At 39.5% G+C, this 144,179-nt stretch overlaps 5 protein-coding genes and 2 non-coding genes across 10 annotated transcripts; 3 read left to right on the forward strand and 4 right to left on the reverse strand.

Moving 5' to 3' along the window:
* Positions 1-20,035: 20,035 nt before the first annotated feature.
* trnak-cuu (transfer RNA lysine (anticodon CUU)) lies at positions 20,036-20,108 on the reverse strand. The gene has a single exon. It is a non-coding gene; the product is annotated as a tRNA-Lys (tRNA).
* A 2,366-nt stretch (positions 20,109-22,474) lies between these two features.
* Positions 22,475-22,547, reverse strand: trnak-cuu (transfer RNA lysine (anticodon CUU)). The gene has a single exon. It is a non-coding gene; the product is annotated as a tRNA-Lys (tRNA).
* A 1,042-nt stretch (positions 22,548-23,589) lies between these two features.
* copz2 (COPI coat complex subunit zeta 2) lies at positions 23,590-46,170 on the reverse strand. Of its 4 annotated transcripts, XR_007937482.1 has the most exons (11): positions 46,029-46,170; positions 40,210-40,278; positions 38,529-38,613; positions 37,005-37,096; positions 35,314-35,369; positions 32,165-32,242; positions 32,007-32,058; positions 31,682-31,790; positions 29,525-29,563; positions 28,028-28,060; positions 24,701-24,745 (listed from the first exon to the last, which is right to left on the reverse strand). XR_007937482.1 is itself a non-coding variant. In XM_022200046.2 (10 exons), the coding sequence occupies exons 1-10, from the start codon at positions 46,044-46,046 to the stop codon at positions 24,698-24,700; spliced, it is 570 nt and encodes a 189-aa protein (XP_022055738.1). In that variant the 5' UTR covers positions 46,047-46,170; the 3' UTR covers positions 23,590-24,697. The 4 variants fall into 4 exon arrangements, 2 of the variants coding, with proteins under 2 accessions (XP_022055738.1, XP_022055739.1); XR_007937483.1 differs by lacking the exon at positions 28,028-28,060 and having other exon boundaries at positions 23,590-24,745; XM_022200046.2 differs by lacking the exon at positions 31,682-31,790 and having other exon boundaries at positions 23,590-24,745.
* A 5,833-nt stretch (positions 46,171-52,003) lies between these two features.
* Positions 52,004-60,395, forward strand: praf2 (PRA1 domain family, member 2). The gene is made up of 4 exons (XM_051938359.1): positions 52,004-52,223; positions 54,364-54,581; positions 55,844-56,040; positions 56,121-60,395. Exons 1-3 carry the CDS (start codon positions 52,045-52,047, stop codon positions 55,981-55,983), a joined length of 537 nt encoding a protein of 178 aa, XP_051794319.1. The 5' UTR covers positions 52,004-52,044; the 3' UTR covers positions 55,984-56,040; positions 56,121-60,395.
* A 6,010-nt stretch (positions 60,396-66,405) lies between these two features.
* On the forward strand, positions 66,406-83,372 carry LOC110955159 (endoplasmic reticulum membrane sensor NFE2L1-like). The gene is made up of 8 exons (XM_022200044.2): positions 66,406-66,854; positions 69,469-69,932; positions 70,228-70,419; positions 78,891-78,959; positions 79,067-79,186; positions 79,298-79,469; positions 79,690-80,352; positions 80,505-83,372. Exons 2-8 carry the CDS (start codon positions 69,651-69,653, stop codon positions 81,500-81,502), a joined length of 2,496 nt encoding a protein of 831 aa, XP_022055736.1. The 5' UTR covers positions 66,406-66,854; positions 69,469-69,650; the 3' UTR covers positions 81,503-83,372.
* Positions 83,373-84,285: 913 nt separating this feature from the next.
* On the reverse strand, positions 84,286-95,181 carry LOC110955160 (chromobox protein homolog 1-like). Its single transcript, XM_022200045.2, has 6 exons — positions 94,956-95,181; positions 94,113-94,229; positions 88,727-88,982; positions 87,916-88,087; positions 87,669-87,763; positions 84,286-86,862 (listed from the first exon to the last, which is right to left on the reverse strand). The coding sequence occupies exons 2-6, from the start codon at positions 94,156-94,158 to the stop codon at positions 86,712-86,714; spliced, it is 720 nt and encodes a 239-aa protein (XP_022055737.1). The 5' UTR covers positions 94,159-94,229; positions 94,956-95,181; the 3' UTR covers positions 84,286-86,711.
* A 74-nt stretch (positions 95,182-95,255) lies between these two features.
* On the forward strand, positions 95,256-109,622 carry LOC110955158 (NACHT, LRR and PYD domains-containing protein 12-like). Its single transcript, XM_051938192.1, is given in 13 exon segments — positions 95,256-98,570; positions 98,895-99,023; positions 101,042-101,326; positions 101,471-101,578; positions 101,765-103,352; positions 103,354-103,614; positions 104,698-104,871; positions 105,135-105,281; positions 105,492-105,650; positions 106,946-107,098; positions 107,175-107,348; positions 107,709-107,755; positions 108,241-109,622. Coding segments are annotated over 11 exon segments (3,618 nt in total). The 5' UTR covers positions 95,256-98,570; positions 98,895-99,023; positions 101,042-101,046; the 3' UTR covers positions 108,768-109,622.
* Positions 109,623-144,179: the final 34,557 nt, after the last annotated feature.

Below are 144,179 nucleotides of genomic sequence, written 5' to 3' on the forward strand. Positions count from 1 at the left end.
CTCTTTTATACTTCTTGTGGTAATGAACCTTGGATCTAGACTTTGAACTCAGCTTGGTTGTGTTTAGAGGTTGGTATCAGTGGTTCAGAGACTTGTCCAAAGCTGTCAACTTTCTTTTAACAAGCCCTGCTTACTTACACTAACTACAACCTCAGTCACATGAACATTTAAAGGAGTGATAGTAAACTTTTATTCATCTCGTTTCTGCCTCCCTCTGAACCTGTTCCTTGTTTTTTCCTCTTTTTCTTGATCATATGATATAAGTGGATGTATTTCAGAGTTAATATAAGAGAAAGAAAAAACAAAATGAAAGATTGAATGTCTATCAAAATGACATTTTTCATGTCCTGTTAACTATCTGACAGATATATCTTCCACCCCGTCGTCGGGGCAGAGAACCACCGGTTTATTCTGTAGTTGGCACGATAAACACAAACGATGTTCCACAAACAGTGCAGCCATTTATGTATGCACACACACCCACATGCAAAATGATTGTATACATGCACAGTACACACAGACAGAAGGTCGCCGGTTTAATTAGCCGTTAATTCCCAGAATGCAGCCCTGTTTGGAAGCATCCTCCCAGGAAAACTGGCTGCGTCTGCTCCCAGTTCACTCTGCTTCCGTCTGATTTAATGAAGCCGAGGCTGATGGAGACATCATCCTGCCAATTATACGATATTTATCCAGCTAAATCCTACAAGAGAGGCCTGCAAAAATGGGTCAAACGTATGTAAAGTACTGTTCAATAGTTTGGGGTCACTTAGAAATGTCCTCATTTAAGAAAGAAAAGAAGGTTTTTCTAATGAAGATAGCATTGAATGAATGATAAATCCAGTGTAGACGTTGTTAATGTGGTAAATGACTATTGTAGCTGTAAACAGCTGATTTTTAATGGAATATCTCCATAGGGGTACAGAGGAACATTTCCAGCAACCATCACTCCTGTGTTCTAATGCTACATTGTGTTAGCTAATGGTGCTGAAAGGCTCATTGATGATTAGAAAACCCTTGTGCAGTTATGTTAGCACATGGATAAAAGTGGGAGTTTTCATGGAGAACATGGAATTATCTGGATGATCCCAAACTTTTGAACAACAGTGCATTTAACTATACTGACTTTTCTAAAGATATTCTCTACGGTCAACATCTGTGGATGCTAGCAAAGTGTGCAGACCCCCATTTATTAAGTCCACATTACATTCAAGCCCGGCTAACGCTGAGTTTGAACGGTTAGTGCTGCTGTATCCAGTAATTCTCACCATAAACTCTCAGTGTATGGGTTATCAAAGTTGTTTCATCACTGCAGTAATAATCTAATGGAAGGATCTTACATATTTGCTCAGTTAAATTCAGGTGGAGATCGTTTTTGTTGGCCAGACAGTGTACATGAGATAGGATGGGACTCAATAACCTGCTTCAACAACGGTCGTAGCTTTGATGCCGAAGTCCCAAAATAATGATCCAATATGGAGCTCAAATCCAGTCTCCTGGGTGAAAGTCCTGTGTCCGACACCACCACACCTCAAAAATGGTTTCCAGCAACATCATACTGTTACATTTCCAGGAGAAAATACATTTAATTTAAAATATAATTGAGAATGCAGTTAAATGCTCTAAAAGTGTAATTCTGGGTTGAGTGTAGACTCACAAACAGCAAGAACTGAGTGTGAGAAAACCTCTTTAAACCGCAAAGTAAGTGAAAATGAAGCCTTCATTTCATGCAGCAGCTGTTTTAACACCTTCATGATGTGTGTCTGCAGAAAATCAGTTTCCACTCATGAACAAACGTCTCCTGTTGTAAACGAGATTTACAAATCCGCTTTCCATCAACACAATAACTGGACTGCTGCGCTTTCTTGCTCATATGGAAACACTTGCATTTATTTGTGGAAAAATTTGCAGGAAAATTGGTGTAATTTATCCACAGACACATTTTTTCCAGTGAGTTTACATCAGCCAACAACATGTTATGACATCAATTTGAGCACATTGCTCAGAGCAAACGCATTAACTTTTACAATGACTGAAAGATCTGGAATCCCGAGTAAGTGTCCGAAAGAAAGCAGGACAGATATCTGCAGACATCAGAGCACATGTACAGAGCTGATAGACTTTCTACGACACGCCACATGCACACACACACACACACACACATTGACTTTTAATAATGGTGTCAACAGAAGCCGCGGTGACAGTGATGGATGGGGGTGGGACCTACAGGGGCCAATGAAGTGACCTCTAGACCAATGAGAAGCTAGCTGGATGACCTTTGGACCAATCACAGCACTTCCAGGTCAAATGTGACCGGAGGCTGAGGGCTGAGACAATCCGTCCATCTGGGAATGAATGGATGGAGGAGAAAACAGACAGATAGAGAAACGTAGAGCAGAAAAGCTCCGCCTCTTTCTCTTTTATTGTAGTAAAAAGAAGGATGTATGTATTTATTCATAAAACATACACCCTGTGTGAAATGTCAGCCTTGAAATGCAGATAAACAATGATGTACATGAACTATTACCAGTGTCAGTACCAGACTTAGTTAATTGTGTTAAAATTCTAAAATACAACTCTTTTACATGAACCTAAGGAACCATAATGTTGTTGTCAGATGTCCAAAATGCTTTCTTTAAATGTAAAACAAGTTGTTTATTTTAAAAAAGGCATTCTGAGAACCACCAGTGGACCTATGGAGCATCTAAAAGTCTATTTAGGACCATCTCTGTGTGCTTTTCTATGCCAGTACCCCTGTTTCTATCCACCTTCTATTATCATTACAACCAACTGCATCATGTCTGCATCAAAAACACCTCCTCTGCGCATCTAAAACAGAGCATCTTTATTGAATTTTCAACCAAAAATCTATTTTACATGAAGAACCAACCTGTCATGCATCACACACTTTCTGAATCTCTGGGTTTTCCCTTCAGAAGGCAGAAAGTCTGTAATTAATCAGCGGACACTCGCTTCTAACACATTATACATGTTTAAACTGTCTTCTTTACCAAAGGAGATCTTTATTATCACTGCAGATGTACAGATGTATTTGTCACATGTGCAGCACAGTGTTTTTTTTACACTTTTACCTCCTGGATGTCTGAAAAAATCTGATCTATCACCTACTGGTCGCTTGAAAACTAAAAACCTGCACTCAGTGTTTTATTCCTTCTAATGGTGGGGTCACTTTAGGAAATGTCATCGAATTTTAAGTTGAAAAAGGTCATTTAGAGGATTTTCTCTGTTATTAAACACAGTGGCCGGGTCATTTTTACCCTAAAACAACACGAGAGTTAAATAAAAAGCTGAAGAATTCTTTAACATTTGATGGTATAATAATGTTTGGTTCTGGGATGTTTGCATTATAAGTTATTAAATATTAATTTTCAACAGCTGCAGATATACTCATGATGCCCGCACAAATAGAAATGGTCAGACTGACCTAACAGATGCAATTATGCCGTGGAATGACTGACTTAATGTCATCATCTCAATAATCGCTCTTTAAATGGGCCGATTCTGGTTAATTTCACTGTCTGAGGCTTTGATGTCGCCAAAAGACTTATTTTAGCAAAATGTCCTGCTCAAGAAAAACACAAACTGTAGGAATGTTGTAGATTAATATCCTCTTGAGCTGCCATTCAGAAAATAACTACCATACTATTTAAATTCTTATGTTTGAAGCAAATAGTCCCATTAGATTCCAGGACGTCAACAACTGCTTCGCTGCTGTTTGTGTTTCGGTTGTAGAACCAGAGGTCATAAACAGATTCAGCTGTTTACAGAAACATCCTGTTTGGGTAGATGGACTCATCGGATGTAGGCCGCTGGTTTGAACTTGTGTATTTCATGTGGCTTTCTCCTCCTCTACGCACTACCATTTTCAAAACTGCCTTCAGCGACCACAACAACCCCTGACCAGCAACCTACACACCGACAATGACAACTTTTGCTGAGGATTTGGTTCATGCAGTGAGATAACCTTCCATTTGTTTCGGCAAATAAAGCATTTTAATGACAGTCCTCACCTCCCTGCTTGCAAATGTTCCACCAAAACACAAACTCCTTCTCCACATGGTTGATGTAATTTTGCCCATGATGGTTGTAACTGGTTTACAGAAACACAAACAAGCAAGAGCATTTTTCCCCTTGAATGATGATGAGGTGCAAAGCAGACCATTCTGTGGCACAGAACAAAAATTACAGCATTTAGCACCAGTAGTTTCAAGATAAATTCTCTAAGACTGTGAGATGCACAAATTTTTTTTGGTCTATTTTATTCCACAATGCCTGGCTAAAAAACACAAGTCTCCACCTGGATTTATCTAAGCCAATAGATAAGATCCTTCCATTGGATAATTTCTGCAGTGATGAAACAACTTCTTTAACCCTAGTTGATGCAGTGAGGAGCTTCTCATTTGTTGGAAGACATATCCTGTGGTCATTGAAAGGATGTTAATCTGTCTCAGAAGAGTCAAATTACTGGCCTGCATCAAGCAAAGAATACAACCATTAAAACCTGAAGGATAGTGGAGAACCATCATCTTCAAGAACAAACTCTGAGATGATGGTAGGAAACCAACAGTAGAACTCACGACTTTTCCACATGAAGGGAACTCAAAGGATTGGTTCTAAACAGCTGGAGCTCCAAGAAAACCACTGATCATTGAGGATGATCAGAAAAAAAATAGATTTCAGTTTGCTAGTCAGCATAAAGATTGTTGGACTGGAAGAAGGTCATGTGGTCTGAGGAGTCCAGATTTACCCTGTTCCAGAGTGATGGGGGCATCAGGGTAAGAAGAGAGGCAGATGAAGAGATAAACTCATCATGGCTAGTGTCTACCAGCCTGTGGGGGTTAGGGTTATGATCTGGGGTTGGTCAGGTTCACCAACGTCATGTTCCCAAAGAATGAGGTCAGCTGATACCTGAAGATACTGAAGGACCAGGTCTTTCCATCAGTGGAGGTTTTCTTCATGTTCCAAGATGATGAATCCAGGATTCATGGGTTCACACTGAGAATGAGTGGATCAGGGAGCATGAGATGGATTGTCCTCCACAGAGTCCAGACCTCAGACCCACTGAGGATCTCTGGGATGCTCTGGAGAAGACTTTGTGCAGCGGTCCGACTCTCCCATCATCAGGAGAAGATCTTGGTAGAAAATTAATGCATCTCTGGACAGAAACAAAAGCTGTGACATTGCAGAAGATTGTAGAAACAATGCCACAGAGAATGAGTGCCGTACTCAAAGCTGAACACGGTCCAATGAAATATTAGAGTGTGACCTTTTTTCTGAGTGGACAGTGTATTTGTCCATGTCCAAGTCATGTGACTCACAAGACCAACAAAGTCCAAATATGGAGGATGAAGAGGTGGTGGAGACTGGAGTTTACAGCCCATTGTTTTTACACTTTATTGCATTCTTAGTTGCTGTTATTTTCAGTCATTGTTTGCTTGGTTTGTGCAACAAAACATCTTGGATAAGTTTGGTCACTAAAACTACAGATTTCGTTAAAGATCATGGGGTTAAAATGTACACATGTAATGCTGACCTTTCTTAGGTCGTTAGCGGGTCTTAACCACATGAATCGCTCCTAAAGAACACAAACAGGCGGTTTTACCTTTACTGTGGGTGGGAGCAAGCAGAAAAAAATAAATTGTGGGTTCTCTAGATTTACCGCAGCTAGAGGAATGGAGTTTAAAAAGTCTGACATTTGGACCAATTTCCTCGTTATCAGTGATGAAGATAGTGGAAAAATTTACACACAAATGTGTCACCTCTGGGTTGAGTCTTTTCTGTCAGGTCAATGCAAGATCTCTTTCAAAGAAAAACAGTTCTGTCTACATAATTTAACAAGATACTACAAGATGTGTGAAAACTGCCCTGGAATAACAAATATTTATTAATGTAACTGTGATTTTGCTGTGTCAATATAGACAAATACATATCTCATCATTAAAACTAAACAATAGAAGAAAAAGATTATGAAACATACACATTGTGGGAAAGAGAACAGTCCTGTGTCGGTTCTACTGTGGACAATCGTAGATGTTACACACTTTGGTGTGAGACTGGGCTGTAATTAAACAGCAAGATGTTACATTACAGCCCGCATAGCTTGTAAAATCTGCATTGTTGACACATGAATGACTTGATTCTGATGTGGAGGACAAATAGTTTTTTTACTCTATTGTCTCTGGAAGAAGGACAAGATGAGAAATCAGACATCGTTTATTTTTTAAATGTGCTTCCAGCTGCATGTTCTTCAGTTCATAGCAGGTTTACGAAAACAAATCTACCTTGTACTTACAGCCGAAATGACAAAAAAAGTTTGCCTTCCATCAAACTAGCAACAATTAAATAATTAAACAATAAAATAGATAATTTCAAGCTGAATTCTGACAGAACTGGAAGGTGGTGGTGACGTTGTGGCGTCGTGTTGAATGTCTTGGTGTTCCTCAGTAACTGCTTCGGTTTCCGTATACGGAGAATTTAACAGCATGGAGCTCAACAATCATAAACCAACTGTGTGTGTGTGGGTGGGAAAGTGAGCTTCAGCACTACAGCCATGTGTTAAACATTACAACTAATCAGAGGGGGTAACACACACACACACACACACACACACACACACACACCATGCAGATTGAGCAGGCAGATCACCGCACGTGGATTGCAGCGCGGTCAGAGTGATGGATAGATACCGGGACTACTTTGCTGCTTCCCATTCCACACCAGCCATATGGAAATCACACACAAACACACACCCTACACACACAACACACACACACACACACACTCAGGTCTGTTTATTTACAGCTAGTGTCAGGCGTGTGAGATTGATTATAAATGAACACTAGCTCATGATTAGCTCGAACATGACGGTGTGTGTGCGATATATCTGCCTCTCAAAGAGTTGTAGGTTAATGATTGGCTCTACGTTTATGCAGCGAATAATGGCCCGTTGTGCGTGTGTGTGTGCGTGTGTGTGTTTAATATGACATAAGATGAGATGCAGACCTCAGCCTTTAACAAGCGGTTGCAATTAGCGGCATTAAGCTCATAAATTACACAAACACACACACACCTACAAGTACACACATGGCAGAAGTCACATCTAAGCTGATATTTGTCAATCACACTGTCAGGAGCTACTATCATCATCATCATCAGGATCATCTGGACCTGCTTGGGTTACTGTTTGTGTTTCTCTGCAGTCAGTTTATAAGATTCTCAGAGACGTTAATAATTTGCTCTTTGTTTGGAAAAGCTTCCCGTAAATAAAGCTATTAGTTTATCCCCTTTGAGCCTCATCATCCTCTTTTTCAACAGCCTTTATTTGATCAGGATCACATGTCCAGAGCTGAATACAGACGGATGAAGCCACAGTGAGATCATTGAATGGTTCTGGGAATTTAGAGATGGATACCATGTTTTGGTTTAAGCAAAACTTCCAAAACCCCAAAACACTGTGAGGTATCATTTTTAAAAGTAAAGTATTTGGAAAACAATACCTCTCCTTGTTTTTTTGTATTACTTCACCAAGAAATGCAGCAAAGTTATGTGATGATCTGCATACGTTTGTCTGTCCATCTGTTATTCCGTCAACATTACTAAACAACTGACGGATTTGGATGAAACTTTCATTAAAGGTTAGAAATTACTCAAGGACCAAGTGATCAGATTTTAGCAGTGATGCGGCTTATAGTCTGGATCCACGGATTTGTTAAAGATTTCTGTATCATTGCCAGATAGTGGCACGGCGTCACTGTAACCATGACAAGTGAACACTACATCAGCTGATTGTGATCCTACTACAAATCCACCTCTGGGGACTTATCAGGACTTATCCATCAGAAATGATCCAAGGAACAACTGGTTAAATTGTGGGGGTGTTTCTGAGTCCCGTCAGTTCCCGCCACTCGCTACATATTTAGGTCACGTGATCCGGTATCCGTACATAACGTACACATGCAGAACACACACCTGTACTCAGTGCAAGATCATTTTATTTGTGGATACATCTGTAGTAAATGGACACATTCTATAGTGCTGTGATTTCTGATAATCAATAAACAAATGCTGCATTTCTAAAAAGCGCCATATAAGGGAATGAGCAGACTTGGAGGAGGACTGAGCTCTGAAGGCTTTTCTTGTTCATCTTGTTGTGAATCCCACATCCTCATGCTGTAGAACCAGGCCCGGGGTGGCTAATCGGGAGGAACGGGACAATTCCCGGTGGGCCGGTCTGATGTTTTGGCCATGAGGTCCAGTGTTCAGTCCTGGTTCTGGGTTGATCATTCTGCTGCTGCCGCTGTTCCTGGGCCGCCGCCACTGACAGCTCTTTATTTCCTTTTTTTAGCAGACGCACCGTATTTATTTTAAGATCGGCCACCTGATCTCTCATTTTGACCATGAAAATTAACGAAAAAAATTTATAAACAGTCTATGCACCGTACTCTGGCTCCACACTCGTTTCTGACTCTTACAGATTTTATTTTCTTGTTATTGTAAATATAAAATGAAAATCAAAGCATTTTTAAAATTTCGTATGTCCCTTTTTAACCACACCCGATGGGTACGTCGGCGGGGTCATTGCATTCGGTGCGGTATCTGGCTGGGTAAGTATGTATGTATGTATGTATGTATGTATGTATGTATGTATGTATATATGTGGCTATGTCCGGTCCGATATCTCTGCAACCGCTGAAGTCAGGATAATCAAACTTGGCACTGAAGATCAGTCTAAGGTCCCCTGCTCAGTTGTGGAGTTACAGGTCAGCAGATCAAGTAGGGAGGGAGATACGTACGATGATCAAAATTGATACATATTGCATCAGTTGTATTGGGAGGACAGGGTTTTCGCCAGCAGAGGGCGTGGTTCTGCCCTCTGCTGAGGGCTCATCTAGTTAATCATGAAAAGTAAAAACGCCTTGTATTTCAATTTTAATTTTTGCATTTTAAAACGAAAATCAAAAAAACACTCGTTTATTATCAAAATATACACTGACCATAATGGCATAATTAGAAGGTTATGTTATACTGTAAATAAGTAACTTGCAGACATCAGTGCAATAATTATTGCAAAATAATTCATGTCTTACTCTGACTTGTACCACCCACCTAAACATTGGTGCAGACCGTCATGACAGTGGCCTCCCTGCAGCAGGACAAAACCTCGTGTCACACCACAAAAACTGCTCAGGAACGACTCCAGAAACACAACAAAGGTGTTGACTTGGCGTCCAAACTCCCCAGATCCCAATATGAACCAAGCATCCGTGAGATGTGCTGGAACAAGCCCAATGCTCTGAGCCAATCCAGGGGCTTGGAAAAGAGCAACAAGTTCCAAAGCATTGAGACAGACTCATGCTAAGTCTCATGCATGGGGGACATTTTACATCCACGTGTAACCCATAATTAGTGCATCCATTTTGCTGCAAGGGCAGTAGTGTGCATGTAGTGACAACATATGCAATTTAGTCTAGAAAAGTAGCACAAGAGCAACAAATACATTCATAGCTGTCTGTGTGGACGTCTACCAAGGAGAATAAGGCTTAAGGATGGACTGTAGCCTACAGACAACCAACGGCTCTGTGTAACATAAAACGCAGCCCTCTCATCCCTTTAAATGGGGCTAGTTTGTTGTCACAGTTTCGTTCCTATGGATCGATGTAAGAATATTTTCACTTTAAGTCGGATCTCCGATGAAAATGTAAACAAAGCAGTTCCATGCATCACGATATCGATCAGTTCTTCACAAAAGTCATGAATACCAATGACTTTAATGCATGTATGAATCATTTGACAAGAAGAAAACAGAATCTGTTGACCTGTTTTTACAACTTGAGTGTTTTATTCTATCTAATTTCACTTCCATGGAGACGGCTTTCCTTTTCTTACAAGCATCAGAAGAGTCTGACTTTCACTGGAAGCCATAATGAAGGACAGAAAGTTAGAGAATGCAGCACAATCCAAGGTGGAGTACAACCGGAGAATGGAAACAAAGGAAGCAAAGACATTTTCATCCGCTCGTCAACTAGTTCCACGTAGCCAATTCTGATGTAACAATGAAATGCCGTAGGTCGAGGATGTTGTAAATCGAGGACTTCCTGTATTATTCTTGGTACATTTCTTTGTAATGTGGTAGTGATCACTGTCTGTCCTGAATTGTACAGTCCTGTCCGATGTTTTGGTATTTGATTGCTATTAAATTGCATTAATCTGTAACCAAAACTAGACTCCTTGTGTCATATTTCTCAGTAGGATCTTAAACATTTGTCAGTGCAGTACCCTGTGCTTGGTCTGAATACGTGATAAGAAGCTTGAAACCACAAACTGTCATGTTTATATTCCTGTAGTGTGTACGGAACAAACACATTAACTAGAAAATATCTTATTTGAAGTTCATAGCAATTAAACTGTAGATGCTGAAGGAACGGAAGTGGACGTATCGGTTATTAAATAAGTAAAAAAATGCTAAAGCTCAGGTATAACTGACACTGTGGTGATCTCAGTTGAGGTTGATGTTGTGAAAGAATTCATTAAACGAAGTACGATATCAATGAAAGTGTCAGAAAGCAGTGGAAATAAACTGCATGTGAAGGTGGTTGAATATGATTTGCAGTTGTGTAACAGTGAATACCTGAAACATATAATGAAGTGTCAAACAAAGTAAAAGCACTGAAAAGAGCTGAAACGTCAATTAAAGATGCTTGAGGTTGAAAACATGAATTATTCCTGGAAGAACGAGAGACAAAAACTGCTGAAACATCAGATGAAGTGGAAACACTGAGGACAGTTGAAGTGAGAGTTAAAACCATTTGAAATGTCACGCTGTGTTTTATCATTCCCTGATTTAAAAAAAAACACAAGTTAACGACGATAACTGTGATGTGAGATTGGCTTTAGTGGCACTTAAAATGATGTAAAAATCAGATCTGAAAGTGGTTAAACTGAAGAATAAAAATCATTTCAAGTGTCACTTTACCTCAGCCTACAGTCCATAGTTTGTTTATTAGATTGTTTAGATGTGAAATTTCATCTAACTGCTTTATGGCGCATTTTAATCTCATGTTTAAAGAACGTTTTTAGGGATATTTCCAAAATTGTTCCTATGAGCTTCAGCGTTCATTAATGTCAGAACATTCACAGGATGTTTGGAGGACGCCGTCAGATTTCATGATAGCAAAAGATTCTCAACATTTTAAAAAAATGTTTTTGTGATGTTATCGAAGCCCCAGAAGACAAAATGTGTTTTCAGAAACGCAAAGTCAAGCCAAGTCTTAACATCATTCCAAATACGGCTGATTAATCGTTTCATAAAGTTGAACCTTTATGTTTCACTTTGAACATAAAGGCGGTTTTTCACATAAATTTTGTCTGTTTGAGGGAGTTTTTACAACTTTGGATGTGGTGTTTTTGTTACACACACACACACACACACACACACACACACACACACACACACACACACACACACACACACACACACACACACACACACACACACCAGGCGGCTCAGCTCCCACACACACTCCACCCAGCTGCCATCACCTGTCAATCAAAGTCTGCCATGACCAATCAGAGCGGCCTGTCACTCCCCCTTTCTTTGTCCCGGACAGCCTTTGGTCATTTGGGACAAGCAGAACGGACGAGCATTCAGACCTGTGTGTGTGTGAGAACAACAATGTGTGTGTGAATGCCACTCTGACAATCAGACATCTGTGTGTGTGTGTTGTTTGACAGAGTTGTGGTCAAACATCTGATCAAAGCAGACCGAGGCGCCACAACTGTCTCGACAACACGTAGCAGCGTCATGGTAACAACTCCGCCATGATAAATTCTTAACAGTTTTCCATAAACCACTCCCCCCTCCTCCCTTCACACATGCACGGAAACACACACACACATGCACGGGAACACACACACACATGAACGGAAACACACACACACATGAACGGAAACACACACACACACACATGCACGGAAACACACACACACACATGCACGGAAACACACACACACACATGCACGGAAACACACACACACACACATGCACGGAAACACACACACACACATGCACGGAAACACACACACACATGCACGGAAACAAACACACATGCACGGAAACACACACACACACATGCACGGAAACAAACACACACACATGCACGGAAACACACACACACACATGCACGGAAACACACACACACACACATGCACGGAAACACACACACACACATGCACGGAAACACACACACACATGCACGGAAACAAACACACATGCACGGAAACACACACACACATGCACGGAAACACACACACACATGCACAGAAACACACACACACATGCACGGAAACACACACACATGCACGGAAACACACACACTTACCATGGATTATGTATCATGTTGGCTTTTACACGCTATTTTACGTCTTTACTTGCATTCAGAGAGTTGCAGGTCGTTGTATTATTGGACAGATGTTATATTTTCTTACTTTAATCTAACTATAAGCTCAGCATCTCAGCGCTGCACCTCTTTTTAGTTTGATTTTTAAAGGACTTTTAATCCATAGTGACGCCATCCAGATTTTTTCATCTGACTGACTCTGAATGAAATCTGCCAGGCCCTGTGTCGCTTTATCTGCAGAAAAAGAAGCAGAAATGTAATAAAAATAGTATAAAACAAGTTGCATTCCATACCATACCAGAAAATGAATTGTGTTACCATTTGGAAATGATGAATCAGCTGTTTAGGTTGGACTTCATCAAAGATACTGAGAGGCCTGGGTTATTTACCTTTACCTTGTGCCTTAAAACAAAATCAGAAGAATAAATTTTAACCAAAAATAATCAGTTTACTGGTGAAGAATTGTTCTTTTCACTTCTACTGATGAAACTGTCTGTATACTCTGTTGCATTATCCTTCTTCCCTTTGAGTCTGAATTACTTTTATTCTCAAAAATCCACATTTCAGATGGCCAGACGTGCCACTATTTGTCTCCCAATTAAAGAAACCTTCGAGCTGTCGTATTTTTGTGCTTCTTTTAGATCTTACCCAACCAAAAGTGGGACACATGCTGGATAAAGTGATGATGATTGAAGATACAACCCTCTTCTACTTTATCTAAACATGCATTTACAGCAAAATGAATAGAAATCATAACAGTTAAACTTCAAAATAAGATAAAAGGCTCAGATGTGACATTAATTTTGGGATGCTCCGTCTTTTTTCTGGGCTGGTGTGCTCCTGTGTGATTACTGACAGCTGTCTTTGGCCTTTTGCATCACCTAGTGGTCACAGGAAGGAATTGCACAAGCTACAAAAAAGACTAAACTTGATTGCTTCCCTGCAGCATTGATAAATTATTTGGAAATGTGTAAAATTGTCACTTAAATGCAGCATTGGAGGCTGAAAAACCGCAAAACCAGAAAAATGTGACTTTAATCATCACAGAAAAGCAAAGAAAAGAAATGCTGAAGAACAGATGAAGAAACTGATCACAGACAAAGTAGCCTCAAAATCCACCAAAAAACTTTCTAAAATTACCTAAAAAAATTTCCACAATGACTCAAAATGTGTTCAAATTCATTATTTTTAAATTATTGAGTCAGTTTCTGGAAAAATAGAACTTCAAGACCTTCTATGTAACGTCAGATATGGACTATTTAAGACCGTAGAGCTTTTTATTGATCTAGTTTGTTTAGTTTCCTCTCTATTTCTGTTGTCGTGGAAACACTGCCTGCAGTTCAGCTGAAAACTAATAATTCATGTTTTTTTTAATACAGGAAATGTTGTTTGCAAATGGCTAATTTTTGAAAAGAAGATGGAGAAATAATCTGTAAATATTAGCTCCCAGAGACTGTTTTTAAGTGTAAAACTCTCCAAAAGGCTTCAAATCTGACACCTGGACTCACTAGAAAGTGTTCATGACAGTAGTTTTCTTTTGGTCATTGCTTATGTCACCAGTCATGATCTTTGGATTCACAAAAAACAAAACAAAAAAGTCAAATGGAGCTCATGGGGTTTGGTTTTGTGGGACTTTTGGTACTAAAAGCCTTAAAAAACTCTCAAAGATTATTTGGTATAATTAATCCAGAGGGCTGTGCTGCTTTCTGGCTTTATCACCCCCACCCTGCTCTATTTATCACTGACCTGTCTCTATATGTTTACCTTCACGCCGGGATAAATGGTTTTTCTGCTGCTAATTGTGGCTGCGTGTTTTTCTGTTGGCTGGTTTTGTGTTTCTCCAATCAGAGCTCTGAGATCCTGCAGGGAACCCGTTTGTTTTTTCAAATGCAGGAACGTCATTTATAACGAGTGTGTGTGAGTGTGTGCGAGGACCATTTTTGCTGTCTCATGGGCCTAAAATGCGCCACCAAGTTCAATAGACCCTAAAGAATTATGAGTTTGATGCCAGGGTGTGTGTTTGGAGACCATTTTCTATCATTTTCTGACAGACAAAAAGTTTTTTTTAATCGTAAACCTTTGAAATCTGACTGTTTTCTCTACCTTACACTTACGTTTTATGGTTAAAACTACATGTACGCCTACAAAACAGACAGAAATACAGGTTTGAAATAAAGTTTAAACTGCTAGACTCTAGGATTTAATCCTAAACTTTCTACTTCAAGTTCAAATTCATAAGAAAACACATCGACAGAATAAGTTAGTAGAGTTGCGTAGAGCAGGGTGTGGAGCTGAGGGTGGACATGTGTGTGCTTCATGGGAACGTGGGGTGGTTCTTCAATATTGAGCGATTCATCTTCTAGATGATCTTCAGCCAGATGGTGGCACAAGAGGCCCCTCGGTCTGCCGAAGCCAAGACCTGGCTTATATTTATTTAGCTTGCATTTATTTGAAATGGAGGCATGCAGCGCGGCGATATAAAGGCCATGTGTTGTGTTTCTCCTTTTCACTGCTGAATGAGGAATGAAGGGAGTTCGCCAATGAGGCCCAACTTTTTTACTTGCTTGGGCACAAAGTCAGGGTTGGATAGCTACAGTCTGAACAGATCAGGGTTTTAACTGTTTGTGGAACTCAGTGGGGCTCTTAGGATGAACAAACCACACAGAAATATCCAGTTATCACGTTTGTAAAGGTGATCTAAAGATCTGTAGAAGTCTGTGAAGGTCCCTGGACATTAGTTTCTGCATTCTGGACAGGTTTCAATGTGTTGACTAAGGTTTCTAAAGGTTTTTTTCTGTTGGTCAAACCTCGCTTGAGTTCAGAGTTTTGCTGGATTTTTACGAATCACCCAGAACCATTTTCTTTACACACACTACTGTTCGAAAGTTTGGGGTCATCCAGACAATTCCATGTTCTCCATGAAAACTCCCACTTTTATCCATGTGCTAACATAACTGCACAAGGGTTTTCTCATCATCAATGAGCCTTTCAGCACCATTAGCTAACACAATGTAGCATTAGAACACAGGAGTGATGGTTGCTGGAAATGTTCCTCTGTACCCCTATGGAGATATTCCATTAAAAATCAGACGTTTACAGCTACAATAGTCATTTACCACATTAACTATGTCTACACTGGATTTATCATTCATTTAATGTGATCTTCAGTAAAAAACTGCTTTTCTTTCAAAAATGAGGATATTTCTAGGTGAGCTCAAACCTTTGAATGGTAGTGTATGTCTGAAGGTTATTAGAATTTTAAAGTTTTCTGAGATCCCTGAAGATTTAAAGAAACAAGCTTCCAGGGCTGTGTGTCACCTTTTACTGGAACCATTTTAACTTTTTCCCTTGTCTTCCCTTCCAAGTTACAGACATGACGGTGGTATCCATCTTCTCATTTAGCTCTCAACAAGAAGCATATTTGTCCAAATGCAGAACTGGTCCTTTAGGGAGGTTTCCAGTGAGTACATCTAGGGGTCTCTGGGGTTTTTAGATCTTTCTCTGGTCTCTCTTTAGATCTCTGGAGGTTTCTGGAGGCCACGGCTGCCTGCTGTTGTTGGCGGCGACTCCTCTGCTGTCACTTGACTCCTTCTGCTGTCGGGGTTCTTGGCATTTTGAAGGTGCTAATTAATTTTTACAGCCAGGCCTCCAGCTGGAGCCCGCTGTAAAAATAATATAATTACATTTCCACATCACATTAACGGTGAGGCTTTGCAGGCAGAGTGTTTGGCGGTGCAGAGACAGGCCTAATGGAAAGCCAGAATGTGGTGTAGTCTCTGTAATGTCAGGAGTAAAACTACAAAACATTACAGCATCACAGCAACAGAGACAGAACAATCAGTCACAGGAGCTCCTGCAACTTTTAATCAGCACCGACACAACGCTTGCTCTGAAAAATCATTTCATCCAACGTTACTTTGACTCATAGCTCCTCCAGCCAGAGCGTTTAGTCAGACAGGAAGAGGCTGAATGGAAAGTTAAGAAGTTACATCTGTTTAGGGACTATCCGCTCTTACAAAAGGGGTAACTAAGCTATCAGCAGATCAAAATCACAACTAGAAAGAAGTTGGATTGGTTAATTGGTTGTATTATAGTGAATTTAAGGATTTCAGCTGACATTTTAGTGAAATTTTGTTTCATTTGCAGCTATCCCCTCCAGCATTTCATTAGCACAGATCAACCCTTCATTTTTAGGGACATTATGGTCTGTTTAGGGTATTTTTTAAAGCCTGTGCGATGTATTTAATTTGCAGTTTTATCTTTTGCTGGTTTTGCTTGCCTTACTTTACTTAACCAACAAACTGAGCAACTAGCATGACATTTGCAGTTATATAGGGATAGACAGCAATATGTGTGACAAACAGACAGCCTGCATTTGATATAATGGTCTAACTGGTGAGTCCCTGCAGCAGCACTCCAAAAATCCATGAATCCAAGTCAGTTCCTCCATTTCTGAGGGAAGCTAATTCCCAATAAAGGTGACTCCATCTACCAGTAAGACAATAGTAACTTTACTTGCACATTACCCATTACTGGATGAAAACTCTAATCCTCGGTCAGCAAATTTCATGTACGGGACTCAAATATTCTGTATCAAACCTGGTCTATCACAAACTACAACTATAGAATCAAAAACACACCATTACGTACATTTATAGCCTGTTTTTTAGGAATATGGGGTTGAGAGCCACAGGCAGGGTCGAGAAGTGAGCAAATACTGAGACACAGGTGAAAACACTGTTGGCTTTTGTGTTTTTAAGGGATTTTTGAGCCAGACGTGGTGATCTCTGGAGTGCATGTGAAGAGAACGTTCCTGAATGGATTCACAAATACTCACATATGATGGAGGTGTCAAAAGAAAGCAGACCACCAGGATCAGAAATGTTGAAGCTGTGCAAGCTTTTAAAAAAAGTTTAATAGTTTGCAGGCTTGAACTTGTTGAAATGTGTTTTCACAGATTTTTTGGGGCGATATTTTCCTCCATTTTTCACCTAAAACCAAACAAACAGCAGCCAGCCAGTAAACAGTACAGTAATTCAATCACTTTATTTACTCTACGGCAAACACACACACACACACACACACACACACACACACATACACATACACACACACACACACACACACACACACACACACACACACACATACACACACACACACACACACACACATACACACACACACACACACACACACACACACACACACACACACACACACACACACACCACTCTCTCTCTCTCTCTCTCTCTCTCTCTCTCTCTCTCTCTCTCTATGTTAACAGAAGGTCTCTCTATCATTTCTGTCCCTCCCTCTCTCTCTCTCTCTCACCCATCTTTACACTCTAAGTCTGCCTCACTCTCCCTTTCTCTCACCCGGCCCACATTAAGTGACATCACAGCTTAATTAACCAATCACCAGCGGGCCAATCCATCACTGTCAGCCTCCCGACCAATCGGCTGCTTCATGTAAATTCCCTCCTGGCCAATAGCAGCGAGCGTTGTTCTGTCATGGTGGTATATAAACCAGCAGAGCAGTGATACCAGCACAGACACACACTGGGACACTGTGGGGTGAGTTTTATGATTGAATGATTGAATGATGGAGCAGAGATCAGGGCTCAGCATCCGACAGAAAGTCCAGGAAGTCCCGCCCTTGTTGTTTGATTGACAGATGGAAGACGAAGATACAAACACAGTGAAAGCAAATGTAAACAAACATATATTTTGCCAAACTTTACCAGATGTCCACACACACACCTCAAACATGACTTTTCCAGCTGACCTATAAAAAGCTGAGCTCCTCCTCTGTATAAATTTACACCTGATCTGATGAAAGCCAGACCATCTGAGAGACGATGATGAGGAGGAGGAGGTTTTTCTGTGGAGTCAGCATCAAATCAACATCCAGTCATTACACCACAGTGGCCCCACCCTCCATCATTTTGAGAGAATATTTTCCACCTTTCTGTATTTCTGCAGCTGCTCTCAGAGTTGACTGTTCGAAAAGTTGCTCTGAAAAGTAAAACCGTACGACACCAGATGATCCTCACTAAAGCGACTGCAAAATAAATAAATTCAAAGCATGAAGTGTTTCCTGTTTTGCTATTTTATGACACTGAATCAAAAGTACCACAGAGTAATATGTGGCTTACATATTACTCTTCCATTAACTCTCTTATTACCTTCAAATTTACCAACATCTTTTATCCTCGGGGTCAGTTTGACTCCAGGGATTTAAACCTCCAGAAAATTATTCTAATTAAATTTGTTCTCCAGGTTTATGTTAATTTATTCAGTTGTCCTCATCAAATTAGGACAAGAAATTGAGTATGACGCAAAAAAGAAAAGATGTCAGTCATTTATTTAGAGATGTTAGAAAAAAGGAGGGTTTAGTATACACTGAGTGTTAATTTTCTCATTATTATAATGCTTCCTTACCCTCCTTACAAATACTAGCAGCATCTGAAAGAGCAGGGCAAAGTAATGGAGTTTAAGCTTTACTTTGTTGTTTTACTAAAAGCTTGTTGAGAGTTCCATCCATTGTGGCAGGAGAAGGAAACTACGGATAGGATGAGTGACATTCAGCTGTGGTTATCAGATGATACATTAGAGTGCCATTTTGGACAGATGTTTCAGTGTAATTATTCAGTTCAGCTATTCTTGGGACTGATTTCTGCCAGTATGATACTGAATTGCATATGTAGATGTGCTGAAAGAATGTTTGTAAGCTTCTACACTGTCATAGAGAAGAGCTATCTTTTTGTCACTCCCGGCTCTGATAGGAATCAGTGGATACGACTTTGACAGTTTGACATGATATTATTTACCAGGCAAAAAGAAAGAGCACTGACTGTGGCTCAGGGGATGTGAAACCTGGGAATAAGATAATTAAATAAAAGAGGAAAATGAAATACATGAATTTACTTTGATTATTTGCTGCAATGACACCTGTTGTCCACCAGAGGGGGATGTTCACATTCATTCTCCGCTGAAGCCAACTGTTGAGCTCCCTAATAGAGATTACTTAATTATTCCAAACTAATTAATGTAATACTTAAATAAGTAAATGTGGCTAAATAATTGGGAAAAACTGGACTATTCTCACCTGCTTTAGGACAGGGTCACACGTGAAAAGAAGTGGCTTAGGGCAGCTCCTTCCTCATGAACGTGTACAGAAATATTAAATAATTCAAATGTAGAAACAAAAAACGTGATAACTATATAAAAAATATAAATAAAGGTGTAATGCAATCATTGCAATAATAAAATATTGTTAATTTACATACTACTTTTAAAATCTATTTATTTACTGTGTTATAAATAATATAAATACACTTGGACTTAAGGTATAAAGACACGAGCATCTACACACACTTGTACCTGTAGTATTAATACACATGTAAAGAACATGTATCTGTAGTTTAAACACACTAGTGGTTGTAATATAAATTTACCTTTATAAGACTTGTATATTTAACTGAGTTTTCTGTATCTGTCATCATGCAGCTTTTTAAAAACGTATTTCTTTTGTTGTGACAGCAGCAACTGCAGTGCTTTGAATAGTATAATTAATTTCCCACTAATGCTCACTATACAAACATATCAATCAAAAACTTGCGCCCAACGTGGGGCTCGAACCCACGACCCTGAGATTAAGAGTCTCATGCTCTACCGACTGAGCTAGCCGGGCGGCGTGCCTGAAAGAGACGTGATATGACAATATATGACCACTGGGGGCGGTGTGACCTCATCTGTGTTGTAAACAGACAGAACAAGCATCAGTCCCATCAGCAAGTGACATCAGATATGTTGTCCTTCAACAAAATGTGTTTTTCTTTTCTTTCTTTAACCAATTTCTTTCTATATGTGTGAATTTTCCTCCACAATGAACACCTTCTCTGCTGGCCTACACTCCATCAGAATCACTGATTTACATTTTAATATTTCCATTAATCTTTGACATTATTCCCATTAGTCTATTCTCTTCATTTCCTATGATTTCTCTGGGATGTGGGCTTCCAGCAGTGTATGTTTATATCAGAGCTTTTATCCAATCATGTTTCAGCCATCATATGTTTGCCAGGGTCATAAAAATCTGCCCTGAGGAATTTAGAATCAAAGTGCAAATGCCTGTAACTAAAAATAGGTTACAATGAAACTGTTGCTTTAACCATTCCGATTTCGAGTTGGTGACCTCGGGGCCACCGTGCAGACGTACGAAACGTCAGCATTTTCACGTCCTCTGATTGGATGGTCAGAGAGCTTAGCCAAAGCTAGCGATTCCAATCTGTGTTTGCAGCGCTTTTGCCTTTTGCAGCGCGTTTGCACCTGTCGGCCACCGTAGTAACAACCCGCACAAGCTAAACCTTAATCATAAAAGTATTAATAGCTGTTTTTTTAACCCATAGTGGCTGACGGAGGAGAATATATATATATATATAATGTATAAAAAGTCATGTTTAATTTGGACTTTCCAGAAAAGTTGGATATTGTGAGGAAAGGCCGGCCAACAGTGAAGCTAGCAAGCTCGAACTAGCATCCCCGAAGCTTGCAAACTTGAAGCTAAAGCCAGCAACCCCAGTAACAATGAACGGTACCTTTGGCTCACTTTGTGCCAGAACTACTGGACAGAACCGACTTTCAGATTTAGCCTCCGCGGGGACAGAAAAGGATTTATCGTTGGAACTGAAACTTACGGATTTCTAGCACGACAGAGTAAATGAACTCTTCCTGAGCAAAGAAAAGAGGATGTATTTTGTGTTCAAATAAAGACAAGTTTTAGTGAGTACAATGAATTGTATTTACATTCATATGCATATATATATTTTGATATTTTATTGGGTTAATATTGATGCTCCTGCTAGATATGACGTGTATGTGGCATGTGTCAGGCGACTTGTTGAATACTTTTATCAATGACATTCATTCTCGCTACATCAGATACCTGTACGCGATGCAGCGTCCTGTTATACTGCTATACTGCCTTTCTGTATAATGTTGATGGTTTCTATAGCCGTGGCATAATGATGGTGTTAACAGGTGGTTTGATTCAGGAGACCTGAAGCCCAGGTGTAAAATGCATAATCCTGTAACAGACTGCAACATATGCATATGTCATGGTTCCAATCCAGAAAATTTGATGTCTAAAATGAGGTTAACAAAAATTAAACAATCGTCCATGTGTACTAATTCATACATTCTTCCTCAAATCCTTCTTTCAGTATATAGTCAGTGATTCAGAACAACTACAGTACAGGATTTTAGTTTCAGTCCAAGTACAGCAGAACCATTTCTTTATAAAAGGAGTACCTCACATTAAACTGCCTGTTGTCCCAGCTGGTTAACTAATGGCTGATTAGCTTACAAAGTTAACCTATACCAAAAAAATACTTGCGTTCTGGGTGTAGACCTTCATCCCACCTGCAGAGATCTGCAGATTTTGGCTTCACTTTTGTACAGTAATAGCGGTAAATCTGTATCCAAGGTGCTGATTGGTGCTCCACTGCTCTTCCTGAAAGACCCAGATGTTTGTGACAGAATCCAATCTAAAGAATTTTAGGAATCAGCTTTAGAGAGGTGAATTTTCATTGAAGAATAAATACAATTTTAAAGAATAGCATTTAAATCCAAACTACTATCAATACAAATTCAAATTATATATATCAAATTGATGTTTCAATTATTCAGGTTGAGCAATACAAATTTAAATTATGTGATTCAAATTCAGCTTTTGGTTAGACTGGTTTTTCTAACATATACTGACACAAAATGGGTTCAAGAACCTGTTACATGTGGAGTAAACCTTTGACAGTGAGGGCAGGAGTTCAATAAGGAGACTAAGGGGGTGTGAAGAATCCAATATTATGTGTCATGCTTTCATTATTTAAAGGGAGACTGTGTTGCTGGATGTTTGTAAAACAGTGCTGAAGACAATATAAATTGCAGTTTAATCTATTTGTACCAGTCACAATACAACAGCGAAAGTTAAACACATATTGTTCAGTCAAGTGCAGAGAGGTAGTAAGATCTGAAGTCCTACTCACTAAAAATGCAGTTCGCCCAACGTGGGGCTCGAACCCACGACCCTGAGATTAAGAGTCTCATGCTCTACCGACTGAGCTAGCCGGGCGATGTGCCTCACTGTCACGTGATCTCATATTGTTAGACAACATGTGGCCACTGGGGGCGGTATGACCCCCAAACTGTGTTGTAGGCAGACAAAACAGGCTGCAGGAAAAGTTATAAGACATCACATATGTCTTCTGTAAAAAAAATGTGGTTGTTTCTTCAATTAGTTTTTTCCTTCATCCTTGAGTTTTCCTCCACATTAATAAATTATGTCATGTATTATCATTTTATTCTAATTTTAAAGCATATCTGGATAAAATATGAAAATAAACAGCCAATAAAAATAAATAAAAGACTATAAAAGTAGGAGGAAAGAGATGAAGAAGGTTAAAGATCCTTCTAGGTATTTAAATATCTGTTGGATTCTATCAATAAAATGCCCGAAAAATTTAACTGCTGTAAAAATACTGCCAACTTGTAAAAGTAGATGAGATTATTTGATATTTATGATAATTACACCATTAATGTATGTGTTTTTTAAACTAAGATTCAAAATTAGTCGCATTTGAAACAAAAAAGCTATTATTTTTTTATTATCATAATTTTGTATTATTCCATATTCATAATAATAACAGCAATAAATTAAAATAAATATTTAACATGCAAAATAAAATGAGAAATAAATTAGCTTTGTCTTCTCTTTAGTTTCACATTTAATTTAACATGTTCACATTTAACTGTACTCTCATCTGTTGTGTTTTATGATCTGCAGGAGGCCAGTGACGTGGTCAGCCAATCACATTAGCAGGAAATAAATCCAGAACGAACCATTGGCTGAGGCAGTGTAAGCACATGTCTACTGACATCGCCTGGATTCGACCAATAAAATCACTGGCCACACCCACAGATGCGGAACCTGTTGTTTAGCTCATTAATATTTATAAGGATTGCAGATTCTGAATTCTGATTGGCTCAGAGGGCAAACCTATTCTGCTTCTGATATTCTGACTGTGTTTTTGGACATTTTGACCAAAGATTTCACAGATTTTTTCCAGTGAAAGGGTGTGTATTTAAAAATAAAAAACTAATGACTACAAGCAGCATTTAAAACCAGAACAAATATACAGTTTTATTATCAACCTCACAAAAGCAGACGGACAAAATATCAATTTGCTTTAGCAACATCCAAATGTAAACAAAATAATTAGTTTGTCTTTGGCTTTTTTTCTCTTTATAAACTACGAAAATATGTTATATCTATTAAACATTTCTAATTCTCATCGTAACAGTAAAATAGACATTATTCTTTGTAACCCTGGCGACAAAATCTCCACCTTTAACATCCTGTTTACTCTACAGCTCATTTATATGTACAGATATTCATTTAACTAAAAGAGAGACTTCAGTTTTGTGCATTCCACACAGTGCATCAGTAACATATTGCATCCTACACACACTGCTAGCGTTTGCTTAGTGTCATAAAGCATCATTACATTCCTTTACGGTCCTTAAATAAGTCTGATAAAACACACTACTGTTATTTAAGGAGCTACACAAACTTTTATTTTTAATTAAACTGTAATGCACTAATGATGCCACTTTGAATTTAGCACCAAGCTCGTTACACTACACGGTTTAAAGGCTACGATTCAAATCATATTCATGTTAAATTCAGTTTTATTTTTTAGCTTGAATTGAAAAATATTTGTCAGTTTGATCTGAATGTGGCAGAAATAACAAACTAGTGTTGTAATGATATGATATTAAATTATTTGGATGTGTAACATGTTTTGAGGGACAAAAAACAACAACTTAACGTGTATATATATATATATGACACTAATCTGCAGAACAGCCCAGTCTTGCTCCATTAAAATACTACTACATGACTCATCCTTATTCAGCTTTCTAGCACTTTAATTGATAAATCTGCTGGGCTTCCTGGCTGTCATTTGGCCAGCTAAATAACATTTCTACATGTGTGAGGGCTAGCAGCACTCCCAGACTAAATAAATTAAATACACACAAAGTAACAGAATGGCGTCACACAGAAAAACTGGGGGGAAAAAACGGGGTAGAAATCATTTTACTGGCCAGTTAATTGCTGTATGAAGCAGCCTGTTGGCCAACACACATGTAAATAATTTCCCTTTAGTTTAGCCCCAGAAGAGAAATCACTCTGGGGCTTGAAATTATGTTTAGAGTTTTCAATCATTTCAGTATGGACCACTTGATCTGCTCCTTGGCCGACTGCAGGACCTGGAAAAAGAACGCCAAAATAATAAACATATGTAAATAATGGAGCATGAAAGAATACAGTAAAAACATTAAACTGAAATACACTGCATTAAATATGAAATATAATACAGTAAAACAGGAGTGTTAAACATAAAAATAACTTCTAGACCATGATTATAAAGTAAAATACTGCTCAGAGTTCTTTTGTCATTTTGTGCCTCGTTTTTGTAACATTTTGTCTTGTTTTTTGTCTGACTTTCGTCATTTGTGTCATGTTTTTGTCATTTTGTCTCTCATTTTGTGACTTTCTTGTGTTGTTTCTCCGTTTTTTTGTCGCTTTGTGTTTTGCTTTTGTAATATTTTGTCTTGAGTAAGCACCCAGGTGCGAGTGAAAGCACCAGTAGGTGTCTATTTAATTCACTTCCATTTTATTTATTTAGCATCACTTACAGTTCACACCGTCTCAAGACGCTTTATAGAACCCATATGTTCCTTTTTTTCATTTTTTGTCTCATTTGTGTCCAATGTTTTGTTGCTTTGTAACTTTTTTGTCAATTTTTGTCTCTTTTTTCTTGCTTGTTGTTTGTCTCATTTTTGTCATTTTGTGTGTCATTTTTGCAATATTTTGTCTTGTTTTTGTTTTTTTTGTCATTTTGATCATAAAGATAAATCTTATATCATCAGTTCCAGGTGACTAAATGTTGTGTTCCTCTGTAGACGCTCTTTGATCTGGAAGTTGTAATGTGGAAATGATAAACTGAGGATGAATGTTGCTGAAATTGAACTTATTTTTCTTGAGAAAAGTCAGGTTGTTCATAATGTTTTGCAAAGAATGAATTCCTTGCACGTGAACATTTTCAAAATGTACTTTTTTGCACTGAAATGAAGGGAAACATTCGGAGTTGTGGTTATTTATAGGTTGTTATGCTCTGCTACGTTGTGATTTTAGTGGAGATGAAATTGGGCTGAATGTGTACCAATTTTTTTTTAAATTATACAGTAAAGAATTAGCTGTAAGGGGTTATATTGTTTGCAGGTGCTGAACTAGAAATATAGAAGAACTGAACTGGCCACTGTGTATTCTGATGTTAAAATGTTTCACATTAGTGTGCAATAATAAATATTGTAAAATTATCAGCATAGATTTTACACCCTAATATCCCATCTGCTGTTTGTGTCAACCTAATGACATTGTCTACAGTTAATTAAACAATTTCTATGTGTGTTTACGAGCTTCTCTATTTCTGCAATAATTATAGTGATGGTAAAAAACAAAAAAAACATTTGAAGTTCTTGCACTCATTTCTGTTGGCACTGGTGTTGCAGTACCACTCCTCAGACACTAGAGGTCAGACTGAGCTCATGATCAGTGGAGGTTCATGCCGCCATGTTAGAACTCAGCAGGTAAACTACCATTTAACACCTGGGTCAGTATACCTGGGGGACTTCTGAAGTCCACGAGATATATCTGCATACATTTTTATTAAAAGTAAAAGAAATAATGTTTTTATGTTCATTATGATCATGTCTTTACAAATTCCATCATTATTTATTATGGAAACAATCATTTATTAATAAAAAATGGCTGGATAGCACTAAAATGACAGCAAATTAAATCCCTTTCCACAGAGTTCCTCATTACAAAAACACCTCTCCAGGAAGTGTGTTAAGTCCAGATCACATGACCTGGTCATTTTGTTGTTGTTTTTTTTGGGGGGGGGGTCATTTTCAGTTGGTTTCGTGGGAATTTTAGATCTTTTTGTGGTCATTTTGTGGCATTTTGTGGCCGTTTTCAGTATGTTTGTGATAATTTCAAATGTTTTTGTGGTCACTTTGCATTTTTTGTGTGTCTCTCATCATTTTCTGTCTTTATATGATAATTATCCATCTCACAGACTCAGTTTTTCTTTTTCTGTTTTGATTTGGTGTCATTTTGTGCAATTTGTGCTGTATTTTTGCTATATTTTTTACTGTGTTTTTACTATATTTTGACTGTATTTTTACAAGACTATTTTTCTATATTTTTTACTGTACTTATTCTATATTTTTACTGTATTTTACAAGATTTTTTCTGCATAATCTATGACGTCAGCAGTGAGCGTTGTTCCTCAGTCTGACAGCAGGTGGCGCATGGGGCCAACTTATTAAAACTAGGCAACAGTGTGGCATTCTGGGAAATGTAGTTTGACCCATTCAGAACAGTTCTGCTGCTTTCATCTGAGTGAAAATCTTAAATCTCAGAGGAATAAAGAGGAATAAGATAAAAAAAATATATACAAATAAATAAATCTGCTAAAAAATAAGGAAATAAATGTGTAAATATAAAGAGGAATAAATAAAAAATATATAAATAAATGTGTGAATATAAAGAAGAATAAATTTGAAAAATTCAAAATAAATCTGTTAAAAAATAAGGAAATAAATGTGTAAATATAAAGAGGTAATAAATAAAAAAAACAAACAAAAAAATCGAAATATAACGGTAAATTCTGTCTTTGCTTTTCCCGTTGTTTTTCTTTCCTTTTGTTTTTCCATTTTGTCATTGCTTTTTCCTTTTTGCCTTTGCTTTTACATTACATATTTATTTATTTATTCCTCTTCATTTTCATCCATTTGTTTCCTTATTTTTTAACAGATTTGTTTTTAATTTATTCTTTTATTTATCCCTCTTTACATTTACACATTTATTGCCTTTTTTGTAAAAAACAGATTTATCTTTTATTGTGGCACTCCTGTGATTTTATCTGTAATAACAGACAAGACCTCTTCTATTATGAATGTCTGTAAAACCTGTCTGGTGCCTGAAAAAGTTAGTTGGGTCATTACAATTAAATTTAAAGTAAAATTAAATGTGAAGTGTACGGGCCGAGGACGGTAAAAACTAATGTTCAGATCTGCTGGGAATGGAAACTAAATTGCTTTTTTAGATGATGATGTGTGGTAATTGAGAACTTTTTGTTTGAGGGCCCAGTTCTCTGTGTCCCAGGTTCAGACCATCTAATGCCTGATTAGATGAAATTAAAAACATCACAGCATCTTCTCAGCATGTTCTAACTGGAATACAGCGCGAGTTTCTGCTCTGTTCATGGAGCACAGATGTTCTGACATAAACAGACTTGGAAAGCAACAGTTTGGACCACAGGATTTACCAAACCAAGGCCGTCCCATCCAGAAGTGAACACTGCGTACCCAACGGTTTGCTCTGAATGGAAGCATCGTTACACCCCTGCTGTTTGAGCGGTTTATGGTGTGTTCTGTACGGTAAAAGCTTTGTGGGCTGTTGGGACGTTTGTGGACACTTACGTTAGTGGTCAGAGCCAGTTTCTCTGTTAGGTGCTGTGAGGGTTAAAGCAACAGATAAACAGAAGCTTAGAGCATGAGCAGACAAACACACCGTCTTCTACAAGCCGCAGCTAAAACATGTTCATTCCTGCACATGAGCAGCTCAGGAAAGAAGACAGAACATAATCATAACCCTCTCCTCCTTACACACTCACATTTGAGCCTATGAGTGCGTTACAGAGCTTTGGAGGAACCTTAGCGGGCTAGCGGCTATGTTAGCATGCATTTAGAGCTTTAGATCATGCAGCTTAGTGAATATGCAGACAGATGTCAAAAAGCTGTCAGTCACTGTGCAGGGAGCAGTCAGCTCTGAACTTTCTTTAACTCATGAGTGGGAGTCTAACGTGGTGTTAAAGGTATCAGACAGAAGCAGCGTTACAGGAAACAGAGGTGAATATGCAGCTTTTTGTGTATTTGGGCTGCAGATTTACGTATGAATCTGAGTGGATTTTCAAGCGTATGCAGGTCTTTGACTGTGACTTTTATTGACACTGTGACTTAATTCTATAATAGTTGCCTCTGAACATCCAGAGTGGGTTAATATTAAACTCATATTTCAGCCCTAAACATGGTCTGATGCAACCACTTCCATCGTAGATATCAGGAATAGATGAAAATTATCCTGATGCTCAGGAAACAGATGTTTGTTTTATCATCATATTGACTGAATGGGTCAATCTATAATTGAGGGACTTGTCGAGTTATTTTGGACAATTTTCTGGTCATTTTCAACAAGTTTTATATCAGATTGAATCTTTTCTCATCATTTAGGATCATTTTTGTGTCTTTGGGTTAATTTTCAAGTCATGTAGGACAAATTTCATGTCATTCTGGACTAATTTTCTGTAATTATGGATCATTTTTAAGTCATTTTGGAAAATTTTCGAGTCAATTTGGACAATTTTCGATTCGTTTTGGACACGTTTTGAGTCATTTTGGAAAATTTTCTTATTTTCAACAAGTTTTATGTCAGCTTGGATCTTTTCTCGTCATTTTGGATCATTTTTGGACACATTTCATGTCATTCTGGACTAATTTTCCGTATTTATGGCCCTCAGTTATGGATTGACCCAAATGTTATTCACTTCACCGGTGGATTGTCTTAATGTTTTGGCTCATCAATGTAAAAACAGAAAGTGGAAGCATCTACTAATCTACACTAATGGGGGTATAATGGAAAACCAGTGTTGTTTATCTGGTTTAACTTTACTTTAGAGCACAACTACTTAACCTGGTAGAGTGTTTATCTAATCAGGGATCAAAGTGTTTGTCAGTCAGATGTGTTTCATTATAAAACTGGTCAAATATTGGCTATAAATAGTGGTCAGAGGGAACCAACACAACATGACACATTTTCAGCAAAGAAAACAAGTTAAAAGTATTACCATTTAATATTTGTGTGTCTGTATATTTGTGCAGCTCTGCTAATGTTATTTAAGGTGTGTGTTGGTGTGTTACCTGGGCTACGCTCTGCTCAGTTAATGGGTTCTCATCCGCCTGTAAAACAAAATGACATTAATGTGTGTACAAAAGAAAAACACAAGTCAAATAGTTATGCACACCAAGTAAAAACAGAGCACTGCAAGCCCCATTAGCTCTGTAGAAAACAACAATACATGCTGTAATCCAGAGACACACACAGAACGAACTCCAAGCAAGTCATAGACCTGTATGGAAACAGCACAACTATGGCTAGAAATGTCTTCTGTGTAGTATGACACAGATATTATGACATAAAATCTATTTTTAAATAAATGGAATAAGCACGGGGCACCAAAAGCTGCAGATATTTTACTACTTTTTTACTTTTTATATCATCTGATTACTGAAGATGGTTTGTTTTTGGCCCATTTCTAATGAGACATGCAGAATATAGTGAATAAATATCTCAATGTTAAGCTTAGATTTGATCAGTTTTCCCAGTGGAATAGAATGTCGCATGATTAGTTCAAGAACTAAGATGAAAATGTGTTGATTCTTTCCGTTTTTACAGTTTTTTTGCTCTGATGAATAGCAGTTTTTAAAAAGATAACATGTTTTTCAAAGCTGTTTGCTGTCAGACTGAACAGCATCAGCATCTCTGGCTGCTGTTAACATAAACCGGACTTATATCACATCCTTATCTCCACCAGAATAACATCTGCACAGTCATTTTTGCACTGATGCATCTTTGCACTTTTACATTTATTCCACAATCCTCTTTCTGTTGTTGTTGTTGTTGTTGTTTACAGTGTATTGGTGCTGTATTTGTATTTATTCATCTTATCTTATACCTGCCGGCTGGTTTGGTGTTCAGAGGGTAAAAAGCTCACACTAGTGTTAGAAGTTTTAGCTTTGCTAGCGGTGCGGCTCTACAGTCAGTCTGTTGCTTTAAATACTGGATGGAATGACATTCTGCACTCACAGACATCCTCCCCAAAGGATAAATCCAACATTTGCTGACTTTTCGTGATCAGTTAACTTTTCCTCACGCTCCACCAGAGGAAACAAAACAGTAAAATACAGGAGGTCCTCGACTTACGGCGTCCTCCACTTACAGCGTTTTGTCGTTACGTTGGAACTAATCCAGTGGAACTAGTTGTTGAGTGGAGCGGATGAACACTGCATGTACAGTCGTCAGGCGGCGCTATAAGACGGATTTGTTTACGTTCACCGCCACTTTGGACTAATCAAGCATAAGTCAGACTTACAGTTTATATTTTTGCCGGTATTTTCCTACTGAGATGTGTTTTATTGTGAGCTAATGACTGTTTTTGTACAAATACAGTGTTTCCTCTACCTTCATTTAGAAGAGGCGGACCGTCACTCCTAAATCCTAGCCGCTGCTCCTTCAAATTTCTTTTTTTTTTTTGTGAGTACTAAGGTAAACTACAGACAGCTATCTTGCTCAGTATCTACTCTTTGGTACGTTAAATACTCGCAAGAGCGCGGCCTTCAAAGTGACGTCACGTCCAGCATCCAGGCAGCAGGTCAGAGAGTCAGAGGAGTGTCGTCTGGGAAAATAGGGCAGCGACTTACCGGAGAAAAGTTATTAGCTTAAGATAATTCATAATAGATTTTAGAAGGTAGACAGACATTCTCTAAATACTGATGTCCAGCTAACGTTACGTAGCATATCGTTAGCTTCTGTTAAATGGTCCTGGTGCCAAATCAGTGTCGCTAACGTGAGTAAACTATTGATAGCATTAAGCTAATATCTGCACGCCATGATGAACGGCTGACTGCGTTTACATACGAGCTTTTTTTTTTATTTTTACATTCAGACGTTAAAAATCTGTTTTCAACTGGCCATTCAATAGGTTGTAAAAGTAAAATCTGCAGTCAGGTGTCATTTGTTTACACCACCGTCGCCTAGAGGAAACACTGAAATACGTATCGTTATGCACCTAATGGCTTTGTTTACATTTTTATCAGAGTTCCGACTTATGGCGAAAATTGACCGTAGGAACAGAACTGTGATGCAAGTGGAGGACCTCCTGTACAGAGAAATACTCCATATTAGTCTGCATGCTGTCTCACCATGCAGTTACCTCGTCTGTCTCCATCACTCCACCGTCTCACTCTCATTCACTCCTTCTCTCTCTCCACTTCACTACCCTCCTCCTCCTCTCTCACCCTCCGTCTGTCTGTCTGTCTACAGCAGCTGGCTTCTGTCTGTCTGTGCCTCTAGGTTACCGGTGATGTAATCGAGCAGGACGAAGCCATAGGCTGGCTCTGACATTAGCTGACACCAATCAGAGGAGAGACAGGGAGAAGGAGAGAGAGAAAGGTGAAGCAGGAAGCCAAGAAATAAGAAGCTACGGGGTCTAACAGCGAGTCCAACAGGCCAAACAGCTGCTCCGATTTCTAGTTTTAATCTAATGTTTGTTTCATAACAGCTTTTCCAGTGTTTGAAATCATGAGATAAACTGAGATAAGGGCTGGTTGGGAATCATCTTACCCTGTAGTTGACTTTCTGTAGGACCTGCAGAGGGTCGCTCTCCAGAATCACCCTGTTAACAGGTTAGAGGAACAGGACAGGTTTGTTTTGTGACATTTTACACACCACGGTGCTCATATGTAAGCTAGCTGAATATACAAGAAGTCTTTATCTCTTACCCTCCATCAATGATTTCATCCACCACCAGGAACACTCCCTCCATGTTGTCCAGTAAACATCTCCGCTCCACGTTTTTCCTGCAAGATAAATCGGCAAAACATTCATGATACATAATGTGCAGTGGGTTTATGTTGGGAAATGTGTGTATTTGCTTTCTCTACATATAAAGACAGGGAGATTGTGTCTACATCGACTTTTAGTCCTACAACCTCGCCGCTCACACGGCTCTAGAAACCCCGATACAGATTCTTCTTTTTGCATGGAGTGAAAATCATGAAAAACGTTTCACATTTCAGGAATTATTATTTTACAAAATATCATGAACAACCTGAAATTTCTGAAGAAAAATAAGTTCAGTTTCATCAACATTCAGCCTCAGTTTATCATTTCCACATCACAACTTCCAGATCACAGAGTGTCTACAAAAGAACACAACATTTAGTCGCCTGGAACTGAACCATGGAGGATTTACTTTATGATCAAAATGACAAGTCAGACAAAAACACAACAAAACAAGACAAAGTATTACAAAAATGAGACACAAAATGACAAATGAACAATCTAATGTTTTATTTTATGATCCAAACAACTAGTCATGGTCTAGAAATTATTTTAAATTCATAGTTTTACTAATTTACAATCTGCAGTTAATGTCTTCTCTGTAATTTTTACACTTTGAGGGCCGGACTGGACCCTCTGGAGGACCACTTTTGGACCACGGGCCTCATGTTGGACACCCCTGCTTTAACCCCTTTCATCACTGAAGAGGCTGCATGTTATTGCTACGACTAAAATAAATACAGTGTTATCGCCTTTGATTTGTGTTACACGGCATTAAGTTAGATTTTTTTGGAGTAGTTGGAGGTAAAAATGCCAGTTTTTGCTGAGCTTGATTGAAATTAAGATTTAGCTAATTAGACAGATTAAACCGGCGTGTCGCGGTCCTGCATGGTAGCGGTTCGTCTCTTATAATCGAGCAGCTCCTCTGACTTCTCACCGGTTCCGTTTAGAACAGCCCATAATCTCTCCTACTGTATAATAATATAATCTCCCCGTGTCTCCGTCACTCACACTCTGCATTACTACTGCATCTGTTACCGTGGCAACCGCACCGGCCGCTGTTTGGCTAATAATGTTGCAGTCAACAGCGAGAGATCCTGGTGTGCAACGTACACAACCACACACACTCACACACACACACACACACACACACACACACACACACACACACACACACATGTTTGTACTTCTATCTTAGTGAGGACATCCATAGGCGTAATGCATTTCCTAGAGCCTTACCCTAACCTTAACCATCACAACTGATTGCCTAAACTTAATCCTTACCCTTACCCTAACCAAACCTCAATTCATACCTGTTCTCTAAAAACAAGTCTTCACCCTCAAACATGGCTGTTTCAAAGTGAGGACCAGCCAAAATGTCCTCACTTTGAAAAAATGTCCTCACTTTGATAGTTAAATGCAGAAAATGGTTCTCACCATGTAGCAAGTACAAGAACACACACACACACACACACACACACACACACACACACACACACACACACACACGTTTGTACTTCTATCTTAGTGAGGACATCCATAGGCGTAATGCATTTCCTAGAGCCTTACCCTAACCTTAACCATCACAACTGATTGCCTAAACTTAATCCTTACCCTAACCCTAACCAAACCTCAATTCATACCTGTTCTCTAAAAACAAGTCTTCACCCTCAAACATGGCTGTTTCAAAGTGAGGACCGGCCAATATGTCCTCACTTTGATAGTTAAATGCAGAAAATGGTCCTCACAATGTAGCAAGTACAAGAACACACACACACACACACACACACACACACACACACACACACACACACACACACACACACACACACACACACACACACACACACACACACACACACTCTAAAGGCTCAGCTAACTAATCTCTGTGTTTCCCGATGGACTGAATGGACGTTTTTAGGTTCTGCATTCTGTCTCCTGTTTGCCAAACGATACTTCTCAAATTAAATCCCAATTGCGCTTCATGTAAAAGTACACGCTGCTGCTGAATTTTAAATAAATTCAGCACAGACACTCATTATGTCCCTGAGTGGCTGTGGTAGGATGATGGCAGCGTTAGCGTGAGGATTTCCATTAGCATCGATGCCTCTGAGAAAGCATGACAAAGGCCCTAACGCGTGTGCACGGAAACAACTCTGGGAAGCAGAATTATAAATTTCTGCTTTCACTCGTATTTTTCGGATGCAGGACATCATTAACATATCAATGAGATCATTCATGCTTTGTGTCATTTCTGCTCCTTTTGGGTTAATTTAAATTCACTGTAAGTCTGTGGAAGCAGCATCACCACGGACAGAAGCAGAGAGACTCTAGGATGTGCAGGAAAATGACATTTTATTGGCAGGAATCATAAAAAAGAATAACTGAAGTAAAATTTCTTTAATTTTCATTTTACAACAGTAAAAAAAAACTGCAATCAAAATGTATAACCTCTAGCTGCAGTTAATAGAAATACTGGAAAAAATATTTCGTATATTTTTAATCCTGTAAAAAAAAAACACTGTTGCAAAAATACAACATCAGTTTTATTTTTTCTATTATTTTCTTTTATTTAAGCACACACATATAGACATATATATGAGAGAGAGACAGATATATATAATGGTAATTTCTATTTTTTGTTTTATTTTATTTTCATTGTTCATTTTTTTCCTAGATGTGGGTCTTACAGGGTTAATTTATTTCTAGACTTGTTTTTGTGTAATAAAATCCTGCAATTCAGTCCAAAAGTCCCAGAATTTTTATCAGGTGACTGTTGGTCACAGCTGAGTCATGAACATCTCCTGAGCTACATCAAGGAGCTAAAAATTATTTCATTTTGACACAAATAGGTTAGTACAAATGATTTATTTAGGGCACATTTTTAAAATAAGATTTGTAGAGTATATGTTACACTTAGATTTGGTTAATTTTCTTCATGAAACAACTGAACAGCTTTCTTCTGTTTTGACATTTTTAGCTCTAACAAAAGGTGTCATTTTGGCTTTCTTTTTTTATAATACAAATAAGAATACATGCTTCTCAAACCGCCGCTGGGTTTGGGGTTCAGACAGGTGAGAGAACTTACCTGAGGATGTGAGTGAGGGACTCAAACATACAGTTGAGAACCGACATCAGCATCAGCTAGCAAGAGAAAAACAACAACAATCAGTAAATGAGATAAAAGCTGTTATAAAACAGCATTCCGCAGGTTTTTTAGAGTTTAAACAAGCAAAAAAGACACTTCTGACATGTACTGGCATAATAAATGACATACGGCTAACATGCTAACCAGCTGACAAACAGAAATATAAGCATTCAACAGGGTTTTTTTTTTACCATTAGACAGCAATACGGCAATGATGTATTAGAAATTTACAGTATTACCTTACATTATTATTACTTTATAAAAGCTGTCATAGCTAACAGGCTAACAAGCTAACTAGCCAGTCGCTAAAGGTCTGTTTGTGCTTTGAATACAGACACTGGTGCAGCTCCAGGTATTTAGCTGGTTATGCTGATACAAAGTAGGCTAACGGTTTAGCCACTTTTTTCTTCTGATATTTCCTATTTTCCATCTTTAGCATTTAAGGGTATGTTTTTATTAATTCAGTTTTTAACTTTTGTTTTGTAGAATTGCAAGTTTAAAATATTCCTTGACACCAACCACCGACTTTCTTTTATGTGAAGTTTATTTTTTAGCTTTAATTAGTTCTAGTGTTTTATTATGTATTATTTCCTGTTTATTTTAGATGTTCTCTCTGGTTTTATTTGACTTTTAGCTGCCTGGCTCGTTGGTGTGATGTCGTCTCTCTTATTCTTTAATTCTCTTTTTCTTTTTTTTTTCTTTTAATTTAACGCGCAATCTTGTTCTTTAAATTTCAAACTGCCTGGTTCCTTTGTTTGAGTTGCATGCTAAGCTAGCTAATTATTAATTTAATTTATCTGCATTTTTACTATTTATTTTAATTGACTGCTTGTTTAATTGTGTTGCATGTTTTAACTGTCAAAGCTCTTTGGGCACGCCATTCTTAAGGGTGCTATAGAAATAAAGTTATTATTATTATTATTAAAAATACCTTTGATTAACCCTCCATTTTTGCTTGAAAATATGACAGATGTCTGAATCTTAATAAGGATGTTGGCTATAGATGCATATAAATGCAAACCCCTTAAAATAGAAAAGCTCTTTATACCCAAAATAAATACCTCATATTTTTCCTTTGATTTTGACCATGACATTTGCATTAATTTTCATTTTAAAATGTTTTTAAACGTGGGATTTTAGTAGAGAACAAGTCAAAAGTCTGGATGCACCTGCTCCATTCATCTGCTGAGTTGACATAACATTTTCTGCATTTTTTTTACTCTTTGCTACTTTGTAGAATAAAACTTTAAACATTAACAATATAAAAGTAACCAGAATATGTTTTATATTTAAGCTTTCTCAAAGTAGCTTGGATGACAGTTTTGCATGCTCTTGGTAATTTCCTAATCAGCTTTTTAAAATATTAAAAATACTGTGTATAGTGCTGAGAATAGACCTCAATAATTAAAAAATGAGCACAGATTGCAGATGTATTATCCATATTTGAGTAAAACTTGGTGAAAACTTCAACGCCGGTAGAAATAACGGAGCTTTTTTCTTTAACTTCTGCAGATGAACATGACATACAACCTTCAGGAGCCTCAAGTCAATTTAATTTTCATTTTATTACTGTATTTCTATATAAAAAACAAGAAATATGGCTTTAGCAGAGAAACCTAAACTCCCCCTACCTCGTTCTCTTGAGCGCTTCCCACCACGTAGAAGAAGAGATCTATGCTGCTCTTATACACGATGGTCATCCCCTCCAGGAAAGCGATCTCATCTATGGGGAGAATGGGAGAGGAAATTTATTTTACTTCACTTTTCCTTACAGATTCAAAAGTTTATTTAATGGTATGACAGTGGAAAGAGAAGAAAGCATGCTCTGAGGAAGGGAGGATTAGTGTCGAGGGGATATAGCATGAAAGGGGACAAGAAAGGGAAGAAAGAAGTGTAGAAAAAGAGGAATGCAGGAGGAGTTTAGAACAAAAGGAGGGATACTGGGAGGGTGATAAGGAGGCCAGGGGCAGAGACTCAGGTATCAGCTGTGTGAAACTTAAAATCCTACAAAATAAAGCAGCAGAAAGCGTTGATCAGATTTCTGTGAATGTCCAAATGACTGTGCTTTTGATTTAAAGAGCCCAGAGTCGCAGTCGCTACAGATTTACGATGGTAAGGCTGTCACTAATACGGTGGATTTGGTGGAAACGGTGGAAACCGGGCTAATGCAAACCTGCTTTAGGCTACAAGCGATGGCTGAATGAGCATCAGCTGACATTGGAGATATGTGTGAGCGTTCCAAACGATACACAAGGGGGAACACACACAACAGACACACTACAGACACACACCAGACACACTACAGACACACAACAGACACCACAGCAGACACACTACAGACACACAACAGACACACTACAGACACACAACAGACACCACAGCAGACACACTACAGACACACAACAGACACACTACAGACACAAACCAGACACACTACAGACACACTACAGACACACACCAGACACACTACAGACACACAACAGACACCACAGCAGACACACTACAGACACACAACAGACACACTACAGACACAAACCAGACACACTACAGACACACTACAGACACACTACAGACACACAACAGACACACTACAGACACACAACAGACACCACAACAGACACCACAACAGACACACTGCAGACACACTGCAGACACACTGCAGACACACTGCAGACACACAGCAGACACACAGCAGACACACAACAGACACCACAACAGACACCACAACAGACACACTACAAACACAATACAGACACCACAGCAGACACACAACAGACACACAGCAGACACCAGTACAGACACATTACAGACACACTACAGACACACTACAGACACACAACAGACACACTACAGACACACAACAGACACACTGCAGACACACAACAGACACCACAACAGACACACTACAGACACACAACAGACACACAGCAGACACACTGCAGACACACTGCAGACACACAACAGACACCACAACAGACACACTACAAACACAATACAGACACACAACAGACACCACAACAGACACACAACAGACACCACAACAGACACACTACAGACACACAACAGACACCACTACAAACACAGAACAGACACCACTACAAACACACAACAGACACACTACAGACACACAACAGACAGCAAGGAGTGGAACTTACTGTCTGCTTTGTGTGTCTTGTTGAAAACGTTCCTCTCAAAGTTCTTCTGCTCCTTCATGGAGGGGTAAAGCTCAGGGTCGTAGTACTGCAACACACACAGACAGAACCTTTATTAATAGTTCATAAAACAAGCTTTTATTTAGTAATCATCTGGGTCAGTGTATAATTATGGGACTTTTTGTATCATAGTTGACATTTTTGCTGTTTTCAGGCCTAAAATAAACATGGCCGCCTTTAACCAAACACCACATGACATTTTAGAGAAAACGTTTCAAGTGTGTTTCATAAAAATGTTTGTAAGATATATCCCATGGACTTCAAAAGTCCCTCAATTATAGATTGACACGGACAATTTTCTTGTCATTTTCAACAAGCTTTATGTCAGCTTGGATCGCTTTGCGTCCTTTTGGATCATTTTTGAGTCTTTGGGATCATTTTCGAGTCATTTAGGAGCCCGCTAAAGACTGAACCCTGCTACTATTAATGTTTGGGATTTTTTTCAACGACAATTACAGTAATTACTGAGTATTCAACATTCAGTAATTACCTATTGATAATCTAGTGTTTGTGGTTGAAGTCTGCTGTTCCGTTGCACGACTGAAACTACCTCCTCACACTTCAGAAGGAATGTAGCATGTAATCCAACGTTCCTGTCTAATTAGATTTTAGCTGCTAGAGACAAAATAAACCTGAATGTACGACCAAACGGTACCAATGTAGGCCAACGTGGAAGAAGAACGCATTAAATATGAAAGTTCTGGACGTTAGTCGTCCATCACGACTCTGTTGGTGTCGCAGTAAGACAATGAATAAATGAGCTGAGTATTTATTTAGGCTGGATGGAACCAATAGACTGATACCGAAGCTAGATATTTCCATCTGTTTTCAGTGTTTGTGCTACATAAAGCTAACTGGCTGCTTCATGACCGTCTACAGACATCAATCCTCTCATCTGACCCTCAACAAGACAACACATTTTCGAAAAGGTTGAACTATTTCTATGAGAGGAAAAACCCCCATTCAAAGGAAACTTAAAATTTGAAACCAGCTGAATTGAAGTCTTGCTATAGAATCCTCCAATCAACTTTTCGATTACAAACTGTGATGGATTCCCAATCTGAGGCGAGTTTAAGGTCACTGCCCAGATAGCAAACTATGGGAGAATCAATGTTGAATCTATGTTGAGACCTAACGTCGAAATTATACAGAAAGCGCAAGGTTGATAAAATGTTGAGTCAACGTTTGCTTACATAGATTACATGTTTGCAAACATAGATTCAACATTAATTAAACACTGACCTGTCAAACATTTTAATTAAACCAAAATACAACGTAGATTCAATGGAATCTTTTAAACACAAACTTCAATGTTGACAAAATGTTGTTGAATCAACGTTGATCCAACCATCAGTCTTCAACCGTAACCACAATTCAACCTTCTTAACCCTAATTCAACATTGATTTAACATCTTTTCCTATCTGGGTAAAGTGTGATTTATGGTTGAAAAGCAAACGTTGACTCAACATTTTATCAACCTTGCGCTTTCTGTATAATTTCGACGTTAGGTCTCAACATAGATTCAACATTGATTCACCCATAGTTTGCTATCTGGGTGCACATTCATGATAGAAGATGATTCTTTCAAGTGGCAGTGAATGGACCAGATCACTTTAACTGTACCTTTGACAGAAGCCTGTTTCCATCGTTGTCGAGGATAAAAACAGCTTTTACGGTGTAGAGGGAAGGTTCCTGCAAAGACAAACGGAAAGACCACCTTAAATATTTTGTCCATGGAGAACATAATGCCAGTTAGTCACCTCTGCTGCTCCCACACCTGGCCAGTGAGTGATATCAACCTTTATTATCTGCATCAAGCCTGTTTTTCCAGCTACACCCACATTTATATCCACTGTGGTCCAAACACACACATAAAAGCAGCCCAGGCCAGTTCTGGTTCTGGCCACAGAGTGTTCTGCTTTGGCTCGCTGTCTTCCTGCTTCTTCATCTGGGTTTGTTTCACAGTTTTCCAGATGTGGAAATGATCACATATTTATATCTGAGACAGTTTCCATTCCCATACGCCCACTTCACTCACTCATCCACGTGTCCGGCAGCCGGGTGGAAGTTTTTAGATCCGGGACAAAGTTCTGTTATGCACTGACTAGCATAGATTCACAGTCAGAGTGTATCACAGAACTTAGACCAGAAGCTCAGAACATCCAGCGAGGGGAGGATGCAGATGACGTAGGGCAGGGGTGTCCAACATGAGGCCCGCGGGCCAAAAGTGGTCCTCCAGAGGGTCCAATCCGGCCGTCAAAGTGTAGAAATTACAGAGAATATATTAACCGCAGATTTTAAATTAGTAAAACCTTAACTTTAAAATAATTTCTAGACCATGACAAGTTGTTTTGATCGTAAAGTAAAATACTAGATTGTTCTTTTATCATTTTGTGTCTCATTTTTGTAATATTTTGTCTTATTTTTGTAGATTTTTGTCTGACTTTCGTCTCATGTTTCCGTGTTTTGTTTCTCGTTTTTGTCGTTTTGTTTCCTTTCCGTCTTGCTTGTGTTTTTTGTCTAATTTCCGTCATTTTGTGTTTTGCTTTATTTGTGTTTTGTGTGCTGTTTTTGTCGTTTGTCCGTTTTTTGCTGCTTTATAGCTTTTTTGTCTCTTTTTTTGCTTTGTTTCATGTCGTTTGTCAAATTTTTTGTCGTTTTGTGTCTCATTTTTGTAATATAGTTAATAGTGATTGTTTCCATAATAAATAATTATGGAATTTGTAAAGACATGATGATAATGAGCAAAACATTATTTTTCTTTGAATTAAAACGTATGCGAGACATATTCCATGGACTTCAGAAGTCACTCAGTTATATCCTGACCCGGATAGTAATTGAGTAATTTTCAACAAGTTTTATGTCAGCTTGGATCGTTTCTCGTCATTTTGCATCATTTTTGTGTCTTTGGAATAATTTTTGAGTCATTTAGGACAGATTTCATGTTATTCTGGACTAATTTTCTGTAATTCTGGATCTTGTTTGGGTTAATTTGGACAATTTTCAAGTCGTTCTGGACAAGTTTTGAGTCATTTTGGACAATTTATGGGCTTCAAACGTCCCTCAATCATTTATTGACCCAGCTGAGGTAAACATCTACAGCTGAGGAACAACTTTGCATATTTATCTGCTGATGAACAGTTTATGTTACACAACTTTAAGCACTAGGAACTAAAAGCCCCATGAGACGAAACCATTAATTTGGCACCATTAAAACACATATAGTGAGGTGTACATCAGTTGCTAGGACACGGATGCTCCACACTCTATAATATTTTACTTCCTGTTAAATAATCTGTGCATTAGTGAGGTAATTATCTCTGCAGGTACCAGTTCTATTGACTAGTTAGTGCTGTTAACTACAGACTGAAGCAGGTTTGAACATCTGAGCTTCCAGTTGAACCGACTGCTGATCCTCGTCCTGCCCTGTCCTCGGGGGAATCAGTCCTCAGACAGGAAGACGCAGAACGATGACCACACCTGAGATTACCTAAGATTACCTGCTTCAGAGAAACGGAACTGGAAATGTCAGATATTTGGGTTTGTTTTCTCTGAAAAAGTGAAAATAGTATAATAAAATGAATCAACAAGTCTCAGTAAGAACCTAAATGTCAGAAAGGAGAAGGCTTATTGCTCTCACTGAGGATTAACGGCTGAACGTCTGAGATGTAAAAACTCTCTGTTGGGTTTAAACATAATGACAGATTTTCTCCAGCGTGCTCGTTTATGGATTCAGATGAAAGCAGAGCACCAATTTAGACGTCTGGAGGCCCGACTTAAAATAAAGACATAAAAGACGGCAGTCTCTTCCAGTTTGGACTTGGCAGTTGTCTAAACTGGATTTATTTTTTAATTTTTACCACAGAATGTTCAAAATGAATCAATAAAGAGTCGCTGACGGCGGCTCGGATCCGTTTAAAGTCGAACAAAGACTCTTATAAAAGCACATTAAAATGTACAAACTTACACTTTAGCTTCACATGTTTTACTGAACAGAACCAGATCACTATCGTCTGTTTAACGGAGCCTATATACTGGATGAAAGCTCCACTTTCCACTGTGAACTTGTGCATAAGCGGGATTTCCGTTCCCTTTTTAACCAGTGAGAGACTAAATCTGGCACAGGAACAGTGGACATAATCAGCGGCACAAAACAGGAAGAAGGAAAAGTCACAAGGGGAACTTTTAACATTAATTAGCTTTCTGGAAATAATTAATAATTCTTGTCTGTTTTAGTGGCACTAGGGGTGTCCAACATGAGGCCCGTGGGCCAAAATCGTTCCTCCAGAGGGTCCAGTCAAAGTGTAAAAATTCCAGAGAAGACATTAACTGCAGATTGTAAATTAGTAAAACTAAGAATCTAAAATCATTTCTAGACCATGACAAGTTGTTTGGATCAGAAAGTAAAATACTAGATTGTTCTTTTGTCATTTTGTGTCTCATTTTTGTCATATTTTGTCTTATTTTTGCAGTTTTTTTGTCTGACTTTTGTTGTTTGTCTCATGTTTTTGTCATTTTGTGTCTCGTTTTTGTTGATTGTTTCTTTTTTGTCTCGCTTGTGTCATTTGTCGATTTTTTTGTGTTGTTTTGTTTCTCATTTTTGTCATTTTTATCTTGTTTTTGTCGCTTTGCAACTTTTTTGTTTCGTTTCATGTCGTTCGTCTTGTTTTTTGTCATTTTGTGTCTCGCTGTTGTAACATTTTGTCTTGTTTTTGTTGTTTTTTGTGGCTTTGTTTCATGTTTTGTTTTAGATCTTGTCTCTGTTATTTACAGGTTATTATTATGTTATGATTTGAATGGTCCCACAGGTTTTCACCATTTTCTTCCTTCAGGATGGATGGGAGGGAAAAACAACAGCAAATGAAAACACTTCTTCTGTGATTTGTGGATTTGCCTCTGGCACACAAAGCCAGCATTACAACATGAAAAACTAAAGAATCCTGATCAAATCTAATCAAGTTCATTGATCATTTCATAAAGCATCTAAGCACCAGCAGCAGTTTTCATCTTATCTCCTTTAATGTTCACGTTTTTCTCTGATATGTGCGGCTTATTTTCACTTCTATTCTTCATTTATATTTTGTAATTTTCCTTTTATTTGCTGGAGGGGATGGGGGTTGTTTGATTGCTTTTTTTTATTGTAGCCCAATATTGCTTTGCTTCAAAAGGTGGCCGATAACTTTATTATCCTCTGAATATGATTACAGACTGTAGCCTCGGGCTGAAGCCACCAGTCGGACAGAAAGAGACGAGAGCAGGACGAGGAGGAAGAAAGAAACCAGAAAGAAGACTGGAAGTGAGAGAGCAGCGGTAGAAGATCATTTACATTAAAGGTTTGCTTAAATCAGCTGTGGCCAGAGGAGGAAGGATGAAGCAGCGCTGAGTGTTATCTGGAAAAAGCTCTTGAATTGTGATTGTTTCTGGGACCCAAGTGGTGATTTCAGGCTGACGCTTAGTGAGGAGTCAAGGTGAAACTATGGAGATGGAGCACAGACTCAGAAGATACCAGGCTCATCCAGACAAACCCAACTTTTCATCGGTTTGACGGACAAAAGGACCACGCTTTGCCTTTAAAAAGTGAAGCAGTCATCATGCAGATGCAGCTTTAACCGAGGGATGGAAACTACGTCTGGATCTTTAGTTTTTCAGCAGAAGCAGCAACGTGGTAGAAAAGACGAGGAAGTCGTGCATCCAGAAACGTTACATAAGTATGAAGCTCTTACTGGAAAAATGCAGTCGGAGTGTCAGAAGTAAAAGTGGAGTTAAGATGAGCTGCTTTCACTTCTGTAAACTACAGCGTGCATCACATATGAGAGAGAATAAAAACTTTTACCCTCTGAGACCCAAATATAGATGAAAATGAGCAAAAAAATAAAGAGAATAAAACTAAAAAAAATGTTTATATATATATATATATATATATATATATATATATATAATAAAATAAATAAAGTCAATTCTCTCTCTCTATTTAAATGACAATACAAAATTATATATATATACACAATATAAACTGAAATATAGACAAAAATAAAATTAAATAAAAATAAATTTTCTCTGTTATTTATTGTTGTAAAATTTATATATACATATATATGTATATATAAATATACACACATATATATACATATATATGTATACAATAAAACTAAAAAAATAAAATAAGTTATATATGTGTGTGTGTGTGTGTGTGTGTGTGTGTACAGATACCCAAATATAAAAAATAATAATAATAGCAAAAATAAATAGAATAAAACAAAAACATTTGTGAAATATTGCAGTAAAAATGTAAAACTGATTGGTTCCATAATTTATTTTTTTTAAATATTGGGTCATTTTGGTAGAATTTAGTTTTGTTAGTTTTTCTTGTAAACAACAAACAAAAAATCATTTGTATGTTTGTCTAATGCAGCCACACCTTTAAAAACACAACAAAGACTTTTACACAAATATTTCATGATGATATTTGAGATTGTGTAAAATTTTAAGGGCATCAGAAAACCTTTTTCCACCGCTGTAGATATTTATATAAATATATATAATAGAAAATGGTAATATATAAATAACACTGATTGTATTTTTGCAGCAGTGGGTTTTACAGGGTTAAAGTAGTAGAAGTAACTACAGTAACTGAGTAAGATTACTTTTTAAAGTTACTTCCAGCTTCAGCACACCGTGTTCATTCTGATGTTCTGCGTTATTAATCTGCCTCAAAGCACCGAGGAGGAAAAGGAAAAGGAGATATTTAAATTTACACGGAGAGAGATGTGACAAAACACACTGAGATGAGAGAGTGAAAGAGTGAGAGGCTGGAGGAGTAGAGAGAGAGAGACAGAGAGAGAGAGAGAGAGAGAGAGAGAGAGAGAGAGAGGATCGTGGACGTGGCACCTACTCCTCTCTACACGTCAGTGCACATACGCTCGGTGGAAGCGGACATTTAAACGCGCAGAGCCGCTCTCTGCTCCCGGTTCTCCGCTCGGTTCTCCGCTCGGTTCTCCTCCCCTCAGGTTCTCCTCCTGCAGCTCCTGTTGCTCCTCAGCAGCTCCAGACTAACGGAGCTAACTCACCACCAGGAGAAGTTGTCCTTTCACTCCGTCTCACTATTTTTACACGCGTGGCAGGTAGAAGAGCAACAGTGCTCAGATCAGGCCTGCGCGTCCACACACACACACACACACACACACACACACACACACACACACGCACACACACATGACGCGCACGTCTCATTCCCGTTAATTGAAGCTGATTTCTGCTCTATGTGCTGCCTCCCCCTCCTCACCCTCCTCCCCCTCCAAACCAAACTGCTCTAATGCAACAAATGTCCGCTCAGCTGATCCGCAAACAGCCCGACACACACATGCACGCACCGGGACGGTACCGGGACTGCGCCGGGCACCGACACCCCGGTGCTGTCCCGGTAGGACGGCGGAGGGACTCACCAGAGACGTGGAGTCCATCGCTGCTGCTCGGTGTGTTGACGTGGACAGCTCTGAGCTGTCACACCGAGATCACCGAGGATTTTTTTTTCTTTACGGAGCCGCCCGGGCGCGCTCCCGATGCTGCAGCCAGCCAATCGAATTGAAGGACGGGAGCGGCGCGCCTCCAGCCGAGCGCGTTCCCGACACTCCTCCACCTCCTCCTCAGTTTATAACATGTTAGCAGCACTTTAGCACCCTTAGAAATATAGTTACAGAATGTAAAATGTAATAATAGTAATGTTTAAATACCATTATAGTACTTTTGAATCAGAATGTGTGGTTATAAAGTGTTCATGTAATATTTTCACAGAACAAAATGAGCCTTTGTGGGTTTTTACATTAATATACACAACAAACTACCTTTGTGATTGTTGAAATTAGTTAAATATGGAGATTATTCATATTTTTTACCATATTTTGATTCTAGTTTTACAATATTTTACTTTACTATAGTTTTACTGTATTTTATTACCCTACTGTCCAGAAGTTTGGAGTTACGTGTGTCCTTTTTCAAAAGAAAATAAGGACATTTATTTTTTCTATATATTTTTACTGTAATTCTACTATATTGTTACTGTATTTCTACTATATTTTTACTGTATTTTTTACTATATTTTGCTGTATTTTTATTGTATTTTTACTACATTTGTACATTATTTTAACTGTATTTTTACTATATTTTTCTACATTTTTCTGTATTTTTACTATGTTGTTTTACTATATTTTACTATATTTTTACTTTATTTTTTACTGTTTTTAATGTATTGTACTATATTTTTACTGTATTTTTACTGTACTTTTTCTATTTTTTCCCATTTTTTACTGTAATTTTTTCTGTATGTGCAGTTATGCTAGCACATGGATAAAAGTGGGAGTTTTCATGGAAAACATGGAATTGTCTGGGTAACCCTAAACCTTTGAACAGTTGTGTAGATATTTGTGTAGCTGTTGTGGCTGCTTATGAGTCTTGACTTCATATCTTTTGAGTATTTTAAATGTCTTTGATAGTAGAGTTCCAGTGAAGTTATGACTGATATTCCTGACAAATCCATTCTGAATTGGTCAGTGAACTGTCAGCGTTCCAACCATGCTCTCTGATTGTTGTTCTTTAACTCAGATTTAATCCACACCTGATAAGATTCACTGGTCAGGATTTTGTCACCAGTTAAACAGCTCACAAACCTTTTTCTAAGCCCGCTTTCTCTTTAAATCAGAATAGTTCATTGTTCATTTGGATGTTTAATGTGTGCTGACAGTCGATCACAGTAACTATCAGTAATGGTGTTATTACTGAATATCTGCTGGAAAATAAACAGAGATTTCTCATTTTCCCACAGTTGAAGTCATGTGATCACTCCTGAAACTGTCTAAGCAGCAAATCTCATCAGGAAATACGCTGACAGGCAAAAAGCTGTTTTAAAATGACAAGACAGGAATTCTAACCTCTGTTGCCAGGACTGTTTCTGTTATTTATAAATCAGTTTCTGTTATGAAATAAGCATGTTTCCAACCACTGTGTGACTGAAATGAATGTGGCATTGATGGGGTAATTTAGGTGTGATTTTTTTTTAGAACAGGACCATCACTGTTTACTCTCTCGGCTGTTATTCACCCTCTGCTTTACAGTTTTCATGACAAGAACAAGGAACAAGGAGACGAACTAAATGTGAAAACGTTTGCCTCTCAAAGAACCCAAAAAGTGTTCAGTTTATGTACTTTCTGTGTAAATTTTAAATCCATTTTTTTAATGGATTCAACAGCCTAATGATATGGAGTCACAGGAGTGCTAGATCAAAATATAAATAAATAAATGTGTAAATATAAAGAGAAATAAATAAATAAATGTGTAGATATAAAGATAAATAAATAAATGTGTAAATATAAAGAGAAATAAATAAATAAAAAGGAAAATTTTGTCTTTGCTTTTACCTTTTTTGTTTTTTCCTTGTATTTATTTATTTATTTCTCTTTATATTTCCTTATTTATTTATTTATATTTTGATCTGGCACTCCTGAGACTCCATAAATTTAAACCCTTCTTCTTCTTTTTTTATTTCAAATCAGTACTGGGGTGCAATAACATAGTTAATACTTTTTGCAACAAATAATAATAATAATAATATATAGTTATAAGTACAAATTTACATTCCTGTGATTTGAAAAGGGGATGGAAGAAGCTTACGCTTATAAGGCTCCAGCCCCTCACTCAACATCACTCACAACAACAAACAATACAACATTATTACAATCACAATCAACAAACACAAGACAAAGACAAGACAATGACAGGCCCACACATACTCCGACCGCACACCCCTCTCTCCCAAAAGAGCACATGACAGACACACAACCAAAAGAAGCAGGCAGCAAAACTTGCTGGCTACTCCCCTTGAACAAGTATTTATATGTACAACATCAAAATAAAGTAATGTGAGCCATACCCAGGCCCATGCACACACAGTGAGCATGAGTCTGTTCATGGCTGCGTTATTAAATCGTTTCCTCTTGGTACTTTTCCATTATGTATCTTTTAAATGTGATTTTAAACCTAACTAAATTTTTACAAGCTTTAATTTCTTCAGATAGGCTGTTCCATAATATGACTCCCTTCACCGAGATACACATAGACTTTAGGGTTGTCTTTACTTTGGGCTGGTATAATTTATCAATTCCTCTCAGATTATATTTATGAAGAGCATCTCTGTTTTGAAATAAATTTTGAATGTTATTGGGCAATGAATTTTTTGATGCTCTATACACAATTTGAGCTGTTTTAAAATTTACTAAGTCTTGTAATTTTAAGTGAAAGGTATTAAGAAACAGTGGATTAGTGTGATCATTATACGTCACTTTATGCGCAATTCTGATGGCTCGTTTCTGCAGAGTAACTAAAGGTAACAAATTAGTTTTGTAACAATTTCCCCACACTTCAATACAATAGCTCAAGTATGCCATAATGAAGGAGTGATACAAGATAAATAAAGCTCTCTGAGTGAGAGCCAACCCTCAAGCCAACTTTTTAACAACCCTCTTAAACTACACCAACATATTAGCCCATATAGTCTAAAAGATTTTAGGAAAATTGGATTAAAAAGCTAAATTCATTCCAACAGTGTTAGATGAAGTTGGTGTGATGAAATGTGTTTCCATAAAAACTACACAGAGCAACAAGTCAAATTTTGAATTAAACTGGGAAATATGATAAAATATTTAGAATTATTCGCTCCCTTTTTAATGCTAAAGTCAGTGTCCCACTCAAACACTCTGAAAACATGAGAGCTTGCAGATGAAGTTCATGTTAATGGAAGTTTTTAATTAATTTCGACAAACTCAAAATGATCCAAAATGACGAGAAAAGATCCAAGCTGACATGAAACTTGTTGAAAATGACAAGAAAATTCTCCAAAATCACTCAAAATTGCCCAAAATGACTCACAGATTTTCCAAAATGCCTTGAAAATAATCCATAATTACAGAAAATTAGTCCAGAATGACTTGAAATTTGTCCTAAATGACTCAAAAATTATCCCAAAGACACAAAAATGATCCAAAATGATGAGAAACGATTTCACGGCGGGCACATTGATGAGAACATACTCACATTAAAAGCATCTCTTAAAGTTGGACAGGACAAACTGTTCAAGTGTAAAGACAGATTTGTATTGTATTATATTCGTATTATTACTGTATTTACATTTCTACTATATTATGTATATGTAGCTGAATTGTTGGGGTTTTTTTTCAGATAAAGAAATAATATTTTTGGTGCCCATAAATGAAGGCAACAGGAGGGTTAACTGAAAATTTTCCCCTGCCTTAAAACACTCACTACAGAGTATTATTCCGCCTCTGAAAATAGTCCCCAGTAAAGGTGCTGCTTTTTCCTGTTTGAGAAACATTTAATGCAAATGACAGGAAGTGACTGAGCTTTTCTGTTTTCAATGAAACTGTAAAACATGTGAGATGTTCACATTATAGGAACCAGGGGAGCTGGTGTTAAAAAACTAATGAAGACCGTGAGAAAAACGCAGCATAAAAGCAGCTGTGTGATTTATTCAGAGACATGTCTGGTGACGCTCACTGACTGTTCAATGCTCAGCTTTAGTTTAGGTTTAAAGATATGGACAGACCTGCAGAGATGTAGCATTTAGTGATGTGAAACATAAACAGAAACTTTGAGAAGAACACAGATGACTGTTTCCCAATAAAATCCTAACAGCAATTCATATCTGCCACAGTCTTCCAAAAAGATCTTATCGAGAAGCTTTCTGACGGGTTTTGGGCTTCAGGGAAAAGGTCAAAGGCAAAAATACTGCAACAGACGCCTTTCTTACGTCACTTTAATATAAAATAACAACAAGAAACCAAACAAAAATACATAAAACAGCCTTTAAAAACTTTATTTTATATTGTTAAAGTTTCGATTTATTCATTTCTGCTCACTTTGTGTTGCAGATTTAATCTTAAATGGATAAAACTCTTCCCCTCATTTATTTTAATCCATCCAGCTTCACTGTACACTTCATTAAAACTCATAAACTGACTCATTTACAAAACTATTCAGACACTCCATTCAGTTCTTTGTCGAAGCCCCTTTGGCTGCAGTTACAGCTTTGAGTCTTTCTGAGTCTGTTCCTTCAGGCGTTGAACACCTGGATCTGGACTTAGATCTCATTCTTCCTGGTGGGAAAGGATCTGAGAACGTCAGCAGATGTTCTAACGGCTTTAGGCCTTCGGCTGGGAGCGCTCCAGGATGCTGGATTTGTCCTGAAGCCGTTCCTGTCTTCATCGTCCTGCTAGCTGATCGTTCATCACAGCATGATGGTGACACCTCAGGGTTTGACTGTAGAGACGCTGTTAGTAAAGAGTTTCATTAGTTTCTAATCAGACCAGATCATCATTAAAATAGTAGCTGGTACCAGGCTCTAATGGAAAACCTCACAAACCCAGTAGAGTCCAGTAGGTGGTAGAGGAAAAGCTCCAAAAGTCTATAAAAAGCTGCTTGGCTAGCAGACTATGCAGCATCTTCTACTCAGAGTGTCTTCTTCAGCCTGATTGATAGAGAGCTGCTGAAGGTTGTTGGACATGTTCTCCATCTGTGAGGAGAACTTCTGCTGTGTTCTTGGTCGTCTGCTAAATCTGACGAAATAACTTCTTGTCTGTTGCTCATTTAAGCCAGACGACCAGCTTCAGTCCTGTTGGTTCCACAATTCTTCCATTTTGTGATTATTGAGGTCACTGTTCTCCTCAAAGCTTTAGATGGTCTCAGAGGTGCAGCTCACCTGGTAGAACAAGCAGACCATGTTTGAAGGTTAAATCCTCGGCAGGTTTGATTCCAGCTTTGGCTCTTTGCTGCTTCCCCTCTCTGCCCCCTGTATTCTGCACTTCCTCAACTCCCCCCATCTAATGGAGGCAAAAGAAACTACAAAAACATCATAAAAGTAAATGGGTTTATACTGTCACTCTCATATTTGCTTTGCTGCAAGACAGCTCAGGTTTTCTGAAGATCTACAGAGAATTCCTCATCCTTAGTGGTGTATTTTCTGTCCTGATGCGGTGTGGATTGTTGAACGTTTTGGCCTTCAGTTGATTTTCCACTGATAAACTTTAATCCTGTTGCAAAAAAGACTCTAAATACTGAAAACATGCATTTGTTTTTTCATTACTGGGTGCAAACTCATGAAACCAGCAAAAATGCCCCTTTTTTCTTATTAAAATCAGATCTAAGGGCAGTAAAATGTGAATGAATACTTCAGAATCCGCCGTTTATTGACTTAAAATTAAATTACCACAAAGCAAACACTGGAAATAAGATAATCAGAGGTAATAGGACAAATATGTCAGTAATGAGATTCCCCTGAATGCGCGTTCTCGACTTCCGGCCACGCGCCTCTGCACATGCTGCGCGAGCGTCGGTCGATCCCGCCCCCCTCGCGTTGCATTCTGGGAAATCCGGATTGTTTCTCGCCGAGAAAAGATGGCAGACGTGCGGCCGCCACCCCTCCGGAGCCTGGACGACTTTGTGCTGAGCTCGGCCCGGTTCGCGGTCCCGGACGTGCGCGATGTGGAGCGCTGGAACAACCGCGTCATCAACAACCTGCTGTACTACCAGAGCAACTACCTGCTGTGGGCGGGGGGCTTCCTGCTGCTGCTGGGGTGAGTCCTGCTCCAGACCCGCTCCTCCGGTCCCCTGACAGCCTTGTGACTGCTGGAAGTTCTGGAGATTTAATCAGTTTTACTGCAGAACCTCTGAGTGATTAGCAGCTTCTTCTTCATCATCATCACACTGAGTCGTGAGCAGGGTCAGTCTGTAACTGAGGGACTTCTCCATGGCATATATATGCATACATTTTTATGATAATTATCCATAATTACTGAAAAAATAGTCCACAATGACATAAAACTTGTCAAAAATGATCCAAAATGACGGCAAACAATCCACTGTGACATAAAACTTGTAGAAAATTACAAGAAAATTGTCCTAAATTCCTTGAAAATGATCCATAATTACAGAAAATTAGTCCAGATTCACATGAAATCTGTCCTAAATGACTTGAAAATTATCCCAAAAACACAAAACTGATCCAAAATTACATAAAAGTTGTTGAAATTGGCAAGAACATGACTTAGAAGTTGTTCAGAATGACTTGAAAACGGTCCATAATTATAGAAAAGTAGTCCAGAGTCACATGATGTTTGTCCTAAATGATTCAAAAATGATCCCTATGACACAAGCGAATTTGGCTGGTTTTTGGTTGATTTTTTTCTGAATGTTCTTAAAGAAACATTTAGATTTTTAGCATTTCTTGTTTTGCACCAAAAAAAAATTTCAGAAATTTCACAAAAATGTTGAAAATGTGGAAGATTTCACTGTGAGTTTTTTTCCCACATTTTCAAACTTTAAAACGGGTCAATATGACCCGTAGTACAACACGAGGGTTAAAAAATTAGAAGTAGACAGAAAGCACATTCACCAACAGCAGAATATTGGTTCTTAAATCAACGCTGCTCATGTTGCACACCTAAAATTTAGTGACCACATTTTGTATAATAAGACTTAATTTTTTACAATATTTCAGCCAGTACAATATTTTATATTCAACAAAGGACAGGAAAACAGCAGCATTCCAAGGGGGAACTGTTGACATGGGCACTGTTGCACCTGGGTCACCTTAGGGGGAGGGACACCGCGGCACCCCAGTTGTGACCTGGAGAGTGCGCTGAGTGTCTTCATTGCTGCATTTTATCTCCTGTACTTTACAGGTTTGTACGGTTAAAAACTGCTAATGTGTGCTTATGACTTGTCAAGCTTTAAATGTTAAATCGCTGTGTGTCAGTGAGATGTTGTTTGTGAGACAAAATATAAAAATAACGCTGTTAAAAATGCGCGATCGCTGTGTTCGCGGGCTAACTGCTAATCGCGGTTTCATGGGTTTTTCTACCTCAGCATTGTCTGACAGGGAGATCGTCTCCTTCTTTTGTACCTTCTTTAGTTGTATTTGTGCTCCTACACCTGTTGTAGTTTTAATCTGGTGTTCAGTAGATGTTTGAGCAAAGACAGATGTTATCAATTGAGGATATGTCCTATTTTTTCAGTGGTTTTGATGATAACCGTAACTGTGTAAAATGTTCTTGGTATTTGCATGCTATTTACATGACCTGAAAGTGCCTTTCTCTCTCTGATTGTGACAGTTAAAGGAAGCTTGTTTTTAAGACAGTGGTTATACTGCATTGATTTAGAGATGACTGTATCCAGCACATTGAAGTCTGGGAATGTGAACAGTCTGCATTAATGGAAGAGGAGAGAGACAGTGTTGCACTTGTGAGGACGGTGATGCCAGGATGTTTGTACAAACTGAATGTTTTCTATTAATTGAAACCAAAGATAATGCACATGTGACCTGGAGGACAACGAGTGCGCTGAGTGTCTTCGTTGCTGCATGTTATCTCTTGTATTTTACAGGTATTCATTTTTGTTGCTGTGGTCCTATTCTTGGGACCCGTACCACTCACGTGGAAGTTCCCTAAAACCAAGAGTTATACTGTCACGGAGAACTGAACCACTTTTACAGTATTTTTAACTGAAAAGCTGAAAGACAGAATGTAGAGACGTGTGAGACTTTGATTGATTTGCTGAAAACAGTTCCATTAATGGACCTTTAATGTCTTCAACCAAAGCAGTATTCAGTGTCCTGTACCAGAGATGAGAACTACTGCCTAACTAACAGAATTATCCACCTGGTTTCTGTATCTGTAGGTTCATTCACGCCTTCCATTCCCTCCTCTCTGCTCTCAGGTATTTCCGGCCCTTCCAGATGTTCGTCGGGGCCACGGTGGTCACCTTGTTGTTCCTGGGCTTTGTCTGGGCTGCGGAGAACCAAGCTCCCATCCGCCGTTTTCGTAGAAACCATCCATTAATCTGTCTGCTGGCCATTCTTCTGGCCAGCTACCTGTTCATATCGGTGCTGGGAGGAGTGGCTGTGTTCCTGTTCGGGATAGCCTTCCCTGTGCTGAGTAAGACAGGAAAATACACACACTTGTCTACTTATAGAATAGAATAGAAAGCCTTTATTGTCATTGTATAACGGGTATAAATGTTGCACGTGTAGCGTGTGTTCCCAGTGATGTTATTGTTTTTGTGTTCATGTTTTCTTGTTGTTCAGAGCACTGATTGCTCTGGGGAAGAAACTGTCCCTGAGTCTATTTGTTCTTGTTTTATGTGCTCTGTAGCGCCGACCAGAGGGCAGAAGGTGGAACAGATTGCGACTGGGGTGGGATGGGTCCTTGATGATGTTTGTAGCTCTGCTGAGATAGTGAGATATGGTCCGGGGGGGGCGGGGGGTGTATTCGGATATTCGGGTCCAGCCCTATGAAACTGATGATGGAGTTGGAGAGATGCGCTGGTGTGCAGTTGTGTGTGTACAGTGAGTACAGTAAAGGGCTCAGTGCACAGCCTTGTGGGGAGCCGGTGGGGGAGTGGTGTGGGCGGTCTGTTAAGAAGTCTTTGTATATACTGCATATTCCAGCAGGTTTCAGTAGTTATAGGTAAAGATGAGACTGTCATCTACTAATGTTTACTTTAGACTTTGAACAATCTACAGTCTGTTATCCATTTTGTTAGAGCCAGTTTTCGTGTATTAAAACAGGTTTGTTGACTTTCTTGTGGTTTCACGCGTCCTTCCATGCAGGTATTAATGTAACAGAAGCAGTACTTGTTTCTTGTTGTGTGTGCAGCTCTTATCCATTACCTTTACGTGTAGAATTGAAGCTCCAAGATCGTTTGTCGTTTTGCAAACAAAGTGAAATTAGAATTGTTTTCGTCTCAAATGTATTAAGATGGAGAAGTTGGTAAATGTGACAAACGTTCTGCATCGAGTTCTGAGCCTTAGAAAGCTTTATAAGTGTTGTAAAACGTCCATTCAGGTTGTGTTCGACAGTTTAAAGCAAACGTGTATTTAGTGTCTTTAAAGTGACCGTGCTCCACTCTGTGATGTAAAATGCTGAAATAACTGCCAGAGAAACAACCATCTGTTTCACATGAGCTCACTCTGATGTGACTGAAGCTTCTGTTCTTTCTCTTCTTCCACTTTACCGAACTTTACACTCATCTACTGCTCATGTGCCCGAACTCTGTTCACATATCTAGATCTTTTAAGTAGTTTCTTTAAATGTTATTTCTATATAGTGTGCCTTTCTCTACTTTTTTTATGTGAAAACACAATGACGGTAAAGCTTCTTGATTCTTCCTTCATCTCCTCCTGTCTGCTTCTCTCCAGTGGTCCTCATCCACGCCTCAGTGAGGCTTCGTAATCTGAAGAACAAACTGGAGAACAAACTGGAGAGCATCGGTCTGAAGAGAACACCCATGGGACTCCTGCTGGAGGCTCTGGGACAGGAGCAGGAGGCCGGATCCTAGAGGAGGAGGAGGAGGAGGAGGAGGAGGAGGAGGAGGAGGAGGAAGGAGGAGGAGATGGTGGACGGATCCTAGAGGAGATGGAGGAGGGAGGAGGAGGGAGGAGGAGGGAGGAGGAGGGAGGAGGAGGGAGGAGGAAGGAGGACGGATCCTAGAGGAGGAGGAGGAGATGGAGGACGGATCCTAGAGGAGGAGGAGGTGTTCAGGTGAAGGATAGGAGGAGAAATGCAGGTGAAGACAGGTGAGAGATGAAAGCAGAATAAGAACTTTACTGCAGGAGGAGGAGAAGGCTGTGGTTTGGTTTGTTAACTGATCTGAACTCGGAAGGAAAAGGACTGAAGTTCACATAAAATACTAAATTCTTTCTGGTGTGTTTTTGCTCTTAAAGCTCTTCGCTGTTCCAGGTGTTCATGGTGAGAAGTGCCATAACTTCATGTCTATTTATTTCTGTATTTGGAGAATAAAGTTGGGATTTTAAAAGAAAAAGATGTGATATTAGAAGAATTAAGTTTTACTAAACAGCTTCTTCTGCTGCAGCATAAAGTCATAAAATCTGCTTTAGTTTGATCCTCAGTTAACATCAATTAATGCTTTTCAGTTCAGTTTCCTAAAATCTGTGAGAATAAAACGACTATTATTGGTAAAAACCTGCACATTAATGTCATCCAGGTCATTCTCTTCAACATTAAAGCTGCCTGCTCTATTTACTGTGATGAAATATTGAAAAGTGTAGTTATTTTACTAATTAATTCTCACAATAGTCTGACTTTGCTAAAATATAATATATATAGATACCAAGAATGTTTTCTTGTGAAGTTGCAATTTTATTTATTTATTTTAATTTCAAATAATAGCCTTTTAAAAATGTTTTTCTCATAAAAAATACAACTTTATTCCCAATTTTACCACATTTTCCTTCCTCTTATTTTTAATATTACATCTTTTGCTAAATAAAACACAGATTTATCTCATATTGACAGCAAATTTTATTCTAGGAAAGTTTCTTTATTTCTCATAAAATTAAATCTTTTTATTTGGAAACTGAAACAATGTACATTATGTATCAAATACATGTAATGTATTTATTCTATAACTTTGTCTTAAAAAACAAACAATGCATTTTCCATAAATATTACCACTGTTTGCTCACAGAATTACAAAATAATGAGATTTTCTTGTAAAAGTGCAGCCTTATTATTTAGTATTGCTTTATTTTGTCTGACAGTCAAAAGCCAAAGCGTCAACACTGCACCAGATGCAGCAGTTGTACGAATATTAAGATTTTTATTTCCGTGACAGAATCATGTGGAACCACAGTGTGACTTTTAAGGAAACAGACGACCGTTCACAAGTGTGGGGTCACTTAGAAATGTCTTATTTTTGAAATAAAGGAGCATTTTTTTGGTCAGTGAAGATAGCATTAAATGAATGATAAATCCAGTGTAGACATAGTTAATGTGGTAAATGACTATTCTATCTGTAAAACAGCTGATTTTTAATGGAATATCTCCATAGGGGTACAGAGGAACATTTCCAGCAACCATCACTCCTGTGTTCTAATGCTACATTGTGTTAGCTAATGGTGCTGAAAGGCTCATTGATGGTTAGAAAACCCTTGTTTAGTTATGTTAGCACATGGATGAAAGTGGGTGATCCCAAACTTTAGAACAGTCGTGTTTGTCTGCGCTCTTTATTTAAGATTCTTTTTAGTCATTTTTGCATTCATTCATACGATGCAGTGTAGAGAAGACAGGACTTGTGGGTGAAGACAGCAGGGAGCGGCTGTAGTGAAGGTCTGGAAGCTGAAATGTGTGTGATGGTGTTGGCATCCGATGTCTGGTCGGCCCAACATGTCTGTACTGTTGATGCAGGAGAATACAGGACAACAGGTGGAACCAAAACACCCACAAATGTAGTGGAAAGGCATACAAAACCTAAGCTTGTGTTCTTCATACCTCCCTCCAATGTGCATGAGGAGTAACTGAAACCATCTCACCGCATTGGAGGACTTCCTTTGATTGTTTAAATGGTTTTAGCTGAGCGCTGCTTGCTACCTTCAACACAACTCCCTTATCATTTAGTGTTTACTGTATTTGGTCACACTGATCTTAACCCTCCTGTTGTCCTCATTTACGAGCAAAAGAATGATTAAAAATCTTCCAAAAAAAATCCTAAAAATACCTAAAGCGATTACATGTACATCAGTAAAACTTCTAATGTTTTCTTTATGAATTTTGCTGGATTTTGGTTGACTTTTTTGTGAATATTCTTAAAGAAACATTTTTAACATTTTTTTTTTTCCATCAAAAAATGTTCAAAGGTTTCCCACAAATGTTGAAAATGTGGACATCAGAAGTTTCACTGTGAAAATTAATATTTTTCCACATTTTCAAACTTTAAAACGGGTCAGTTTGACCTGCAGGATGACATGAGGGTTAAAGAGGTGCAGTTAGAAGGTGTTTTATGAAGAACAAGTTGAGAACAAATTAACTTCATGTAGGAATCCTTGCTGAGACTCGATGGGATCAGATGTGATTCTGGTTTAAACTGATCCTTTTCCTCGTTTCCAAGCCAGAATTAAAGGCTTCACCCTCAGAGCTGAACTTTTCCGCTGCTGGTCGGTGGATCTGCAACCAGGAAAAGCAAATGAATAACTCTGAATCTCCTCTTAATTCCTTTATAACTTAAACTTTTGTTACCACCAACAACCACTAACCAGTACGGCCCGTTGGTTGCCGTGCCAACGCTTGTGGTGTGTGTATTTTTGCAGTTTTCCTCCTTGTAATTTGCTCCGTTTTTAGCCATGCTAGCCATGAACGGTCGGTCTGCTGCTTCGGTCCAGACTGAAACATCTCCACAGACTGCATGGATCGCTGTGAAGCTTGGTTCAGCCTTTTGCACTTAAATGATCTCACTTATGGGATGTCACATTCAGACTCGGCTGCACTGGATTAGTTCCAACAGTGCTGCAGCTAAGGGTGTCTTTTGGTGTTTTTGAAAATAATGCAGCCTTTTCCTTGGAAATAAAGCACAGTGCTTGATTTTGGAAGATTTAGGAGATACATTTAGCAGCTTCATTCATGTGGTGTCATCAGGAAAACAAGAAAAACATTCATTTTTCTGCCTGTATTCTCCTGTGGTTTGTGTTTTGTAGTCAAACCAGACAAAAGCCCAGATTTGAAGCTTTCATATGAAGTGCAACCAGATAGAAACTCCTGTAAAATGGTCTGAATGGACTTTACTGTGTTTTTTGGGCTTTAGTTTGCAGTACGTGGCCGTTGGAGGCACAGGAAGTAGAATATTGTTGTTATTCATGTTTGTAGGAATGGCTTTGTGTTTTTGAATTAAGTTTCTTGTCAAAGTTCTGGTTTCACTACAATCGTTAAACAAATAACATTCCCATCAGCCCCAGCTGTTTCTGCTAGCAAATGTTAGCATACTGAGATGCTAAATTGAGAACAAACAGGCTGAACATTAGCTGCTAGCGCCGCCGTGCCTGAAGCCTCACCGAACTGCTAGCTTGGCTGTACACTATTGTTCAATGCACTCTGTAGACACGTTACCGGATCGAAACCCGGGAACTAAAATAGTAGCTTGTACCAGGTTCTAATGGAAAACCTCACAAACCCAGTAAAGTCCAGTAGGTGGTAAAGCTCCATTCATGTCCTGCTTGTAGACTTGATGTTGACGTGCTGTTCTTCAGATGGATAAAATGCACTTCTGTTTTGTTCTATAAGAGAAAGTAAAACACTACCAGGAAGGAAAGTTCATTTCTGCAGTCACAATAAAGACTTTTGCACTTTTGTATTCATCACATTGAAGGTATTTAACCAGTTGCAAGCTGTATTATTGTATTCCAGCTGCCTGCTATGGGGACCGTGCATTATATATCTGGTACTGTTCATTGGGAGCCAGTTACAAACATCTGGAGGTGCCTGTTTGGGACTCTGAAGTTATTTTCGTTCCTCCTGACCAATGTCTTAATCTAAGTTCATGAACCTGCTTCCAGGTTTGCTCTACACTTATTTTATCTGAAGCATTTATGAAGCAGCTGAGGATGCCAGCTTCTTGTATTTCTGCTTCTTAATCGTGTTGTTTAAAGACTTTGTCCATTTATTCTGTCTTGTCTGAAGCACCGTGTTGCTTTCTGGATGGTGGTTGATGAAGACGTTCTGTCAGATGACTCTCTGACCACCAGAGCCTCCTCCACTATTACTGCTTTCATAACACGAGGAAAAATGCTTAAATCTGAACACTAAACTCTGAAAATCTTGCATTGTAAGCTGCAGGACTACATTTACCTGATTCACAGGTGATGGTTCTGATTGTTTATCTTTGTTTCTCTGATGTCATGTCTTTGACTGTTTTGCCAAATGCTGATCATTTTTTCTAAATAAAAGAGGTCTCAACTCTAATGTGTCTTAAGTTTCTGTTATCTTTTATTCTGGCTGTAATTATGGAGGTAGAGAATAATTAGAGAGGAAGTCGGGGTGGTGGATGGGTCGACAAAACACGGAACTTTATTATTAATTTACCTGTGACAGCAAAGGTCCTTTGTTTGAACCAGAATCATCTTTTAATCTAAATTTGGTCTATCATTCGACCGTCAAGAAAACGTTCTAACACAGAGGTGTCCAACATGAGGCCCGTGGACCAAAAGTGGTCCTCCAGAGGGTCAAATCCGGTCCTCAAAGTGTAGAAACTCCAGAGAAGACATTAACTGCAGATTGTAAATTAGTAAAACTATAAATTTAAAATAATTTCCAGACCATGACAAGTTGTTTGGATCATAAAGCAGGGCTCCAGACTAACTTTATTTCTAGGAGCGCAGTGGCCCCAAACTTAAAATTTTCGGAGCGCAACCAGAAAATTTAGGGGCGCACACCAAAATCGATTTGCAAAGTAAATATTCACATTTCCTCTCATTTTCACTGTATTACTGATAAATACTTGCACAATAAATGCAGAAACTGTGTTTTCAATTCACATTTTATTGTGCAGCAGTTGACACAACAAGAAAAGCCGTCAGAGTGCAGTACTCCACCAAGGCTGCTCAGTTTACGGATCATTTCCGACGGATGAAATCTTTATGCACGTTATGTATTTATACCGAATCACGTGTAAATTACTCTTAGATCAGTTCATCAATTTTGGAAAGCCTTTGTTTCTCTATTGTTAAAATAACTGTTCCCTCCAGGTTTTTATTTTGAAGGCGTATTCTTAATGCTACGAGCTTTTATTTTGGCGGCATGGCTCAGTGGGTACAGTGTCCGTCTTGCAACCAGAGGGTTGCCGGTTCGATCCCCCGGCCCGTCGTGCTCATGTCGAGGTGTCCCTGAGTAAGACACCTAACCCCTAATTGCTCCTGATGGGTCGTGGTTAGCGCCTTGCATGGCAGCTTCCGCCATCAGTGTGTGAATGTGTGTGTGAATGGGTGAATGTGACGTATCATGTAAAGCACTTTGGGTACCTTGCAGGTATAGTAAAGCGCTATATAAATACAGACCATTTACTATTTTATGACCAATTCAGCGCACAGGAAGTGGTTCTCTCAGAAGAGGTTTCTTGACATGACGAAGACGGTGCTGAAAAGTCCGAAAATTCACATAAAGATGAAAGAAAACAGTTCCACGCTGTTGCTGTCTAGCAAAGGATGTGTCTAAACTTAGAAGCAGCTGGAATCAGGACAAGAATGTTCAAAATAAGGCTGAACGTAAATAAAGGCTTTGTGAATCATCAGAAGCTTCACTGTCATTCGCATAGATCTTCATATCTATGGTCATTCGTCCCCCGCTCTCACACACATTGGCCCGCCTTCTTCTTCTTTGGTGTTCGTCTTGTTTCTTCTTCTTTTGAAGTTAATGTCGGTTGGTAAACCAGCTCATTTGTACATTACTGTATACTGGGCTGAAGTGTGGAGCAGAAGTTTGTAAGCAACAAAAAATATTCAATAGTAATTTAAAAAGTCGGCAAATTTACTGGTCGCACATGCGCGAGTAGATGAAAAATTTACTCGCACTCGCTCAAATTTTGGTCGCAAAATGCGACTATTTAGTCGCAGTCTGGAGCCCTGTAAGTAAAACAATTCATCACCGGAAAAATAAAATTTGATAGACTGATGTTCTACAGCTCAGGATTTTTTCCCCGTTAGTTTTCATGGTCAAAATGAGAGATCAGGTGACCGATCTTAAAATAAATCAATACTGAATTTTAAATAAATCGTTAAAGTTGGTGGAGCCAGGGGGCGTGGCTATACTTGATAGACAGTCTTGTCTGGAATGATTGACAGATCCTTTAGGGCGAACAGAAGCCTCTGCGGTAAAATGTGTGCGGGATAAGAGAGTCTTCAGCTCTCAGTCTGGCCCACCCATTGACTGGTCCTGTCCCTAGTTGCTCTCCGGTTCAGCCTGTTTGATGACGCTTTTTACGTCACTGGCTCCAAAAAAATCCAAAATGGCGACCAGGAAGTAGCAAAATCCGGGCTTCATTTTCTCGGCGTTGAAACCAAAGGGTGACGTCACGGTTAGTTCACGCCTATGTTTAAATAACGGGAACTGCAGCCCACGTTCAGTCAAGTTAGCGGAATTACGGATAAACAACGTTTCCAGGTTTCTCTTACAAAATAAAAGCCGTGATTTGTTTTACGGAAAAATTACGTGATTTTGAAAATGTAAATCAAACTGTAATAAGCGTTAGCTAGCTACTGCACTTGCTCTGAATATTTTTGTTCTCCTCTTTGTCAAGCCCAAACGAAAAATTAATCCATATTCTGGCTACATTACCGACAACAACATCCAAGCAGAAGTACTTTCACAAGTACGTGAGAACCAGGTATGGACAGTTACGTACTGAGAAACGACCTCAGTCTTCTTACCGCAAAGGTACAAAGCTGCTCGTCTTCTCCTCCAGCATCAGGAAACGTCTTCATTTCTTCTTCAAATCCAAACCAAATACAATCAAACGATCAAACTAACGTCATTGGTGCGTTCAAGTGCAGTCGGACAATGAAGTTGTGTTCATGAGCGTCGGAAATCGGAGAATCAGTAATGTAAATTTCCAACGAAAATTTTGATCACAGGGGGCCACAGCCCCCCACCCCCACCCCCATACCTCTCTGTCCATGAAGACGAGTCTGCATCACTTCTTTCTGTCATTAGCAGTGGTTTGGATAAAATGAGGAACATGTAATTCACATGAACGCGAAATGCCTCCTGGTGCTTTAATATAAAACATTCAGTGATGAATTTGTCTGTTCCCTGGGTCTGGGATCTTTCTGCATGGAGTTTGCATGTTCTCCCTGTGCATGCGTGGGTTTTCTCCGGGTACTCCGGCTTCCTCCCACAGTCCAGAAACATGCTGAGGTTAATTGGTTACTCTAAATTGTCCGTAGGTGTGAATGTGAGTGTGATTGTGTGTCTGTATATGTAGCCCTGTGACAGACTGGTGACCTGTCCAGGGTGTCCCCTGCCTTCGCCTGAGTCAGCTGGGATAGACTCCAGCACCCCCCATGACTCTAGTGAGGATAAAGCGGTGTATAGAGAATGGTTGGATGGATGGATGGATTCGTCTGTTCCACTCTGAGCTCCCTGCAGGTTCATTATCAGATGCTAACAGCAGGTGGTGGTGCAGCTCTCATGTCATTCACACACTTTAAGTTTATTTATCTTCTCTGCTGGTCTGTCAGAGAGATGTAAAACCAATCAGTGCATTACAATGAGATATTATCCTACTTTAATAAACTAAAACAAGCCATGAATTTCAGATTTAAATCACAATTATGGTGAAACAAGCTGCAAATTTTAGAAACTGCACCAGTTTTTTTTATCTTGCAAAGTCAAACTTATGAGTAAATATCAGTGCTTTTTAAATATTTTGATAGTCAAACCTCTGACTATCTTATTTAGTTATAGTTATGTATATACACATTTAGCTTTATTTATTTTTTCATATTTGTGTTCATATATATGTATACTGCTCTTTTTTCCTATATGTGCGTCTTACAGGGTTTAGGTGTGGACTGTGACTGTGTATAGGAATAAATGCAGTGACTAAACATTTAAAGGCTGCCTGCAAATGTTCTTTTTTCTGACCTGGTAAAAAAAGATAAAATCTTATTTCTATTGTTGTTATGACATAAGGCTGAAATTCAACCAACTGTGTCCAATCAGGTTCCAGAGCTGCAGAACTGGTGGTGAACTGTGAGCCACTGAGCTCCTCCACACCCTGGTCAGGTGTGGCCTTCAAGGACAAAGATCAGATAGTGTGACCAGAACACAGACACTCCTTTAGTCAGAAACTAGGTCAGACCTCCTTAAAAGGCAGCTTTATAGGAGACAGGAGGAAGATGAGAGCTGGCTGTTGGTCATGCTGGATGCTGACATGTCTGTGTCCATGGTAAGACCATAGACTGTAAAAAGAAGATGATAGCAGCACCATAACTTCACCCAGTGGTTTACTAAAGCCAAGTTTGTTAGTTCTTGATTGCCATTTATGAGTTTGACCAAATCTGGAGCAGATGGTGGATCTGAGGAGAAGCAAAGGTTTGATTTGCGAATGGTAATCTATGGTAATCAGAGTTTTGTGTAGCCTGGGCCTTCCAGCACTCACTGGTCCTGCACTTTTAGGCACTTTCACATTTCACTTTTCATAACAGGTCGCTCTGTCAGACAGATAATCTTCTATGTGATGCTCTGGAAGTCCAACAATGGGATCCTGTTCTCAGAAAATGTTACCAAACTCCACGAAGCCCTTCAGACAGCCTCATTAGTTCTATGAGACCAACAAATGCTGAAGATCAGAAAAATAGGAGCTTTGCAATGAATAGATTTTTTATGCGTTGCTGTAAATGCATTTGATGAAGAATAAAAGTTATAAAGTGGATGTAACATCACATATAGTGACTCTTACAAAATCTAAAATGTAAATATAAATGTAATCCAATGAAATAATGTATCAAAATGACTAAGAATCCATTCTATACTCATTTCAACCTTTTGAAAAATGCTAATTTTGTTGGTGTCCATGTTGCCTGATGGTAAAATGTGACACTGATCTGAATCATTTTGATGGAAAAAAATGTGTTTGAGGATCATGAAATACATGATGTCTTAAAAAATCTAATTTCTAAATAGGATCATATAAAATTTCTCTTTATGTTACCAGATGCTGTAGCTTGCTAAGAAAAGCTAGCATATCCATGTTTAACTCCAAATGAATAAAAGCTCTAGCTAGCTGTTTGTAGTTGTACTTTTTTCTGAACACGTGGAGAATAACTTCAGTAAGTATGACAGATAGAAATGTTTTTAAGTGAATGAATCAGTGGGCTCATGTTGTGGCTGTGGTCAAAATAGTAAACAAACAAACAAACAAAGCAAAAAGGGCAAATAAATGCTACTGTGAGGTGGATGCTGTGGTTCTCATTGTCCAGTTATTTGAAGGCACTGAAATGTTGAAAAAGGTTTTTAAAATTTCAATTTCTGAGTTTTTATATTAAAATATACACCGTCTCATTTTAACAAGAGTTAATGAAAGTGAAAAGTCTTCTCAGGACGTATTGTAAACATGCTGTATTCATGTGGACTCATCACTTCTGTGTTTGGTCGTTTGCACATTAGAAGGAAGTGGTTTGTGTTTATGGGATCGTATCAGGAAGTGTCCCATTTTACTAAAGCTCAGTAACAACATCACTGGTTGCTTTCTGTTCCACGTGTTTGTGCTGAACTTGGTAAAAACATTTCTGTTTGCTTTGCATGTTTTACATGGAAGATGCTGCAGAAAGACTGGAAGCTAACCAAGTTCATCACACTGAGAGCTTTTAAACCCAAACTCTGAGTTGTTGAGGTCGACTCTACAACACGTTTTCCGTTACTTCCTTGTAAATTTAATCTTTTTATTTGCTCTTTTCATTGCTCATGTTTTAATTGTGTTTTAACTGTGTTTTCTATTTGCTGCTGCCTATCTTGACCAGGACTGCCTTGAAAAAGAGGTTGTGAATCTCGGTGGGATTTCTCCTGGTTCAATAAAGGTTCATAAATGAATAAAATAAATAAAACTCACTATGCTTGTTCTCCTGCTGTGCCAAAAAAGAAATGATAGAATTTACTTACTGTAAAAAAAATAGAATAAATATCGAAAAAAAATATTGAAAAAATATAGTAAAAACTCAGTAAAAATCTAAAAAAAATAGTAAAAAAAAGAGGTAAAATGTAGTAAAAATACAGTAAAAAGCTATATATATATATAAATACAGCAAAAATGCAAAATACAGTTAAAATACATTAAGTACAGTAAAAATATAATAAAATAAATTTAAAAAACAGTAAAAATATAGTAAAAATGTAGGACAAATATAGTAAAAATGCAATAAAAATAGAGAAAAATACAATGAAATATAGAAAAAAATATAGTAATAATACAGAAAAGACACAGAAAAAAATATAGTAAAATACAGTAAAAATATTGTAAATATACCGTTAAAACCTAGTAAAAGGTAGTCAAAAAACACTAAAAATATACACTACTGTTCAAAACTTTGGGGTCACCCAGAAAATTCCATGTTTTCCATGAAAACTTCCACTTTAAGAATTCTACAATAGTCATTTACCACATTAACTACGTCTACACGGGATTTATCATTAATTTAATGTGACCTTCAGTGGGAAAAAAAAGCTTTTCTCGGTGACAAGTGGAGTGTTTCATGTCTGCTCTGACAGCAGTGTTATTGCCTCATGCCTTTTGTTTTGGGGGAGGAGTCATGACGTCACCAAGGGGTGCAGCTTTAAATAGGTCCCGCCCTCCACAGCAGCAGAACAGAAGTGAACCCGGACTGAAGGACTGGAATAAAGCTCCAGAACCGGACTGAATAACCAGCTCTGGTAAGACAGAACTAACTCCTGTCACATGTGTGATATTTATCTGTGCTTCTTAGATTATTTCTGGCTGTGATTTTACACAATAGCTGCGATGTGAAAGTTCTGAAATCTCAGTAATATTCCGGTAATGTTGTAATAATGCTGCTCACATGGATCGGTTTTGATTTTTACTTTCTCTCTGTGGTGTTTTTCTGAGTCTGTACACAGCGGGATGAAAACTTCCAGGTCATAAAAATATCCCAGCTCATGAAAACATTGTGTAACCTGTTGCTCCAGCTCATCCAGCGCTGCTTCACACCCTATTTACTCACAGACAGTCCAGAATAACGGGCATTTAGGATGTTTACAGGGACCAGACTAGCAAACTGAGTTCACAGGAGCCGGATCTCTTTAAAACAGGGAGCTTAGAGCATAAAATCTCAGAATATTGTGCTTTTATATGTATTTGAGAGCTTCAAAATTCAAAATTTTACACACAAAACATTACATTACAGGATATAAAAACACCACAAAAACACACCACAAAGATGCATCAGTATTAATATTAGTAGTACAAGACTCACATTTGTCTAAAATAAGAGTCTTTTTATGTATTTAAGTGCATGAGCTATGAGTAGGGTGTTATGCTCCACTGCAACGATGAGATCATCACCAGCTGATAATGGATTTAATGGTTATCTTTTGTATTATTTGCTTCTGACGTCATCATGACCTGTTTTTGATCTGTTTGGAGAGATTTGACAACCTGTAACAATCGCTCCACACTATTTTGTGGCATTTAATATACAGAAAAGTAATGATTACTTTAAAAATCTGTTGAATTTGCACCATTTGGCCGTGGTATAGGGTTTACTCGTCTACTAGTAGTTTTATAACAATAGAATATGAAAGAATGTCAGTTTATTGTTGTCAGTTTATTGTCCTGCAGGGTGGTTGGTTGGCATTGTCCCTCTGCTAGATCATTAAAATATACTACACATCCTCATTAATGGTTGGCTTTGGATGGGGTTTGCTAGGCAGTTTATAAATTATCAACACTAACAGGAATAAAGCTGACAAAATCAACGGAAAACAAAGAAAGAAACAGATTAAAGTTAAGTCTATTCATGCTGCTGGCTGGTTGTGGGTTCAACCAGGTTCTCTGGGTTCTTTGTCTGAAGGCGTCCTGTACCTGACCTGATATCACACCACTCTCTCTCACCATGCAGCGATAGCAAGACCTTTATTTCCTCTGCACCACAAATAACACACTCAGGCTTTTATATCCCTGGTTGTTAAGGTGGAGCTGAAAAGTTCTGCCCTTCCAGTCAGCTGTTCCACTGTAAACAGGTTAGCGTAGCATGAACTCTGTGAGCACTCAGGGAGAGCGGCGGGTTTTTCCAGGCAAACGCTGGCAGTTACATCATGTGGCTGCAGTGAGTAAGACATTCAGGGTGGGAGGGCAGGTGGTTACCAAAGACTTTCCAGAAGTAGGTCGAAGTTTCTCTGGGTGGCGATGCAGAGCCTGACTGTCTGTGGGTCTGACTTCTTATCTGCTCACAATAACTGTCAAACTGCAGCTCCGTGCAGGGGAAGATTAGCGCTGATAGCTGTAGTTCTATTATTATTATTATAACTAGCACAGGATAGTAGTGCTTTGAAACAGCAGTAGAGACACGAACAATAAACAGGTCATTATATAATTGTAGGACTTTTTGTAACATAGTTGACATTTTGCTGTTTTCAGTTCTAAAATGACCAAAAAAAGGATAAAATGACACAAAATGACCACAGAAAAATATTTATGCTAAATGCAAAGCTACCATCTGTAGCCAGTTAGCTTAGCTTAACACAAAGACTAAACAGCTAGCCTGGAACAATGTGTCATTTTACTCTACAAATGAGAGGATAATAAACTGTAGTGGTTGGACATCATGTTAAAATATGCTAACTGGCTAGCTATTTCTTCTTATTTACTTAATAATAGATGAAGATAAGTTATAGACATAGATATAGACAAGTTAATAGATAAAAACGATGCAAAAGTAGAAAACAATAATCCATCCAGTGTCGATACACCACTTTATCCTCACCAGGGTCATGGGGGGTGCTGGAGTCTATCCCAGCTGACTCGGTGAAGGCAGGGGACACCCTGGACAGGTCACCAGTCTGTCACAGGGCTACATATACAGACACACAATCACACTCACATTCACACCTACGGACAATTTAGAGTAACCAATTAACCTCAGCATGTTTTTGGACTGTGGGAGGAAGCCGGAGTACCCGGAGAAAACCCACGCATGCACAGGGAGAACATGCAAACTCCATGCAGAAAGATCCCAGGCCAGGATTTGAACCGGGGATCTTGTTGCTGCAAGGAGAAAGTGCTAACCACTTTTGTGTTTTTGATTTTTGAACAATTGTCTCACAAAAAATGCCATTTTAAAGCTTGTGCTATGGGAAAACATGATGTACATTTGAGTTTTTTCTTATATTTTATGTGAAATGTTTGGTTTTTGAGTTGTGTAATGCGTCTCTCAGCAGCAAATGATGTGATAGAACTTCACATAAAAAGACCTTTAATCAACGAAAAATCCTTTGTAAAATGGAGTTATTTTTTGTTTTTTTGCTTTAGGTTTTGAGCAAAGTGGGATTTGTAAGTTTTACAAGCTGCTCTGATTCCCACCTAGCCATCATACAGAGTCTGAACATCTTGATAAGAACCAGACAACTGAAGGGAAGCCACAGTGGTGGTGACCGACACTAACCTCTGCAGACCGTTCTCATCAACTGACATCTCCTGACCCACTGGAGATCATGCTATACCTGAAGAAATACTTCACTGAGGGCCTCATCCAGATGGCCATCCTGCTGAGCCTCTGTGGGGTGAGGGTGGACGTGGGGCTGGATCCCTACCTGCCTCCCTCCTGGCAGGAGATGATCCTGGGCCCGACCTCAGCACTGACCCAGACGCAGTTCCACAACCTTCGTAACCGGCTGGAGGAGGGTCACGGCCTTCACCCCAAAAGTGTGGATCTGGATGGGTTCTTCACAGCACGAAGGCTGCTGGGATGGGTCCACTCTCTGGACAGACTGCAGGTAGGAACACCTGTCTGCTGTCTAGGATGTCTTTACCTCTACAGTTAACAGCTTCTACCTAGAGATCTAGCATACTGACATGAGAGTGTATCAATATTCTCATCTAGCTGTTACCACATTTTACAATAAGTACTCCATACTCTCGAATTTCCCTCGGGATTAATAAAGTATCTATCTATCTAGACATGCTTTAGATCATATGTCTTTACTGTAGATGTTCTTCCACTCCTTTCAAAGGATGGACAGAGTCTTTTCTTGGAGAAAAAAAAATCAAATTTTAAATCTCCCTCTACAGGTTCCTCATCCAGAGCTGCAGACATGGCTGGTCCAACGAGAACCAGACACTCTCCCCGTTGGTTGTTCAGGCCAGTCCTCCCTGCTGGAGAGAGCTCCTGCCGGGGTAGAAAGATCCCGAACTGCACCACCGGTGGAAGCCAGTGCTGAACTCAGCAACCTGGAGGAAGAAGACGAGGAGGAGGATAAAGAGGTACAGTATCTTCCTTCCCACCGTGTGATCTGTTTAGGTGTCGTCTGTTTGGTTCCATGTTCTTGAAGCAACACCCGGTCAAGAATCTTCATCGAAACTAAAAGCTCAGATGTATTTATATCATAGGAACCTTTAATCCTAAATATTGGGGTGTAAAATATTCATGGGGAACAAACCTGAATGGAAACCTACGATGGGTTCTGTGGTTAAATACCATCACAGGTTTGGTAGATAATTTAGGTAAGGTACAACGGTTGTGGTTCCAGTAACATCATCCTCCCGAATGGCAGCTTAGACTGATAGCTCTCTGGGGATTTTTGCTAAATCTCCCTGTAAAAGTATCAGACCTTAATTTTTCTCTTAATAATAGTCAAGGGGTAAATGGGGCGAAGATGGGGAGAAAAGATGCATGGCCAAAAGGCATGACTGAAGAAAGAACAAGTGAAGAAAGTACATTGAACACCTCTGAAATTAGTGAAGAAACTATGGCTAGTGTTGATGAGGCCCACAGTCTCCAAGTTACAACGCTAACTTCGTAAAGATTTCCAAGACTTCAAATCAGAGCTAACCACCATTATCCAGAAGATTACAGAAGCAGAAACTCGAAAAGTCCAAAACATGGAACAACTGCTGACCAAAATAAGTCCTGAGTGAGCACTAGAATGAACTACTCGACCAAGAAATTAGATCTCGTAGGGTGAATTTAAGATTGAATAATGTCCACAAAATGGCAGCAAACAGATCGTCAATGGTGGACTTTGTGGAGAAACTACTTCAGGACAGTTTGGATATTCCCCTGAGTACGAGCCTTGGCATCGAGAGAGTTCGCAGAGCCATTCGGGAATGGAGAGGAAAAGCCATGCTCAATAATAGGATTTGCATGCTTCATAACCAAGAAAGACTTTTGACCTTCGTCCATGTCATAACCTTGTTGGACCTATGGTATCAACCAACTGTTCATAGCATTATTTCTGGCCACCTTTTGCCCAAAGCTAAGACGCTGTTCGGCCAAAAGCGTTCATAGCTGTTCCAAATAGCCATACTCCATTATGGAGGCAGGTGATGACCATAAATAGACCTGAAATGTGGTTAATGAACTTTGGGCCAGGACAGCTTGAGAGAAGAAGCTCAAACTTTGCCTCTTCACCCACTTCTTAACACCCTTATTGCTGCATGATGTAGTAAAGAAAGGCAGATGATTGATTTCTAAAACTGAAAGGGTTTTAGTGGGTCCACTGAACTTTAAACTGAGGATCTTCTGCATGATAATCAGTTTATTAGCTTAGGATGCTAGAATCCAACATTAGCTAATTGGTACTAAAGGTAAAGCTAAGACTGATATGAATGGAATTAGTTAAAGTTTAGCCTGGTGGTGGCTGATCAATCGGAGACTCAGACCGTCATTATCTGGACGAATTCATCAAACAATTTCACTTAAAGCTGCACATGGCATGGTAGTGCTAGAAAAAGTTAGGGGATGGCCAAATTATGTTTAGATTACAGAGGGACAAATTAAATCATAGTCCTCTAGAAGTGAAAGTGTCTTGGTTTCTGCAGCTGAACAGCAGCCTGTTGGTGACACATTACTAATGTTTGTCAGAAAACTATGAATCTATCAAAATGCCACAAAAATAGATATAAAATAAAGATTTGGGAATGTTAACATTCTATAAATCAGTAGAGTCCACTAGAGTGGTGTTTGCCACCAAAACTAAACTTAATGTCATGAGGGAATGACTCAGCAACAGATGAGTCACCAGGAAACCTCCCTCCCCTCCAATGATCTCACCAGGAAGCTGAAGCAATATGATCAGTACAGCTGAAATACTGTAAAAACATCTTACCAACTTTCTTACTCTTCTTACGCTACAAATAAATTCAATCATTCAGTCATCATCCAAATGTGGGGCAGCGGCAGCCTGTCTTTTGAAAACTGCTGTAATCAATGTTTTTGATCAGTAATGAGGCAATGTGTTCTGTAAGAAGTTATTGTGATGACCTACAAAGATTTATCATCCAACGTTGCAACATTCCTCAGTTCTATGCAGTTTGCAGTTCTAGCATCTTTTAACTCCTTGTTTTGGCATCTTTTAGCTCTTTGTTTTAGCGTCTTTTAGCTCCTTGTTTTAGCATCTTTTAGCTCTTTGTTTTGGCATCTTTTAACTTCTTCTCGTAGCATCTTTTAGCTCCTGGTTTTAGCATCTTTTAGCTCCTTGTTGTAACATCTTTTAGCTCCTTGTTTTAGCATCTTTAGCTCCTCGTTTGAGCATCTTTTAGCTCTTTGTTTTAGCATCTTTTAGCCCCTCATTTTAGCATCTTTTAGCTCCTTGTTTTAGCATCTTTTAGCTGCTTGTTTTAGCACTAAGGAGTAGCTTTACTACTCACTCTCACCGGTCTCATAGCAGGTAGCTGTTTCCAGAGATAAAGGTGGCATAAATCCACTCCTGCTCACCTCTAATCATCAGACAGATTAACTTTAACATTAATGTTAAAGGGAATAATTTGCTAATTTTCTAAGTATAACGTGTTTATGGCTTTTCACAATTAAAAAAAAAAAACTGTGACTAATTTAAAGACACTTGATGTGTGCAACCACTTAAACATGACTTATTTCCTGTTTATATCCACTGAAATCCAAAGCATAGTTCTCTAGAATAATACCAAGAATGAGAAGTTTAAGTAATGTTAATGTTCTTCGTGTTGCCTCACTGATAGACAGTGCAGTCAGCCTGTACGAAACCCCTGTTTTAGTGAGATAATTCAGACAGGTAGGGCATCAGCTGATCTGGGTGGCACCACCGGCTGCATGTTGGTGCTTGTCTTGAGCTCCATTTATTAACAGCAACACTTCAGACAGTCTAGCACTGGCCCATAAGACGTCCTAAAACCCATACATTACCTGACTGAGGTGCTGACTGCGGTTCTAATTCTGGAGCCCTGACAGATCTTTCACCTCAGATACAGACACGTAGAAACTGAAAATGATCTGTAGACCCATGGGGGGTATCTAAGATAGTTAAAGGGTCCCGACTCTTTAGACATTAAGGTTTTAGGCTGAATTGTGGTTCTGAGAAGATGCATAAAAATGCATCTGTGTAAGGGAGCGTACAGGCCTGAAATAATCACATTTACTCTGTTCAGTTTGCACTTTATGCAGAGTCACACACTTTAAACAAGATTCATAAAGACTCCATAGTCAGGACTCCAGTGACCGATCCGAACAAACAGACTGTAGAACATATAAATAGAACACATGCTAGCCTACATGTCCAGTCAGGGCATGTTCACACACACATAGGCAGTGTATCATGTCACACAGAGCAGCACCATTACATTTACTGAGGAAACAGATAATGTGTTGAACAGACAGACAGACAGCTTGTTGTATTGGTTTAGTTGGTAATGACGTAGCCGTACTATTACACTCTATTTATCCTGATCAGTATCAAGTATTTTTGTGTTTTTATCTTTAGAAGTTCCAGCTGCTATGGGGCAGTGTGAGTGTAGAAATGTGAACCTTAGAGTCCAGCTAGTGGAGCAGTAAGGCCACATATCACATGAGTATGAATGCTGTCAGCAGCAGGTCTGTGCCTTAAATCCAGACAGCTACTGAATGCTCTGCTCTGTTTCTCCACATCTGCTGTCTGTCTCTCTAATAACGGCACAATATTAATTAGAAGAATAGAAGAGACGGATATTTCACCAAAATCAAACTCTGGTAGTAAAGAGGAGGGAGGCATTCAGTGGTGGAATGAAACTACGTACATTTACAAAACATTTCTGAGCACAAAATATTATGTAAAATATGATTTTTGTAAATAATTAAACCACCCATGAGTACTTAATTGATTAATTAGTCAACTGACAGAAAATTGTGATGGCGTCTCTTACTGTTTTCAGTTTTACAAACAAACGATCAATTAATGGAGGAAATAATCAGCAGACTAATCCATAATATATGCATATTATATAAATAGAAAAATATTTTTGAAAGCTTTTTTTTTGCATTGAGCACAGTCAAATTTTCAAAATCTACCCTTTCAAACAGTATTTGTTTAATATTTAAAAAAATAAAATAAAACACAGGAGATGAATATGTCGTTGTGAACGTCCACACTGATGGAAAATAAAGAGGAAGAACAGGAAATGAGGAAAACTCCTCTAATATTTTACTAATAGTGTTGGTTGTTAGCTGAAGCTCAGCACCATTTTACTGCAGGTTAGAAGCCTGAATATCTGTCTGCATGTAAACACACACACCAAACCTGATCAAGCACATAGAGATCTGAGGGTACCTGGTCAACTCGTGCGTATTCAAACTCGTGCGTATGCAAGGGTTAGGGTTAGGGTTAGGGTTAGGGACAACAATTCAGCAACTGCCAGTGGTTTATAAATCCATGTTTGATCACCATAAATAAATAACAAAACACTGATTTTACATTCACTCAATACACACAAGTTTGCATATGTACGAGTTGACCGGTATCCGATCTGAGTACATGTCGGTCTGCTGCCCTCCAGACTCCTCATCAAACTGACAGGGAGTATTACAGTGTTTTTGAATTCCCCGTAACGTATCCGGTAGCAGACACACACATTTTCTTAGCGTCCTGCCGGCCTTGTGACAGACTGTTTTGAAAGCTGATCTCTGGCCTCCTGCGTGCTGACACACATCTCCATCCCTGAGTTTTGCAATCCCTCCTGTTTACTGCAGCCAGCCGGCGGCATGCATGTAAACAAATGAACATGAATGCAGGAGGTGGAACTTCCTTATCCAGGAGAGGGGTAGGAAGTAAACAGGAACAGAGTGTCATGAAGGAACTGAACATGCTAACATGTCAATATGTATAAGTTATGTTCAGTAGTATCTCTATAGAAATGCCTTCATGTGTTTTACTGTGTTTTGGCCTTTTCTTAAGTATTGTAATGCTGCTACAGGTTCCATAGTATTGAGCTTATCACGTCTGCTTTGAGGTCCTGGTGTCAATACCCAGTGGAACAGGTCATTTACGTCTGTTTAATGTGGAACTCACAGTCAGTTACATCCAACAGGGGCAGGCCGGGTCTGCAGCCTGTGGCAGAGTACACCGGTGGAGATCGGCAGCGGGAGCCGAGTCAGGGACAGAGGGGAAAGTCTGGGAATGAACCAGGCAGGACTGAGCATGCAGTGACTGGTGGGGCGAGTCAGGCTGTAACTGCTGCTGATCACTGAATGGACACAGCTGCGCTCTCTTTGCAGCTGTGTCCAATCAGCCAGGATTATCTGCTGGGTGTAGGAGGGAGGATGGAGGGGCCATGACAGTCATCCAAATTGTGTACAAAATGTAATAGTTTAGCATGTCGTCCAAAATGCCCCAAAAACGTCATAGTTTGGTATGTCGTCCAACAAAGGAAAGCAGAGGTGCCCAGGTAGCTGAACTGTTTGAGGGGGTGACTCATAAACAGGACTGTGTCAGAGGTGAAGGTTCACTTCCAGCTAATGGCCCTTTATTGCAGGTCTTTTCTGTCCTCCTCTCTATTTACCTGTTGAATAAAACCAACAAAAGTTCCCAAAAAATAACTTTTAAAAAAACATCATAGTTTAGTATGTCGTTGTTACGTCTCCGAGAGCTAGGGAATGAAGGGCGTCACAAATATAAAGAAGAAACAGATACAGAGGCAGGAAAACTGATTGTGTATCATCAACAAAAGAAAATATATTCAGGTTATCACATCTGCTTTACACGCAGAAGGTCCTGGGTTTGAAACCCAGTAGAATCAGTACTTTATGTCTTTGTAAAGAGTCAGTGAAGCAATCCAGACAGAATCTTACTGAGTGAAACATCTTCTGAATGAGCTGCAGCGGTCTTGCTAATGCTGGATCAATGGATATTAAATGGAGGATTAGCCGATTTTTTCGGTGCAAATCCACAGAAGTAAACTTACTCGCGGAGGTGCCGAGAAGACTCCTGACCCATCACTCTTGCCAAGGTCCAGGTCTCAGCCTAGCATGTGAAGTCTTGCCTGAGGGCTTGCTGATCCATCAGCTGTTCTAAGCCTGTGTTTTGGCCCCTAGTTAAAGTGCTAACATAGTGTTGTCAGTAATGCTACAACGCTACAAGCGCATGTTTGTGGTGAATGAAATGAGAAGGATTCAGAATTGGCACTCGGTTGCACTCGTAGTGTAATGAGAAATGTGTGCAGAGGGACAGTGACTCTGCCTTGACCCTCTATATTCAAAACCACATACGTGTCCTTACTGGCCAGCTGCTGGGGGTCTATGGGTTTGTCTGTAGGACCCCCAGCCAGGGCAGGATAAAGCTAAAGTTATTCTGAGCCTGGCCGTCTGTCTCTGGGGGAAACAGTTCTCAACACGCAGACTGACAGTATGGAAAGTGCATCTGACATGTATGAAAAACCCTAAATTTGAGCTCTTTCTTGAGATCTGCAGTGTCCATAATGACACTGCTGCAGCTGTTGAATACTAGTAAAATAATAGCTCTTTTATCACATATTACAATCATCAGTTATCACATACATTTTGTTGGGCATTTTTGAAAGTTCTTCTGATGTTGACCATGTGTAGGATTTTCTGCTGCTTTCACATCTCTTATGACATTTATGTAATAGTGGAGTAAATCTGAGCATGATTGTCAGACTGACTGTTGTTTCTACCAATTCTAATGCAAAAATGTGCTGATTGTTGTATATGTGTCCATGCAGGAATGCCAGTGTGCGTTTGTCGTACTGTGTGACAAAATTAGCTAAAGTTTCAGTGGAGTCTAATTTGGTTCCGTCTGGGTTGTGAAGTTTTCCAGGATTGGATGCTGTTGCTATAACCGTAGGGGTGTATCACACTGTCTACTTCATTCTGAATGGTTCTGAACAGCTGTAGACCACTAGCAATGCAAACACTGACAGTCTGAAAACGTTGTTACATTTGGATTCAACTGATTGAGGCTTTAGCTAACAATCCTCAGTGTTTTACATTAGTTCCCAGCCCACCACAGCTTCATAAAGAGACAAAAATATTAGATAATAACAGAAAAGATCTCTTTAAGACCAGTATCGGTGTCAGAATATCCTGTAGCCAGTAGTTCCTGCTTGACATACATACTGTAGGTAGAATTATATGTTCGGTGAAATTAGGTGATCAGAGTGTTTGTCATGATTGGAATCTGAGCTGGATGCCTCAGCTTCAAACCCTGGACTGCTCCCAGCTCAGCAGAATAGGAAAGTATGCGTCTGATTTGTGACAGGACTCGGGGAAGATGGAAAGACGAGACGGACATTTTTAGAACGAAACCAAAGACACTCCATAGATAAGAGGCAGCAAAAGTACCGTAATCTACTTTTGACAGATGAAAACTTTCTGTTTTCTTGGAGGCCGTCACTCTTCTGGTGTCACATATGGGTCAGACAGAAAATGTTTATGGCAAAGGGACATTTCTGAAATAACACAGCAAAATCAACTTTGCAGAGACTGAATGTTCCCCAATGATCTCGCTTAAGTGTTGAAGAAGTGGACCAAGTTTCAAAATAATTCTTCAAAAGGTATTTTTAGCTCTACCAGCAGTGCAACCATTTGTATGAATCCTGATGACTTTTGGGATTTTTCAACACAAGCATGTTGGAATTTGAAGGAGATAGGATCGATTGCAGTTAAATTTGATTCCCCACAAGTTACCCAAACTCTCTGAGCTTTCATCAGTCAGGTCTAATTTTCAGTTCATCCTGTGGTTCATGACAAATACATTAAAGACTAACAACATGACCATCTGCCTGAACTGTACCTGGTGTTTAGTGCTATTTACCAAAGGATAGTATGCTAACACTATAAGATATCAAACATTGTACTTGAACACTGGTTACTGAAAGACAAAGCAATAAATGTTGGGATTACAATAAATTGGCTCATGTAGGAAAAGTACATAGCCAGAAATACAATAGAAGATATTGAGAACGTCTTTGGTTTTGAGTGTACTTGGACTTATGACAAAAATTTAGACCTTAATTGAAATTTAGACTTAATAATGGTTCTTGATGGATAGCTGTCATAAAGTAATTTAAATTAATCCATTTGGAACATTAAAATATGCACCAAATTTCATTGCAATTATTCCAGTTGCTGTTGAGACACTTTATTTGAAATCAAAAATGTGAACCTCAACCATAAAAGCCATTAGAATTCATCCTCTGACTGTCACAGATATCTGCACCAAATTTCAAGTTAATCCGTCTGCAGTGGTTTCCAATAAAGATATTTCAATGACATGTAAAAAGTCAACCTGCGGGTGATGCTCCAGAAAGAGTCAGGGGGTCGCCAAGGACCAAATATCTGCACACAATCTATCAAAACCTGTTGAGATACTTCAGTCTCTCAAAGTAAAGGATTAACTACCCGGATCACACTGCCATCCCTACAGCTACTAAGAACACACATGTATCTGGCTGGCTAACCGACTGGTCAACTATCTTCTTTGTCCTTCTAGACTTCTGCCTCCCTCCAGGAGTGTCTAAGGTTGTTAGAGGAAACATTTCCCTTCACAGAGGAAGAACAGGTACTGACCCCTCCTCTTCTCTTGTCATTCTTGTAGTAAACTCTATTCTGTCCTTGGCCTTGAACACTACTTCACTGTCCTCATATGTCTTCTGCTTTGTCCTTCAGTTAAGTGATGGTGAAGGCAGAGGAGAGTCTCACCAGCTGTCCCCCATCATCCCCACTGATAACCCCTCCTTGGACCTGGAACTGGACTGGCAGGATCTGCTGTCTATCATGGACCCTGAGGTGACTGGGAGAAAAAGTTTTAATAATACTTAAAAAAAAGAACATGATGAGATGACGAGATAAGAGGAGAAAGACAGTACATTAAATTAAGATTTCACCCTTCTTTTCCAGAACACCGATATAGACATGACAACATCATTTGAAGATACTTTGGATATAAGACCATCTGAGACCTTCCAAGGTGTTGAGTCTGCAGCTCTGACCCAGAACTCTAACAACCTTAGCAGTGTTGGAACGGAGGCTGATCAAGCAGTGCTTCTGATGGGTGCATCGTTGCAGTATGGTAAATCTCTTCAGAAGCTGAAACTTGTTGATCCCTCACCTCTTTAACTGAAATGCAAAACAAGCAGAGGTTTTAATGACATATAAAATATTTTACCAACTTGTGAAATGAGGTCTACCTACTGTGTTTTTCTTTTTCCTCAATGTCCCACTGATGATTATACCAAATGCTCCATTGTGTATCCTCCATTCTTAATATTTCTCTTGCTCTTTGTCTCCAGGTGTGTTGGAACCTCAGAACCAGGCAGAGATTGAGCCAGCCCTGCTTACCCTGATCCCCAGTGCAGAGTTGGATGACCACAGTTCAGCCCCGAACACAAGACACACTTTAGAGAGCCTCCAGGTGGATCCTTTCCACAGTCCTCCAGACCATGCGGATATGCTTGCAGAAAATCCTTCAGAAGACTTTACCATGGCACTAAATGTAGAAGACACCTCGAGTACCTTCAACATGAATCTGCTGACAGCAGATGTCGTTGATAGGTTGGAACCTGAAAACCTTCCAGGCTTTAATGTTAACTTTAATTCATATGGCCTGGGATCTTCCAGTTTTGGCTCATCTCTGGAGGAGAATGATATGACTGAAGACCGTCTGGTATCTCCTTCCAGTGTTTTTCTGGTTGACGAGGAGGATGGTGAGAATGAAGATGGTCTCCCTGGAACCCTTAGTGACCTCTTAGACGATGCTACCATCTTGGATGAGATGAGATTGTTGGACCTGGCTCTCGAGGATGGATTCAGTCCTGAGATGGTAGCCAGACTGGAAGAGGACGGGTACTTGGACCGTGGAATAGCCCAGCAGGAAACTGGCAGAGATGATGACCACTCAGGCTCTGACATGGTGGTCACAGAAGATCAGGGTCAAACAGGAAGACATCGCCAAGGTAGTTTACCAAGGAGGGAACAGACTCTTGCTCTGTACTATTTAGACAAATGTGCAATGTGTACTTAATTTAACAGCACAATAATTCTAATTTAATTGCAAACAGGTAGGCTCTGACACTCCCCTTGAGCTTTCTTTGTTTCTTCTTCCTAGGTGGTGAGGATGAGGCAGACTCAGATTCTGGTCTTTCTTTAGACTTCAGCCGCAGTCCGGCTTCTCCATGTGCTTCTGAGGCCTCCTCTTATTCCTCCTCTTCCTCCTCTTCCTCATCATCATCCTCCTCTCCATCTTGTGTGTCAGCTATAGGAAGTCTCGTCTCTGAAAATGAGGATGAGGATGCTGAGGAAGACCTGGTTGCCTCAGGTATGGAAGTGGAGGTGACCATAAAGCAGGAGGAGCTGGATGAGGAGGAGATGGGCGCGGTAGGGGGAGGGTATCCTTCAGATGTGGCGAAACTCTTCCCTTCCAACTATGAAGATCACAAACTGCTTCACGGCTTTTCCTGGCTGGAGCAAATCGGCCACGATCACACATACAACCAGCCCAGGTCCTCCGACTCCCCTCCTTACCTTGGAAAGATGCCCACCAAACACACCAAATCCGTTTCTCATCATGACAACACCAAGCCTTATCGCCGCTCCTCTTCCAAACACATCTCTATGACCAAAATGTGGGGCCGGGATGAGCGGCGTGCACGAGCCCTAAAGATCCCTTTCTCCAACGAGCTCATCGTAAATCTGCCAGTGGATGAGTTTAACGACCTACTGACCAATTACCAACTCGACGAGGAGCAGCTTACCCTCATCAGAGACATACGGCGCCGTGGTAAGAACAAGATAGCTGCTCAGAACTGCAGGAAGAGGAAACAACATGTGCTGGTGGGACTGGAGAACGATGTGTCAGGTTTGAGGCGTCACCGTTCACGACTGCTAAGAGAAAAACAGGAAGCCCTGAGGCATCTTCAGGAAATGAAGCGACGATTGGGTATGTTGTACCAGGAAGTGTTTTCCAGGCTGAGGGATGAGGAAGGGAGGCCACTGGATGCGACAGAGTACCTTCTTCATTTTGGTCCCAGTAATACAGTCACAGTGGCTTCACGCCAAGAAATGGCAGAAAAATCTGGCAAGAAACACCGGGATAAGAAGAAGTGACGAGGTGGACAAGCCAAGAATAGTTTCACAGGAGATGTGGGCATTAAAAAGTGAAGAGTTTGAAGGGGAGCATGATCATAAACACAAAAATATGAAAGAATGATGATTCGGTGGCGAGTAAAGGAACACAGGAGTTGTCCTCATGGTGTCGACGGACATTCCTGAGTCTCAAAAACCATGAAATCCTCAAACACCTAGATTCCCCTGAGGCTACTGACCTGGTGGATGGACAGATGCTATCCAGACAGAAGAAAGAGGAGTTTAGCTAAAGGGAATCTGGTTATCATGATGATGATGATGATGATAAGGCAACCGTTTGTGTTGCTCTGCTCCTTGGTATGAACCTTTGAAACTGGAAAAAGACTTGAATTCAGCTCTTGCTAACCTCAGAGGGAAATACTGGGACCAGCACTCCAAAATGCTAGTTCAATGCCGAAGGAAAATCCTGATTTAAAAAAAAAAGACTTGAAAATATTGAGCTGGACAAGTTGATACTGGGATAGATACTGGTTGTCAGCTAATACAGCCCAACAGTCGTAGACACTAAAAGGACTCAGAGCTAGCAAGGACGAGTTGCTGGATATGCAAGAAGGAAGAATGTAGAGCTGGTAGGGTTGCAGCATTTTGCAGTGAAGAATTTGGCTTATGGGGAAACAAACCATACTCTTCACCAAAACTCCAAGACATTAGGGATAATCTCCAGAGAAAGTTTTCTAAATTGGAGCCATCGTGGCAGCTTTGTGGGACTTGATGGTATTGCATATAAAAACTTCTTGGAACTAAACCCTACTTTAAATAGCTCCACTCCTAGTTCTTCACGGACTTAGCAGGTCTCAACGACAATTTACAGTAAGCTCATGTTTTTCTGTAAGCTATGTCAGAATGTGGCAGCACTTCATAGGATGTATTCACCTAAAAATAACCTAGATGACTACGAGGAGAGCTCCGTGGATTCTTCCTTTGACCGAGGACCACCTCCTCACCAAGCTTCATGCTTAATGCTGCAATCACCAGCAATGAAACCTCAGTGGAAGCAGTTAGCAGCGTCATGCTTCATGGGGAGTTCACTGAGAACAAGGTGAGGCAATGGGTCGTCCTGGATTGATGTAATGCAGCGGTGGGTTTGGAAAGTGATGGCCCCCAGCAGCACAAACTAAAATAAACTGACTGTTATGAATGGACATGTCATAAAAGTAGTGCATGTACTTTATCTTGTGGCCTTCAATGGATCTTTAAAAGATCTGTAAGACAAGTTTTTAAGCTGTTTTAGGACCGATGGGTCAAAATGTGTGTAATTAATATAGTTAAAATGAAAGATTTGGGATTTAAAAACAGGCAACACTCTCTGACCTCAAGGCCGATGTCACCCTCTACTGGCTGTGCACAGAGCTGGGGAAGACTTATAATCAGTTTAGGTAGCCATGAAAATTATTGTTCAAATAAACTTTTTGAAAGTGACAAAGATTTTCTCAGGAAGGAACACAGCCAGACGGACACGCTTGGCTTTACTTTCCCCTCATAAGTGCTTTACATATACAGTCAAATCACTGGAAAGGAAATGATGTAATGTTTTAGGATCATTTTTAGCCATGAAACTGTCGGAGCGGCTGTTCAGTGTTTCACATGGCAGACGAAATCTAGCCACTGTATTTGCCTGTGGTCCCTGCACGGTGGAGAAATGGAGCGAGACGACGCCAAAATCAAAAGTCTTTCAACTTTATTAAGACAGAGTTTGAACTTTTTCACCAGCTTTGCTCAGTTGTTTGTATTTTGTGGATGTCCAAAGAAAGTTCTTGCTGGTATTCAAGGACTTGGGACCTCATCTTTTGTAATACAAAAAAAAATAATTAAAAAAACGTTTTGTAAAATACTTCTTTGCAGTTGGTGTGTTCTGTCTCAGGTTGTTCAATCTGGAGGTTAAAACCTGTGTAGTCCCGAGTATCCAGTTCATTCAGGTGTTGGTCAAAGTTGGTATGGAAGTAAATCTCTCAACTCTTCTTCAGACTTAAAAATCAGGTTTTTAACACAGATCTTTTTGGACTGAACTCATATCTGACATTTCTGCTTCAAATTTCAAGGATTCATTTTCACTTTTGCCCAAATTCAGATTTAGATCGTAAGCTTCAAGGTAAAACATGAAATTAAACATCCTGGATACCAAAAATAATCATTTAGTCTGAAACCAACCTCCAACCAGTCCAGTTGACCATCTGACAAAGTGGTGGAGAAAAGTTTTCAGACACTATTAAATTCTCAAATATCATAGAAAAATCTTTTTTGTGTTTCTAAAGGTGTGGCTGCATTAGACAGACACAAACACGCACAAATTTTATTTATTTTTGTTTTATTGTTTACAAGAAAAACTAATAAAACTAATTTTTACCAAAATGAGCCAATACTCAACATTTCTTATTTTTATGGAACCAATCAATTTTAGGTTTTCAATTGATTTTTTTTAGGATTTGTTTGGGATTATGGTTGTGACTGGACTAAAAGAAATTACACTTGAAGACATAAGAGTGATTCTTATTGAAATATACGTGCAAATGTATGGGATATCTGAAAACTTTTTCCACTTCTGCAGCAGAGAATTTTAAGAGGGTCCTACTCCCTGTGTACTTTGCTTAAAGACACGTTTTTGGAAATATTCATGAGAACAAATGACCTGGCAGCTGCACAAAGGTTGGGCTTTAGCTTTGATATGCTCAGACAACTGTGGCAGCTCAATTCCTTGAAAATAAAAATAATAAAACAGACTTATTGAGACGCAGGAGAACAAACTGTTACGAAAACAAAAACCTTTATTGTCCAAAACAGAGAATTAAAAGTAGATCAGCTATGACAGTAACATTGCAAGGAAAACCAATAAACATGCAACAGGACAACACCGGCTAATCAGCTAAATACAGAGAAAAGTTTCCAAGACGAGATAGAAAAGCTAAGCAGCAGACCTGGGTGGGTGCAGCTAGTTCAGTCACTTTGAGTTATAATACTGAAGAAATCAGACCAGCAGAAGAACAGATCCAGGAACTACAGCAGCACCAACTTAGGCAAAAATAGCTTGGAGTCAAAGGCTTGACTTAAAATGCTAGAAACTATTTAAAAGCTGAGCCAACATAGTTCTCTGTGTGTGTGTGAGGTACTTGGGTAAGAATTCTGATATGCTTACACAACCTGGTCACTGGTTTTTACACTTTTCATGCAACTTGCAGTTTGTACGAGTCTACAATAACAAGTCGGTACAGTTAAGGCTCATTAAATGATCAAAATATCATCAGGAATGTTTAAAATTTTACATGCCAGGGTTGTTTTCAGATAACGGCATTAGAAGAAGACGCTGGAAACGAATGGATTGTATTTATTTCAGGTTTGGTTCTCATTAAATGTCAAACATCAAGGCCACCTAAAGATTAAACCTGTAGAAGAAAGGAGCTTTAAACTAGCTGACCCAGGTGTGCTAACAGAGGAAGCTACTACGCTAACTTTATTACAGTATACGGAGGAATACACACAGCCGGGCTACATTCAACACAGGAAGATGCTGGGAGACACGAGGCAGCAGAGAAAACACCAGAGAAACCGTCCTCACAGGAACCGATTCGACTCGTTAGAACATCAAAACGTATGCTGAACAGAGAACGCTCCGCAAGAAAGAGGAACCAAAATATGCTATTGTCTTGAGTGTTGCCCGGGAAGTGCAAGCTAAAATAATAAGAGTCTAGAAAACGCATGTGTGGCAGTGTGTGAAGTCTTAAAACAGAGTGAAATGAGGACTGGACATAAAGTCACCCGTCAGCAGGGAGACCCAGCTGAACATGGATCTACAGACACACAGTCAGGAACCCTCAGCGCCACCTACCAGCCAAGCAGCAGAACAGACAAGAACCCTACAGTTTATCATCAGCCAAACTCGCTCGTTAGTCAGCAGGAGATAAATGTACAAACGACAGCCAACACTTCAAAAGCCTCTGGTCGTTACCCAACACCACCCATGCTACACTAGCAGTCAACTTTTGTTTGATTTGGTACAATTTATGGGGAAATATACATCAATATTCGACATTTAATACAGTTAGAACATGACAAAATTATCAAAAGATGAAATCAGAAGCAGATCTGTCAAACGATGACGGCAGAAATCAGTAAAACCGTCAACAGCTCTAACCCAGCCTGCTGTGGAACAAACATACCCCTTACAGTTTGCCGTGTGCATCGTCTCACATCATTTTGATTTGAAAAGCATGAATTTATCAGCCATTTTCAAGAATTGATTGATGAACCTCTCAGCAATAAAAAGAGACATTAACTCCACATTATTTGTCTTAAAACTGTCTAAAACCCCGTACCAGATGTTCGGAAGGAATCTGCCTGATAATAGAGTTCATGTGGAAGTACATTCATTGATTTACTGATGTTTTGTCATATTGAGAATGCTCTGCCACAGTGGCTGGTAGGACCTGTGAGGCCCTAAGCGCTGGTGTCTTCATGCAGACTGCGTCCCGTCACCGTCCACATCAGTGAAAAGTTGTCATTTGGTTGTTGGACAGTTTCAGATGAACAGTGTTATGTCAGCGATAATGAGAAACCAGGTGGCACGAAGAACAGATACTGAAAGAGACGAATGGTTTCTGTCCTTTCTTTCATCTCTCCTTAACACCTCGCCCCACTCCATCCCCTTCAAAAGACGTTCCCACCTACGTATCTCGACGAAGCAGGAATGGAAGTCTGTCCTGTCTGACTCACCCACTGATCAGCCGTCTTTAAGGACAGAAACATGCTTCTCACGTGGATTCATGCCTTAAAGACGTGACAGGCTGCTGTCAGCATCTGGAGTTTGTCTTCTTATGTCGGACACAAACTTTTTTCTGGTCAGTTCACCCAGCACCAGTAGGAACTCTATTAGAACAAAGGCACCAATTCTCATCAAGTCATGTGTTCTCAGTGAGGGGAAAACACACATTTCCTTAAAAGAATTTACACTTTTGGTCGAGATACAGGTGGGAGCCACTTTTGAGGAATCCTTGCAGGGCAGGAAAACAAACTTCCTTTTTTTTCCTCTCTCAGCTACGTTGGCATGTTTCGCTGCCAAAGCAGCTGCTAGAGTCGACTAACCTGTACAACAGTTTACCGATGTCTAGTTGGTTTCCTGCCCTGCACCTCCACACTTCCTTTCTTTTCCTCTTTTTGCATCTCCTCGTCTTCTAATCATCTAGTCCTTTTTGTCCTCCTCCTTCTTTTCCTCCTCTTCTGTGGGGTAGGAGTGCCATGTGAGGCGCTCCTCGTAGAAAGAAATCACCACCTGGGGACATTTGACGTTGGCTTCCTTGGCTGGGACCAGGTCGGCCTCGTCCGAGTTCTTCCTGTTAATCGCAATTTAAGAAAGACAGAATCAGTTTTGAGAACCACTGGGTTATGTGAGACATTGTTTTACAGTAATACCAGCTTTAAAAGCAGCAATTTCAGTGACCCTGAGCATCTGTTGATGTGGTCACTTTGTTAGGTACACCTGTACAGAATGACCCAAAGGTTCAGCTGTATAAACTGCAAAGCTTTCTGAATCTCTACAGTTTGTGGGGATGGAGTTCCACTGCTTTAACTGAGAGAACAGATTGCGGTATCCAATCACTAGACGCTCTAGTCACGCCTGAGTAGACGAGTATAAGATTACAGATCATTTCTTACAAAGCAGCTTGTCCCTTGTTTAGAAACTTGAGCATACAGACAGGTAGTCAATACTTAACTTCATAAATTAACTTTATTAGTTGTTTCTTTGATTCAGCAGCAGCCCCCTGCGATCTTTCCTTTTGTTGTTCATTCTTCCAGACTCCAATCTGGTTTTATGTTGCTTTCCTTTCCTTTAGAGCAGTTTGTAAACACTGGTCTAGGACCTTGAAAAGTTATTAAATTACTTAAAGTCAGGACCTGTGTGTAAAGCTCAGAGGCCCTGCATAAACCCACCAAACATGTTACTAGCACCCCATGAACATACATGAGGAGGGGGACCATTTTTCAGTGTATTATAGTCCAGTACTGCCCTGCTGCAAAATGCACGGTGAAGAAAATCCTTCATTAGTAACTGAGACCCAGTCAGGATCCTACTAATCATCTCCATTTATTGTTTGGTAAAGAAGACCAGAACTATCTCAGAGTGACAGTAGAGACCCACCACTTCATGAGGAACATCAGCTCTCCGCTCGAATCCGTCGCTCCAATAATTCTCTCAGGCTGCAGTCCTCTGCCAAATCCTCTGGCCTTCTCACCCTGAACACAGAAGTACAGAAACAAGAGATCACATGACTAAAGAAGAAAAAACACAGCAGGACTTAATGGAAGTTAAAGCAGCTGGGTGCAGAGTGTAAACGATTCTATAAAAACAGGAGAACGTCCTGCAGTCAGACAGACTGCTTCCTCACCTCCTCCTTCTTCTTCTTGCTTCCTCGTTCCTCTGTGTCTCCTGAGGCGTCGCTGGATGCTTTCCTCTTGCTCTCCTTCTTCTTCTCCTCCTTCTCTTTGTGTTTCTGCATGTACTCTGCGATGAGGTCAGGACAGTCCAGGTTCTCCTCCGGCTCCCATGTATTGTCCTCACTGGACAACACAAACAGGATATTTTAGTCACACTTCAGCCTCAGCATTCACACAATTAATACTTCTAATTAGGGATGTAATGATGCATCGCGAGACAGAAATCGGTATAAATGTGTGACGATTCAAATCGTACGTCACTGTCAGATATTCAGATCAAACGAGAGATATGGTGGATTTGGAAATCGAGGAAACTGGTTTCAAGTCAGAGGTGTGGCAGTAGTTTGGCTTCCCCGTGTCCAAAAATGAAAAAGGGCGAGATTTTGTTAATTTGTATAATTCATTCAGTTATTTAGATGTGGGATTTACCTTAGTTTGTGTTTTGTTACACCCTAACTCAGAAATGTGTAATTAAAGGAATCTTTTTCAGTCAGAATTTGTCTGCAAGCTCATTCTGTTAAAAAAATCCTATTTAATCGTGAGCAGAGTGAATCATTACATCCCTACTCTTCATTTCTGCCATCAGTGTGTGAATGTGTGTGTGTGTGAATGGGTGAATGTGATGTATCTTGTAAAGTGCTTTGGGTACCTAGCAGGTACAGTAAAAAGCGCTATATAAATACAGACCATTTACCATTCTTAAGTCAGACACGATGTCTTTAGTCAAAGAACAAACAGATTAGGGGGTAAAAACAGACTCACTCTGAGAAGCCCTTCCATTTCAGCAGAAACTCTGCTTTGCCCTTCACCACTCTGCGGTCCAGAACCTTCTCCACCACATACTCCTCCTCTTCCTCCTCCTCTGCTGCTCCTGCCCCTGCTGCCGCTGCTGGGGCTGCTGTTGCTGCTCCTGCCCCTGCTGGTTCTGCTGCAGGTGCTGCAGGCTGCTCCTCCTCCTCAGCCTTCTTGCCCTTCTTTCCTGCTACGGCCGCCAGCTTGACGTCTGCTGAGGACACCTCTGGAGGACCCAAGAGGAAAGTTAGAGAACTTTATCCAGTGTTAAGTGGTTTATAGTCTGGATTGTGCTGATATTCAAATATTCTGACTGACTGAAAGACATTCAAAAACAAATCATGGAGGACTTCAGTGTGGCAGGAACGCATCTCCTGCAGTGAAAACAAAAAATACTGAGTAGGTTTAGGAGCGACTGACCAGCCACCATTATCACCGCTTTGCAAAAAACAAACAAACAAAAAACAACACAATTACAATGCAAACAATGCAAGTTTAGCACTAAAGAAATCTACAGCCTCCACTCTTCTTATTGGTGTGAGCCGATGCCAAGTCCATATTTAGATTGACCTAAATGTTGATTAAATATGCATCCAACACATTCATTTAACAGCAGAAGTGTTCTAAAGGTGTGAATCAGTGCTGACAACCTCATCTCTGTTGATAGCTAACATCATCCTTTTTATCCATTTCTCATTCTTAGGCGACTATTTAACATGATTTTTTGTGGAACTCGGCCAGAAATTCATCTCCTCCATTCTCTTGGTTACCACAGTAGTGGGTACAGTGATTTTCTGAAAAGTGCAGATTTTTATCTAGAAGTGGCTGCACAAAAGAAGACCCTGAGTGCCTTTTCTGAAGGTGACCTTCTCATTGGGAACACTTAAGAGGTTGCATGAAACAAATAAATCCTGCATGGACACTCACCCTGAATCCAACACTGTATGTTTGCTAAGCTACGTCATTTATATGCTAACGATCTAGAACTTGTGATTCCTGAAACTGACATCAAAGGTTCCTTGTTCCCTCTGTTGGAGGTTGTTGGAACCACAGAAGTTCTGAGCCCATTTTCCTTTACACATGACCATCAGCTCACTGCACATTGCCTTCTAATTGTATTTCAGCCTCAATTTCCTCACAGAAATCACATTAATTACTGAGAACCAGTGAGTCCTGCTGCCAGTCACTTCAAACAGGTAAAACTAACAGTCAGTGTGAGCTAAAAATGAGACCCCAGCAGTATTTTATACACTGCTCTTTAGCATGAAAGCCCTGATGAATCCGTGTTTATGTGTATTTTACCAGCTGCTAATCAGAGCTTATTCAAACTTATAAACTATAAGGCCCAGCTCTCATACAGTCACACAGCAGCAGGCTGAATAAAGAGTCCACCGAATAAAGGACCAAATTTCAATCTGCTTTTTATAGTGGATAACAATCCATCGATGCGTGCCTGGATCAGCTGTGGCTCAGATCCCCATGACTCTCAGGACATCGCCGCCATGAACAGCTGAATCCTCACACACATTAACAGGATTTACAGGGTACAGCGTAGTCCACATACCTCAAACTCCTCACACAGACCATACCAAGATCAGATCAGAACTATCCTACAAACCCTCTAAAGACATCGTGGACAGAACATACGAACACGATGCGGTTTGATTAGGACGTGGTAGCTGTCCCTGGCTCTTACCAGATTGTGAAGTTACATCTTCATGTCGTGACTCCAGAAAAACTCCAAGCCTCTCTAGCAGACTCCCTGACCAGAAGCTCAGAGGAAGCCATGTTAGGCCAGGGAGAGAGAGAAAAGAAGCTGAAACCCGAGTATGGAGGGAAAAAAAGGAGGAGGGGTCACCAGATAAAGAACAAGCACCGCGACAGACCCAGGACGCTGGGCTCGGGCGTCTGGGCAGTGTCTGCACAGTGGTTCCCCTCCAGCAGCCATTTGGCAGGTATCCAACCACACGACGTACTCTAGACATCCAGGTGGGCAGCAAAATGGGGAAACCGTGTGGAAATGTTGGGACTCTCCACAACTAAGAGGCATGAAGGATGCTGCTCAGCCGTAACCTCAGAGAACTTCACAGAATAAACACTACAAGCGCTGGAATCAACAATACGTTCTACCAGCCAGCAGCGAGCCCATCCAAAGCCTGGCATGTTTTATTTCTCTGTGTCCTTCAGAGAAACGTCGGCGAGGTACACTGTTGAGCCGGCTGATACGCTCCTGCATTACCATGACAACAGACGCTGCAATTTTGATTAGCGTACAACATCCTGCTGGGGTAAACACGCACCAGAGCACCACATATGGATTAATCATCCGCTGGAAATAGCTCCCGACAAAAGCCACATTTTCCCTGTTTTAGAGGAAAACACAGAACAGCGGTGTTTGAGGAAATCAGGCCGTTTTTACAGATATGATGCACAATATTACTGCTTCATCAGTGACAGCATTAAGTCATTTTAATGATAACGTTCCTCACAGCTTCCAAATGCCCTCAATAAGGCTGGAGAGAAACCGTGCACGTACAATACTGCACAATAGGATGATAGATGCATTAATGCGACTATATGGAAATGTTAGCAGACATGAATCCAACATGATGTGTCAGATTCATGGAAAGGAGAGTTTTAATGAACGGAGATTTACTGAAAATGTTTAAGTTTCTGTTCATAATAGCAGTTTTTAAAGGAACAATTTCACAGCTCTGATTAAATATGTGAGGTAACATACTATATAAAAGTATATAAAATCCACTGTTATGATCGATTAAAGCAGGGGTGTCCAACATGAGGCCCGTGGTCCAAAAGTGGTCCTCCAGAGGGTCCAATCCGGCCCTCAAAGTGTAAAAATTACAGAGAAGACATTAACTGCAGATTGTAAATTAGTAAAACTATAAATTAAAAATCATTTCTAGACCATGACCAGTTGTTTTGACTATAAAGTAAAATACTAGATTGTTTGTTCTTTTGTCGTTTTGTGTCTTGGTTTGTTTTTTTGTCTGACTTTTGTCACGTCTCATTTTTTTGTGTTTACTTTTCTCTCGTTTGTGTTTTTGTCTGATTTTTCTTTATTCATTGCTTTGAGCATCGTTTGTGTCCATTTGTTGCCACTTTGTAATTTTTTGTTGAATTTTTGTCTTGTTTCATTTTTTGATGTTTTGTTTCCTTTTTGTCTTGTGTTTTTTGTCTTTTCTCATTTTGTGTTTTGCTTTAATTGTTTTGAGCATCGTTTTTGTCGTTTGGACTGTGTTGTCTTGCTTGTCTCATTTTCAGTCGCTTTGTAACGTTTTTGGTCATTTTTGGTCTTTTGCATCTCATTTTTTGTAATATTTTTCTTTTTTGTCTTGTCAATGTCTGACTTGTCATTCGTCTCATTTTTGTCATTTTTCGTTTCCTTTTTGCCTCGCTTGTGATATTTGTCTAATTTTTCTCATGTGTTTTGCTTTATTTACGAGTTTTGAGCAGCGTTTTGTGTTTTTTGTCTCATTTGTCTAATTTGTCATACTGTGTCTCATTTTTGTAATATTTTGTCTTGTTATTTTGATCATACAGTAAAATCCTCTGTGGTTCAGTTCCAGGTGACTAAATGTTGTGTTCCTTTGTAGACACTCTGTGATCTGGAAGTTGTAATGTGGAAATGATAAACTGAGGATGAATGCTGATGAAATTGGTCAGATTATTTTCAACAACTTTCAGGTTTTTCATAATGTTTTGTACAAAGATAATTCCTTAAATGTGAACTTTGTAGCACTAAAACAAAGGAAAAGTTTGGAGTTGTGGTTATTTAAATGTTATTATGCTGTGATTTTGGTCCGGTCCATGAGAGATCAAACTGGGCTGACGGTGCAACCTGAAGTAAAACGAGTTTGACACCCCTGATTTAAAGCTATCATTTAGGTAGAACACAAGCGTATTAGGAATAGGAAGAACACAGGCTGATTTAGAAAGCCATGGCATCAAAATATCACTACAGAAAAAGAGTATATTTAAAAGTCAAACCACAACAAACAGTAAAACATTCCACCTGTGGTTGCACGTTTTGATTTAGAACAATTTAACGTAATCATGATGTATGTACTTTAGGCTCACTTTATGAAACTATTCATATTGGCATTGAAGTAAACTAGTTATGTGTGCCTCTAAATGAGGAGACATGTCAGTACTACTACTACTAGTGGAGAAAAAACTGCTTACAATTCTTAAAACTTTAACATAAGTACACAGAACACCTATAGGTGGTTGGCAGAACTCAGGCTGTGTGCAGAGTGCATGCAAAGAGCTGACAGTGGTGCTACGAGTTTAAATGTACACACAAAAGCATGTAGATGGTGAAAATGAGCAAATATGTGAGAAACAGACAATGCATATGAATGAGTGGTAAATCTTAACCCCGTAAGAAACCCAAATACATAAAAAATAAGCAAAAAATAAATAAACAAGTAAATAAAAATAATGATAATAATGATAGTATATAAACCCAAACACAGGAGAAAATGAGTTAAAAATATCTAAAACAAATATAGAAACATTTTCAAAAAATTGATAAAATAGCAAAAAAATGTGTGTCTGTATATACATACACAAATGTAGAAACAAATACTAAAAAACCCAAATTTAATTAAATAAAACTAAGTTTTTTAACAAAATTTTGAAGAAAATGAGGACAAATATATATATATGAAAAAATTGCAACAAAATAAAACTAAAAAAATAAAAACAGTAATATATAAATCCAAATATAGAAGAAAATTAGCAAAAAATACCAAAAGGAATATATATATATATATATATACACACACACACACACACACACACACACACACACACACACACACACACACACACACACACAGAGAGAGAGAGAGAGAAATGCAAAAAAATAGACAAACAATAAATGAAGCCAAATATAGAAAAACATTTGCAAAAAATATATGATAATAACAACAATATATAAATCCAAACATAAGAAAATTTGCAAAAAAAAATCACACACACACACACATATATATATATATATACATATACATACATATATATCAAATATAGAAAAAATTTGAAAAAAATAAAACTAAAAATGTAAACACATAAACCCAAATATGGAAGAAAATGAGCAAAAAACAAAAAAAGAATATGTACATATTGAGAAAAAAATGCAAAAAATCTAAAAGAAAAAAAATAATATTAAAGAAACAAAACTGATACTGTATTTCTGCAGCAGTGTGTTCTACAGGGTTAATAAAACAGCTTCTATACACACTACTTACACCTGAGACCAAAGTGGGAACTGTGGTCTGAACTGGGCCACAGGTTGTGAATCATTGTGTGTATGTTGAGTTATTTTTTTTACCATCGTTGAGAGAACTGTCTAGAAGGGTGGTTCCTGCAGAGTCCATATTTGTTGCTTATATGTCAGTCAGTCGTGGGACCCAAACTGGTTGCTGCTGGTGTGATGAACTGAAGAAATCTAATAAAATGCACAGGTAAAGGGGGGAATGAATGGCTGCATATCAGGCTGGATAAACTTTTTTTTTCCAGCTCAGGTGATACACATGTTAGCTGCCGGAGGTAGCTTCGGTTCTGTACCTTCTCCGCCCTCTGAGCCAGTAGGAGGGCGGAGCTCGGAGGAAATAAAACGCCGCTGGCTACACGTTTGTTGAACCAGTAACATCCCTAAAAGTTTTCCCAACCTAAAAACTAGCCCAGCTGCTCTCTAACATCTCCGGGGCTGATGTCTGTTTACTGCGTCGGTTAAATATCTGGTGGTTTCTTAGCAAGAAATAAAAAAATAATAAAAAAAACACCCTGCCTCCATTTTTCAAGAGCGCGACCACCGAAAAAACGCACACTGCGGCAGCTCCAAGTAAAACATGTGGACAAATCCATTAAAATCGGGATATTTCTGTCTGGAATCTAGATAATGTCCGGTCCAGTGTTTAATAAGAACCGGAGCAGCGCACGCCGTTTTCCCCCATCATGTCAGCACGCGCTGCAACCGTCGCGGCGCTCTGGCAAAAATAACGTCCGAGGGCTCAGATAAGTTAATTTGGTTTTACTGGATTCGAACTAAACGTCTTTGCAGTTCACCAAAAACCCCGAGCACGGAGGCAGGCCAGGCGGCCAGACTCCTGCAGCCAGAGGGCAACATGGCTGGCGTGTTTTGCCTCCATTAGCTAGCTAAGAGGAGCCTTACCTTTAAAGAGAAGATTCGGAGCGCTCGTCTGGGCTGAGGGCAGGCCCGAGTAGAAACACCGTGATTTGTGCGTCTGCTGGAGACGACGAACAAGCCGAAGACGGGCCCTAAGCCACAGAAACGACTACCCGAGGGCTCGGCGGCGTGTGTGGAACGACGTCTCCCTGCAATGTGCCTCGCTGCTAAATCACACAATAGCCACAGCCGCGTCGCTAACAACCAGCACCGACCCCGTTCTGCCCGCCAACAGCAACACCGGAACTACGTCACTGGGCAGCGTTGTCACAAAGCAGGCTGGGAGTTGGAGTCACATCAGCAACTAGATAGAGAGATCCATCCTTGATTGATCCCGCAGCAGGAACATTTTCAGTGTTACAGCAGTGGATGGGGAAAAAAGTACAAAGAAAAGAGCAGCACACAGTGCAGATATAAATAGTCACTTTCTCCTATTAGAAGCAATATGAATGTTTGTAGAAAAAAAATCTGTGTAATTGCACATATGTTTATTTTAAGATAAGATCAACTTTATTCTTGCTGGAAGAAATTGCTGTGCCAGAGTACAATACCATAAACGAAGGTTAGTGGAATATATCCAATTACACAGGGGTTAGTAGTAAAACAGAAATAAAGTACAAAATGCAACATGTCTAAAAGTTTTTCTAGAAAAAAAAACAAAAATAAAATAAATTCTGAATGTATGTAAAGTTTTGAACAGGACCAGTTGACTAAAACACATGAACAAAATATTAAAATTATTAATATGTAGTATAGTCTTCAGATAAGAGAGAACATTTTGGCCTTCTGCTCCTTCTTTCAAATTGAAAATGAGATTTTCCCTTCGCACCTGGTCCTCCATTTCAGTGAGTTTGATTTCAAAAGCTTGTTGCTTCTTCTGGCATTCAGATACATTTTTTCCCATCACAGTAACTTGCTCCTTTATAGCAACAGTTTCTGAGCGAATATATTTTATCTCGTCAGTGTGACGAGACAGAATTGAATGCATGCTTTTGATTCATCCGTGCCTCGGACTTCTCGTCGGCGCCTCTGAAATATCTCGCCGTCTCTTCAATGACTTTTGCGAGAGCCGCATTTTCCTCAGTGAGCTCCTTCTGTAGGGAAGCCATCAGCACTTGTTTAGCGGCCGTAGTTTGTCTTGTAGTTGGCATTTAGCGACGTTAGCCTCCCTGGAATGGCGACCCAAGCGCTCGTAGATTTTGAAAGAAATTGGGAAGGAGGGTGGCCAGAACAGTCTATACTACCGCCATGACACCGGAACATACCACTGAGTTTTAGCCATAGACTGTATATATAGTGGACGTAGCATCTGGTTTCCAGAATTGAAGCCAACCCGGAAGTGTCAAAAACTTGCAATATCACGCCGTCCGCTAGGGTTGGCTCCAAAAAGCTTTTTCTCCATAGACCCCAATTCATTTTTGGAAAGAATAAAATTTGATAGACTGATGTTCTACAGCTCAGGATTTTTTTCCCGTTAGTTTTCATGGTCAAAATGAGAGATCAGGTGGCCGATCTTAAAATAAATCAATACTGAATTTTAAATAAATCGTTAAAGTTGGCGGAGCCAGGGGGCGTGGCTATACTTGATAGACAGCAACAGAAACCTCTGCGGTAAAATGTGGGCGGGATAAGAGAGTCCTCAGCCAATCCTGCCCCTAGTTGCTCTCCGGTCCAGTCTGTTTGATGACGCTTTTTACGTCACTGGCTCCAAAAAATCCAAAACGGCGACCAGGAAGTAGCAAAATCCGGGCTTCATTTTCTCGGCGTTGAAACCAACAGGTGACATCACGGTTAGTTTACGCCTGGTTTTAGCCCTCTGTGATGCTAATAGATGGTCACATATCCTACTGACTGCCGCTACACTCAGCGGTTATAGTCACGAACGATGCTTTATCCAAATTTTAGTGAATGAAGTTGTCCCATCAGATCTGAGGTAGCCAGTGATATTTCAGATGTGGTTGTGGCCTCTTTGGCATTGTATTTCATTATATTTTCACATAAATGTTGACATAAATAAAGACATTTCCACCATGAAGAGAAGGAACCAGTTGGTACATAAAAAAGTAAACATCTTCAACTTCATTCTTAGGACAATGTTAGTATGTGGAGAGCCACAAGCATCCGCCTTTGGTAGCCGGCACATTTATTAACCACGCCTGACGTACGTCAGCGGGGTTACTGCATTCGCTTCGGTATCTGGCTGGGTAAGTATGTGTGTGTGTGTGTGTGTGTGTGTGTATGTCCGGTCAGATATCTCTGGAAGTGCTGAAGTCAGGATGATCAAACTTGGCACTGACGATCGATCTAAGGTCCCCTGCTCAGTTGTGGAGTTAGAGGTCAGCAGATCAAGGTCAAGGTCACAGGGGTCACTTAGCACTTTTCTGGTATATTGCATGCATGGGCGTGGTTCTGCCATCTACTGAGGGCTCGTCTAGTTGTTTGTTTGCCTGGAAAATCAAGACTGACTTTATTTATGTATTAATATAAATACAAATAAAGGCAGTCTGGCATTGTGATGATAGGAGACAATTTCAAAAAGGAGGGGCTAACGAATGCAGCTTGAACGAGAAAGAACCAATCAGCGTAACACGGATGTGACCCACAAACAAATCGACCTTGAAGTCCATGTAGTCCAAACAACAATGGCATGCAGCCGAGAAAGCGTCGCAGTGAATGATTAGGTGTTGTATGGGTAATCCAGACGCTGAAGATGACGCAGCATTAACTCCCGCTTCCCGTGTTGGTCGTACCAAACTTTCCCGGGAGGGAAACGCGATTCAATTCGCCCACTGCCAAAGTGATTCTCCTGTATCTCCTAACATGGAGATAGGAGATTACATGGAGATTCAGTTTGGATTTTCCAAGCTAGTTGTTTGTATTTTCACTACAGATACTAATAGTAAAATAACAGTAAATGTAAAATTTACACTTATTATTTTTCCAAATTCATTCGAACAAATAATCACAGTGAAAAAAAGCCCATGAGGAAGCAGCCTGCTGTGAAGCTGGATTTAGTCAGCAGAGAGATAGGGAAGAAATTTAGTTCCCTCGGCTCAGTTCCTCATTTCAACTTTTCACGGAAAACAGTTTGAGCGGATCAGCTGGCAGGTCGGTAACATTTTGTGTCATTTAAATATACAAGCAGAGCCAGATGGACTCCTAAATATTCTCTTTAAACAACATCCCACTCATTTTGCTCTGATTTTAGTGCAATTAAATACTTCTTCTATAATTGTTCTGCTTGACTAAGTGATGAAAGAAGGAGTATGGATGGTTTTGACTCTTAAATCAATGTATTATCTTGTGTTCAGTATTAAATTCTTGAATCAGTCTGTGTGGAAAGGGCGGGAAAGAACAAAGGTTCCTGGGAGTCTAAAGTTCATCGAGTTGTTCCTCCTGGTTTTCAACACACCTGAGAAACCAGAGCTGCGGCTAGACAGTATTCCCTAAGGTTGAATTTATATATTCTAGATAAGGATTTAATGATGTCACTTGCAGAGCAAACCAATGCCAGAGTCTTTGCACTTTCGTCACATGAAGTTGAAAAGTTATTGCTTTGGACATGCTTTGGTTTGAGGAACCACAGCTGAGTTTGTCAAGGTATTTCTTCAATGTATTTTGTAACGTTTCCTCTTGCATTTTAATCTGCTTTTGCCTAGTGTTTCAGTAATACAGTGATCAAGTAGTTTGAAAAGCTTTTCTACACTTTTACATATTAAAGCCATGTAAAACTTTCCACAAACCGAAAATAGAAATTGAATTTTGTATGAGCATTGATTTGTATGTAGCAGTTGTAAACAGTAAGTTTTTCTTGTGGGGCCTTTGTTGAAATGAAGTGAATATAACATTTCTTTTATCTTTTGTATCACCCTGTATGGATCACTTGTGTAAACAGATATTTCATTTATCCCCTTTATCCTGTAGAGGATCAGGCCTGAACTGGAGCCTATGGAAGCTGACTCAAGATGAAAGGCAGAGTTCCCTCTGGACAGGACACCAGTCTATTACAGGACTAACACAGAGAAACAGACAACCATCCATGCGCACACTCATGTAAGCAAGTCTTAAATAACTGCCCTGCCGGAGGGACCAAACTGCCAATACAAGAACTCGCAGATTAATTCATAAATAGGTTTTTTATTTCACAAAAAAAAAGACAATTACAAAAACCAGTTCTAAATTCAGGCCCATGCAAGAGAACAAAAGAACAGAACTTAACTAGAACTATAAGCAACAAAACAACAGCACCAATCAAATAAACTCATAACAGACCAGAAATGCATTGAACTAAAAGGATATATGCATATATACTGGATGATGACACAGTTAAAATAGGGGGAGCACATTGTTTCCCTACACCTAAGCTAATAATAAAAAGCACAAAACAGTGCAATTTATCTACCTACGACAATAATAATAATAAACAAACCCAAACTACATCTAATTACCCAAAATAAATCCCATGAATACAGTAGTATTTAAATCTAAGAAACCCTGTCCACCCCTTCAGTGGCAGCACTTGGTATGGTCTGATTGGCAGCTCAGGTTTAAAAACCTGGTGCTCCCTTGGTGGCATCTTTTGCCTGAAATCAGCCAGACGACCACAGCTGCAGACGAGTGGAAACCGAGGAACGGTAAAACAAAGAAAGATTAGTAGAATTTTTTTTAAAAAAACCTGTTGAACAAACAAAAGTTCACTAAATGTGCATGCTCAGAACTCAAGTACTGCAACAAAGGGTAAATCAATGATGAGAGTGTTGTTTGAAATGATAAGTTGCATTATTATTTATGTCTTTTTCTATGTGCAATATGAGTGTAAAGTGATTGAACATAAAATAAAGTGGTTACGGGGGTTACCAAAATTCACCCTGTTAACTAGATCTCAAGCCCAACCTCACTGACTGACAAAATTTACTTTTGTTCAAGTAGTGTTGTAGTTGAGCAAATATTCGAGTTGGAGATCTTTTATGCTTTTTCATTAAACAGTCTAAGCTTTCCTCTGTAAGCCACTGCAGTTTTTGGCTCCACTTTACCAAGGGTCTTCTTGTATATAAACTAATGTTCAAGTTCTGTCTGTCTGTGGCATACCATCAGCATTGATTTATTAATCTTTATTGATCTACATGTAGAGTAACAAAGAGGTTGAAAAGTGGCTGATGATATTCAGTTTGTAATTCAATGACATCATTTTGAGACAAGTGCCACTGAAGCTTGAGGTTTATGTTGCTTTTCCATGACCATTGCAGCCATAAAAGAATACACATGGTCAACAATGATACTCTGAAAGGCTGTAGCATTGAAGCTGTGATTGGTAGAAACGGTGCCAAAGAAAACATTCCTCATAACGCTGCGCTGCCTCTATCAGCCTGGACTGTTGACCCAAGGCAGATAAGCTCCATAGATTCATAACGTTGATGCCAGATTTTAAGCTCTTGGTCTTAGATTTCAGTTCTTGGCTGACAAAACTCAAACCCAACATGCTGTTTCTGCTTTTGTAGCCCATATGCCTCAAAGTTGGATGTGTTGTTGCTATTGTCTCTTGCCATCTCCAACCAGCCTGACCTCTGCTGCTCATTGGATGCTTCTTGTTTTTCGCCATGCTCAGTAAACTCTAGAATCTGTTGTTGTAGTGTAGATTATAGACATCCACAGTTTCAGAATATTTAAACCAGCCCATCTGCCACCAGGAATCAAGCCATGGTCAGAGAGATCAGTTTTCCCGGATTCTGATGTTAATGATGATTATAAACGGTCTTGTATCTGTAGGATAACTGCTGTTACATGATTGGTTAGTTGGATAAACATGTGTACAAATGTTCCTAGTAAAGTGCTTCATGAATGCACATAGTTTAGCATTTCTGGTGCTACTTCTTTGTCTCATACAGAGAGAATGTGATGCGAAAGCAGGATAACAAAGATACAGTTTCAGTGCACACAGACTCTAAAATATATAATGGAAATGATCGCATTGTAAAAAGACCTTCTACAAGAGTTGTTTGCTTCACGGAATATATCTTGTGCAAAACCCTCTGAAGTTGGCGTCTGATAATCAAACTGTCTTCTCTTGGTAGCAGTCATGACGTCACACATGGAGCTCCTCTTGGAAGTTCTGCAGGACTTGGGGAATGATGAGCTCAAGCATTTTCAGTGGCTCCTGAAGCAGGCTGGGATCATCGAGGGTTTCCCAGCCATCCCAAAGAGCCGACTGGAGGAGGCCGACAGACAGGACACGGTGGACGAGATGGTGCAGACCTACAGCCTGCATGGAGCTCTGCGGATCACACTGGAAGTTCTGAGGAAGATTGGCAGGAATGATTTAGTGGAGCATTTTTCACAAAGTGTTGCTCAGCATGACAGTAAGTCCTCTACTGAATAACTAAAATCTCTCTTCTCTTTAACGATTAGAAGATATTGAATCATTTACTTCTTTGATTTCCATTCTTCCAAGAGTGAAAATGAAGGCCTCCTTGACCATTTTCATGTCTTCATGTCTGTCTCAGATGTTGGCACTGATGTTGGTGAGACTTCAGAAACAACAGGAACTTCTTCCATTCAACAGGCGTCGATAGTTCTTCCTCAACCTCCTACTCCTGGTTTACAGGCTAAAGGTGAACCTGCCCCAGGTCATCTGGGCATTTAGCAGCTGTTGTAGTGATTTCATGACATTTTTTTGTGGTTGATATTTGTACAAACACTTCACCTGTGATGCCATGCTCATTGCTTGGTACCTAGATTCAGGATTATGAGCCAAATAAATAAATAAATTCTAAATAACATGACTGTTCTCCATATAGATTTGTTGGTGCAAAGACCAAAGCCTCCACAACCCATCACATCATACCAACACATGCTCCAGTCAAACCTCCAGAACAAGTTCATGTGTATACTAGAGGGGTCATCGAAGCAGAAGGACAAGAAACTTCTGGATGACATCTACACTGAGCTGTACATCATAGATGGGAATGACGAAGATGTCAACAGGCAGCATGAGGTCAGGCACATTGAGATGGCATCAAGGAGGCCGCAAGAAAGCGAGAGATCACTTCAGCACAATGACATTTTCAAACACCCTTCTGGGGAAAGCACTCCCGTGAGAACAGTTCTGACTCACGGTATCGCAGGAATTGGCAAAACATTCCTGGTGCACAAGTTCATCCTGGACTGGGCTGAAGGAAGAGCCAATCAGGACACACATCTCATGTTCCCCTTCACCTTCCGCCAGCTGAACTTACTGACTGGGAGAAGGTTTCGTCTTGCTGAGCTCATTCACAAATGCATCAGGGAAAGCCAAGGTATCCAAGAGGAGGCTCTTAATAACATCTTCACAAAACTACAGACATCAGGCAACACCAACTGTGACAAGAGTACATTTAAGCTTCTGTTTGTGCTCGATGGTCTGGACGAAAGCCGCCTTCACCTCAATTTCAACGACAAGGACGACTGCTCTGTTGACAAGCCACTGTTTGTGAACGAACTGCTGGCGAACCTCATCCAGGGGAAGCTGCTTCCTTCTGCTCGCCTCTGGATAACCACACGACCTGCAGCGGCCAATCAGATCCCTCTTGACTTTGTTGACATCATGACAGAGGTGAGAGGCTTCACCGACCCACAGAAGGAGGAGTACTTCAGGAAGAGGTTCAGAGATGAGCAGATTTGTGGCCAAATCATCTCCCACGTGAAGACATCCCGAAGCCTCCACATCATGTGTCACATCCCAGTCTTCTGCTGGATCACTGCTTCAGTTCTGACGGAAATGTTTGGTGAAGGTGAGAAAAATGAAATTCCTCAAACTCTGACCGAGATGTATGCAAAGTTCCTGGTGTTTCAGATGAAACAAACCGCAATGAAGTATGACATGACCGAGAACATGAAGATCATTAAATCATTAGCAAAGCTGGCCTTTCACCAACTGGAGAAAGGAAATCTGATCTTCTACGAGATAGATTTGAAGAACAGTGGCATTCCCCTCAGTGATGCGTCCATGTACTCAGGGGTGTTCACACAGATCTTTCAAGAAGAAGATGGACTGAATGAAGACAAGATGTTTTCCTTTGTTCATTTGAGCATTCATGAGTTTTTGGCAGCTGTTCATGTGGTTCTGTCCCTCTTAAATGACCGCAAGGATGTGATGGCTGAACCACAAACACCTCTCCAACATTTGAACAGGCTGTTCCAGAAAGCCACTGTAACTGAAGTCTGTCAGAGAGCTGTGAACAAGGCCTTGCAGAGTCCAAACGGACACCTAGACTTGTTCCTCCGGTTCCTCCTGGGCCTTTCTTTGAAGTCAAATCGGGCTCTCTTACGAGGTCTCCTGAAACAAAAACCAAGCAGCAGAGACACCAGCCAGGAACTGGCAAAATACATCAAAAAGAAAATCAGAGAATCCCTCACCAGAGAGATGCATCAACCTGTTCCACTGCCTGAGTGAACTGAGGGACTGGTCACTGGTGGATGAGATCCAACATTACCTGAAGTCAGGAAGCATCTCCACAGCCCACATCTCTCCTGCTCAGTGGTCTGCTCTGGTCTACGTGCTGCTGTCATCCGAAAAAGATCTGGATGTGTTTGACCTGAAGAAGTACTCCAGATCAGAGGAGGTTCTTCTGAGAATGCTGCCATTGGTCAAAGTCTCAACAACAGCACTGTAAGAACTGGTTTATGCATTATTTACCATTTGCACATATATGTAAAAAGACCAATTTATGCATTAGGCTTATTTTGAGGAAACAAAAGATGAAATTTCATAAACAACTCCAGACTACAGCTGAAAAGTAATTCATCACTGTGCTAGTATTTTACACTGAGACTGTTGTTTGACCTGTGTCTGATGTTTGAACATGCTTAACCCAGCCCTTTGCATGGTATCTGAGGGAGTACGTCCCATAGACGAAAGCAGCCATTAATTACAGAGGTTTACAAAGGACTCCTGCATTCCTACATGTCTACTGCTATCCTCCCTTTCTTAGCCTTATATTTAGCACACACAACGTTCTTTGTTCGTCCTCTGCAGACCGCTCTGTTCTCTGACCATTAACCATGTCTGCTCAGAACATAAATGCTGAAAAGACAGTGTTTTCTTCGGTGTCTTTATCTCAATATCACAGGACTCACTGGGTACCTTTGTTCCAATACAGTTGGACAATACAGTCTCAAGGTGTCATCACTCTGCTCTCTGTGCTGTGCTGATTTTCCCCTGCTGGCTAAGTGTCAGTAATAATAATAAGAAGAAGTATATACAGCAGCATTTAGGGATGTCTGATATTGGCTTTCTTTTTTTGTTGTTGCCAATAACCAATATGCAGATATTGTCCAACTCTCTATTTCCGATTCTGATATCAACTGATACCAATACTGATATATATAGTACACTTGTTTACACGCTTCATGATGCAGTTTGATGATGTCATCATTTGCGTGCCGGTAAATACCAGTGAAATCCAAGCATTATTTTATCGATTTTCATGAAAGGCAAAAAAATCCTGGTAATAATATTGACCGATATTACATTTTCATGCTGACATTAATTCATATATCGGTGGGCAGATGTTATTGGACATCCCTTGTAGCATTCCATAGTCACATGATTATTGTTTGATGTGATGGCTGACCTAATATGATGTGTTTTGTATGTTTTAAGTAAGGCTTACTTCTGGGAGTCACAGCATCTTTAGTGTAATCCTTAAACAGAATAACTTCCAAACCCTCTTCTGTCTGATTTCTGGTCTAGGCTGAGCCAGTGTCAGCTCTCTCGACTGTCTTGTGAAGCTCTGGCTTCAACTCTCAGCTCTCAGGCCTCCAGTGTCAGAGAGCTGGACCTGAGTTACAACAAGCTTCAGGATGTAGGAGTGAATCTTCTCTCTGTTGGACTGAAGAGTTCACACTGTAAACTGGAAACTCTCAGGTCAGTGCTGTTGACACTATTTAAGAGATGTGAGGGGTTTTATGTGATCTGTGCAAGATCATCTACTGAATGGTTTGATTGTGGTTCATTATTTCCTTCAGATAGTGGTCCTGGTATTAAGATTTAAAGGTTCTGTCCTTGGTATGCAAGAGTTCAGATGTAATAATGGCAACAAAGATAACTCTGGCTAATCAAACTAAATTCCCAGCTAAGAAGAACATGGACAGGGACAGTAAAAATGACTGATGCTTTGTCATTTCCAGGTTATCATGCTGTGAGGCCACTCATGATGGCTGCACTCCTTTGGCCTCGGTCTTGAGTGCCAACCCTTCCCATCCGAAAGAGCTGGAGCACAACAACTATCGTCCAAAAAATCCAAAAGTGAAGCAGCGAACTGTAAAAGCGAGAATGTAAATCTACATTTTATCTTTAGTGGTTTTAAAATTGAGTGTGTTTATTGGAAGTTACAAAATAATATTAAAATGTAGAGTAACATCATAAGAATGTAGTAATTTTACAAGAATTCCTATCGACTTTCGGAACATCTGCATACTGTGATTTACGCTAAGAAAACTTTTCTGTGTACCTTGCATGTGGTTGTTGTTGATATTTTTTCTTAGACCGGTACACTGTGAGCTAATGGAGCCTCGCGGTCACAATGTGCTCCAGTATTCCAGTCTCAGAGGGCTGGACCTGAGTAACAACAACCTGCAGGATGTCGGAGTGAAGCGTCTCTCTGCTGGACTGGAGAGTCCACGCTGCAGACTGGAAGATCTCAGGTGTGGTCACTTTGTTTAAGGTTTTCCAATTCTCAGTTTGTTTCTAGTACATCCATTGTATTTTTTTTTTTGGTGCGATGTGCTAGAAGTAAAAGATGATATAATTGCTATTCGCAAATGCTATTAGACTGAAGACCAGAGTTAAAACATAAAATACACAGTGACGAATGTTCTAATAATGACTGATGTTTGATGGTACACACAGCTGGAAGATTATAAACTATAACCTCTAAGTTTTGCTATGTTCTTCTTCTTAGGTGTCTTATTAATCGTGTTGATGACCATGCCTTTCCATGTGTCTCTGTCATACGTTGCGTGTAGTACAGTGTTGGCCTTCCATGTGTTTGTTCAGTCCTTGATGTTGTCAATATAGGTCATTCTCTGGTGTCCTCTTGCTTTCTTCCCTTCTATTTTGCCTGTTATTGCAAGATTCTCTATGCTATTCCTCCTCATCACATATCCTAGGAGTCTAATTTTTTACGATTTGATGGCTGCCAGCGCTGGTCTTTTTGCTCTTGTCAGCACCTCTTCATTGGTTGCTCTTTCTCCCCATGATACCTTTAACATTCTTTGTAGGAACCTGGAGTCTCTTCTGCATAATGTTTGATGTTGTCCACGTTTCTCATCCGTATAGCAAGATTGACCAGAGGTAGCAACAGAGGATTCTTAGTTTTATTGGCGTATTGATGTGTGTATTCATGAAGATGATCTTTTTCTTGTTGATGTGTGGAGTACTCAAAGCATAATGGTGTAAACTTAAAGCAATATAACTTTTTAGAAGAGATGTATCAGAAATGTAACAATACAAAAAGGTATGAGATGCATGAAATCTGTCTTAGAATAATAAAGTTTGAACATATCTGGACATGTTCTCTGTAAAACATAACCTAATGTCCTCTGTAGGGAGTGATCTGGGGTGAAATATGATAGCCTGATGTCATGATCTGACCAATAGATTTAGAAAAGTAAAACTGTGTCAAACTGTCTCTTCTATCATATGCCCTATAGGTGGGGAAAACTGACAAACTCTCACAGCATAAAGAGGATGCACAGCTGAGTATCTCTGGTTTTTCTTGGGGTGTTAGTCACTGCTAAAAATTACTCCTGGGTTCAAGTCGTTAATAAATCCTGCTGCCTCTGAATGCTGACTTATCTTGGTGATTTTTTTTGTGAAGATCTTTAACTTTTGAACATGGTCAAGTGTTAGACTCTGGCCCATGATTTGTGACTTGGATTCCTCTTCACCATCATGATGCCACATTTTTCATCCAACTCAACATTCGATTTTCCTCCAGGCTCAGCTCGTGTTGCATGTCGGAGAAGGGCTGTGACTATCTGGCCTCGGTTTTCCTGTCAAAGCCCTCCAGTCTGAGAAAACTGGACCTGAGTAACAACGACCTGCGGGACTTGGGAGTAGAGCTGCTGTCTCTTGGACTGGAAACCCTCAAGTTAGTCGTCCTAAACCTCTGCTTTGATATAGAGATAATTAGTTGTGGAAGTGATTTAAAGTTGTACCTCCTCCAGTTTGTCAGGCTGCCTGGTTACAGAGAAAGGCTGTGGTTCTCTGGCCTTGGCTCTGAGCTTCAACCCTTCCCATCTGAGAGAGCTGGACCTGAGCTACAACCATCCAGGAGAATCAGGGCTGAAGCTGCTCTCAGCTGGACTGGAGGATCCACAGTGGAGACTGGAAACCCTCAGGTATTAACAGTTCATTAGCAGTTCATTTCACAGTGCCACCCTAAAGCAGTCCCTGGTAGGGAGTCGTGCTTTCTAAAGGTCTGAGAACTTCTATGGTGAGGCGAAACGCTGTTGAGTCCAAGGTTTAAAAACTAGATAAAGAAGATCTAAAGGAAATTTTAGTGACTTGAAGAGTTTCCAAGAACTAAAATTGTCTGGACTTTTGCTAGCTCCAGTCAGTTTGGGTATTTCTATGTGGCCTGCGATACTAACATTAACTGGTCAACCTACCTCAGTATGACTTCTGTTGTCTTAGAGTATTCGGTACGGGTAATCTCACAAAACTGATGATGATGCAGTGTCCCGTCTTTTTGACTTCAGGGTCGATCATTGTGGAGAGTCCAGGATGTTGCTTGGGCCTCCAAAATGTAAGTACCAGTAAAGATTAGCAAAAATGTCTGCAGTTCCTGACATGATGTTCTCAGTACTAGTAGCATTATACTGCAGCTTTATTGCTGTTTGCAATCCAGAACTCTTTAGGTTCTGACAGCCTGTAAAAGAACCTTATGAATCTTCAGTCAAGTCTTACCAATCCCTTACACAATGCTACAGGTATGTTTTCATTACATGTCCGTAAACAGGGAAGGACTCCAAGGTTCTCAGCTGGGTCTACCATGGAATTGAATGTACTATCATGCCACTTCTGTCACATTTTGTGTGTCATTTCTTAAGCTTTTTGTCATTTTAAATAGCATCTAAAATGGTTGAGTTTAGGGTAAGGGTCAGAAGGTGTTACAATTAAACTTTTAATGCTACCAGCCTGCTACTTCACAAAAATCTGATGCTCAAAGTATGTAAGTCAAATGAGTAAAGTTCCATGTGAAGTTTAAGCTGTGTGTTTCTTTCCTGTCAGATACCTGTGAACTTACACTAGACCCAAACACAGCCTACAAGAACTTCCTCCTGTCTCAGGATAACAAGAAGGTAACGGTGGTTAACAAGCAGCAGCCATATCCGGATCACCCAGACCGGTTTGAGGTCCGGTGCCAGGTTCTGGGTACAAATGGTCTGACTGGGCGTTGCTACTGGGAGGTGGAGTGCTCAGGACCAGTTACAGTAGGAGTAACATACAGAGGGATAGAGAGGAAAGGAAAAGGGGACGACTCTTTGCTTGGGTGGAACAGCAAGTCCTGGGGCTTTGACTACAGGAACATTGCTTGGCACGACGGGAAGGCCACCGTCTCATCGGCATCGTCGAATCGCAGTCCTGACAGAATAGCAGTGTATCTGGACTGGCCTGCTGGGACTCTGTCCTTCTACAGAGTCTTTTTAGACACTCTGGTCCACCTCCACACCTTCCACTGCACATTCACAGAACCTCTCTACCCTGTGCTGGAAGTTTCTGGCACCGGTTCCTTTGCATCACTGTGCTCGTGTTAGAGAAATACAAACTACCGGATCTCAGAAGGAACAGCCACAGCCAGTGACTGCTGCTTCTCAGAGTAATGAATTAGCCTTTTAATGAACCGTCCGTCCGTCTGTCCATCCATCCATGCATTCGTCCGTCCATCCGTCTGTCTGTCCGTCCGTACATTCGTCTTCGTCCATTTATCGTCCGTCGGTCCATCTATCCATCTATCCATCCATCCATTTGTTGTTCGTCCGTCCGTCCATCTATCAGTTGTCCTTCCATTCATTCATCCATTTTCTTAAAGTTATCCGGGATCATGGAGGCAGCAGAGGACGTCTGCTGAGTGTTGAGGTTGTTGCTCCATGAACTCTGATCCAATCCTGCCATCTAGTGGACAAAGAAAAAAGATGCAGATTTCAGGCTAAAGCTACACCTTGATTAAATCTGTGTTCTTTTGTATAAATAAATAAAATCTCTTCAAAACAGATATTTGTAATTTTGGACTTTGAAATACCTACTTATCTTTATTTCATCAATTTATTCATTTTTAAATATTCATGTCTTTGTATATTTTAGCCTGTTTTATGTTTTGTTTTTTTTGTTTTTTCCAGATTTTGCTTCATTATTGTATTTTTTCTCTTATTAATTTTTAAATCATTGACTTGAACTGCCTCTGGTGCGTCCTCATTGCAAATTCCTGTGATTTGTTTGATTTATTCATAAAGTTACAGTCAAATATGACGACCCTCCACCAGGTGTGTCTGTTCAGGAGCTGAGGGTCATCAGCTGATTGAGCCACACCTGGGATCAAGCGGCTCAGACTGCATAAAACCTACCTTGTTTGCTTGGATTGTGTGACAATAAAACCTTTCTTTTAGTCACTACCCTGTTGTCATCTCCCTGTTTTGTTGCAGCTTCAGAGCTGAGTTGTAACAAATTGGGGCTCGTCCACACATTAGCAGAACCAGTGTAAATGTCAGTAGCTTTGCTGGGTGATTGCCATCATGCTCAGAGACTGGTAATTAATGTGAATAAAGACAGGTGCTGTCTGGTACCTGGGGTGGTGCTGGGTGTGGCCTGGCTGTTCAGCATTTAAGTCTGCTTGTTAGGAGACATGTGGTGAGTGTTTTCTGGAGTTAAAAGGCAGCTCTTGGTGAGTTGAAGTAATTCTGTATGTTTGCTCAGAGGAAGTTTGTTGCCAGGGTGTGATGCTGGTGTTTCTGTCTTTGTAGCTGTACAGTGGTGGTAAAGTGCTGGGGTTCTGTCCCCATCAGGCTTCAGAGCCAACGCCCTCCGTTTGGGGGTCTATGTGGTGCAGAATTATTTGTTGTTGTCTCCCTGTTTTGTTGCAGCTTCAGGGCAGAGTTGTAACATAAAATTGTACTTTTAGGAAACTCATTAATGCCATTCATTATGTTTGATGTCAAACACTGAATACAGCGTACCAGGACTTCTAGTAGACGTTCTGTTTGACAAATTCAGGAAGAATTTGGTGACATTCACTGATTCCTTATAAAAGGTGTATGTTGTGTCTTATTAGTGGAGTTTAAAACAAACCTGAAATGCCTGTACTTTATAAAATTAGAGTAATCATTGTGGCTTTAATTATTGATGTGTTTAATGTTTATGTAAGGAGTGTAGGTTTATTTATGTTTCACCTTTAGACAACAGAGAAATATGTAGCTACACGATACAAAAGACACAAAATCACGCAAAATATGTTTTTAAAATGGAGTAAAATAATAAGAACTGTAAAAGTAGTTTGAGTTTTTAAAGAACTTTGAGTTTTACTTGAAAATTTACATGAAAACAACATATAAAATAAAGTTTGTGTGACCTGTTATAAAAATTACAGCTTTTTTTGCATAATCAACACAACAGTTGGTTTGTTTAAGATTAAATGTGTATTTTTAGAAAACATTCCTGTTAAAGCTGTCATAAATATTAAACCATAAGCGTTTGCTAAAAGAAACTGTAGAAAAAAATAACCATTCAGAAGCTTGGACTAATTCTGTTGCATTAAACGTGTAAAAAATTCAAAGATTAATTCTTGTGATGCACAGAATTTGTGAGTGTCTTTCTGTGGTGAGTGCTGGTTATTATTACACTACACTTTAAGAAATCAGGAGAAAAACAGCAGGGCTGTGGTTTTGTTCCTCAAAACACCAGTGCTCATGAAAGGAAAGACGGACAAAGAAGGGTGGAGGATAAATAAATGAATAAATGCACAAAAATCCAGGTCCAGGCGCTAAAGATAAGTTTGAAAAGCAAAATTCCTGAAGTAAAAGACTAAACAAGACCTCTAGTGTGCTGAAATAAAGGCCTTTACTTTTCAAACCCACCTTTGCAATCTCCTTTTTGATGCTGCTTTTTCTGTTATAATTCTTCTAAATATGTGGTGTTTTCTGGGTATTTTACTTCTTCTGATATTATTTATTTGAGCCAGTTTGCTGATAATGTTCATGTTGTTGTGATGATGCTGCAGTGCTGGTTTTAACCACCAGATGGGGCTTTGGAGCAGCTTTAGCTCCCAGCTTTGGTTGATTGATCTTCAGGATGAAGGTTAAGCATCCTGTTGGATACTCTGCTGTCACCACAGGGATCTACTTCCTGTCACCACAGGGATCTACTTCCTGTCACCACGGCCATCAGTAACACACACATGGCTGCAAACTCTTTGTTTTTCAGTATCTTTTGGGTTTTAAAGGCTGAACAGAACAGCTAAAAACATCTTGGAGCTGGAAGTGGCTGAGAGATGAAGGTGATGGAGTCAAAGAGAACCCTAAATAAATAATTATGGGATGTGTTTTACATCACATGGAGGATTTCTACTTTATGAAGAGCACTTGAATGATCAGGCATTGAGGCTGTGATTTAACACCTCTGTAAATGGAGTGGAAATAGTTTGATTTGGTTTCACAGGAATAATATGATAACGGTGAAATATATGACATGGATTTGGCTCCGGAGGGAAGAGAGAGGATTTATTTCCGTCGTGATTCTCAGTGGAAGATGAAATGAGTGGAACCTGACAGAAGAGAAAGCTGATGAAGTGTTGGTTCCTGTTAAACTCGGCTCTGACATCATTAGGTCCATGTCAGATCATCTAAATAACTCCACGAATACCTTAAATCATTCATTCATCAACTATTAAAATGTCACATCTAACAATATGTTTCAGCATACACACCTTTTAATATCTCACGTTACATGCTTTTAATACATTTATGAAGCACAATATTTTCATTTTAAATGTCTAAATAAGTATAATATTTTTCTTTCAACATTTATAATGTATTCAATCATTTAATTTGCTTTTATTTGTACTATAAATTTTTGCAATTCACATTTTCATAAAAATTACAATCCATAGGAACACATTTTAAACAAAAAGTAAGCATATTTTTCCTAATAATTATTCTAATGAAAATAGCAATATAAGATAAATATGATAAATATAATTAAACAGATATTGGATCTTATTGAAATTGTTGTCTTCATTAGTTACTCCTCGTCCCAAAATAATGAGAATAAATCTAAAATGCAGCCAAAGTTCGAGTCGAGGTTAAAAAACATCAAACCTAAATGTGTTTTTATGTTTAGAAGTTAACTCTTTAATTTTATTGTTTTACCAATCTAAAGATGATCCACCAAGAAGTATCAGCGCTGTCATATTTTATTTATTTATTCTAAATTCATTTATTGCATTAAAATACCATCTAATATAGGGAAAGTTATTTTTTCACTAAATGTCAATTTCTACATTTAAATGGCAATGACACAGCATAGTGTAGTAGCATAATATACTATAAAATATGGATGTTTACTGTACAAATAGAAGTGATATTTATATAAAAACTGATGTAAAATATGAGGACATAAAATGAATGTAAAGAGGACAGAGGAAGCCTTTTGATTCTTCATTGTGTTAAAATATATCGAACGCTTTTTTAAAATGCAATAGAAAAAACATTCAAAGCAATATTAAACAGGTTTCAGTCGGTTTTCAACCGTTTATTTCCAGTTCTTATCACCATCTAGTATCTGTTAATGCTCTCTGAAATGACAGCAGTTTGGTGCAACAACATGTTCAGGCAGCAGGTGGCGCAGCAGAGCACAGTCAAACAGGTTCATCTGTAGACAGGAAAACAAGCCTCAGATCCTTCCTGCATTTCAAAGCACAAAAAACACAACAGAGAACTGTTCATCCTCTGGAAATTAAGTTTAGCATTAGCTTAGCATTGCAGCATAAAAAATAGAAACATGTTTATATTAAAATATGCAGAACTTTAAACGTCCACAGGGTCACATGTAAATTTACTTTAACCCTGTAAAACCAACTGTTGAAAAAAATATGACATTAGTTTTGTTTTTATTTTACTAAATAAAAAATGTAGACAGATTCTGTGGGTCAGACGAGGAAGAATCTGCAGTGCCGATGAAATCCCAAAGCAACCTCTTTAAACAGTGTTTATTTTAGACAGTTTGGTCAATATTTGTGCAAAAATTCTGTCCCTGAAGAAGGAAATGCTCTTTTAGATGCATTTTACATTTAATTTCTTGCAAAGAGTTGCTTTTGTAATGTTGAATATAAACTTTTTATGCGATGAAAATGAACACAAAGAGGACCGAGTTAGAAGTCATGGATTAATTTCTGCTGCACTGGATTAGAAACTAGATTCTCTGTTGTGAGCAGGAATGTCGTGATGCTGCACATTTTTAAGTTCAAAAGTCAGAAAAGCTTTAAAAACGTGATAGAAAAGTGTCAGAAGTTGGACTCTGTGTATGCAACAAATGCTGGAAAATGTCTGAATGCAAACACTTCAACAAACTGATCACCTTCTTTACATAGATGGAAACTTTAGGCATCTTTAAACATATCGTACTAATACAAAACACTAATACACACCAAAACACAAAAACAGAACACAGTAGCATCATGAGGAGGTGTCACAAGTGATTTGATTGACGTTGCTGCTGTTGTAAGGAGAAAAAAAAGCTTTTTAAAAAGCTGTGCACAAACAAGAGTTACTGTAGATTAAATAAAATGTAAAGGGACACAGAATAAAAACAGAAGATGCAGAAAACATGAGAGGCAAACTTGTGGAAATATAACTGCACAACCCACAGAATCCCCCAAAAGGTGCCTATAAGAAATAAATAAAACAAATGTTATAATCACAAATGTATGAAGAAAAAATATAAAATTAAAATTTGATAGTAATAACATTCATAACTTTATTTATATAGCACCCTTTAAGAAAAGCATTATTAGGAGATGAGTCAGAGCAGTAAAATAAATAGTAAAAATGACAAGTTAAATGAATAATTAGATTAGCACACAGCTCAAACAAGGGAGTTTGAAAATTAAAGACTTGGATGGAGGGTTAAAATTAAAAGTTAAAAAAGCTAGAGAATTAGAGAGACATCACACCAAAGAACCAGGCAGCTACAAGTCAAATAAAACCAGAGAGAACATCTAAAATAAACAGGACAGAATACAGAATAAAACACTAAAACTAAATAAAGCTTCACATAAAGGCTAAAGTCTATACAAGTGGATTTTAAAAAGTGATTTAAAGGAACTCTGCAGGCCTCATCTCCTCAGACAGGTTGATCCAAAACAGCTAAATAAAAGGCTTTAGATAAAGATAAAACAGCTTTAACTGATCACAAAATATTAGAAAACTAATACAGACAAGAAAACATCAATACTAGACCCAACCTAACTGTCCACTACTACACTAAAGCAGGACTAGCTAAAAGAAAATACCTGAGGAAATGCAATGAAACATAAAGGCAAACATTAGCAGGTGAAGGACCAAACACTGAGATAATAATAATGATTACTGAGGAAACAGAAACACAACCAAAGCGACCAGAACCCGACCAACAATCCAGAAACCGGCTGAACATTCGATCAGTTTCACTTTCTGCCTCATAGTTCTCCTCTGATAGCCCAGCTGGTAGACGTCCTGCTCCATCCTGGTCCTCCCTATCAGACCCATCACCATCACAGTCACTTCAATGAGCTTTTCCTCAAGCAGGACGACAGCGATGCTCCTCATAAATCTCATCAGTCTAGGAACACATCTGAGGGGAAGAAACTGTGCAAAATAACACGCCTACAAAAATAAAGGATAATGTGGATCCACAGCCAACACCTGTACAACACTGATGCCAATAAGAGATTTAAACCTCCTGTGAGCAAAATGTAACGCTCAACATAAATCAGCTGTTAATGCAGAATATTCTAGCTCCAGCAGTAGATGTTTCAGTACACCTCTCCATCTACTGTCTGATCCCTTAACTTCACCTTTTAGTGCTGGATGGGGACAACACATTGCAAATAGGGATGTCAGATATTGTCTTTTTGAGCCGATAACCGATATGCCGATATCGTCCAACTCTCAATTTATGATACCGATATGGACTATTGAACTGATTTTAGGTAACATCACACATCTCCTGTGGTGGAATTAACACATCAGGCCTCATTTTGCTGTGATGCTCCATTGGATGCATTCTCAGATGCAACAAGGCTTTCAGATGAAAACACTGTCTGTGAAAATAAGAAAACTACGTCAACTAAAGTTACGCAAAAAGCGACATATTAATTTATTTTTAATTGTCTCAAACAGCTCACACTCTCCGTCCCTCTATGAGAAAATGTCGGTGAAATCCATTCATTATTTTATCGGTTTTCATAATAGGCAAAAAAACTGAGAACTATATTGACCGATATTACATTTGTCAGGACAGAAGCATTGTTGTAAAAATAGTTTGTTTTTGATCAAAATTGATACACTTTAAAGTCTAAATTAGTCAAGATGACAAATGAAACTGAAAGATTAAAACTATTTAAAATCATTAGCCTTTTTAACTCAACGCAGCAATTAATATGACATAAAGTCATCTTAACTTAAGTGTAGTTGAAATGACAGGAAATTGTAAGTTTACAAGAGATAACGTGCATTTTCAGGAACAGTAAGTCGACTTAACTTTGAGGCTTTAGTTGAAAACTAAAACTGAACAGTTTGAGTTGAAACGACGGTTACTTTAAGTTTAGTTTTCTCATATTTGAAGACGTCTAAGTTTAACTGATTAAAATGCCTTATGGTGTGGTCATTAAGGAGTTTTACTTACTTCCTTTAGTAGGAGGAAGACGTTGGCTCAACCACAGGGCTGTTCAAATCTTCATCACATTTTCCATCACTGTGTTTCTGCAGACTTTGCATGAGAAAATGACCCATTGTGGTTTGATGTTAAACCTGGAAAGCCTGGAAGTGTTTTAAAAAAACTGCAAACGAGCACAGAAGTAAAGAGAAGTTTAGATGAAGCATAAACACATGGCTGGCTGGTGACTCGCAGCCTGTTTGTCTTCTCAGGGAACCATGATGGATTCCAAATATGATTTCTTTTAAGTGCCTTGGCCATGGAGAAACTAAAAAGAAAGCAAAGAAACCCACAATAGTGGAAAACATGTTTTGGCATCCTCGAGGTAACACGATGTACGCCAGGCCTGTTTAGACCATTTTCAGCTCCTGCACTCATCACTTAGGTGATGTCAGAAAAGTTATGAGGGTTTGGAGTTTAGGGAAGACCTTTGGGATGCTCTGTAGTCTGGTGGGAGAAGATTTAGTTTTTCTGTAACAGTTTGTACCAAAACACCAGAATATCCTCCTACATCTGCTTTTCTGGCCCACAATCATCTGTACAGTGGGACACAGTACGGACCTGTAGGCCTGGACCAACAAGCTTCAGCCAATATTATTACGGTGATATTATGACACAGCAGCATGGGAAGTGGAATGGGATTAATCAGGTAATACGTAAACAAAAAGTATAAGATGCTTAAAATACTAAATTGTCTTTAACAGCCGTTTTCTACTTGTCAGTGTTGGTCAAAGGCCTTTATGAGTCTTAGTTCAGGTTTCAAGCGTTAGACTACCGTTCACTTAGAAATGTCCCTATGTCTGAAAGAAAGCTTTTTTTTTTTTTTTTTTTTTTTTTTCCTTCAATAAAGGTAGCCTTAAATGACCATAAATCCAGTCCAGTTTTCACTCTAAACAGCTTTCAGCACATTTTTGACAGATGTGGGACCACTCTGGGCAGTTCTGAGTCCATCAGCATGATTTCTGGATCTGTTCCAAAGCAAGTTTAGACACTAATTAACTCATTCTGGACACAATTAGAAGGTATTTTTGCCCATTTTGAGTTAATTTGAACAATTTTAAAGCCCATTTAAACAGTTTTAAAGTCATTCTAGGCAAGTTTCAAATCATTCTGGGCAAATTTAACTCTTAGGATTATTTTTGAGTCACTTGGGACAAGTTTCAGGTCATTTTGAAAAAGTTTTGGGTTATTTTGGGTGCTTTTGATTGTTGTTACATTACTACATAGTTAATGTGGTAAATGACTATTGAAGCTGGAAACAGCTGATTTTTAATGGAATATCTCCATAGGGGTACAGAGGAACATTTCCAGCAACCATCACTCCTGTGTTCTAATGCTACATTGTGTTAGCTAGTGGTGCTGAAAGGCTCATTGATGATAGAAAACCCTTGTACAGTTATGTTAGAACATGGATAAAAGTGGGAGTTTTCATGGAGAATATGGGATTGTCTGGATGAACCCAAACTGTTGAACGGTGGTGTATGTTGCTCAGAGCAAGTGATAAAACCTGTCACAAATTAGATCTCAAGACAATAAACGATAAAAAAACAAAAAGCTGGAAACAAATGAAATGCTCTAAAAACATCTCATCAGACATAAAACAAACATGTTTGACCTCGATTAGACACTAATTTGAGGTTTTGCTGCAGTTTCTTCCTCTCTGCTGCTGTTTTTTTCTGTTGATTTCTGGGTCTGACTGACGGCATTCTGCTCGGTTCCAGCAGCAGTCCTGGTTCTTCCATTTTATCGAGGCCGCGGCGCTCCTGGGAACACTCAAAGCTTCATAAATGCTTTCATACCTTCACCCTGATCTCTGCCTCACTTTTATTGTGAAGGTCTGCAGAGAGTTTCTCAGACTTGATGGCTCAGTTTTTGTCCTGACACATAGAATGAGTTGTGGGTTCTTCCTCAGATCCAATTAAATTTCTCACATTTGGAGTTCTATCATGTTCTGGAAACATTTCAAGGACAAAGGATGCATCTGAACACGGGCTTCTACCAGTTTTGTGTCCAAATTCTTCTTCTCCTAACCAGTGGATTATTTTATGTTTGTTTAGTGTTGCCATATTACAATAAAAGCTGGATCATTTGTCAGTTTAACTCCTTTTACAGTCATATTTTACACACAGAGACATCATTCCAAACCTTCCCACTCAGTTGAACATATGCTCCCTGTAACAGCTTGATCAATATTAATGATCAGTTCAACTATCAAACATCAGTTTACTGTGTGTGTGTGTGATGGACGGAGTGTGTGAATACTGATGTGTGTAATGGTGTGTGTGAATGAGTCCTCATAACCGACACACTCACCGTGGATCTGTGGGATTCCTGACCTGATCCTTGACCTGCAGCTGGAGGAATAATGGGGAAGAAATGATTCGTTCTTTCACTCCTCTCCACCCCGATTTCATCTTTTCAGATTATCTCTGAGTAACAAGTATTTTAACCCTCCTGTCATCCTCATTTATGGGCACCAAAAAATATTGTTCACTTGTCTGAAAAAAATAAAAAAAAAAATTCCCCAAATTTCTGAAAATTTGCAAAACTTCAGGAAGAAAATTCCAAAAATTCCTTAAAAGTTTCCCTTTAAAATTTTATTCAAAAAAATCCCCCAAATTTGGCAAGAAAATTCTTGTAAATATTTTCAAAAAAGAGTAAAAATCTTCCAAAAAATATCCAAAGTGATTACATACTGTATATAATCAGTAAAACTTCTATTTTCTTTAAGAACATTCACAAAAAATAAACAATATCCTGTAAAATTTGTTGGATTTTGGTTTATTTTTTTTGTGTGAATATTCTTAAGAAACATGTTCCAACCTTTCTTTTTACCACCAAAAATGTTCAAAAATTTCCCGAAAATGTGGACGTCAGAAGTTTCTCTGTAAAAATCTGTATTTTTTTTTCTCCACATTTTCAAACTTTATAACGGGTCAGTTTGACCTGCAGGACGACACGAGGGTTAAAGAGGAGAAAACACAAAAACTAATGATAGGGCGACAAATCAGTGTCGACAAGCCGACATTCTGTAAACACACACACACACACACACACACACGAGAGGGAAAGCTGAAGAATTTCACAACCCTTTTTGCTTCCCCATCAATCACTTGTTAATTACTGTAGATGTGTTTTATTTTTGTAGTTGAGTACAAAATGGAATGCTGATTTTAACCATAACCCATAATCATCCTTATTTTTTTGGTTTTGTGTGTGTGTGTACTTTCTCTTTTATTTTTATACCATGCAACATCCCCATTGTGTTTAATCCGCAGTTTTATCGCTGCTTTTAATATATTTGCTGTTTTTTTGTGTATTTTTTAAATTTATTTCTGTACACAATCTGCTGTTTTACTCTCGTATGTAACTACTGCCTTTACTATAACCACTCCTACTGTTACTATCAGCAGGCCTGTAGCTGCACATACACCGCCTTTTTGGTGCTTTTTCTAGGGTTGGGACGCATTAACGCATTAATTTCAATTAATTAATTAATCACAGAAAAAAAATGTGTTAAAAATATAACCAATTTAACAGCACCTTTCTCAGTTCTCCCTGAACTCTGATGCACACCAGGAAAGTCACTAGTGGCTGTCCTAAAACTTGCTCAATGACATCATTGCCTAATTTGCATAATTTTCAGTTTGCATGTAAATGTAATGTAGGAGAGAGGAATAACGTTGTGGGAGAGCCAAAAAGGGAATAAAAAAACACCCAAAATGTGTTTGGAACTAGAGGCTGTGAGTCAAATGCAGCGATTTATTTTAGTATGACAGTGAAGAAACATTTTCATTTATATCCTGCTCAGTAAGCCGAGGCGGGATCTTACTAGACTGATCGCCTGTAAGTGCTTTGGGATGGGGAAGTGATCACAGCGCCACCTGCTGCTGCTGTTTGAGAACAGTATCTGCAGAATGATACCAGCTTTCATGTCAGAATCTCAACAACACCAGAAGAAGTCGCTAAATTTGTCGCTAGTCGCTTTTGATGGAAAAAGTCGCAAGATTTAGAGGGAATGTCACCATGTTTATGAACGCTGCTAAACGCTCCAGCCCAGTAGGTGGCGCTAATGAACCTAAAGTGTGTTTGCGGGCATGAAGAGGTTGCACAGGACACACTGAAGTGGTCCACTAGCTGGTCACATGACGGCGCTTTAGCTTCAGTCCTGTAGAAACATCAGACCAACATGGTGGCTTGCCTGCAAACTTTCTCTTTTATTTCTTAGTTTTTTTCTTTCTCTTGCTTTTTTTTTTTTTTTTTTTTTTTTAAATGTGCCACTCTTTGCCCACTTAATTGCCCCTCGGGGATAAATAGTTTTTCTCACTAACAGATCTTGTAACTGTTGTCATGACTACGCGTGAGGGATGCAGGCAGCTGGTTCGGTTGTGTTGAACCGTCTTTATTCCTGAACGCCTGTTGGATGCTGATAACTGTCTGTCTCATCTGATAAAAGCCCCATAGACGCCATCCCGCAGGGTTTACCGACGCTCTCCTGACTGATGGGAATAAGAGAATCAAACGTAGTCTCAGTGCAGCTACTAGACGAATCCGTAGCTCCATATATTCAGCCACTAATGCTTCTATAACCTGAGCAATAATCGTAGCGACGGCAGCAGAGTCAGACGTACAGACTGTCACGGCTCAGCCTTTATAGAGAAGGAACGAGCAGTGAATGGATCATGTAAAGTGTCACAGATTCTCTCCTGAATCGTGTTCAAATGCTGTGAGGTTTTATGGGTTTGTGGTTGTTTGGTTACACCCATGTGTGTCCAGATTCATATAAACACAGAGAGGATTGTAAAGTGGGAAAGTTCAGGAAATACAACCATCTTCTGTACAGTCACCACAAGACTAAAGTCACCAATTTTTGCTGTAGTTTGGTGTTTGTTTGTATTCCGGCACACGGTGGACTGAGCAACACAGAGCAGGAGTCTGTGAAGGCAAACTGACCCAGAACATCTGCAATTTATAGGGATGATCAGAGGGTAAATACCAAGAGTGAATAGTGTTTATTTTGTGTATGGATGCGAATCAGTAACAGAGGGTGACACAACAAAGGACAAAGAGCAGCTGAATTTAAAGGGTCTGGCAGAAAGTTGGAAATGGCAAAAGATAAAAGAATTGTGGTGAATGGGCAACAGGGGTGCTATTTTCTTCATCACTCGCAATGATAAAGAAATCTTTAACAAATCTAGACTATTAGCCGCATCACTGCCAAAATCTGATCAATTGGTCCTTGTGTCATTTCGGACCTTCACTGAAAATTTCATCCAAATCTTAGTCTGTTTTTGAGTAATGTTGCTGACAGACAGACCGACTTCTCGAAGCTAAATGAAATCAAGACAGAGATCCTTAAACTGACTCCAAGACCAAAAAGAAAAACTTGCTGAAATTCCCTCAGATTTGACTTTTACCCCAACTTTAATGGGTGCTAATCTTTTCTAGAACCATTTTTAAAGTCCTGTTATGAGTATATGAGGCTCTGCAGTGGATGTGTGGACTGTTTATAGGTTGTTGTTGTTCGTGCTTGATTCTTCTGTCTTAACGTCTCCAACAGCCGAAGAAAACTCACCACAGTTAACCTGAATATCGTCTCTCTGCGAGATCTGACTTTAAATCTGCCCCGTTTTAATGCGTTCCAGCCATAAAGTGCTGGAAAAGGCACAGCACATCTACATTTTAAGACACTCAGAGTAGCACAAAGATGTCATTTCTTTTCCCGTATGGAAGAAAACGAAGAACTGAGCAGTTAGAAACACAGGAAGAAGAGATGAGAGAGGAGAGGAGAAACATGGGAGAGATGAGAAGCCGGCGAGTAATGGAAGGATGAGAGGGAGAGATTTTCATCAGTGGAGAGGTGGCGCCTCATTTTTCCTCCCGACCTCGGGGTGACCCGACAACGGATGGAGCGAGAGAGAGATGGGAGGACGGATAGGAGGAGAGAGGGATCAGGAATGAACAGATACAGGTAGTTATTGTTTGTCATTTTTTCTGCCCAATTTCCAGCCTAATGAAGACACTCATTGGCTCCATGACGCTGGAGACGGAGGCAGAACTGGAGGGCATGTCAGTCTCTCAGGTTACCATGACAACAGGCATGATGTCACATGTTGAGCCTCGGGGTGAGGGGAGCTGTATTGGTGTCTCTGTTTTCTTATCCGTACATTTATGAAAGCATGAAGGCTTTGTTTCGGTAGATTATAGTGGACTAATACTCTTCTTTGTTTTAGCTTTAATTGATTTATGCTGTGGGGCTGCACAGTGGATCAGCAGTTAGTACTGTCGCCTTGCAGCTAGAAGATTCATGGTTCGTTTCCTGGCCCTCCTGGGATCTTCCCGCATGGAGTGTCCATGTTCTCCTCTACATGTGCTTTTCTTCAGGTTCTCCAGCTTCCTCCCACAGTCCACAAACATGCTGAGGTTAACTGGTGATTCTAAATTGCCTGTAGATGTGAATGAGAGTGTGATTGTTTCTCTATGTGCAGCCCTGTGACAGGCTGCTACCTGTCCAGGTGAACCTGTGACAGGCTGCTACCTGTCCAGGTGAACCTGTGACAGACTGCTACCTGTCCAGGTGAACCTGTGACAGGCTGCTACCTGTCCAGGTGAACCTGTGACAGGCTGCTACCTGTCCAGGTGAACCTGTGACAGGCTGCTACCTGTCCAGGTGAACCTGTGACAGACTGCTACCTGTCCAGGTGAACCTGTGACAGACTGCTACCTGTCCAGGTGAACCTGTGACAGGCTGCTACCTGTCCAGGTGAACCTGTGACAGGCTGCTACCTGTCCAGGTGAACCTGTGACAGGCTGCTACCTGTCCAGGTGAACCTGTGACAGGCTGCTACCTGTCCAGGTGAACCTGTGACAGGCTGCTACCTGTCCAGGTGAACCTGTGACAGGCTGCTACCTGTCCAGGTGAGCCTTCACCCTCTGTCAGCTGGGACAGACTCCATGTCCCTGATGAGGATTAAATGGAGGATGGATGGACTTATGCTGTGAAATGCTGCTGATTACTTGTTAGTTTTTAATAATGGAGAAATATCCACCTGATAATGTATCTAAGCATCGTTACATCTTTACATTCTATCTCTGCTTCTGTTCTCAGTGCTGAATATGAAATCTCTGTTACTCAGGGGAGTCAAACTCCTCTTAGTTCAGGTTCCACATCCAGTGACCAGCTAAACACAGGATAATAACCTGTAAATAACCACAACTCCTGATGGTTAATTTGTTTAAGTGAAAAAATATACATTCTGAAAATTTTCACATTTAAGGAATTATCTTTAAAAAAACAAAAAAAACATCATGAACAACCTGAAATTTCTTAAGAAAAAAAAATCAGTTTCATCCACATTCATCCTCAGTTTATCATTTCCTCATTACAACTTCCAGATCAGTGTCTACAAAGGAACACAACATTTAGTCACCTGGAACTGAACCACAGAGGATTTACTGGAGGATCACAACGACAAAACAAGAAAAAATATTACAAAAATATGAACAAATGACAAAAACATGAGACAAAAGTCAGACAAAAAACAACACCAAGACAAGACAAAAGATCAGTGAACAATCTAATATTTACTTTGTGATCAAACAACTTGTCATAGTCCAGAAATTATTTTAAATTTATAGTTTTACTAGGGCTGCACAGTGGGGTAGTGGTTAGCACTTTCACCTTACAGTAAGAAGATCCAGGTTCAAATCCCGGCCTGGGATCTTTCTGCATGGAGTTTGCATGTTCTCCCTGTGCATGCGTGGGTTTTCTCCGGGTACTCCGGCTTCCTCCCACAGTCCAAAAACATGCTGAGGTTAATTGGTTACTCTAAACTGTCCGTAGGTGTGAATGTGAGTGTGATTGTGTGTCTGTATATGTAGCCCTGTGACAGACTGGTGACCTGTCCAGGGTGTCCTCTGCCTTCACCCGAGTCAGCTGGGATAGACTCCAGCACCCCCCATGACCCTAATGAGGATAAAGCGGTGTATAGAGGATGGATGGATGGATGGTTTTACTAATTTACAATCTGCAGTTAATGTCTTCTCTGTAATTTTTTCACTTTCAGGACCGCTTATGGCCCACGGGCCTCATGTTGGACACCCCTGGTCTAAAAGATCTCAGTGTGTTAAAACATTTTGCAATCTAAAATGAAAGCACCAGTTCTTCTTGTTTGCATCTCTCTGTGTTTTTCTGAGGCAGCAGCAGCAGCTCATTTGCTGTTCCTCCAGACCCTCACCTTAATGTGGCTCCATGCTGAGCTGCTGCCCCGGGCTGTGAGGATGTGATGGAGGACTGGAGGAGAGTCGTTGCCCTGCTGTTGAACCCACTACGTTCCCGTCCTCCTCCTCCATCTCTCTCATGTCTGATGTATGCAGCGCTCTGATCACAGCCCTGAAACCTTCCAGCGCATCTTCATTTCCAAAACAGCCAAATAAACCACAGGAATTTATGGAATAAATGTAAAGATAAGCCCTGTGGGTGAGTCCGCCTCTGTCTGTCGATAGCAGCGTGAAGCTGTCCTCATACGTTTGGAAATGTTAATATGGATCAATCTGAGTGGTGGAGGATCATAAAACACAGATCAGGACGTTAACAGGAGGCTGGAGCTTCTCTCTAACATCCTGAAGGATGATCAGCGGTGGGTTTACACCTGTCCTGGTCCACACCACCAACAACAGACAACAAGGATCTGCTTTATCAGTGAGGATTACAGGAAGCAGTGTCTGGCTTCAGAGTGATGGGTAAAAATATTTGTAAATTTTACAGTGAAAAACTCTCAAAACATGGTGGTAAAAATCAGTTTGATAACATTTATATAACACTGAATCACTGTAAATATCAGGAGAAAACTGTATTTACAAACATTTTTCTCTTGTTATCTCAGTTATTTAAATGAAAAATGCAAGTCAGTTCTGTAATTTTTGCATTCATTTCTTAAAATAATATAATATTTCACAGTTAGCTGTACAGATCAGGGCTGTGCAGAGACTTTGGAGGGGCAGGGGCTCAAAAGGGGGCACGTGGAGCACAAATTAGAAACACCACTGAGTTTTGCTTCATTTGTTGTTGTTTTTTGTCTCATTTTTGTTTTCTTTTTTTTCTTGCTTGTGTCCATTTTTTGTTGTTTTATATCTTGTTTTTGTAATATTTTGTCTTTCAAGCTAAAAATTGTCCAAAATTTTTCTGATATGAGCTAAAATGATCAAAAATAAGCTAAAAATTGTTCAAAATTAGTTAAAATTTGACCAAAATGACTCCAAATTTGTCTTACAAGCTAAAAATTGCCCAAAAGGACTTTGATGTTTTGTGTGTTTCTGTCGTTTTGTGTTTCCTTTTTGCCTCGCTTGTTGTCTTGTTTTTGTCATTTTTGTGTTTGGCTTATTTGTTTTGTTTTTTTCTTATTTCTGTTGTTTTGTGTCTTGTTTTCGTATTATTTTCTTGTTTTTTTTTTGTTTTTTTTTGTCTGACTTTTGTAATTTTTCACAGAAAGTAGTTCCAGATACCTGTGACTGAATATTTTGTGCTTTTGTGATCTGGAAGTTGTGATGTGAAAATGATTAACTGAGGCTCAATGTTGATGAAATTTTATTTATTTTCTTAATAAATTTCAGGTTGTTCATGATGTTTTATAAAAAGATAATTCCTTAAATGTAAACTTTTTTGCACTAAAACAAAGGAACCATCAGGAGTTGTGGTTATTTATAGGTTACTATGCTGTGGTTTTACTGGTCTGGATCACTGGAGATCAAACTGGGCTGAATGTGGAACCTGAACTAAAATGAGTTTGACACCTCTACTATAAATGGTCTGGTCTAATTCTAGATGCAATCATGAATACAATCTGTGAACCCTCGGATCATTAACACTTATAATAAAGCCGTTTCTCTTTTGAGGACGTATCTAAGCCTCTTTATGTCCTCCTGTTGATAATCTGTTCATCAGGATCACGTTCTGCTGACTGACGGACATTTTTATATCCTCTGGCGACACAAAGATTGAACCAAACCCTCCTTTAAACCATTTCCTCAGGGTGGCTGTACGTCCTTAAAAAGTCCTAAAAACTACTAGATTTGATTTTAAAAATTTAAGGTCTTAAAATGTCATAAAAAGTCATATTTTCTTACTTACGAGGGGCCTTAAATTTTGAGGTGACGCTTAGATTAACCTACCAAATCCGTTTATATTACCGTAGCTAGTTAGCTTTAAGTGATTTTTTTATGACGGGTTTTTTCAGCTTTGTGTGTTCCATCTGGCCTTCATTTATCATTTCTGCTGTCTTCATTCACAATCCTTTATCAGAGGAGACAGGAAGAGGCTCTGTGTATGGATTTGGAATAACAGCCCTGGACACACCTCACAGAGGTTTAAAAGCTGAGGCAACACCAACCACCACCAGAACTGAAGAAGCCTCTTGGATGAGAGGTGAAATGTCTTCAAGAACTTTCTTAAAGTCCAGTGGATTGATTTAAACTACTTTGGACAGTTTCTTAAAACTGATTTTCTTTCCAAATGTCCAAAATGACTCAAAAGTTGTCTGAGTTCAAATTTTATTTTTTTGCCCAAACCCAACATGACAGGTGTAAAACACTGTGAATGTTTGGGTGCATTTAAAGACACATGGAGCAGATAAACCTGTTGTCCTGCCTGTGTAGACAGATGGACTGATCGGAAGAGGACGATGTTTTGTTTTTTCTGATTAGATGAACAACTGAAGAGCTCAGATGAAACTCTTCACTGTAACACCCACATCTGCAGACAAACCTGATGTTAACTAACGGGAATGATGAAGGTCAATGAGTCTTACATTTCTCTGCATTATAGCCAGAGGTGTCCTGTAGATGTGGAATATCAGGCCAAAAATATAGAAGATCAAGCACAAATTATAGCAGTTGACTGGACTGAAGACAAAATGAACTTTGGCTCCCTCTTTGGTTCACTCTGACCTGGATTTGAACCTTTCACCCAAACAGAAAACACAATGGAAGTCAGTCAGTCAGCATATATTTGTTGCTGCTTTTGGGACTTTATTGTTCTGAAAGAGTGACTTCTTTAACAGCCCTGTGTCCTTAAAAGTAACGCTACGTTTCAGAGGTGATGTCGGGGTTGTGTCTAAGGGTGGTACAAAGAGGAGATGTTTGACAGCAGAGGTCAGAGTTTAAACCCACTGTGGATGTTCAGAAAAGCAGCATTTTCTCCTAAACTGAGGATGATAAGACATGAATCTGCGTACAATAACAAAAGATGACATAACAATGATGTTTTAAAAACAAAACCAGGCAAAATAAAATGTACAGTATACACTGGCTTCAGGAACTCAACTAACATGAGACTCTGGTGCACAATAACAGCAATAATGGGGAAAGATCAGCGTGCGGATGCCCCGTATAAATGCCCTTGAACCCTCCTTTTGTCCTCATTTACAGGCACCAAAACATGTTTCCTTGTCTGAAAAAAGATCCAAAAATTCAGCAAAAAAATTCGCCAAATATCTGAAAATTTGCTTCAGGAAGAAAATTTAAATAATTCCTTAAAAGTTTCCCTTAAAAGTTTTATTTAAAAAAAATCCCTCAAATTTGACAAGAAATAAAAAATGAAAAATGAAAAAGACATATAAATTGTAAATATTTTCAAAAAATTATTTCCAATTTCAGCGCAATTTCCCAAAATGTTGAAAATGTGGACATCAGAAGTTTCACTGTGAAAATCTATTTTTCCCCACATTTTTTTATTTAAAACGGGTCAGTTTGACAGCAGGACGAGACGAGGGTTAAATGCTCTTTAAAAACGTACTTGTATTTTGAATTTCAGCTAACTCATGTGCCTTTATTAGGATACTTGAAGCTTCTGAAATGTATTTCATGTTCCAAATGAGTCCTGCATAATCATAATAACTTTTCATAATGAATTCAAAATAATAATTTTATGGGATAATGTTACTGATTCACACGACACCAAAGGAAACTGAGAAACATTCAGATTGAAACCTGTAAAATAGAGCTATAATTGTGTAAATACAGCATGCTGAACTCTATCTGAACCCACTCTGACCCTCCCAGACGTTAAATTGTTGTTTCATTTTTGACTGAAAACTTAATTTTTTCTGTAATTAGGGTCCGAGCACCGAGGGTGCGAAGGACAGGCGGTGCCAGGGCACCGACTGTCCAAGGCACCAGCGGTGCCAAGGACCCTATTGAAACCCTAGGGTTTATTATTATTATTATTATTATTATTTTTTTTTTTTTCTCCCGTAAAGTAAATTGGCTTTTTGGCGGCCTTATCATACTCCAAAACGCGTGAAATTTGGCATGCACATCAGGACTGGCGAAAAATTTGATATTTTATCGGAGTTGCGCATGTGCGTGGCAAAATGGCTCTATAGCGCCACCTGCAAAGTTGAAAAAGTAGTCATTAGGCCAACTGCCACAATGTTTCATGTACAGCTACAATATTTGGTGGGCATATGCAGAACATCTGGACACACCAAAAAGTCAATTACAGCCACGCCCTAAACCCAACAGGAAGTCGGCCATCTTCAATTTGCTGTAAATTTTTCAAACTTAATCGCTCCTCGGGAAATGACTTGCCTTTTTGGCGGCCTTATCATGAACCAAAACGCGTGAAATTTGGCGTGCACATCAGGACTGGCGAAAAATTTGATATTTTATGGGAGTTGCGCATATGTGTGGAAAAATGGCTCTATAGCGCCACCTGCAAAATTGAAACAGTGGTCATTAGGCCAACTTCCACAATGTTTTATTTACAGCTACAATATTTGGTGGGCATATGCACCACATCAGGACACACCAAAAAGTCAATCACAGCCACACCCTAAACCCAACAGGAAGTCGGCCATCTTGAATTTGCTGTACATTTGTCAAAATTTATAGCTCCTAGTGGATAAGTCTGAGAGAACTGAAATTTGGCCAGTACATGCACCAGACCTTTCTGATGAAAAGTTATCAAAAACTCAACCAGAAGCCAAAAGGTGTGGCCATGGCGGAGCCTCAAACAACTGATCCTTCGCCATGAAACAGGAAGTGGTGTCTAATTCTTCTCAACATGCTCCAATCTGCCTGAAACTTTACATGTATGATGACAGTCCTGTCCTGATGTCATCCACATAGGGATATTCATTGACAGTCATAGCGCCACCTTGTGGTTTCAGGAAATAGACATCTTTTACACTTTCATGCCCTATTGTTACCCGGTTGATCATATTCACTTCAAATGCAGTGACAACAGCCTAAACACATTGATGATGCATCCCAGTGAAAATGGTGACTTGTCATCAAAGGGCGTGTCTGTGGCGGCCAAACCAATTTCGATGTTTCGCCATGAAAATTTAACGATTCATATCTCAGCTGAACAACATCCTATCTGCCTCAGACTTCACATGCTGGATACCAGGTCCAGTCTGAACACATCCACACTCATAAATTTTGGAAAAGTCATAGCGCCACCTGTTGGTAATAGTAAGTTTAAGGCCTTATATTTTCAGGTACAATGGCCCCAAACTTGATGATATCATGCTGGAAATTGGTCAGTCGAGTCTTCACCTCTTGACAATCACACACTGTGAAGGGGTGTGACATTTCATGCAACGCTGTTGCCGTAGCAACCAAATATCGCCATGAAAAACAAAGCCCTTTCTGACAGGTTAGGAATACTCCAATGCTCACAAAAATTACCACACACATCACCATTGACCCAAGGAACAACACTGTATGCATCTCGGCACTGCACATGCTATAGCGCCCCCTACAGTATTTTTAACAAACAGCCCCCCCAGCACGTTTCACCTACATCCATGAAATTTGGGAGGCTTATAGAGCACATCAGGACGCACAAAAAAGCCTCTTGGAGCCATGTCCTAAACCCAACAGGAAGTCGGCCATCTTGGATTAATTGTGAGATTTTTGATGATTTTTCTCATTTTTGAGAGTTAATACCTCCTAGGGGATAATTCCAGGACACCTGAAATTTTGTCAGTCCACACAGCAGGACTTGGTGATGAAAAGTTATCAAAAGTTCAACCAGAAGCCAAATGGCGTGGCCATGGCGACCATTAGAGTTTTGATGCTTCGCCATGAAACAACAACTGCTGTATAACTCTCCTCTGCATGCTCCAATCTGCCTCAAACTTTCCATGTGTGATCAAAATCAAATCCTGATCACATCTACAGGCCAACAGACACTCTCAGTCGCAGCGCCACCTGTTGGACGGACAGTAAATGCTGTATAACTGGCCTCTACATGATCAAATCAGCCTGAAACTTTTCATGAGTGATCAGAGTCCAACCCTCATCACATCCACTGTGTGAAATACACTCTGAGTTACAGCGCCACCTGGTGGATAGACAGGAAATGCTCTATAACTGCTCTGAACATGCTACAGTCTGGCTGAAATTTTACATGTATGATTGGACTCTGGTCCAGATGCGATTCAGAGGCCGACATACACTCTCAGTCGCAGCGCCACCTGGTGGTCGTGCGTGGATTCACCGACCAGCGTGGATGCGAGGACCCGTCCATCGCTGCTTGCAGCTTTAATTGTTCTTGTTCTTTTTTTCTCTGTCAGTGTTTCCAGGAGCCAAAAGCAACAAATGATCTGTGGTTTGCTTTAGGTTTCACTGATAGGAACAGAGTTTAGTGTGATTATTTTATCGGTTCTCAGGAATGTGATGTGGCTCAGAGGATTCTTTGTTCTCCCAGATTCATTACGTCTCATGTGAACATGACTCATTCCTCTAAATAAACCTTTTATTAAACAGGAGCATTAAGTTACGCAACCATTAACAAACAATGAGTATAAATGACCGTTTAACCACTTCTGTACGACAGACGACGGCATGACCTCTGACCTCCTGCTGCAGCGACCCGAGTTTGACCCCAGACCGACCCGGGGACGACCTCCAGGACAGGAAGTGACGTCGTGTTTCAGACGGATTTCTATGTAAGAAGCACCTCAGAGTTCATCAATAAGCAGAGTGACTGAAGAGGAAACGGCTGGAGCAGCTGAGATGGCGGCTGCAGCGTTTCTTTTCACCTCTCTGAGATGGTTTCTGCAGAGATGTCGCTGCTCTGTGGGAGTTCTGTTCATGCACCATGTCAACATTTTATACCCCACGATAAAAACAGCACAACAGGAACAATGGTTGAAGTCCATTTAGCTGCTGCAGCTTCAGGGTCTTACTGTTGATGTTGACTGCACACTTATCACGGGGCTAAAATAAAACATAGCTAATGCTAATAGTAGGATCATCCCAGAACTGGAGGACATTTTACGTCAAATTTTAAATAATCCATGCATAAAATCCTAAAACATGCAGTAGCTGCTTAAATGTTCTTGTCCTGAGACCAAATCTAAAAAAAAACTAGGAGAGAAGAAAGTCTCAAAATATTTTTAAAATACCAAATAAGTCTCCAGTTCCCCCTAAAATGCCATTTTTGTTTGTACAGTCAAGCCTGAAATTTTTCATATCCCTGGTAAATTTTGTTACTCATAACAAAATTTTACTTTGTTAAATTTAATAAAGTAAATAAAGTTACTTATAACAGCTGAGAAATGATTTTTCCAATAATACCTCCAATAATAATGTCATTATCCTTTGGGAAACACCTGTGCCATTTCCAATAAAAAACAAACCCTGCTGGTTGAATAAAAGTAACTTGATGTTAAAAATAATTTTGAGCTTGACTTGTATGATGTCACAGTTTGACTGCACCTGTACCTGTGAACCTTAAAACCCTCACCATGGTGTCTGCTCAGCATATGGATCTACAGATGAAGGAGAACTTTGACACACAGACGACCATCTCCTGCTGCATCTTCTGGACAGTCTCTTTGTTTCCCATATTGTCATTTCCAAACCCACCGGGCTGCAGAGGACTGTGGATGATCCTCAGATGGACAACTATCACCTGCACAATCACATAAGAACAAAACCTGCATACCAAAGAGCTCCTAGCTGAAGAGGAGCAGAATGGCCATAAAGTCCTGAATGAAGGAGGTCATGGAGATCAGAGTTTAAAGAAAAACAGCGACAGTTCTGCACAAAGACAGGACAGGATGAGGCAAAAATCTAATGAACAGAAACAAAAGTGAGTTTATAGAAAACCTCTACAAGCAGGAGCACAACAAGCTGAAGACCAGCAGGAAGAAAAACACCAGCAAGCTGAAGAACAAGATCTCCTCTGAGAGCAGGAAGATGTTGATGAGTTGAAGGAACTTGAGCAGAGAGAGGAGGAAACCCTGAACTTCTCTCCTTTAAGTCTCTCAAAGGAGATGAAAATCCTCCAGACAGAGATGATGCCTGGATGGCTAAATATAGTGGAGGTTAAAGAACTTCAGGAGGAGAAGAAGAAAAAAAAATCCTGGAGACAAAACTCAGAGGAAAGCTGGAGGGGAGGAAAGAATTTAGGATGAAGAAGATGGTTGTGGAAGCGATGAAAAAATATGGAGAAGCAAGAAGCAGAAGAAAAATAACTAGAGGAAGTGAAGAAAAAATGGAAGAAGAAGAGAAAATGGAGGAGAGTTTAAAAAATGGAAAATGAAAATGGACAGAGGAGAAGAATAAGGAAGGAAACTGGAGATGGAAATTAAAAACTATGTGAGGAGAACCATCAAAACAGAAGAAACAGAAAGTAAAGGAGGTTAAAGGAGCAGCAAAGGAAAGAAAAAGAGGAGAGGATGTTTTTTTGGAGCTGGTTGGACATAAAGTCTAAATGCAACAGGAGAGAGAAGAAGCTGCTGGTTGTAAATATTAGATATGATGCTGGGGTTGAAACATTCTGCAATAAATATATTCTGGATGATAAACTGAAACTATTTCTCAGGGGAACGTTAAACTCAGGCTGGTTTAACAACAATAGAGATCACTTTTAAATTAAAAAACAGAAACTGTCATTACTTTATTTAAAGCAGCCACCAAATAACTTAAAATTAATTTCATAAAAGCAGCAAGCAAAAGACCGGAGTAGATATATTAGCAGCGTGATGAATGAACTATTTACATCCAGCAGACACAGAACAACAGTAATTTGGAGTCAACACCTGATGGGTTTAAGTCAGTCACCTTAGATTCAGCGTTGTTTTTCATCTCCTAAATCACATATCTGGTTCTTCAGTTGTTAAATGTTCTACTGTGTTTATCAGCCAGTTGGTCACTTGTCTGTTTACTGCAGAGTGGGTTCATCAGAAGTCAGAGTTGAGGAAACCACCTGTGAAGGAACGATTCTGTTTCACCAGAAAAGCAAAAGTTTGTTCCTGCGTTATTTTTCAAAATAATCTCCTTCAACTTCAATGATCGATCCAGTGATGTTCAAACCTTCCTGTAGCTTTATGGAAGACCGAATCAGCACTCTGAAAATGGTGACCATGCAGATTGGACTTCAGTTTTCGAACCAGATGGTGGAGGGTTGGAAGAGGAAGGTTCATGGAGCAACAGTTCAAAGACACATTTAGCTGCTTCTTCCACCTGGACTGAATGCACGGATGTTAGACCCTCCAGAAAGACGCGGGCAAAAATACTTGATTCCGTGGGTTAAAATCCTTGATTATGCCAATAAATATATGGGGTTTCATTCCATTTTATGCGGGGAAATTGCGTAAAGTTGCAAAGTATGTGAATAGTTGTGAAATATGCAAAAAGATGTGACATACGTAAGAACTGGAAAAACGGTAATTCTTCTCCTACATCCTGTTACTAGGCTACCCTTTTCTCTTCCGTTTTTCCTCGCTTCTGAAGTGCAGCAACATGGTTGATTTTCTTTGGATTTTCTTCCAGAACGATGTTGCACGGGGGGCAAAAAAGTTCCCCCCACTTTCGTGCAGTAAATCTGGGTACTGTTTTGCCCGGTCTCTGGCTGAAATATTCGCAGGTAAATGTGATCTTTGAGCATTCGCCATTCTTGTTTTTCATCTCTGAGTTCCGCATCAGCTCGTGCTTCTAGTGTGTGTGTGAATGAACTGATGACGTCAGGCGGGGCGTCACATAAAAACTCACAACTCCATTTATATCGGTTATAGTTTTCTCATTTTATGCGGAAATTGTGAAATCAAGCGGGACCCGCATATTTCTCTTATTTTTTCGTGGAAATATGAGATTCTTGTGGGAATTATGCGCTGTTTTGGGGGATTATGCGGCCTTTTGGGAAATAATTGACCCCCGCATAATCAGCGGCATTTTGGTGATTAATGCAGGAATTCATGCGATCGCATAATCGCGTTTTTCTGGAGGGTCTCGGATGTATTCTCCTGGAGGAACAGCACCCAGCTCCAAGCTTTTATTCTACCTTTTTCTTTAATTGCTTCAAACTTTTCTGTCTGTGTGATAAAATAAGTTGTTATAGTGTACAGCTATGCCCCAAAATGGGAGTTATGCCCCACTGTTCTGTGTGAGGCAGAGAGTTTTTGAAGTCTTTTTATAATAAGTGAATTTTGGCATTTTAATCTAATCTAATCTAATAAAGACAGGTAGTTCCCAGTAGATGTTGATCAGGTTGGTGGTGTTTACAGTGTCAGAGGTTGGATCAGTGATCAGAGTAGACCCCTCTGTGACCCTCTATGAGCCGCTGAGAGTCGACCCCCGGATGAACCCTCCTGGAGGTCAGAGGTCAGGGTTGAAGGCCGGGTCGTAGTGATCCTGATCAGAGGAGCAGAGTTGAAGGCCGGGTCACTGCTCTGGACAGGATCACTCCCTGGAGGGTGACGCCTCCTGCTGGAGAACAGCGACGCTACACCGGTCTGTTAGCGTTTCACCACGGCTTCAGGTTCTAAACGCTTCTGTCCATCGCCAAACCGAGACTGTTGTTCTGTTAGATCACTGACAAGGAGAACATGGACTTAAAGTGTTTATTTTTGCATCTGTATCTGTACATTCAGGCAGGTGGAAATGAATTAAATCATTGAAATCTATTTAGGAAGGTCCATACATAAAAGAAACAGTTTTTGTTGCACATCAGTACAGTCAACTAATCTAGAGCTGAGCAGTTTATTAAAGCATCCATCAATATGCAGGGATAGAAGACGTTAATAAGCTACTAAACAAAAATTACAAAAAAAATTATTAAAAAACTAATTTGGCTTATTTTTATAGTTTTTCTTCTCTTTTTAAATTACAGTTCAATAAATAAAACATTTTATCCCAGCATATGAATAATTTTTCTGTTTTTGATGCTTCATTTTAAATTTTTTTTAAATCTCTAATTATTTCCATCATTAATCTTCATCATAAATATCTGTAGTATCTGGAGATGTTTGGTCCAGTGTTGGACATTTTAATGTTTTACCAAGTTCTCTACAATTAAGGTGATAAAGCAAAATTCAAAAGATGAAAATAAATCTTATTGATTCCTCATTGAGAACACTCCCAAAAAACTACATAAAAGCTCAACACTTAGAACAAAACACTCACCTGGTGGATATTTGCAGAATGTACGCATCCATTGATTAGTGGTGTGTGAAAACAGAGTGTCTTATTTTCAGATTTGAATCCTGAGAAGTTACAATAATGGACGAGGTGAAACACACCAAAGGGAATCTTTACATATCAGGAGACAAATATTATACGATTATACTCTGAAAATGTATATTAAATAATAAACATTTCACTGCTCTGTATGAAAATCTTTTAGAATAAAGCTTTTTACACCCGATTAGTTAAAATGAAGCAAACACTTTCTTTGACATGAATATAATCTTATTTTACCTTTTGAAATGTTATATTCTAGAAATACTTTCTACATTTCTACATTTATTCAAAGTACTTACTTTAAAGTATTGAGAAATAACTGGAAAATGAAATGTTTAAAATGTTTAAAAAGACTTCTTTAACCACTTTCATTATTATTTCATTGCAGTAGAGATATCCAGTGTCAGCAGTATTTGAGTTTTTATGTATAAAATATATTACAGTATGTTACATTAAATATATAAATACAATTTAAAACAATTACACATTTTAAAATCATTAATATTATGAAATTAAGGCATTTTGAAAAGAATTCTGCATTTGTGACTTTATTGATATTGCATCCTTTAATTCACTTTATTCATATTTTATACATTTTTTGTATTAATTATTTTACTGTTAATTTTTCTGTAAATTTAAATGACTCCATGATACTATGCAGAAATTGTTTTAATGTGTAAAATTATGTAAAAGAATGAATTCCAATTGCAATCACAGTCACAAATAAAACACTCTTCAGAATATTAAGATCTAACTTTATTAGTTATTAATCAGCTGGATGACATCTAGTTTCGTATTTTAGTTTTGTTTTGATGGAAATAATGACAAACAGAATCCCATAAAAAAGAGCTTTAGTGACAGTTTTTCCTATAAATTACTGTTCATGTCAATAATAAATTTAAACGTGTCCTCCTGAGCAAAAATACTGAAAACAATGCTAAAGCATTAATAATGTATTATTTCCTGTTAATGCAGTCACAGAAACAAAGTGTCCTAATTTTTTAAATTACATTTAAAAATTAGGACACTTTGTTTCTAATTTTTGAGTTACATTTAATGCAGAGCGTAATTACAGTGATGGCTGCACATATTTAAGTGGCACAATGTTATTAAAGTTATAAAAACAGAAACACAGCGACCACACAGAGTTACATTTAAACCTACGGAAGAGTGTGTGTGTTTAGAACACACACATACCAGCAGTGTGTTCAGAAGCACATTACGTGTGTGTGCTGCTGTACATATATCTATTCATTCTGATGATAGAATTGTCTATTTACTCCTATGTTATTTTTAAACATATAGTCTGTAAAATGTAAAATTTTCAAGTAGAAATGTCAAACCGTTTCTGGTTCCATCCTCTTAAATGTGACATATTGCAGCTTTATGACGTGAAACCAGCATCCTGAAGATCTTTATGATGGACCTACTTTCTGACATTTTATCTAAAAACTATTTCATCAGTGAATCTGGAAAATATGTGACTAGATTTAAGAGAAAAAAAAATTCACATTTGCTTTTAAAAATGTCATTTAATTTTAAATTCTTCAGGTGTACTCCTATTTATATGTGTATGTACACTACTAGTCTATAAAAGAACACATATGGAATTATGTTGTAAACAAAGAAGTGTTAATCTTCAGTATTAATCTCCAATGTAGAAAATATTACAAATAAATAGAAAGCATTGAATGAGAAGCTGTGTCCAGACTTCTGACTGGTGGTTTATCTGTGCATACATATATTTACACGTATATTAGGTTAGTGTGCATTTGACCATTTTCTGACCCGTGGCCGAGGTCTGACCGCTGACTGACTCGTGCCTCTGTTGCCGTGGTAACACAGTGACCCCAGACCGACCCTGGGACCGGTCACCGTGACCACCGGCTGACCCCGTCCCCAGGCCTTATTGGTGTGTGTGTGTGTGTGTGTGTGTGTGTGTGTGTGTGTGTGTGTGTGTGTCAGATGACCACTGTTCTGCTGCTCAGAGGGTTTTTGTGTGCAGTCTGACACATGAAAAACTTAAATGCGTAGAGATTCCACATGTTGGTTTAATATTCTCATGTATCTGTTGTCGTCCAGATGTCTGGTCTGTGCTGCAGAACACATGAAAGATTCACTACACGCCAACTCCATCTGATCCAGAGACATGACCTGTTCCTGTTGAAACATGTGACTGTTTTAAGAATCAAAGGTTAGATGAGATGAATGCTGCTGTCGGCATTTAGACACAGTAAATGCATGAACACACATTTTTACATTTCAGTCTTTGCACCGAGGCCTCTGCTAAGCCACAGAAGAACACGCTATATCTTATTCCAATACACCCACTAGGATATGTTTTTACCACAAGACTTTTGTCCTCGTTCAACATTTCCTCTGAGAAGATAAAAAGAGTAATTATCCACGTAAAGAAATGAGCCGACAACAGGGACAGAGGAAGGAAGGCAGAAGTGTGGGGGTGAAAGAAAAGAGAGGGTCGGACAGTGAAAGTGAGACAAATGAGGAGTCAGCAGATTGGAGGTCAGAGAGGAGCGTCTTTCTGTGTGGATGTGAGGAGGGGAGTGGTCTTTCACCTCTGACCTCTGGACTTCCCTCTCTAATAAAGGCTGTGATTAAACACCCATTCAGACAATATGGACCAACTGTTTCCTCTGCTGCTTCTGCAGCATCCAGGGAAAATAGATGAATTCTGAATGAAACAGAAGAATCTTCTTCAGCTCCTGCATCAGTGAGTGGGCTGTGGATCATGGATGATGATTAGTCAGTATGTTTCCTGCCACCAGATGGCATCAGCGAGCAGCAGGATGTGTTCTCCAGTCCTCTTTTAAGTTGGATCGAGTTTTGTTCAGAAATCTGAATTTTCTCAAAGGTAGGTTCTTATTCATTCTGATTGCAGAGAACTTTTACAATCCTGGAGAAGACACAACATCTGATCAGCTATGAAATGAAGTGGTGATTAATTTTAACTGTGACAAGTTGTTTGAAACTGAAGCATTGTAATGGATGGACTGTCAGGAGATCTGAACAAGCACTCAAGATCATAAAAGGATGAAGAAAAGCATCTACCTTCCATGTGATTATACACACCGACCACAGCTAAACAGACAAACCCACCGTGCACTCCTTGCTCAGTGGTAGACTGCACACAGATACAGCTGAAGGTCTCCTAAAACTTGTCAACACTTCACCAAACTTCATGGGCTGACAATATGTCAGTGCTACACATGGCTGGTCTAAGAGCAGCATTTACTGGATGGATTGGTCCAACATTTGCAGACATCATGGTGGAAGACGAGGAATCGGTGACTGTGTTGGTCTCCTGACCTTTACCACTGAAACACAATGAGGCTGACATTTGTGGTTTTGTGTAAAATGTCTCAACAACAGTTGGACAGATATTGTGGTCCTCCTCAGGATGAACTTTGCTAATTGGATAAAACTGTTGTCCTCCTATAGATCTACAGCTGTTATCATTGAAAAACTGCAAGTATTGATTGCTTTGATGTATGAAATAAGAATGAACTAGAACTAGTCACATTTCACAAACATTAGCTTTACGTGCTGAATTTAATCTGAATTTAATGAATCTAAGCTGAATTTCAGCTCCAGACCAGGTCAGGAAATAACTTTTACTTGAATATATTTTTAGAAAATGACATGCAGTCACGATAACAAATGAGAAAACAGAAACATATGCTAATAGATTTTGTTCTCTGTTCTAAAGTATAAAATATCTTCATAACCATCAAAGATGTACAAAGGAGTCAGCTTTTAAAGAAATCACATTAATGTGAAAAATTCACAAATGCTGGGCAAAATAATAGACAACTCTAAACATTATTTGACTGAAAACGTTTAATGTGCAACATTTAACTTTCTGTTTTCATATTTTTACTGTGACAGAATAGCGTTCATATGCTAATATGTCATCAAGTGCCTTAATAGTATATATTTTTACTTGTAACCCATTTAGATTTCACCATTTTCAGTAAATATTTAACTGCAACTTTAAAGCTGCACTAATTATATTTTTGAAGATCCAGTGTCTGATTAAATCCTGTTTTTAATCTAAAAGCTGCACTTTGTGGTGATGAACCCACACAGAGACTTATTACCCAGCTCACACCCTCTGTTTTTTTTTTTTATTTTAAAAAAATAATCATTGCTTTGCTTTCACAGTCCGCAACTTTTATGTTTTGGTTGAGTCTCTAGGCTCTCATCGGCCTCATCTCCAGCAGAGTTCAGTCATTTTCAGTCCCAGAACACAAGACAGACACGGTTAGCAAACAGCTGCTGGATATAACGAAGAATTCAGCAGCTGAAGGTATTTTTGTAAGAAAAAGGAAATAAAAAGAACCCCAAGTTTAAGTAAAAGCAGCTCGTATTTTATAGGTAGCCTGAGGACAAGGGTTTGGTGTCTTTTAGTTTACTTTGTACTATTTTAAGTGTAATTCTAAGCTGTATAGTTGCATTGTAAGTAATACTTAAATTATATTGTAGACTTTCACCATAGCATGAATAGAATATAAATAAATTATTTAACTGTACCTTTAAAGATGCTATTTTCATGGTGTTTCTTAGCATTATGGTTGGACATCTTTATGTTTATGTGTAGATGTATGTTATGAAACTTTGTTGGTGAAGTGCCATTGGCTACATAATATTATTTGTAAATGTTATATTGTTTTATTCTCTTGAAGTGCCTTGATTTTTGTCTATTCTCTGCCTGTTTGCCAGGTGTTTTTACATGTTCCTCTGGAGGTTTTCTTGCTTGTTTGGTTGTCTTTTTCAAGTTTATACGTACACACAGCATCAGCTTTTATTATATGAAAAGCCTGATGAAGAAATTGCATTTTTTATTTAGTTTTTTTGACCATGTAGCTACAAAACAGCAACAAGTCAGATGAGATGAGCAGTCTGATCTGTTGTTATGGAAACAGGATCTCTGATAGGCTTTGTATTCCCCCTTACCTTCACCTTTTCCTCAACAGAAAAGCCAAAACAGCCATGTGTGAACAGAATGTAACGGTCCAATCTTATGTCCTCTATTTGCTGTATTACTACTAGAGATAGACACAGTTTGGTTAAGAGAAAATGTAATTTACTGTAAGTAGGACGGGAACGGTGATGAGACGAAGAGGGAGTAATGATGGAGAAGATGGAGGGACGAGAAGGAGAAGGAGAGAGGGAAGAAGAAGCAGGCAGAGGGAGGTGTAAGCGGAGCAGATGGATGATGCTGTTGGACAGTATTTCATGTCCGACTGTGCCGCCTGCCACCGGGCTCGCAGCGGGGTGTGTGTGCGTGTGCTCGCTCATTTTGTGCTTCAAATGGGAAATGGTGCGTGTGCATGAGCCGGAGCGAGCATACGTGTTTTCCTTGGGTTACAAAATCAGAGAGCAGAGTGTGTGTAAGCGTGTGTGTGTGTGTGTGTGTGTGTGTGTGTGTGTGTGTGTGTGTGTGTGTGAGTGTGAGTGTGAGTGTGTGTGTGTGTGTGAGCCCACCGTGAGATTAATTCAGCCCAATTAATTGGGTTGAGATTGAAAATGAGACGAGGACACAGCTGAGCTCATCCCTCCCTCTTTCTCTCTCCCTATCCCTGCCTCCTTCATTCCTTTCTCCCTTCTTTCTCATCTTCACTCTTTTCCTATCACTCATTTGAATCTTTTAGATTTTGCACAGTATGTATTTTGTGAAACACACACATCTGGCGACTCACTGCTTCACAAACACACACAGATGGTCGATGGAATTACAAGCTTTCTGCAAAAAAAAAAAGAAAAAGGAAAAATGCGCTGAGGGGAATACATGCGGAGAGAGATGTAATGTGCAGAAATAATAACAGATGTGTGTGTATTACAATAATGTGTGTGTGAGAGATAAAGTGTTTGATGATGACCTTTTCAGAGGGAGATGGACCAGTTTAACCCTGATGTATCAGCTGAGTGTGTGTGGAGGGTCTCTCTCTCTCTGCAGGGTGACACACACACTGCTGATTGGTCCTCGGTCTGCTGAGCAACTCAATTATTCCTCTTAATACCGGTAACACCATGACACCTCAAACAGCGAGCCTATTAACACACACCGTCATGTTTCCATCACTTCACAGGACGCTACATTGACTTGCATTTCCTGGAGACTCACGCTAACCCTTACAATCACTACTACTGGCCTAAAATTAACCTTAGCCTAACCTTAAACCAAGGCTTCATCATAGAATTTAATATTATGGGGACTTTGCTTGGTCTCTGTAAAGCAGTCACATCCTCACAGTGTGACTGTGTAAACATGTAATGTAGTACGAGTACAAATGCATGCACACACACTCAAACATACACATATGCAAGGTGTAAATAGTGTTTATTGACTTTTAATACAATTTAGATAATATATGTAAATAGATTTTAAAATTATAAATGTTTTGTTTTTAGTTTTGTACAGCAAGTTTTTTAAGAGTACATACCAACCTCTAATGCTAATGTGGTTTCTGTCTATCCATCCATCCATCCATCCATCCATCCATCCATCCATCCATCCATCCATCCATGCATCCATCCATCCATCCACCCATCCATCCATCCATCCATCCATCCATCCATCCATCCATCCATCCATCCATCCATCTATCCTCCGATTGCAGCATGAGGAATTTTGCTAATTAAATTTTAAGACTTGACATGTTTTCACAATTTTAAGGCGGCCACAACTACAAAATTATAGAAAAATGGGACACTTGCATTCCCTACGTTTCTTCTTTGCTCTCTTGATTGAGCTACGTTAACAGTTACTGCTCACTGGATGGCATTGACAGCGCTGTCTGCTCTTTAATGCACCTTCTAACCACTCCAGAACCTTGACATGTGTGTAAATAAATAACAGGCTAAGCTAGCAGTAACGTGCACACACTGACATTTAACATGCATAATGTTGAACATGTTTGCATCTTTAGCACGCTCACATTTACTGGTGTTGACACTGATGAGAAGATTATTAATTTCAATGTGAAATAAAGCAACCATGGGTGCCCAGACACCTCAGCTGGCTGAACAGGCAGCCCGTAAACATGGGCTATAGTACCAGATGCAGCGGTCCGGATTCGATTCCAGCTCACGGCCCTTTGCTGCAGGTCTTCCCCCCATTCTTCTCCCTACTTTTCTGTCTGCCTCACTACTAACTTGTCAAATAAAGCCAACAAAATGGCCAAAAAATATCTAAAACAAAATAAAATTAAATAGCCAGTCTGTGGTAGAGATAAATGTGGCAATGGGGAAAAACACGCACACAAAAAAATGAAAATCAGGACTCAAAGGACTTAATAATCTTCACCTAAGTATCAGTTCCAGTAAATGCTGAGATACTTTGATGTGGACTAAACAGTCCTGATGCTAGTTTGGAAGTTTTAACAAACAGTCACTCTTGAAATTGGGTCTTTTTTGTGACTAAGGACGTCTAGTTAAGCTCCAGTTTTTGCACACAGCACTTCAGAAGTCCTGTTCTTATTAACCATTAATGCTTACACACCTTACAACTATAAAACCCTTAAGTGTAGAGTTACTGGTTAGCATGCAGGTTAAATGGTGATTATAAATTTCCTGTAGGTGTGATTGTGCAACACGGTCTCACGGGGATTCGTGAAACTGTTACGTAAATTTTTTGTTTCTTTTTCGTGCGCACCAACACGATTTCGTCATGTTTTTCGTGCCGCTCACCACGAAATGTTTTTCGTGTTGCTCACAACGAAACCCGCTGTGGTAATCACATCTGAAAGTGGTTTATACCGGCGGATTCATGACGATCTAAGCTGTCCATCGGCGTGTACTGCTTGTGTAATCGTGTTTGCGGCCGCCGGCCGCCGGACATTCTTTAAATTCCTATGCAAATTGGTAAGTGTACCACCGGGTTATGGTTAGGTTATGGTTAGGGACGATGTCATGCAAAATATAGCGTTGGATTCGCCATGGTTTTACATTAAAAATATAATATACACATTCGTTTGAAATACGTTCTGGGTGGCACGAAAAGTCCGCCGTTTAAAATACACTGGTGCGCATTTCGTGGTGAGCGGCACGAAAAACATGACGAAATCGTGTTGGTGCGCACGAAACCGAAACAAAAATTTACGTAACAGTTTCACGAATCCTCGTGAGATCGGGCTGGATTGTGCATGGTTGTGTCTTTTTTGCGTTACTTCTGTCATAAACTGTAGGATTCAGGTCGCTTTGATTCTCTGCAGGTGGATGAAGGCTATCCAGGATCAATAAAACAACAAACTGCACTAATAAACCTCTGGGATGATTAGGTTACAGGGTGGTGCATTTAGAATCTTTTTTACCCCTCGATGTGTATTTCTGACATTCAAACTAAACTATTTAAACATGTAAAAGCAGCACAGAGTCTGACTCAGATAACAGATTTAGCTCTCAGTAGGAAAACAAGCCCCCGTTGGTCAGACTGGAGTCGGTCTTCAGCTTAATCACCAGAATATGAAAGTTGCTTTTGCTGCATAAATGTTTGTGTGTTTGGTTCGGGTCAGAGGGTCAGACAGAAGGAAAGGGAGGAAGATGAGGGGGTGGAGGAGGAGGATCCCTGTGGAGGAGGACAGGATGGATGGATGGCCGGATCACACGCCATGGAGGGAGGGGAGGGAGGGAAAATGGAAGGAGGTGAAGGAACGCAAGACGGCGACCAGGAATGAATGGGAGGCTTTGTGTGTGTGTGTGTGTGTGTGTGTGTGTGTGTGTGTGTGTGTGTGTGTGCAAACGGCAACATCCTCTGCAGTTTTTATGGCTTG

The sequence above is a fragment of the Acanthochromis polyacanthus genome, chromosome 2, assembly GCF_021347895.1.
Source record: "Acanthochromis polyacanthus isolate Apoly-LR-REF ecotype Palm Island chromosome 2, KAUST_Apoly_ChrSc, whole genome shotgun sequence".
NCBI classification, from domain to species: domain Eukaryota; kingdom Metazoa; phylum Chordata; class Actinopteri; family Pomacentridae; genus Acanthochromis; species Acanthochromis polyacanthus.

What these genes read in the sequence shown, in the direction of transcription:
- copz2 (XM_022200046.2), bottom strand. An exon ending in TCCCTCACTCACATCCTCAG is followed by an intron (nt 32,243 to 35,313) that starts GTAAGTTCTCTC and finishes TTTATCTTGCAG; the next exon opens with GAAAAACGTGGAGCGGAGAT. An exon ending in CTGAGCAGAGCGTAGCCCAG is followed by an intron (nt 28,061 to 29,524) that starts GTAACACACCAA and finishes TAACCCTCACAG; the next exon opens with CACCTAACAGAGAAACTGGC.
- praf2 (XM_051938359.1), top strand. Translation starts at nt 52,045, where the DNA reads ATGGCAGACGTGCGGCCGCCACCCCTCCGGAGCCTGGACGACTTTGTG. An exon ending in GGCTTCCTGCTGCTGCTGGG is followed by an intron (nt 52,224 to 54,363) that starts GTGAGTCCTGCT and finishes CTCTGCTCTCAG; the next exon opens with GTATTTCCGGCCCTTCCAGA. An exon ending in GATAGCCTTCCCTGTGCTGA is followed by an intron (nt 54,582 to 55,843) that starts GTAAGACAGGAA and finishes GCTTCTCTCCAG; the next exon opens with TGGTCCTCATCCACGCCTCA.
- LOC110955159 (XM_022200044.2), top strand. Translation starts at nt 69,651, where the DNA reads ATGCTATACCTGAAGAAATACTTCACTGAGGGCCTCATCCAGATGGCC. An exon ending in CCTTCACAGAGGAAGAACAG is followed by an intron (nt 78,960 to 79,066) that starts GTACTGACCCCT and finishes TTTGTCCTTCAG; the next exon opens with TTAAGTGATGGTGAAGGCAG. An exon ending in TGTCTATCATGGACCCTGAG is followed by an intron (nt 79,187 to 79,297) that starts GTGACTGGGAGA and finishes CTTCTTTTCCAG; the next exon opens with AACACCGATATAGACATGAC.
- LOC110955160 (XM_022200045.2), bottom strand. Translation starts at nt 94,158, where the DNA reads ATGGACTCTGCAGGAACCACCCTTCTAGACAGTTCTCTCAACGATG. An exon ending in AGACAGTTCTCTCAACGATG is followed by an intron (nt 88,983 to 94,112) that starts GTAAAAAAAATA and finishes TGGGTCCTCCAG; the next exon opens with AGGTGTCCTCAGCAGACGTC. An exon ending in AAATGGAAGGGCTTCTCAGA is followed by an intron (nt 88,088 to 88,726) that starts GTGAGTCTGTTT and finishes TGTGTTGTCCAG; the next exon opens with TGAGGACAATACATGGGAGC.